The sequence below is a fragment of the Rhizophagus irregularis genome, chromosome 28 (genome assembly GCF_026210795.1).
Source record: "Rhizophagus irregularis chromosome 28, complete sequence".
Classification (NCBI taxonomy): domain Eukaryota; kingdom Fungi; phylum Glomeromycota; class Glomeromycetes; order Glomerales; family Glomeraceae; genus Rhizophagus; species Rhizophagus irregularis.
Window position 1 is genome coordinate 784,649 of NC_089456.1, and position 117,150 is coordinate 901,798.

The window sequence follows — 117,150 nt, forward strand, 5'->3', positions numbered from 1 at the left end:
TGTAACTGTTGTATCTTTGGGCAAATTCAACATCTATGCATTTTTAAGGGTTAGGGGCTGGAATCTGACGTTCTTAAAGAAAAAAATTTTTTAATTAATGGTGCTATGACAAAAATATTATTATATTTAAATTTTTGTAATTTTAAGCCATCATTTACATTACTTTTGGATTAAAAATCTTCAAATAATTTTAGTTCAATTCCAATTTCAAATTTAGTTATAATTTGTTATATTGTAAATATGTGATTTCTCACCATCTAGTGATCCTATAAGGATGAATTATAGCTCTTTGGAATCCTCTCATCATGATGAATTGAATGGTGGTAATTCTATATCTCTATAATCAATATATAACACAACAATTATGTGCAATTATTTAATATTAACATATTATTAACCAGTTATATATCGATGATAGAGATATGAAATTATTACCATTCAATTCTTAATGATGAGAGTATACTTCTCTGCTAATTAATTACGTCGTATTTCGGCGAACGGATCAATTCACTATTTATTATAAAATTACTATGAATTAATTACGTCTGTCAAAATACATTACGTCTGTCAAAATAAATTTAATTAGTATTTTGTCATTTTGACGAAAAGTATAGATGAGAGGATTCCAAAGAGCTATCATTCATCCTTATAGGATCACTAGATGGTGAGAAATCACACATTTACAAATATAACAAATTATAACTAAATTTGAAATTGGAATTGAGCTAAAATTATTTGAAGATTTTTAATCCAAAAGTAATGTAAATGATGGCTTAAAATTACAAAAATTTAAATATAACAATATTTTTGTCATAGCACCATTAATTAAAAAATTTTTTCTTTAGCAACGTCATTACCTTGCCCTAACCCTTAATAATGCATAGATGTTGAATTTTCCCAAAGATACAACAGTTACAAAGACTATATTAAAATTTAATTATATTTTTTAAACATTTCAAACATTTTTATTTAAAAAAATTTTGATAAATTTGCACGAAAAAATTATTTAAGAAATAATTAATCTCTATAATAGTTCCCCGATATATATTAGTACCTTTCACTGGTTCTGAGGCGGATTACGAATTAAATTACTGAAAGTCTGAAACCCTGTCCAGCTTCATAGAGGTTTTGGCTACATGTATACTAGAAATAAAGTAATATTATAACTTTAATGATGACTTGCTGGAAATTTTGTTAATACTTTTATAATATGTATTAATTAGATTTTCAGAAATCTATAAAAATAATAAAAAAATATTAGTTTTCAAACTTTGAAATTATTTTCTTGCAAATACTCTAAAAATATTTTAATAATTTGTTTTTATGTTTTAAGAAAAGAATATATTTATCATATATAATTATGCATATTTTGATTAATAATACTATGATTGATTAATTATCGTTAGTAAAATAATTGCTTAAAAAAAAACTATACTAATTACATAATATTAATTTATTTATTTTTTAATAAAATGTTTTTTTAAAAATTTATTAGCATATTAGTAGAACTAAAATCTAATGAGTCATGATAAAATAATATTAATCATTTTTTTATATACTAATAAATAAGGTTGCTTGCTGAAATCTAGGGGTTTAGGCAAGATGGCGTTTCGCCAAAAAGCGAAATTCTGCTGAAACTATATTAAAGTTATATTAAAAAACTGGCGAAACTTTGGAGAAAGGCGAAACTGCCAAAACTTATTATAAATGCTGAAACTGCTAAAACTCTGCCGAAACTATAATAAATCTATAGTAAAATTTTGACAAAACTAATCGTAGGATTTTGAAGAGGTTTAGACAAGCAACCTTACTAATAAATTACTATATTTATTAATTTTTATTAAAGTATCTATATTATTTGCTATATTATGTCATTACAAATCACAAAAAATTTATGTAAAAGTCTATGTTGTAAATTGTAATGTATTTAAAAAATATATATAGTATATACTTTTAATTTAGTTTCTTAAAACTTTTTATATTAAAAATTAAAATATCTTTTTATCAATACAAAAATATGATTGAAATAGTTGAATCATACAATTGTTTACATTTAGATAATAGTTACATTTTTCAGATTGAAGTTTACAAAAATGAAAAATAACAATAATAATAATAAGAAATTCTTTAAAATTGATGGTAAGAAAATTCCACTTGAGGAATTTAAAGTTGAACAACTTGAGAGGCTTATCTTTTATAAAGGAATGTTTGAAGATTCTAATATAATAAATCTTTGGCAAGTTAATATTGATAAAAGTATATTTAACTATTGAAGCAGATATTGAAAACCTTGGAGGTATAATTATGAAACGTTAATGTAAGTTTATAAAATATTTTCAAGATAGATATAAACCTATGAAAGAAAAAAATATCAGCATTATTGCTGTTATTGCAATTACTTCTACTGGTAAGTGTCTTCTAAGGTTTACCTTTTAAACAAAAAATTTACAATAATAAAATGTTGATTTTTTCTGATTTTTTTTTCATATTAAAGCAGATTCCTTTCAGAAAGACATTACTAGAGCTAAAGCTCCGAATGGGTCGGTTTGGTCCAGATTATAGATGGTTCAGATTAGAGCCGAAATCCGTAAGAACTGAACCGAAAAACCGGCGGTTCAGTTCGGTTTTATCTGATTTTTATAAAAATGCGAAAAATCGAATAGCCGTCTATCTAGTGATCGTACAAAGTCGAGCCATATATTATTGGATTCGCCTCGACGAGACGCGTCGAATGGTGGTAAGATCATGTCTCTAGCATCGATAGATCACACGTTAACCCACGCTAAATGATTTATAAATAATTGGAATTAGCAAGCTATCTATCGGTGCTAAAGACATGATCTTAGCACCATTCGACGCGTCTCGTCGAGACGAATCCAATGAATATAAATTCGTTCGTATACGACCACTGGATGACGAATAATATCAAGTTTCGCATTTTTTTGAAATTTTAGAGCGTTAAAAATTAGAAATTCCGATACATGAATTTATTCGTCATCCAATGGTCGTACACATATGAATTAGGACTCATTGGATTCGTATCGATGAGACGAGTCGAATGGTGCTAAGATCATGTCTCTAGCATCAATAGATCGTAAGTTAATTCACGCTAAATGATTTATAAAAAATTGGCATTAGCAAGCTATCTATCGGTGCTAGAGACATGATCTTAGCACCATTCGACGCGTCTCATCGAGACGAATCCAATGAATGCTAATTCATATTTGTATGACCATTGGACGACGAATAAATTCATGTATCGGAATTTCTAATTTTTAACGCTCTAAAATTTCAAAAAAATGCGAAACTTGATATTATTCGTCATCCAGTGGTCGTACACGAACGAATTTATATTCATTGGATTCGTCTCGACGAGACGCGTCGAATGGTGCTAAGATCATGTCTCTAGCACCGATAGATAGCTTGCTAATTCCAATTATTTATAAATCATTTAGCGTGGGTTAACGTGTGATCTATCGATGCTAGAGACATGATCTTACCACCATTCGACGCGTCTCGTCGAGATGAATCCAATGATATATGGCTCGACTTTATACGATCACTAGATGGCCGGCTATTCGATTTTTCGCATTTTTATAAAAAATCGGATTAAACTGAACCGAACTGCCGGTTTTTCGGTTCTAATACCCGAACCGAACCGAACCAAATTTTGAGCCGGTTTCGGATCGGTTCCCCGGTTTAGCCCGAACCGTTCAGAGCTTTAACTAGAGCTCTGAACAGGTCAGCCAAATTCAGGTAACTTGACCTGACCTGACCTAAAATTCAGGTCAGGTATGAGATTTTTGAAAAAAATTCAGGTCAGGTATGAAGATTGACCTGACTTGATTGACCTGTTGATCTGAAACTATTGATTCTACTATATAATAAAAGTGAGTTGCAGTATTGCGATTCACTTTTTTATATTGATTTTATATAATAAAAGTAAGTTGCGATATTGCGATTCACTTTTTTTATATTAATTCTATATAAAAAAAGTGAATTTCAGTATTGGGATTCACTTTTTTATATGATTTTAATATAAAAATGTTGAATCGCAATATTTTGAGAAAAAATGTTGCGAAAACGTTTTTTTCATAATATTATATTAAAAAAATGTTTTGTAACGTTTTTTTTTTTGATATTTCAATAATAATGTTGCGAAAACATTTTTTTCATAATGTTATATTAAAAAAAACGTTTTGCAATATTTTTTTTCAATATTTTAATAAAAAACATTGCAAAAACATTTTTTTTCATAATATTATATTAAAAAAAAAAGTTTTGTACCATTTTTTTTTCAATACTTTAATAAAAATAATCCTAAAATTTTTCAGATTTCAGGTCAGGTCAGGTCAAACAGACAATCTGATATAACCTGACCTGACCTGACCTGAAAAAAAATTTCAGGTCAGGTTTATCAATTAACCTTTCCTGACCTGATCCATTTGGAACTCTAGACATTACATAAGGTATAGTATTACAGTTAAATGACTTTGAGTATTTATTAACTTGAAATAATGTCAAAAAAACAAATTTGTGGTTATTATTAGTTATTACATTCTTTTATTTACTGATTTTTTCTATCATTACATGTTAAGTAACTGGAATAAGTTAATCAACATCATGGAATTTTTTGAGACACAAATCTGTGCAGATCTGCAGGTGACATTTACTACCATTTCTGCATATATTTGTGACTTTGCCAGAAAATTTTGAAGGAAAAAATCCAATAAAAACTGTGCAGATTTTCAAGAAAATAAATCAATAAATTTTACTACAATTCAGAAAATTTTATCACAAATTTACCATAATTCAAAATAAATTCACTGCAATTCAGTAAATTTATAAATATATTTTTTAAACAATTCAGATTAAAAATACTAAGCAATTCAGACTAAAATTCATACAATTCAGATATTCTGATTGGCATCAATCAGCCGCCAATTAGAACTTTACCTAAATTAATAAATTGGTTATCTTTATCATCAAATTCAGTTTAAAATTAGATGCATATTAAATGATAAAAGAATTAACAAAAAAAATAATAGTTGTTATTTTAATAGAGATTGTTTAGATCTAACTTGCATAAATAGAATCTCTAGTTGTCAAAATAACCTAATACCAAAATTATTAAAGATATAATAGAAATTAGAAATCACCAAAAGAAATAATATACCCCTAGAATGATACGGCTCTTATTCAGAATACGTTATCAAACAGAAAATCTGTATCATAACATATAGCATTATTGCATCAATTAAGATTACTATTCTACCCATCTGATATGATTAATATATATACTGATACTAATAGTTCAATGACAACCCAGTTTAATGTGAATCTAAACATCTTTACAAAAACATGAGTACAAGTTGGATGATACTAAATGATAAAGAGGAGGTAATATCGAAATATAGCAGTTTAATTACAGAATGGCCTTCATCTATACATATGGAATTAGGAGCCATTCTATCAGCTATACTTGTCTTATAAATAGGACAGAGAGTAAATATCCTTACTGACAATATATAGTATCAATTATACAAGAATAAAAGAGAAAGTTACTTAGGCATTATTTTAAAAAAATACAGGATTTAACTGTACAATATCATCAGTAAACAAATATTTGAAATTTACAAACAATTTATTACTAATTTTAAAGATTATAAAAGAAAGGAGATATGGGATCTTTGCAGTTGTCTTTGCAATAGAAAGATATGAAACTCAAAAAAAATTTCAATTTTACTTTATATACTAATTATGATTTTTTTACTGAAATAAATGCAAATTTAATATTAATTCAATTTTTAATATTTTTTGAGTTTTGTACCATTCTATTGCAAAGATCCCATATGATCTATATGGAGATGTAAAGTGTAGAATATGTCTTGAAGAAAATGAAGATGGTGATCATTTAATTTATTGTCAGCAATTTAGAGATAAATGGTTAATGGTAGCTAATAATAGTTATAATACTAGACATAAATATGACCAAATGCTTAAAGACTTACTCTTACAAAAGAAACATTTACAACTAAATCAAGAGGACACACAGCAATTAATTTTATGGAACAGGGATTTTTTATCCATGATATAACAGGTTCTAATCAAGAATTACCCATTTCTTTCATACAAGGAATTTCTTTTCAAAAAAGAGATATAGAAAACCCAAATTTATTGTTAAGTCAGAAAAAGTTACATTAACAATTATTACTTTATTTTTAGAAATATTTATTAATAAATTTTATAGAATCATTTGGCAATCACATTGTAAAATGGGAAGTTGAGAACATGCAAAAGGAATTAAGAAGCAAGACCTAAGAAAAAAAATACCAGCAAATCAACATATTGCATATGAACAGATTCCAATTTAGCAAATAGAATGGAATACATATGATTTAAAGGGAAGAAAAATTCTTAAATACAATGAACAGTGGTCAATTACTCTTAAGAAAACAAAACAATATATAAATCAGTTTATTAGAGAAAGAAATAGGGTAATTTGGAAGGTACAGTGCTCAGAAAAAAGTAACCGGTCAGCAGTAAATTATGATAATCATTGTGAAAATATCCTTCTATATAAAGTTTTTTTTTTAATAATTAACATGTCTTTTGTGTAATAAGTAAAGTTGATCATCAAATTAAATTGCGCTTACTTTAAAAATTTTATGAACTTCTGAAAAAAATTGATTGCTATATTTTATAGGGTTTTAAATAAATCAGATTTTTAATGGAAGGTATTTAGGTATAATATAACATTAAAAAATTTTGTTTTACCATGCTTCATTTTTTAAATAAAATTATTTATCAAAACTTTTGGCATATTTTTAAGAAGTTTCATTAAAATCAATGAGAAAATTAACAAGTTATATTCATTTTACTGTAATTTGCCGATTATTTGTCAATTGTCAATCATCATCAAATTAATTATCAAAATTAAACATTACTGACACATTAAATTTGGGCCAATTTTTTTTTATGAAAACTTGGGATTTTGATTATTATTTTTAGCTTTTTTTATTATAATGAGAATTCAAAAATCAATAATTTAATCTTTAATTAAAATTTATTTTATAAATAACTAATAAGTACGATCATCATTGTTAAATATGTATAACTTACAAACTGTTTTGTTTATTTTGATGATACTTTGTAATAATATATTACAAACTTTGATAAATAATTTTATTTAAAAATAAAATATAATAAAACAAAATTTTTTAATGTTATATTATATCTAAATACTTTCTATTAAAAATCTGATTTATTTAATAACCCATAAAATATAACAATCAATTTTTTTCAGAAGTTTATAAAATTTTTAGAGTACAGTTGACCTTCTATATAGTCACCCCCGTATAATCACAACATATAAAATTCCCCTTTATAAGTACATCATATTTTGGCCCAATGTACTAATAAATATATTAAAAGCAAAAACCTCCTCTATAGTACAACATATGACTTTTTTTATAATCACACCCTTTTTTTTCAGTCCCAAGGGGTGTGACTATAAAGGGGGCTGACTGCAGATGCAATTCAATTCAATGATCAACTTTACTTATTACACAAAAGACATATTAACTATTAAAAAAAAAACTTTACATAGAAGGATATTTTCATAATGATTATTGTAATTTATTGCTGACCAGTAACTTTTTTCCAAACACTGTATATAATAATATCAAGATATACAAATACAGATATAATTCTTCTTCTTTTTATTTAGAAAGCAGTGAAAGCACATATTGAAGCTATATAATAATAATGATTTTATATAATCGCTACTATAAAAGAATATAAATAAATTTCATATTGATGATAGTAGGACACAGGAGCAATCTATAGGATGGGAATTGGTTCAGAGTTTTAATAAATTAGTTATGTATATAACAGAAATTTCTGTACTTTTATATAACTAATAAACTCATAAATTGCACTATCTTACAAAAAAAAAAAAAATTAAAATTATCTGATTATAAATTATAAAATATAATAATTTTAATGTTTAATATTTTAAATATTACAATTGATTATCTTTCATATAATTATTATAATCTATTAATAAATTATATATATTTTAAAAAATGTTTATTTTATTATATTTTACTATTATTTTTCAAGTTTTAGTAATTTTCAGTAAATTTAGCATTTTTCTATTTAAATATATAAAAGTCTGTCAATTTTCAATAGATTTTAAATTTTAATAATTTTTTTTTTTTAATTAATTGTAGTTTTTAAAAATGCAATTAAAGATGTTATATAAGGATTCCACCTACTATTAAGATAGGATTCTACAGCTGCATGATGCAGGTAAGATTTACATATAAAATTCTTTAAAGATCCTACTATAAAAGGAAATTTCATGTTATATTGTTATGATTTTTTTTCCTTTTTAGTTAATTAACCAATAGAATTTAAGCAATCCTAAGGTAAGGTTTCATATTTTTACCAGTAACATATCTTAGCAGTAGATGGGTCCTGTTATATATTTGAAATTCTAAAAGTTATTTATATTATTTATATGTACAAAATAATTCTAAAAGTTGTCATAATTAACAATTAGACAATTAAATATTTTTTTTATTTAAAATTTAAAATCTACAATGGATTAGCTTTCAAATAAAAAAAAAATTGAGTAATTTGTGATTTATCAGAAATTTAATAAATTTTCATGTAATATGAAAATTATCAAGCATTTTAAAGGAATCTGGTAATTTATTGTAAGCTTGTATATATAAGTAATTGCTTAACATATGAAGATGTTTATGTAAGAACAATTATTTGATAATACTTTTGCATGTCATTGCATGTGATGAAATTTATATGAGTAATTATACTTAGTAAAATGTTTTTACAATAGTTTGTTTAATATAACAAAAAATAACAAAAAAAAATAATAATTTAATAAATATAACCAAAAAAAATATATAGTAAATATATTTTTTACTTAAATTCAAAAATGGGTTTAAATAATCATTATTGACTTATTTAACAGATCCTTTTTTCCTTTTTTTATCGTTAAATTTAATTCCGGCCAACATTAATTGATCGGCATAAAATTTACCTTTTATGGAGACCCATCTTTTGCTTTTTTTTCCAAATAAGGCCGCACCAATTTGATTCTTTGTTTTTGGATTTTTTATTACATGTAATTTAGGCCGGAATTAGACAAATCTTTAAGTTTTGGCCGGAATTATCATCCAAAATTTTTGCTCACTCTTTTGGTCAGAATTTTGCCAAAATTAATGGTAATTCTGGCCATGTATTTTATTTTATGTATTATTTTTTGTCCCCCTCCCCCCCCCCTAGATTGGAACCCCCTATGTTATGTTAAACAAAGAATTGGCTTGGAGCGGCCTAATTTGTTGGAAATAGAAATCCGTTAAATCATCTGACTGAAGTAGAATTTTTAGAAGTATTACTTATCTCCTGGCTGTTCCGATTCTAAGTAAAATTTTTTAATTACCTGATTTATCCCCTGCCATTTACACAATAGTAAGTGTTTTATAGTATATCATGAGTATAATATAGTATATTTTATTGTTGAATCTTATTTTTCTTTCGCTTAGTTTTTTTTTTATTTTAAAAGATTTTAAAAAAATAATTAAATTTTAAAAAGCTTTCGGAACTATTACTATTACACTTGAAAAATAATATTGAGATTACAAATAAATTAAAAGAAAGTTTTCTCATTTGGACAATGCAAATCTTTCCGAATTACTCAAATTTTCAAATCAGTATAATCAATAGTTAATTTTTACCGCAAAATTTCCTAGAAACGTACATATAAATTTGCTACCAACTACATTTGTAAATGGTGCCGATCAGGGGATAATATTAACTAAAAAGGATTTTACATTTAAAGCTTTTAAATAAATGTGATATATTATAATAAGATCATGTTGAATACGAATACAAGGTATTTTATTTTTATCATAAATAATAAACCATTTTTATTGATAACAATTAAGATAGTACTTATAATTGGCTATAATTAACAAGATAAGAAAAAGAGGCTAAAATGATAGAATACTTTGAGTTGTATTCCATTCTCATTTTTTTTGCTACTATGTCTCCAATTACCTTCCAAATAAATTATCCAGTAAATCCTTTCAAATATATTGGGATAATCTGATGCGCTATTATGATATTGATGTGCAATTTTGCTGTCATATGCTATCTTATTCCTATTACTGCATTTATTTTTTCTAATTATCTCTTACTATCTTGGAATTCGTCTACACATAATAAACCAATGATATTGAAACCTTTTGCCTTTGATTGTGCAATACCTGATATTCCTCGGAGTTCTTCGGAAACAGGGGATTCCTCCGCTTTATTATGTAACACATGATAAGCAACGAATAGATAGTAAAAAATGAAACACAGATCCCATCAGAACTATAGTCATCCCCTCTTTCCTTTTGTTATTTGGTATGATAAATGGATCAAGATTTGTATTTTGAAAAATGAAAATATATACTCTATCTTCATTGGAACCGATTATGTTTTACTACGATTTGTCCTCTGTAATGCAGACAAGGTACTTCGATTTTTAAAATATACTCTTGATTCTCGGTAAATACGTTTCTTTAATTTTGAACGGAATTAATATTTCATTTGTCAGTTCATTTTTAATCGAACTGATGGTAAATGAACATGTTAAATTAAAAATTTATGTTTGTAAAAAAAACGGAACGTTAAGATCCCTATATCACACGAAATCAGTGTTGATCCTAATTTTTCGATTGGATAATTAATCCTGTGTGACAACTTTAAATAATAAACTAAACGTTTATAGAATTAGAAACTGAACATGTGATGACGTTATTTATGTACAACAGTAACAACAATTCATATTTGAATTACTGTAAACCGAATCGAAAATGTATCAGTTGTCAATGCTACCTATATATTCATTACATTATTGTAGAGATGCCCGAAAATGTCCGATATGTTTTTGTTTATCAAATATTAAGAATATAAAGAGAATTCAAGAAATTATGAATTTAAGAATCGTCGATTTTTTTTTTCTAATTTTGATTTCCATTTTTATTTATTTATTGTTATTTTAAATTGGATGACAATAAAAATTATTATATAAGTATAAAAATCATCCATCAAAAAAAAAAAGTTTCAATAATGCAACTCGGAGTTTGTCAGATCAAGATCGATATGCTTTGCAGCGATTAAATTTTTTTCCGTGACAAAAAGGAAGGATGTCACGGAATTGTTTCTTTAATAAGTGTTAATCTGAGCGCCAAGGTTATACCAAAATTAGCAAAGATGAAAAAATTGTGACAACAATATTAAAAAAAACTATAAAGTAAAATCCCTATTTTGAAATAGTGTACTGCAAAAAATATCAATTGATTTTTCTATATAATGACACTATTGCGTATTTCACTAAAGCGCAGATTTCTTGGCGCAAATGGAGAACACTGCGAGAATACATTCGCAATCACCATTGTCTATAATTACCAACGTTGACGACGATATTATTTCCGAAGAACCTTACGATAACGAGTTAACTTTAACAGGCGACGAACTTTTTAGAGCTGTTCAAAAAGTTACATCAGAAAATGAGGACTACAAAAACGTATATAATGAATCAATGTTTGGTAAACCAGGACTAGAAAAATCAGCGGAGATTCCGCTTAAACCCAAAAGACTAACATGGTCTAATATAAGTAAATGTTACGGCTACCTTATGAAAAAAGCAACATGGCCAATGGCAAAGAGAGTAATAAAAGCGGCCGTAGCTTATTGGCTTGCTTATGTGATTGATCTTATCGTGCCTGTTATGCAAGCAATAGGTTCTGGTACTTTCTTGGCCATTGTTATGGTTTGCTACTTTCAACCCTCAAGAACTTTTGGCTCGCTATTTGAGGTGAGAATTAAAAAAAAATATTTGTGAAATAAAAATGATTGAATAAAATTAAGAGTAATTATTAATAAATAATAGAGTGCCGCTTGGGGAATTATAGCAGCATTTATTGCAACAGTATGGTCTTTAATTGCCATTACAATATCTAATGCATTACGTGAACCGGGCCAAATGTTTGATATCTCTGCTACAATTGTACACGTTTCTTTCTTAGCAATCGGAACATTTGTTTTATCATATGATAAAATTAAATGGCCACCCATGCGTTATGGTGCCATCAATGCTTGCATCATCATGACTTTCTCTTTGACACAATCTTACGTGCACCCTGATAATAAGTTCCAGATCATAGTATGTTTTCATTGTTCGATCACATTACATAGAAATTCTTTTTATTAAATGTTCTTCTTATTCATTATTATATAGAAATCATTGTTGATTCCAATGTTGATCGGTCCAGCATGTTCTCTTTTGGTTAACATTTTATTATGGCCAGAAAATGCTACCACAAATTATATTCCATACTTGCATGAAACATTACAAAGTTTTATGGATTTGCTTGATCAAGAAGCTCATTTTTTCCTTCGAGATACTTATAATAGAAATACTATTGCAAAACTTCATAGGACAGTACAAGATAATCTTGCAAATCTTGATAACGCGAAACGAGAGGCTCAACACGAAGTTTCTTTTTCAAAAATTGGACCTGAAGATATATTGGAAATAACTAGACTTGTTAAATCTATGCATATGACATTAGGAGGTTTAGCTTTAAGTGGTGTAATCGAAGAAGAATTAATGAAGGATGGAGAAGAGGGAACAGTAGAAATTAGGATCAACGGTGATGATACAGATCAGACATCTTTTAGTGTAGATGAACCTCTTTCACCTACAAGTACCATAGGAACTATTGGAAATGAAGAGGATTTCTCAAATCTTTTAAAAATTTTTAGACCAATTTGTACTGAACTTTCAGTAGCATGTCAATTGTGTTTAGCAGACTGTATCGCACGTGTTGATCATCTTCAACACAATTGTTGCGAACCGTGGTATTACCGATCATGGCCATTTAAACATAAACCTAGAGCAGATCATAATAAAAATGTTCTTGATGATCCTTTCGGTTACTTACAGGAGGCCATTGCAAAATTCCATGATTCTCGTGAGGAAGCTTTGGATAGTTTGTTCGGTGAAACACAGACAATAAGTCCTTCTCCACAAAGATTATTCTTGTTATTGATTCTTTTTGAGAACAGTCTTAGAGAGGTTTCTGAAAGTCTTGGCTTTTTGGTGGGAATAATCAAAGTTCTTTCGACTACGAGACAATCCAAGAAATTTTGGTTTCCTGAGATACCAATTTTGAAACGAATTAGGAATTTCGGTGAAATTGATGAAGATGGTTGGAAAATTTACGAACATAAATCTAGAGAAGAGGAGGAAGAAGAACTTGGGAATGAAGTTTTTGACCCTGATGTAACTCCTCCATCGAATTCGATTCAAAAATTCTGGTATCACTTATGGCTTATTAGAAATTGGTTCGATAGTAAATATGCAGTATTTGCTTTCAAGAACACTTTGATCGTCACTTGTCTATGTTTACCAGCATTCTTGCCTGGATCTTATAAATGGTTTGATACTTATCGTGGTCAGGTAAAGATTTTACAATAATTATTAATTATATATATATATATTTTTATTTTTACAATAAATTTAATCTTAAATATTGTTAAATATGTATTTTTCTATCGTAATAAAAAGTGGGCAGTTGTTAGCGCTGTACTTTCATTTGCACCTACAACTGGAGGTGCGGTCCTTCAATTCTTGGGTCGTCTTCTTGGTGTGGGCATGGGCGCAGTAATGGCAATAATAGCATGGGAAATGACTAAAGGAAACGTATATGGCTTAGCTTCTGTCTTGTTCATATTTTCCCTTCTCCTTTGGTTTGTTTATCTTAATTCAAAAGTATGGACTGTTGGAGGAATTATTATGTTAGTGAACTTTCCCTTGGTCCTTGCAAATGCGTATCAGGCCAGTTATGGTGTTGGTATGAATGATGACATTTACACTATAGCCGCAAAGGTTGGTTAACTTGTTTTTTACAAGATTTGAATTTAAAAATAAAGCACTTTATTAATATTATATGTTATTTTAATTTATTTATAACAGCGAACAACGGCTGTAAGTATTGGTATTACAGCAGCTTTTGTTATGAATATGATTCCCTGGCCACACACCGGGCGTGTTGAAGTTCGTCATCGACTCTCACGTACTATCACAGACATTGGGGTTCTTTACTCAATGACGGTATCTTCTCTTATTAAAGGAAATAAGAATTCCAATAACCTTATAACGACCAAAACATTCCGAAAACTTGTTGCCAGAATCAATAGATCCATAGCTATCGAACGATTACTTTTATCTCGTACAGTATATGAACCTCCATTAAGAGGCAATTATCCTATGGAAAAATATGCACGTATGATAGAGATTGTAGAGCATATGGTTAATCTTGTAAGCGGAATGGAATATACATTACATGGATTAAATGAAACTGAATGGAGGGCGGATTTAGAGGAAGCATTAGATCCATCAAAGTGTCATTATATTACACATATTTTGACTGCCTTTCATATATTATCAACAGCACTAGAAAATCGAATTCCTTTACCGCCGTATAATATTATTTCAACTGCAACAAAGAATGGACAATATGGTTTAGGCTACAGAGTTTCAAGAAGGATTAAAAAGACAGCTTCTGAATTAACAAGAGATGATTTGGAAACACCAGCTTATGCTTGTTATTGTGCTTATCTTATAAAAACAAGTCATCTTACAAATGAACTTTTTAAGTTGGTGTCAGTTGTGAAGTCTTTGGTTGGTGTTAATCGATATGTTAAAGAGTTGATTGACTTCTAAAAAAAAAAATTTTTTATATAGGTATCATATATTGTAATTGTAATTATGATTAAAATCCTTTTAGAATTAATTTGTAACATAAAACATACACATTTTTACATCATATTTTACATATATAGACTTACAATTCACATTATTAATTTAAGGATTTAATTAGTTGTATACCATTTTTGATCATTATACAATTTATAATATTTTTTTTGTTCAAATGAATTTGGTTACAATGAATTAAAAATCTGTTATTTTAAAATTCAACTAAATTTAGAGTTTTCCTTTTTTGGAAATGACTTAACCCAATAGGAAAATTATAGCTTTATTATGATTTACATTATTTTGGTTAAATAATTATTTCATCATCGGGATATATGTAATAATTGTACTATAATATGTACATAGATTACTTTATTTATGATTATAGCCTGGAAAAAAAGTCAAGGTACCATTAAATATCGAAAAGTAGTCAGTCGAGAAACCCCCTGAAAGGTTATATAATATATACTAAAAAGATCTCTTTTTTAAGTTCAAGTTGAAGTTTTGTGGGTTGTTTTTGCTTATGCGAATTGTTTTCTTTGCGCGAATTTTCTATTTTCTAAACTTCGTAATTTTGTAGTAAATTTACATAAACCAGAAAATTCCGGATATCTATAATTTTTTTTTTTCTATTTTGTTTATTTTGTTCTAAGAATGACGAAAGCTCGGGCTTATCGCTTCCAATAAAGATATTTCATTTAAAATTCAATCTTATTCTCTCCCAATTTTTTTTTTTGATAAACTTGATAAAGCACAATCTTGCGATCATAACCCAATTCATTTTTTTGAGAGATACAATGTGTTTATATTTATTTATCACTTACTGTGAAATTAAGGACAATGGGTTTGATTCTAGGTGCGATAGAATTTTCTTAAAACTACCCTATATTTTATTCGATAATTTATTTAGCTAGATGGTTCAGTTCATTAAAAACGGAAAATTGAAAAGAATAATTGACAAAATATCTGCCACGTTGATTGGTTGGTAAAAATAGAATAGGGCGTTATGCCAAGAGTTGAAAGTCCATCTCCGGGCCAAAAACAGTATATTTTGTGACAAGAATTTAAATTTATCATATTTTCGTCATCACCAAAACTACAAATGCTCGTGATCTCACAGTATTTCAATTTTTGTATAAAAATACACGAAATTAAAAATTCTTTTGTCCCCAAAAAAAAAATTAAGTATCGATTCACGGTTCTCGCCGTTATTTTAGTTTAATAAGAAAGCGCGTTATTTATTGGAATATTTTTTCTAGACTCGATTTATCGTTGGTTATTAGTCTATTCTCCTGAAATATATTCGTGTAACTATGGAGAACACGAAACAACAAAAAGAACAAACTGGTAAATATAACTTTTATTTCTATTTGGATACACGTGTAAAATATATTTATTTTAGTATTACCCTTACTATTTGTCAAAGCGGGCAAAAAGTTATTACTCGAAGTGGATCGTCAACAACCGGGATCAAAAGAAACAAAACACGAACATGATAATCATGTGAAAAGTTCTCACCATACAAGTAGTAAAATATCGGCTACTTTACAAAAAATGTTCCATACGGACAAAGGTTCTGACACTGAAAGCGAAAAATCGGAAAATACTAACATACAGCCTGGTCAAACGACTTCCAATACACGTTTTCAAAAGACGGAGGCAGGAAAGCACATTCATAACTTGTCATATAGCAAAAGAACTCACCGTATGCAAAATTTCTTTAAAGAGCTTGGTATTCATGGTCAGCCAGCAGCGGTGAATGATAAACATGTTCATTCACAATCTCTGTCTGAAAAGTATGGAAAGCCACAGGAAGTTATTGGAAAGGGTATGTAATTTATAAATTTCAACTTCTCTTCTAGATTAGGCACAAATCTTTCTTTTTCCCTTATTGTTTGTATAAATATACAGGTGCATTTGGTATCGTCCGTATTGCACACAAAATAGAACCTAGAGTGCCAGGCGAAAAGCTTTTTGCCGTCAAGGTTATTATTGCTCATTATTAAGACAATATTAACTAATAATTATTTTTATTATTAAAAAATATTTTCAGATTTTACGTGACTGGAACTAATCAATTGTTTTGAATTTTGATTAGGAGTTCAAGAGACATCATAATGAACCTTCAAAGAAATACATAAAACGTTTAACTTCCGAGTTTTGTATTTCTTCTTCGCTCCATCATATCAACGTAATTGATACGCTGGATTTGCTTCAAGATACCCAAGGAAATTACTGTGAGGTAATGGAGTATTGTTCTGGTGGTGACCTTTATTCTTTGATCGTCACTTCGGGCGGTGGATTAGAAAAAGATGAAGGAAATTGTTTCTTTGGGCAATTAATAAATGGTGTAAAATATTTGCACGATAATGGCGTTGCTCATCGGTAACTATAGTCTAATACTAATATTCATTAATATTTTTGTTACCTTAATTATTACTTATTCCAGTTGGCCCTTGTAGTGATTTGAAACCTGAGAATCTTATTCTCACTTTTAATGGATGTCTCAAGATTACCGATTTTGGTAATGCGGAATGTTTCCGCATGGCTTGGGAAACACAACCTCACCTGACACGTGGTATCTGTGGTAGTGAACCCTATATTGCACCAGAAGAATTTAAAGATGAATTGTTTGATTCAAGATCAGTTGACATTTGGGCTTGCGGAATTATTTATATGAGTATGATGACTAGCAGTCTTCTTTGGCGTGTCGCTATAGAAAAGGAAGATGCGAACTTCAAAGCCTATCTAGAAGCAAAAAAAAAGGATACATTCACCGCTCCTTTCCAATGTTTGACTGAAGTAAGCATAAATTTCAGAAAGGATTAATCGGCTTGTTATGTATATTCGTACTAACCTTATCTCTTTTAAAGGGTCAGCGGGAATTAATTTCAAAAATAATAGAACCAGATCCAAAAAAACGTATTACTATAGAACAAATTATTACAGATTCATGGTTTTCTTCAATTTACATTTGTCATCGACAAACTACATCTACCAGTGATTCATCCATCTCGAGTACGAGTTGTTCTATTAATGCAGTAAACGAACAAGCTACAGCTATCAACAAGACATCAATTGCAAATATGGTATAGCAGTATAGCAAAGGATATAGTAATAACTGAGTAAGTGTGTAATTCTTGCTTATAATTTGTTGCTTAGTTTTGATATGATATTTACTTCTTCTCATTTGCTTATTTGTAGAAATAGAGGATAGATAGTAAATTTCTTTTATGATTCTTTTGATTAGTTGATAATAATAGTTCAATGCTAAAGAAATGGCATTAAAGAAACGAAAATAAAAAATAAAAAAATAGAGTATATTAAGTATTCAGTCAGTAAATGATTAGAGGAAACGAGGGGTTTAATTTTGATATTATCATAATTCTTTCTTAGATTGTAATTGAATACACTATAATCGGATAAATTTTATTGTAAGCCATTGATAAGTTTAAAGTACATATTATATTATTAACCATATAAATTATATACTGTATATATACTTTTTCATTTTGAATATTTAAAGGAGTTGAGGAAGTTTTGAATTATATATAATATCTAAGTGAATTGAAAGTTTTTATATATATATAATTTTTTTATCAGATTACTTTTAATTGGATTACATCATTATTCATTGACTAAGAATTATTATAGTCTTAAATAAGTGTATAACCAAACATTTTTTTTATAGGGAATGGCTCGTTCGAATAAAAATGTCTTTTTTAATATATGTATACTGTCTATATCATTGGGGATTTGGAGATTGTGGTCGTATATCAGGAACCTTTAAAATCGAGAAATAACAATTTGATGATTAATAATAAGATACTCCTTTAATAAAAGATTTAAATTATGTTTACCTGCATTACTGGCGGTGGAGACGTAAATCTACCGGTGGCAAATGTTACACCTTCGATTATTGCCAAGACACAAGCACCAAAGCAAGCAGATCTCGTTGCTGCACCAATACCACCTCTAGCAGCTAAAAAACCACCGGTGAGAAAACCACTTGCGATTAAATTCCATGGATCCTCCTTTTGTCTTATTCCTTTTAATGCACAATCAAATGTTGAAAATAATCCTCCCCATACGGCAAAATTACCACCTAAAACGGGTGAACGAGCTTTTACAGCTGTAATTGCACCGATTATTCGTTCTCCCTATAATATAAAAAAATTTAAATTGAATTATAACGTAGGAATAAATTATTAATCTATAAATTAAAAGGAATATACCTTTGGTGAATTTTTCGCTCCTTTGACAAAATGCCATATACCACCACCAATAGCCCCCATTGCGAACGCGCCTCCAGTATCATTTAGTATTACCCATGGACTATAAAAAAAAAGAAAACAAAAATGAGATTTTGTAAAAATAATTCAATATTTAATTCGAGTATTTAAAAGAAGGTTATAATACCAAGGATCACGATTAAAATCATATCGTGACATTTTAATCGTTTAAAAGAAGTTAACTTTGTAAATTACACCAATTAGAGCGGAAATAATCGCAAGCGTTCCCTTTTCTTTTTCAAAAGAAGAGTTTACCTCATGTACATAGAAATGGCAAAACTTGATTTAATTTGAAGTGTGTTAAAGATAAGAAAAAAAAAGAGATATCACGCCGATCAAGCCGATCAAGCGTCTAGAATATTCCAAACTTTCTAGATTTCTGCGGCATGCGGTTCGACCGTTCAAGTCATTTTCAATCGAATTTTTAACATGCATATCATTATTAGAATAAGGTTACTTATTTATTTTTTTGCTAAACATAGCACAGAATTTCTATGAATATAAACTTTTTAACCGAACGACCGATTTCTTTATACAACTGTAGATAACATCCGATTGTAAATTTCTCGTGTTCTATGTGCTAAAAATAAAAAAAAAAAATTTTTTTGAATGAGACAAAATGGAAATTCAGTAGAATGACCCGGATATTTAATGATACATTGATGTCGTAATACGGATGTTATGTTTTTTAATAAATAAATAATGAAAAAGTATGATATCATCATGATTTATTTTTCTTATAATACTATTCAAGCAAAAAAGGTATAACACAAAAAATTATAAAAAGTATTTTCATGATAAAAATATTAGTTTATTAGTTCTTACTATCTATTTAAAAAACTCGATTCTCACGAGACTGAATACAAAATAGAAGAAAGTGAAAAATAAAATGAAGTTATTAGCCATCAACTTATTATAACGAATAGTTTTTATTTTTCCTTAATATATTATAGTTAAAAACTTTTTCTATTTATCTATTGGGTTTATTCATTTTTGTTGACAATGGGATCTTTCAAAATATTAAACGACTCTTTTATTGGTGTTCTTATTATATTTTTAACTGCGTCACTAGTATCACTAATATGTGCTCAAAATATTAACAATGAGGCAGATTATGAGATGAATGTGCTGAATAATCGAATTTCCTGTTCTGTCAAGAACTTGATAAATCCGCCTCCTCTCGAAGGAATTAAAGTATGTATTTAATTATTTAATTATTCGCTTGACTTATTTTCATTCAGAGAATATTAACAATTTCAATTATCGAATATCAGGGTACATTACAATGGTGGCCAACTCCAAGTGTAAATGCAGATACTGATTTGATAGCGTTTATTCGTTGTGATGATAATAAAAATGTTATTTCTGCTGCGGATTCTGCTTCTGCTATTCTCTTATATTCAGATGCAAACCCCTGTGGTTTCCGTAGCTCATTTAACTTTACAATTCCTATATTTATTACTGATCAAAAATGTTATGATGATGTTTCTAAGGTATTAGTATTAAATAATCAAGTTGCCGTTGAAATAAAGGGGGGTATAAATTTCGAAAATGTTCCTACAAAGGACAATTCTCCCGTTAGTACAAATGGCTCTTCAGGTGAAAATAAAGTGCTTGCAACTTATCAAACTGCAATGATTGTTCTTTATGCTGTATCAGGTGTTGTTTTGGGATTATTCTTTATTGTGGTTGTCACAAATATTATAAAGAATCGACTTAATGCTCCCGCACCACAAACAAGTCAAGGACAGGATCCACGTCCACGTCGTGGAATAGCTAGATCTGTTTTGGAGAGTTTCCCTGTATTCTTCTTTACTATGGGATTGAAAGACGAAGATGATGATAAAAAAGAAAAAGATGATTTGGAAAAAGGAAAGGCTAAAGAATTAGAATCGGATATTGAATTAGAATCCTTAAGTACGGATGTTATGAAATCTGCTCCACAAGCTGAAGATGCTAAAGATTCATCAAATATTTCTACGGATAAAACCTCTAAAGCGAGTAATAACAACAATGATGATAATTCTCAAGAAAGTGATCCTGATTTACCACAAAATCCTTCGATTGCACATATTAAGGATTCATCACGTAGTCGTTCTATATCTACAACTTCAAATCCTTCAGCAACATTAACAAATAATGAAGTTCAAGATGGACAATTGACTTGTCCCATTTGTATAGATGATTTTGAATCCGGTGAAGAATTAAGACTTCTACCTTGTCAACATCGATATCATACGTATGTATATAATAAATTCTATTTTATGATAATTAAAGTATATTAATTCTCGTTTATTTGATTGATAGATTATGCATAGATCCATGGCTTCTTGATATATCTCCTTTATGTCCAATGTGCAAAACGGATTACACATCATGGGAAAGTGAAATGAATGCAACGCAACACAATCAAGATTCGTCAGTATCTTCATCTATCGAGACAACTGGAAATAATCATTACACGACACATAACGAAAATCAACGAAATGATGATGACTCATCAAGAGCTTCTTCTGTACATCACAATTTCCCACATTTCCGATGGATAAAATATCTTACAGCGATTCGTAGACGACGACGACATAGGGACAGAAGATCTAGTAGACAATCAAGAAGTGCTGAAAATAATAATAACAATAGAAATTCACAGAATAGTAATGTAGTCGGAACTGTTATAACAAGCTAATTAATTTGAAACAATTTACTCAACGATTATTTGTGTAATTGCTCTTTGTATATAATACATAACTCTATTTATTCATTTTGTGTAAAAGTAATAATACATTTTACGATAATTTATTATTACTGAGGTAGAGGAACGGGAACAGATCAGTCTATATAAATCGATAAATTGCGCTAATAATATCTCATAAGAAATTTGTAATTAGTAAAAAAAAATCGTAAAACAAAAAAAAAATTATTAAACGTGAAAAAATTAATATATATATATTTTTTATCAAGTTTTATTGTACAAAGATAGAAAGTTCTTTTGTTTTATTTGCGTATTAAATAATTTAATGAATAAAAAAGATTTCTCCGAATAAATTCTACCTTCTAATAACAATAGGAATACTAGAAGATAAACCACCATCTACTGTTAATGCATGACCATTTATATATGAACTTTCATCACTCGCTAAAAACAATGCAACATTTGCAACCTATTAAAATAAAAGGATTAGAATAATTAGTTTATAAAAAATTTAGCTAAATTTATCATAGTTCACTTTACCTCTTCAGGGACGGCATATCTTTGTAAAGGATTTAATTGTCCAACTTTATTGATAGTACCTCGCGAGCGAGCATATTCAAAAGTAGGTTGTGTCATATTAGTTTCAATTATTCCCTAAAGAAAATAATAAATAAAAGTTATGTATTTTTTTATATAAAATAAATTAAACCAATAAAACAATACTTACGGGGTTAATACAATTTACACGAATATTTGTGTTGGCTAGTCGCCAAGCACCCGCTTGAACCATGTTTATAATGCTGTTTTTATATAAAAAATAATTATTTTTAAGATAATGTGTAGGAAGAAAAAGCTATGTGACGTGTCTAGTACGCTTACGCGGCTTTTGAAGCGGAATAATCTAGAGGTCCGGCACCTGATCTTAATCCAGCAACTACATAAATAATATTTGAATTAAATTAATAAGATAACAAATTGTTTTTGTTATTGAAGAATAATAATAACCTGAAGCTGTCGCGACAATTGATCCACCAGATTCCTTTTTATCGTTTCCAGTAATTTTCATTGCTGTTGATGCATGTTTTATAGCTAGAAATACACTATTAATAAATTTAATTACTATAAAATCATTTATTAATAAATTAAATAAATGATTTAATTATAATCAAATAGGATATTTACCTAAGTACGTTTATCTAAATAAAGAATTTATTAATTATATAAGTCATTTAATATAATAAAATAGAAAATTATTATAACTTACTCTCATAACTTCCATAAATTTGGAAGTTTCTAAATTCAAACTGTCAACTGGGTAAACGATCCCTTTTGAAAACAAATTTTAAAATTAATTACTTTAAACCACTTGATAGTATTCTTTTAAATTTACTAACCTGCGTTAGCAAAAAATACATCTAGTCTACCAAATTTTTTTATGGCATCATCAATAACAGATTTAACATCATCTTCGGATGCAGCATCAACTTTACGTGGAATTACTGCAACATTTGGATATTTATTTTGTATTTCTTTAGCAAGTTGCGGAAGTAAATCTTCACGGTAATCTGTTACATATATAGCTTTAGCTCCTTATATAATTAACGACGAGAGAAAATTATCGTTATCAACAAAATTCACAATTAAATTCGCGTTAAAAAATTTATAATAACTCCCATACCATTCTTAGCAAATATCCATGCAGACGCACGTCTATATTATAAAGTTAGTGCTTAACAAACTATTAAATTTTAACAACTGAACATAATTAACTAAAATATTCTTTTTATTTACCCAATTCCTTTTTCTGAACCGGCTCCAGTAATAATGCAAACCTTACAACATAACCTAGGTTTATTTTCTTCAATTTTAGTATTATTATTCTTTTCTACTTTTCCTTCACTACTTATATGACTTGATAAAAGTAAAAGTCTATCTTTAGGAGATGACATGACTATATTTTTTTAAATTATATTTCCCTACATGGTCAACACAATGAATTAATTATATATGTTATTTGTGTGTGTCGATGAAATACCAAATAAGTATAAAATTCCCACAATCAGTCATTTAAATCACAAAACATTTATTGCTATTATAAACAGTAAAACGGTAAAACTATAATGCTGGCCAACCTTATACCGATAATAATGTAGGCCGTATAAGAAAAATTTTTCTACACGTTTTTTTAATAAAAAAGATCGATGTGGCTTTGTAATAATCTTCGGTCTTCTCTAATTAGACATTATACAAGAAATATGAGCAGCCAATTTCAAACCGTCAATACTACTAAAGCACCTAGTGCTATTGGGCCTTACTGTAAGCTAGTTCAATAGTTCAAATAATGGATAGATATAAAACGTCGAGTACTTAATTATCATAAATTTTATAAAATATTAGCTCAAGCTATTATTGCAAATGGGTTTGTTTATGCTTCAGGACAAATACCCGTTGTTCCTGAGACAGGAAACATTATAAGCGATGATGTTAAAGAACAAACGGTACTCATTTTAATAATAAGACTGTTTTATATAAATTTTGCTTTTAACATTTTTATATATTTATAGAAACAAGTTATAAAAAATTTGACGAATGTACTTGAGGCAGCAAATTCTTCATTGTCGCAGGTTGTGAAAACTACTGTATTCATTAAAGATATGAACGATTTTTCTTCAGTAAATGAAATTTACGGCGAGGTACAATTTGTTTACTGATTTTATTATTAAAAAAAAAAAATCTAATTATTTTATTTATTTATTTAGTGCTTTGGAAGTAGTCGACCAGCTAGAGCTTGTGTTGAAGTATCTCGTTTACCAAAAGATGTTAAGGTTGAAATTGATGCTGTTGCTCTTGTGAATAGTGTAAGTAGTGTATAGTAAACAAAAATATAGTATATGAATAAACAAATAATTTCCGAGTGATCTCTTTATCCATTAGTTTTTTGTAACCTCAAGCTTCTCGAAAATTTAATCTACCAATTCGATTTGGTCTTTTAGTCTGACTTTCTTTTTGATAAAATGTTCTATTTCTTTAAAAGTCTTACTTGAATGGGCCAAAAATAGTAGATCTTTCCTTTTATGGATAATTTTTGATAATTCTAGTCAGGAAATTATTTCCTTTTTAGATACTGGCTGGCATTATTATAATTCCGACCGTATTGTAAAATTTTCGAAAAATTCACAATTACATGACTTCTGACTGGAAATGCTTATTCACGTGTGCCCCGCACGTTAAAGATTTCTCACAATCTTACTATGCACCCAATCCTAAGATTATCCGGACAATTGATAGATAAAATAAAAATCACTGATCAACTTAGCCACGATCTCATTCTTTGATGAAATCTTCCAAATTTTTTAAAAATTTACAAAGCAGGCATATAAAAAATATGAGAACAAAAATTTTAGTATATTCTTCCAATATTACCTTAAATCATCATTTTTCAATTTTAAATTCAATGTTTAATACATTTTACGATGTAATTCAAATTGATTTAAATAATTTATTAAATGATCCTTGGTTTGATACTACTTCATGTTTAATTTTTTTGTCTTCAAATAATAATTTAAATTGTTTAAATAATTTAAATTATAATCAAAAAAGTGTTCAATTTGAAAAGAATTTTAAAGATTATTTAAAATTTGGTGGCAATTATTTTGGTATCGGTTTTGATGCTTGTCAATTTTTACAAAAAAATTTATCCACTCAATTTCAAAATGATATTTTTAATTATAAAAATTTGATTTTAAATGATCAAAACGATAAAATTGAATTACCTTTAAAATTAAATAGAAAATTTTTATTAAATTATTTTCCTTCCGTTCCAAATCAAATTAAAATTCCTTGTGATAATAATGCGATTGGTTATTTTGATAATTTAATTAATAATAATATTATTAATTCTGTTTCAACTTATAATAATTGTTCTACTATAATTCAATATAATATTGATAAAGGTAAAATACTTTTATGTGGGTTTGATCCTTTTTTAAACAATATTCACATTGAACAAAATCATTTTATAAGATCTTTATTCTCAATTTTTGGTTTAAATTTAGTTAAACAAAATGAAATTTTAATTCCAAAATTATCTTACACTTTACATTTAACTTCAATAAGACCTGCTTTAACCAGTATATTGTTAAATAATATAAACAATTTAATGGATTCTGATAATATTATAAGAGCATCAAATGATTCTTTTAAAATTATAGAAAATTCTAATTCTTTTCATAATAATCAAGATTTATATACGAATGTTGATTATAATAATAACATTGATATTCCAAAATCAATTGTTATTTATCATGATCAACCTCCCCCTTCTTCAATCACTCCTTTCTTTAATTTTAAAGATTTTTTGAACCATCTTTCGGAAGAAAGAAATATTAAACATGGTGGTGGTAATAATATGGAATTTGGTTCAACTGTACTTTATGGTGAAGTGGTATCGAGTACTCAGACATTATTAGATAAGTAATGTATCCATTACATGTATCTAAAAGGATAAAATATCTTTTTGTTGAAATAATTTTCTTTTTTTTCTCATGTTTTTAATAATTAGAAATTTTAAATTTACAAAAAATTTGCCCACTGGACTTGTTTTCGTAGCTACACAACAAATTCAAGGACGAGGTCGTGGTAGCAATTCTTGGATTTCACCTCCTGGATGTCTCCAATTTTCTATTATTTTAAGACATCCATCAAATTCGTCATCGCCTGTTGTCTTTATTCAATATCTCTTATCATTAGCTGTAGTTGAAGCTGTTAGAACAAAGAAAGGTTATGAGGTTTGTGTTATTATATAAAATTTAAAAGTATAAAAAATATATATTACATATAATATACATGCCATAGGATATTCCTCTTCGATTGAAATGGCCAAATGATATCTATGTGGAATCATCCTCACCTAATGATGAATCAGTTAAATCACCTAAAATTATTAAAATTGGTGGTGTAATTGTTAATTCACAATATACTCAAGATGAATTAGATGAATTCCTTTTAATTGCGGGTAAATTAGTCTTCAATAATTACAAAAAATAAAATATATATGTATACATATTCTAATAGTTTTTCTGTACACAAGGATGTGGAGTTAACGTAAGCAATTTAGCACCCACAACTGCTATCAACCATATAATATCTTTATATAATCATGCTAATAATACTCAACTAGAGGAATTTTCTCAAGAACAACTTTTAGCTGCTATCCTTGTAAAATTTGAATCATTTTACAGTGATTTTTGTAGGAATGGATATGGATTTGAACCTTTTCTTGATATTTATTATGAAAGATGGTTACATACGTTTGTATTGATTTTTCACATTCTATAATGACTGATCAATTTTGATGCTTTAATTGACTGGTTATTATAAATATATATTTTTTACAGGGATCAAGTTGTCAATTTAGAAACACATGATAATCAGAAAGCTCATATTATTGGAATTAATGAATTTGGTTACTTGAAAGCTAGTACCATAAGTGACGGTGTTAATTTGGAGGAAATAATTACTTTGGAGCCCGGTGGTAATAGTTTTGATATGATGAAAGGGATGATAACTCGTAAATTATAATATAATATTTGGGAATTCATGTAATTATTAATAGGAAAAAAGTATGAAATAATAAACTAAGTTCATTAAAATATTAAAAATATATCTATTTATATCTATATATCATCTATTATCTATCTATCTAAAATTTGTTATATGAAGAACCATCCCATTTTGTCACAGGGAATCCTGAAACTTCATTATCATTGATTTCCTGTCTTGAAGTTCCTTCTTGTTTCCTCTTTTTCAGAGAACCATCACTCATTTCAACAATTGCTGGCCGTTTTGTTGGTATAACTTTCTTCTTTTGTGATAACATCCAATCCCAAAGTTCTATTTCATCAACGAGATCATATAATACATCCTCAGTTATATATTCCATATATCGTTCAGACATTGGACGCCATTTACGAATACCAGTACTCTTCTTATGAGGATTTAATGAAGAAGAGGATGATGAAGAAGAGGATGATTGTTTAGATAATAAAGATTTTGAAACTGAAGTTTTTGACAATGAAGACATAGTCGGTTTATTAATTGCAAGATCTAATTCTGGATCCGGAGGTGGTGGATATCTAAAATGTGGTCCAAAATTTAAAGTACATGTACCACCTCGATACATGGATACAGCTGGATAATATCCGAGAGATCCATCATCCTCAGTTAAATCATCATCGTTAGTATATTTGTCAATTGTGGGTAAAAATGAATATAAATTCTCAAAAGCAATACCCTGACAAATTCCGTTTTTATAAACTATTATTTTTGACCCTGGTAAAATTGGAATTTCTGGTTGTAGATGTGTTGGCTTTTGCTCTTTTTGTTGTTGTTGCCACCAATATTTTTTCTCTTTTTTCTTTTCGGGCAATTCTAATAACTGATTCATTTGATGTGTTGGTTTAAAGTCTTTATATTCAAAAATTGTATCTCCTTTAAATAAAATTGGTATTCTATGCCTTTTCGGACTCTTTGGTTGATAGTCTGAAACCGCCTTTTTCAATTGCGGTAAACTAATATAAAGACCTATAACATCCCCCGTTTTAAATGGCTCGCCGTATTGTGTAGGACGGGATTGGTGTACCTTTTGTCCAGTTAGATCTCTAAAACCATAACTATACGCATCAGAACCAACCGGAGAATTTCTATTACCTAACGAATTGATAATAACCAGTTAAAATTAAATTAAAAATTAAGAATATTTACAAATATTACATTAAAAATTAATACCTTCTCTACGAGCCCAACCTACTCTTACATGTGCACCATCCTTTCCATCCATTTTACCTTCACCGCCACGATCAATAAAAACTTCAAAAAACCATTTCCCTTCCTTCACAGGACAATTAGCTCTAGCCATTGAAAATCCAAAATCCGTAGTGGATGTTAACTGATCACCACTTATCCATACGGATAAGCTTGCGTCTTCTTTAGAAAGTCGTAAACCATATGGAGGCAATTCAGAATTACGATATTGTATATATGGGAATAATTTATCTGCTTGACACGGTAAATATTTAAAACCATGTCGAAGATTATTTTGTTCTCCGGATTGACCAAATTCCGTAATTGATGAAGAACTTGCCTCCATTAATGCAATTACAGTATTTGAACGATTAGACTGTGCTTGGCTGTTGGAAGTTCCGGGTTGTTCTGAAGAAGAACGAAATGGTGTTAATTGGCGTTTTGAAGATGAAGGATGCGTAATTGTTGATGATGATGTCTCGTCCTGAGTTCCAGAATCGTAAATTGCACGAGTACTGTTATTCACTGCTTCTCTCTGAGCTCGTGCAGGTGTTCTCGAATGCGAAACCTAGATAAAAATTTCAAGTAAATTTATCGTAAATACTTCGTACATTCTTAAATAATTAAAGTTACCCCGAAATGGCCTGGCCTGATATTCCACAAATTTGGATCCACAAGACAAAAATTCGAACTTGCTGAACGATTATTTTCATCTTTAGCAACAAAAAGATCTTTTGTTGAATATAAGCATGACCCAAGAGTTGCCCACCTTTTAAAAAAAGAAATTAATAAAATAAAATACGTTTCAATATAAATCATTTAGTACCTACCAAGTTGCAGTTCGAGAACGTTCTGTGCACAAAGAAGACCAATTTTTATCAACGAATGGTCTTAAATGTTCATTTTTATTAAAATAATATTGGAATATGGGTAATTTCTTTGCATGTGCTGAAGAATATATAGAATCTCCTTTGTGAGCTTTAGATTCTGTCATATGTTGCTGAAGCATTAAGTTTGCTATAGCACAACCACCAATTTCTTTCCATCCTGCTTGAATTCGCTTTTTAATTAAAACATATAATAATATACATATAATAGCTTATAAGAATATAATGAGACTAAAAGAAGTAAAGTACAATTTACCTTAAAACTCTCGCTGGAAGAATTATTACACCATTTACAAGTAAATTTATAATTGGTGAAAATTGGGATATTGGTATCAATTGAAATTTTAGTACATTTTGCGTGAAACCAATTCAAACAACCTATAAAAAGAAACAAATCAAAGGTTGTTCAAAAGAATTAGCTATTAATCAAAATAAAATACTAAGTTACTAACCTGAACATTGGAGAGATACTTCTGTCAAGTTCCTATCTTTACCACAGTAACAGTACATGTGCTCCTCATTGAGAGTATGCAAGTTGTTCCAAGTAAGGCTACCTGGGTCATATTGAGTATCCATGCAAAAATTTATTCGAGTAAGAAATGTCAACGAAAATAAGTTTTGATAATCACGAAATCACATGATCATTTTATATACTTTGTTGATTTTTTATATCACATCATTTGCACATGATGCCAGCGAAATGATAATATTTTATCATGTGATTTAAACGTAACGTTTATTCTACAAAAGGGTAGTCATAAAACAGCTGATTTGCTGATTAAAGATTGCAGATCTGCAAAAATTTTTTTTTTTTTAAATCTCTCTATCCATTTGTCATCCTGTAACGTTTTCTTTTTATTGGATAAAGAAAGAGAAATTACACATGGCGGATAAACAAGCAAAGGAAAAAAAACCAAAGTCTGGTATTGTTGTTGGTTTAAATAAAGGTCACAAAGTATCCGCTCGTGAGGCAAGACCAAAGCCTTCTCGAAGAAAAGGAGTAAGTTACTATTAGATCAATACATATTTTTGTTCTTTATGTTAAAGAAGTTCGTGTTTTAGTCGAATAAATAGACAATGAAAACAAAGATTCTAATTAAATAATTATTATATTATGTTCTTAAACTTCTTAATAAATTTATTAATTCAAATTTTTCCAATAGGTCCTTTCTCATCGAGTCAAGTTTGTTCGTGAGCTAATCCGCGAAGTTGCTGGATATGCACCTTATGAGAAACGTGTAATGGAATTGTTAAAGAATTCCAAAGATAAGCGTGCAAGAAAATTAGCAAAGAAGAGAGTAAGGAATCATTTATTTTGAATTTTATTTTTTATTTTTTATCTTTATTTTGCCAATAACTTACAATTTATTATTATGTAATTAGCTTGGTACCTTTGTTAGAGCAAAGAGAAAAGTTGAAGAACTTAGCAACATCATTGCTGAATCACGTCGTGCTCATTAAATTTGAAAAAAAAACAATAATGTAGATAATTATCTTTTTGGATAATTGATATTATAAAATGAATATAATATATTATTTGCTCATTGAAATAAAATAAAATATCAAAATTTTAATTTTTCACTGCCTATGAAATATGATGTGTATTATTAAATATATGAATAATATGAATAATATGAATAATGTAATTAATATTAACCAATATGATTTTGTAATTGTATACATATATATATAAAAAATTAATTAAAATAATATCTAAATTACAAATATGAATGTCTATTAAAAAACACTTATTCTTCAATAGTGATTTTTTATACTATTAATAAAATACTCGGGATATTCTTTTGGAATTGGAGGAGAAAGTATTTTTGGTTGACTTTGTTCAGGTTCAAAATACCAAGTTTGTTTACGACCATCTTCGTCTTTAATTTGATGTAATAAAATTTGACAGATATCATGTTTCGATCTATAAAAATGACCATGTAAATGTATCACGTATCCTTTATGAGCAGTAGGTGAAATAAATCCACCTGGTAGGAAAGTCCATTGTTGATTTGATGCTTCTGTTAATGGTTTACGATCCCATTGACATAAATGCGTTCTGTGAAACGTTCGAATATAACCTTTTTCGATATCCAATACTTTTCCGGAGGCTTTATTAACGATGTACCCATTATCATATTTCCAAAGCTAAATAATATAAAGTTTATTAGAAAAAAAAAAATACTTTTAAATTTTTTTAATAAATAAATATATTTCTAATTTACCTGACTATCCGCATCAAAACCAAATCTTTGTTTACTAGTAACAATTCTTGCACCAGAATTTACGGAAAGACAATGTGGTTCAAGTACATGATTATTCGTTTGAGACTTTATATAAAACCATCCTTCCGGAAAACCGTTCATTTTTTTTTTCAAAAAAAAAATAGAAGTGAGAATAAAGTTGTTATTAAATGCCTTTATGATATATATATATAGAAATAAAATTATGTACGATGTGATTTTGTGGTACAGAAATAAACAATTAATATATTACATTACCAAATAAAGAAGAAGTCTAGAAATTTCTAAAATTAAAACTTTTCCGAAAATGCAAATTTCCCACATATTTACATTACTGAATCATGATGAAATCACATATATTTAAGGAAATTGCCAAGGAACGTCATTTATTTACCAAGAAAATATAATAATATGACCAAAATTGCTTATTTACGCCATTTTGTAATCAATGCCTAGATCATCAAACATGCCAACTGTACGTCAGAGTCCATGTGTATTATATACGTTATTCCCCCCCATAATAATAAATTAATGCGCAATATCAGTTTATGCTAAAAGTTATATAAATAAAAAATATGTATTATAATGATTTTTTTATACTGTTATGTATCTAATTATCCCCAAAATCCAAAAAAAAGCAATAAAAATAATAAATAATAATATAAATTCAATTCAACCAGCGCCTAAAAATTTTTTCATATTGTTATTATAAATATCTTAAAAAAAAAAAGGAAAGACCAAAATGCACTTCCTATAATACAATCTACTATCTGCAATATCCTATATTTCGAATATTCGATATTGTTTTAGTTCATTATTCTATTTGTCATTGATTAAATGACATTATATTGTACATTCATAATAAAAAGAATGATTATTATTTTTTTTTTTTTGCAAATCATGCATAAAAATGCGCTCTTCTTTTTTGACCTTTCTTTCTCCAAAGAAATTGATTAGCTCGAAAATTTGTGTGCATGTGGTTTTTTTAAAAAAAGGAGAATATACATGATTTTTATATAAAGATTTCTAATATATATAACAAACACCAACCTGTTATTTGACGAAATCAATTAATACTTCCAATTAGGATCAACTTTAACATCGTTAGCTTTTGTTGTTGACTTGTAATAACCACTATGTCGACGTTCAAGATTCTCGTTCTTTTCAGATTTTCTATTTTCTCGCTTAACACTTTTATCTCCACTAGTATCACTTCTACTTAAAGGTTTACTGGTCCCATTAATTTCAGTTGACCTAGACCCTGTTGACTTCATTGCTGAACTTGAATCTTGCAACCATGGATTGTTCAATGATTGTCTTGCCAATGCTCTTTTATCCGGATTTAAATCTAACATCGGTAGTAGAAATGAGCTCATAAAGTCCGCTTCAGTGCGTGAGAGTGCATATTTGTCATGTAAAACATCAGCAAGTTTCCAAGGTCGAAGCTTGGTAATATTTCTTAGGTCCCCTTTGAAATGTATAATGATGAATTACGTATTAATTAAATATTCAAAAAAAAAAAAAGGAAATAATAAATCGGGTCATACCTTTACGATTAAATATCTCGTTCGAATATTTCCCGCTCAAAGCCAAACTTTTGGGGAAATTACCCAAAAGCTCCGTAATTTGAGCTATATGGTCTATAAATAAATGTATTAAAGGTAAATACAAATTTGGTAAGTATAGATTGAGTAATCGAACTCTTACCATCGTCTTTAGTATAATTTTTTCCTGTCTGTGGATCAAACAAGTAATCACCCGTGTAAAGCTCAAAAACCTAATTTTAATTTAAATAAATAATTTTTTATTTTTAATTTTATACTAAAATTAAATTTACATATGTAACATAATACATACCATACATGCCATGCTCCAAATGTCTGCACTATTCCCCCATCGACTACCGAGAATAACTTCTGGGCTTCTGTATTGCCTTGTTTGGATATCATTCGTGAAATGATGATCCACCCAGCATGCATTGCCTAGATCAGCAATTTTGACAGTAATCGAATCTGGAGTAGTCCATTTTGTAGTAGACGTCTTTCGTGTTAGACTCGTTTGAGAACTAGTAGCAGATACTATGGATGATGAATTTGGAGTAGATGAATCAACAAGAGAAATATCGTTAAGGTCGCGTTCCAAAGTTTCACTAATAAATAAATAAATAAATAAATAAAAATAAAAATAATTCAATCAGAGATATTTATTTAGGAGGATATCTCACTATTTAATTTTATCAACTTACGTCGTTACATCACCTGAACTACAAATATTTTCGGCCATATCGGCATCTTCCTTTTCTTCATTCTTTTTTACCACCTCTAAACTCTCATTGTATATATCCTCCCCAATTCCATTTGTCATATGTTCACCATTTTCTCTAGCAGCTTTTTTCTTCAGCTTTTGCTTTAATTTTTTTTTCTGACTTTTAGACATACCTTGTATTTGCTGTGAAGATTGTTGCGATGCTATTGACGAATTTTGTACAGATGGTGATTTAGATGACGGTGATGAAAGAGGTTGACTTCCAGTAATACGTAATTGTTGTCCTTTTTTAGCTGTCGTAGCCGGTGGCTTTCCACCACATAAAAGTTCATTTCTTACAACCTTCTCCACATTATCAACGCATACCAACACATTCTCCGGCTTTAAATCAGTGTGGATGATTCCGCATTCTCTATGCATATAATCAAGGCCCATAAGCACTTGCTTTGTAATTTGTTTAACCAAGTGTGGTGGAATTCCGCGATGATTATATCTTTTTATTAAGCTCAATAAATTTTCGCCTAAAACTTCAAAAACCATACACACATGAGTTCCATGGGGTCCTCTATGTTGAAAGTGATCTAAAAGTTCGACAACATGACGTCGACCGGGAGCATCGGGATTTGCAGTAACAATCTTTTGTAATAATTTAATTTCGTCTAAAGCCGTTTCAGTATAATGGGGAGCAGATTTGACAATTTTAAGAGCGACATGTCGATTTTGACTTCAATCATTGTTAAAACAGTTGATTAATTAAAATTAATTAAATTCATTAGTTCGACAATAAATGATTAAAATAATCTTACCGATTTTCTCTTGCAAGCCAAACAGTGGAAAAATGACCCCAGCCTAACTTCCGAACGACTGTATACCTTCCATCATTGAACGTATCCCCAATTTTTACAGGATGATAACCTCCTTTACAGTAATCCTCAAGGTCTTCCTCATCTTCGGTCATAATTTTTTCCGGTTCCTCTTCACTTGCAGAACTACTTGCGGAAGAAGCCGAATAGTCTTCATTAGTTGTTTGACGTTGATGAGAGGTAACCGATTGAGGATAGCTAAGATAGTTTTAGTAATATTAAGTTAATGTTCGAATGCTACTGTATATTTTGAATTTAGACCAAAACTGGAATATTTTTTTTTTTAAAAAAAAATTAAAAAAAAGAAAAAATGATAACTAAAATTGAACATACATTTTATTTGAATTATAAGCAGTTGGAGACAGTACTGGTGACAACGGTGAAGTAAGGCCAGATCTAGTTGGTGTGCTTGGCATATCATTAGTTGAAACTTTTACACCGGGATCAGTACGCCTTCGTCTCTTCTTTTGTGCAGTAATTTGCTTGGCTTTCAAAGTGGCAACTTGTCTTCGTTTATCAGACATTTGAACATGCACCAATGCCAAATACAGAAAGTTACGAAAGAGGTTGTTCTCTCGATTCGGAAAGGATTTTTGGCAATAGACAGTTACAAGATAGGTGATATAACATTCTCTCTCAATTTCACTGATTGTGATATTAAGATTGTGATATTAAAATGTAAAGCTGAAGCCACATTTTAATCACTATTATTTATAATGTCAAATGTTAATTGGCTCCATTAGTTTCACGTGATGATAAATGTTAACATAAATCCGATGAATTGAAAAAAAAAAAATACCAGTTGATTACAATGTAAGTAACAGATCTTTTTACATTTAATTACTGTAGATAATCAATAAATTTGTTTTCATTTATGACAAAATAGGAATGTAACAAAATCAAGCTGGGCTGATGAAGTTGGTGAAGAATTTGGTAAGTAACTTGTTCAAAAGCTAAAAAAATTGATCTATTCGAGAAATCACCAAGTTATATTCTTTTTTTTTTTATAGATCTTCCATTTGAAACTTATACTGACGAAAATGGAGTCAAAACAATAATTGAATACAAAACAAATGATGATGGGAAAAAAGTAAAAGTATGTTCTTTCAAAATATAGTCACAAACAAAAAATGTCGAACATAATTATTAATCATCTATGTATTATCAGGTTACTAGAAAAATCAAGAAAACCTTGATTACAGAACGCGTCAATAAGGTTGCTGCTGAGAGAAAGGTATGCTACTTATAAACTTTTGAAAGGTAAATATATGATCTCATGATTTGTCTTAATTCTATTTAGAAATGGGCTAAATTTGGTGACGAACGAGGAAAGAAAGCTGGCCCTGATCTTAGTACAACAAGCATTGACCAACAAATCTTTTTAAAATTATCAACTACTGGCAAAGTATGTGAAGTAATATTTAATTCATTTGGTTTCTAACAATCTATAACTTATTTATCAATTATATTTATATAGCACGCTGAATCAATTGAAGAAAGCGATTTAAATAAGAAAAAAGCAGCTTTGATAGGGAAAAAAATTCTTTGTCGTATTTGTAAGGGTGATCATTTTACAACTAAATGTCCTTATAAGGATACTCTTCAACCTTTGGATGAACTAAATAAAGACTTAGAAGCCACTAAGGAAGCTGGTAAGTTTGATGATTGGGCTTGATTAGTTTTAGGTTTAATCTAAATTTTAAAATTTAAATTATTAGCTCCAGTTAATGAGCCAGTAGCTCCCGAAAATTCTGCGGGAGGAAAGTATATTCCCCCCAGTATGCGTGCTGGAGCTAAGTCGACAACCGGTGACTCATATAAAGAACGACGAGGTAAGATTTTTAAATTGATCAATAAAATTTATAATTTCTTTTTGCCTAATTTGAATCTTTCCTTTTTTAGACGATGCCACAATTCGTGTTACAAATTTGTCTGGGGACACTACTGAAGGTGATATACATGACCTTTTCCGTCGCTTTGGTGGTATTTCTCGTGTTTATCTAGCTCGCGATCGGGAGACGAATATTTGTAAAGGGTTTGCATTTGTAAGTTTTGTACTACGTGATGATGCTGCTAAAGCATTACAGGCCATTAACGGTTACGGTTATGATAACTTGATTTTACGAGTAGAATGGGCCAAGTAATATTTTTTTTTTTTTGCTTTGTTTTCCATTTATATTATAATTAAATTTTGTTTTTTATAGATCTTCTACTTCCTGACTTTCTATTTCCTTTATTCTCACTTATTTCGTCATCCAGTTGTGGATTATACGTAAAGCTTTACCTAATAAAAATTATTTTAATGTATTTTAATTTATCAATTTAATATATAAAATATCGTAGTTATTTAATGAGGTCAATTCATTTTCGGTGTAACCATTTTTTGTATTATATTACAATTTAAATTGCAAAAATTGCAAGAAAATAAGAACAAATTATAGCTATCACACTCAGTTCGATACAAGTGTAAAAAGAAACCTACTAATTAAAAATAAAAATTGTTCATTTTAATTTTTAATTTATTTATCAATTTTTTTCCCTTTACTTTCACGAAAACTTTCAATTCTCGCGTCTTCCAGTAAGAAATTATACCAATAAGCAATTAAATAGATAGTGCTAGCATGCCAAAGTGCATGAGCATCTAAAATTCCCCACCATGGAGGAAAATCAAAAATCTCAAGTGACATTGCGCATAAAATTAAAATAATGCCTACGATTGGTTTCCAAGCATCATCAGGCCTTTTATACCAATGTGATATTGACCAACTAATCCACAATGCATTATTTGACATTCCAACAGTAACATTTGCTAAAATATTATACTCATAATCAAACTTTATAAAATGTAAATATGATACATGTGCTATATATGCTGATATACATATAATAGCCCATATACTAGTTCGTTGAATATTACGTATTTGAAATATGCGCAAAACTCCATAAAATAAAGAATATAAAATTGAAAGCCCTGCCGAATAATAATCCAACCTTTCTGTTAAAGGAAAATCTCTTGAATGATAAACAGTCGACCATATCCAACTATTTATACCAATATAGGCATAAAAAATATAAAATTTTTTCATATAATAAGAATCTGGAATATTACGTTTTAAGAGTGGTAGATAACGATAATGTACATATCCATTTAATATGCTAAACATTACACTAGCGGGTTCTTGTATTCCAAATAGACGGTGAAAAGGCCATTTCCCATAATATTGGACTATTTCTTTGTTCTGACTTATAGCTTCGTTAGTTATCTTGTGTATACAATTGTATTTACAATTATCTTCACATGTCCAAGAAAAGAATCGTAAGTATAAAGGCAAAGTAGAATCTTGTGAACATTCTGTCGAGAAACAAGTATTAACACACGTCTGAAATTCTTCACTTCGATCTCCTGCTGAAGAAAAAACTGGCGGTAAATATAATAAAATAATGGATAAAGAAAAAAGTAACAATTTTGATTTTAATGAAATCATTTGTATTCCGCTGTAATTTGTTATATATGATACTTATTGACAATTTGTTAAAAGATAGACAATAAAAAACTGAAAAGGAAACGCGGAAGAAATTATGATTTAGAGAAATTCCGAAAACCCATGATTGTTACACAAGATAAAATCTGGCATATCTACATTTGACAAAAAAAAAATTTTTTTTTTAAAAAAAAATGACTTCCCAAGATGCATCAAATCGACTTCAATTTCTTTGGAATGCGTCACATACATTTTTATCAACCGTGCCTAGTCTTTCTGCTTTTTATATGCAGCAATTTAATCAATTTTCTGCTGAAAAAGAATTGAGTCTTGCCGAAGCTGTTAAACGAAAATATTGTAGTTATTGTGGTAGCATTTTTCTCCCAGGTATAAATAGTCAAGTTAGAATTGAGAAAAACAAAAAAAGAAAAGGAAATAAAAAAAAGAATTCAGATCTCGATTTAGTTGGACAACCGAAAGGTAAACCATTATTGTTTTTTTATATTTTTAGTCAAATTAATTTTAATCAACTTGTGTATTATAGAATCGAATGTAATTAAGCAAGAGAAAAACTCCCAAGAAAAAAAAGAAAAGAGACAAATAATTTATATTTATCCATCGAATCATAACAATAATCCAAAAAAACAAACGCATATTAAACGTCAACATAAGAATCATGTATCTTATGTTTGTAACACTTGTAATCGTGAAACAAGATTCGCCGGAAATACCATGAAAGATACAATTAAACAGAATTCAGATGTTAAACAACAAAAAGAATATACTTCTAGCTTCACCACGTCTGTTTCCCAAGATTTCACCTTACATAAAATGGCGTCATTGAACTCATCTTTATCAACTCAAGATAAGTCTTCAAATTGTAAAAAGACAAAGAAGAAACAAAAGAAAATGCAACTTCAGCAGTTACTGGCCGAGGAAAAAAGAAAAAGCTCTGATAAAAGAAATGATTTTAATAATTCTTCAGATGGATTAAGCTTGAAAAATTTCTTGTCATCATTATGATATAGTATTGATTTTTCAACCGTTCATTTGAATCATTTTAGTATAGCCGTATAGGAATGTTAAAATATTCAGAGTTTAATTTTATTGCTCAAGTTGGTTTGTATCTGACTTGACTTTTAACTGTTTTTAACTTCAAAAGGTTTCATTGTAATAAGAACAAAAAAAATTATATAATATATAATTATCAAATGATATATAATTATCAAATATATAATTATTAAGTAATATATAATTAATAATAATACATTCAAACTAGTTTATTGTAAACCTGGTTTTAAACTGAGTTTGACTGGATTTGGAACCTAAACTGAACTGCTTTTTTTAGTATATATTATAAACTTATTAAACTTACTTAAATATCTGAAAAACTTGATAAACAATGGCCGGAGTTATCATTAATTTTTAAATATAAAACCCATGTAAATTCTATTAAATTAATGCTTAATTTAGTTTAGCTTTCTTGAATAAGACAATAAGACTGGAATTCCGTTATGGTCCTTATCTTGTTTTATGAGGATAATCGTACAGTAGTATATTATTGGTTACGAATTAGGTTAGCGCACACTTAACAACAATTTTGCATTGTAGTTAGGTCAGAAAAAATTGTTAAGATGTTCTATATAGAAAGTCATCATAAGCCTTACATAAGCCTGGATAAGCCCCTACAAGCCTTTATACATAGAAGTCACATGACTTTTCTGACGTTGAATTAATTTATTTATTATTTTGGGGTAGTTGCATGATGCATGCGTGGCAAGTTAAAATGACAAATCATAATCAATTATGCACGTAATCTTAATTTTTTTTTTTTTTTTTCATATTTAAATAGTTACTGTACCCGGGGCGGGATTTTTTTCGATCAGTTGTATTCATTCACGCATTTTTTCATGCTCTTTTATTTAGAAAAAATTTTTTGTGTATTCTGTTAAAGCTTTTTCATATACATTTCCAAAATTTACCGCATAAACAAATAACTTGAAATGAAAGTTATTAACAAAATTCTTAAGGCTCACGAAGAAGGAAGACCTTCCTGGTCCTTCGAATATTTTCCTCCAAAAACTCAACAGGTTTATATAAATTTAATTCTTCACTATTCCATTAACCAAGTTATATTATGAGAACTGCAAAACAATTTACGTCGGTTGTAGTTGACCTCAATAAAAACGCGAATTTGTGTTCGAATGAGTTTTCCTCATTTATACAAATTCTAATGTTTATCGAATATAAATTATAGTAAAAAAAATAAAAAAATTATTTGTTAAGCCATGAAAATATAAAAATTGACTAAATATAACAAACACTTCGCTCGTATCTTTACATGGTTTATCATACTAGGGTGTCCAAAATCTTTACGATCGTATGGAGCGTATGTATCGTCTTGGACCTGAATTCATTGATGTTACATGGAACGCTGGTGGTACTACTTCGCAACTTACGAGTGAAATCGTGGCTACTGCGCAATCTGTATACGGCTTAGAAACGATTATGCATCTTACATGTACAAATATGCCCAAAGAAAAAGTTGATAAAGCACTTAAGGTAACTAATTTCTCGTTTTTCCCGTTAATTGACTTTCATATGTATTCTCACGTTTATATTATAAAATTATTTTATTCTCAGGATGCAAAAGAATGCGGTTGTCAAAATATTCTTGCTCTTAGAGGTGATCCACCTCGTGGTCAAGAACACTGGGAAGCATGTGAAAATGGGTTTTCACATGCCATTGATTTAGTTCGTTATATTCGCCAGCAATATGGGGATTACTTTGGTATTGCTGTTGCTGGATATTGTGAAGGTCATGTTGATAATCCTGATAAAGATGATGATCTTTATCGACTCAAGGAAAAGGTTGATGCTGGTGCAGACTTCATTATCACACAAGTGTTCTATGATGTTGATATATTCTTGAATTGGGTCAAAAAATGTCGCGCTATTGGCATTTCTTGTCCTATTATTCCCGGGATTTTGCCAATTCAAAATTATTCTGGTTTTAACAGAATTATAACTCTTTCAAAAACTATCGTTCCACAATTTGTGTTAGAAGAATTGGAACCAATTAAGGATGATGATGCTGCTGTTAAGGAATATGGTATTAGGTTGGCTGTTGATATGATCAGAAAAATGTTCGCTGATGGTATAAAATGCTATCATTTTTATACCATGAATCTTGAGAGATCAACTCGATTAATTTTAGAAGCTCTAGAATTTGTTCCTCCTATAGAAAACGTGAAACCTTTACCTTGGTGTCCAGTGAGTGTTGATATATCTTTTTTAAATATGTATATAATAAACATATATAGTATCATGCTTAATAGTATCTATTACGCGATATTTAGTCTCTTTCGGCAAAACGCAAGAAAGAAAATGTTCGCCCTATATTTTGGAGAAATCGCACGAAAAGTTATATTGCTCGAACAGAAGCATGGGATGAATTTCCTAATGGTAGATGGGGTGATTCCCGCTCGCCTGGTAATTAAAAAGCGGCTCGTCAATTTGTTTATTTATATAAAGTAAATTTATATATGCTAATTTATAAATTCTTCAAATTTTCGATTAGCTTTCGGTGAGCTTGATGGTTACGGAGTTTCTCTTAAACACAGCGTAAGTATTAATTTTGTCATTAACTAATTTTTATAAAAAATTTCAACAAAATTCAATCTTTTTTTTACATTCTTAATTAAAGAAAAAGGGAGCTTTGGAGTTATGGGGATATCCTCAAAAACATAGCGATATATTTGATGTATTTGTTCAATATTGTCGTGGTGAAGTAAATTCTTTACCATGGTCTGATCAACCTCTAGCTGAAGAAAGTAATATTATCAGAGAACAATTAGCACATATTAATTCCTTGGGATATTTAACAATCAATTCACAACCTGCTGTTAATGGAGTTCGTAGTGATCATAAGATTTTTGGTTGGGGCCCAAAAAATGGATATGTTTATCAAAAGGTAAATATTCTTATTTGTATTCAATTACACGTTAATATATTAATTATCCTTATTATTTATTACTTAGGCATATTTAGAAGTTTTTATTTCTCCTACACAACTTGATGCTCTCATTGCAAGAATTGAGCGTGATACTAATATAACATATTATGCTGTAAACAAACAGGTAATTATTAATCATATAAAGGTTTATTTTGGTTGTTTATTGGATCAAAATTTTAAATTTTACTTTTTAGGGAGATTTAAAAACAAACACTCAAAGTGATGGGCCAAATGCTGTTACTTGGGGAGTTTTTCCTGGAAAAGAAATAATTCAACCAACAATTGTTGAAGCAGTGAGCTTTACGGCTTGGAAGGTAATAAAGATAAATTTTTTTTTTTGGTAACTTTTCATATAATTGTAAATTTCGATTATTAATTTTATTAATTTTAAATTTTATGATAGGATGAGGCATTCGAATTATGGAATGAATGGACCAAAATTTATGATACGGATTCCATATCCGCTAAACTGATTACAGATATAGCGGATAATTGGTATCTTATTAATATAGTGCATAACGATTTTCATGATAGTGATGGCATATTCAAAATTTTTGAACAAATTTCTGTCACAGACTATGAAGCTGATCGTTAAATTTACACGAGTAGAATATTAAACATAAAAACATTTAATTTATGTTGCTGGTAGGTAAATATGTATAGATGGTTCTCTAATTTGGGAACAAACTCTGATGAAAATGTAAAAGTATCTATAGAGCAACTTTACATTGATTAATTTTATTTTATTTTATTTTATTATTTTTTAAAAAAAACTGTTCTTACTATCATAAAATTAATTCATTTGGATGTTAATTTAAAATTGGCTTAGCTTGTATAAGAAATTTGTATTATTATAATGGTACAGTACATATATACATATTTTTTTTAATACCTTTTTAATATAAAAATACATATCAAAAATTGTTCAGTATTAAAAAAACCAAAACAAAACTAAACTCTCTTTTTTGTAAATGCATAATATCCTCATGGCAAATCAAATTTTGGTGTCACTACACGAATTTCAGAATCTGTTCAGGTGTTGAGATCAGTTAAGTTTAAATAATGTACTTAACCAGCTTTAGAATTTAGTATTTTGTAATTAATGATGACGTATAGATATCACTGATTACAAATTAAATTAAGGCACATTTAAACCGCAACAATTATTGAGATAATAGTAGCGGTTTAAAGATATAGAGCTTTGTCGATTTAATTTGATGTTTACGTCTTTTATAGCATGCAGTCTCATCAACTTTACGACTCATTTAATCCTTAATTCCTTATAAAAAATTTCAACAATAGATAAATAAACCAAAAAACTGAGAAAGTTGAAAGATGGGTAGGTGTGATGTATAATTTTTTCCGGATGATATTTTTGACAAATATATTCACATCACCCGAAAAAAAACCCAAAAAGAACTATAAATGTTTAAGGCATATCGTTCATGTTTGATTGTTATTGGGAAATTGTGATTTTCATGATTAGCAGAATAAGAATATAAGCAAGTCCCCATAAACATCAATGAACGATATCACCATCCCATCATAACTGAATACCACCATATACTGACCTGATATAATGTATATTCATCCATACAACCCTTAAGGAATAAAAGGAAAAAAAAAAATTGATCGGGAATAAAATAAAACTAATAAATGAGGGAATACAAGCTTTTGTTCAGGTAATTATACTAATTATTTGCAAAAAATGATTATGATAATTAATAAAATCTAATTACATAAATATGAAATATAGATCCATATCTTTCTCCCTTTTTTTGCAAATTTAGAACAAGAAGCTCATATCCTTCCCATTTACTCATTATTCTCATAAAATTTGTATGCAAGCTCAGCTACTTCCTCCTTTGCATCTACTTTCTTAGAACATAACTTACTTCCAGTAAAAACACGATTATTAATTGTAACGCTACATCGATATCCTCCATATATATTATGGAAGTCAAAATCAGGCTTTTCCAAATTTCTTTTTTGGCAAAGTTCATGAAGCAAAGTAACATGTTTCTTTCGTAAAACTCTTCCATTTTTATCAGAGACCACCTTTTCAGGAGCTCTCTTTGGTTTATGCAAAGCCGCGGCAGCACATAAACGTTTACTTTTACGGTTTCGAACAAAATTCTTTTTTGTAGATCCATTTTTATTATGTGAGGCAGGGACAGCATACGGATGAAATCCATTATTGACACTTGTTTGAGTTATTGAAGAAGAATTCACTGCGTTAATATATGGTACGCTAGATACACTAGTTGACGGAGATCCAATTTGACACTCGACCGAAGTTGGAGAAACGTAAGTTTCCGGTTTAACTTCAACATTGTTGAAAAAAGGAGCAGTTGAGGTGCTAATACATCCATATGAATCAACCGCCTGTTGATGGTTATAACCAATTAAATTATTATTTATATTGTTATTAGTATTACCGTTTGGATTCTGATATCCTAATGATTGACCATATGTAAGATTCGTAGCAGCTTGGATATTATTACTCATAGTTGGCATATAATAATTAGTATAGGTGTCGTAAGGGTAAACATAACCATTCGGAGAATAATTTACAAGAGGAGTTGGTTGCGTTGATTCCAGTATTTTTTTAGTATCTTCCTTAAAATCACATTTATACAATCCTTGTCGCATCTTTTGGTTCTTGATCTTTCGGCTGATATCTGCTTGCTCTTTCTCAACAAATTCATTATATAATATATCAAAAGCTATTTGAGATATATGGTCTTTTGCATCTTTTTTAACCCAGAATACATGTTCAGAACTAAATTTCCTCGAATTTACTTCGCAATCCATTAAGTATGTTCCAATCCATTCCTGTCTTACGTGATAAACAGGTTGCCCAATTTTATGGTATTGACAGAATTCAAGCAACATAACGCAAGGTCTTTCATTGACATGCGTTTCTTTAAATTTTTTTAACCATTCAATAGAACGAGGAATCATATCTGAAGGTTGCATCAACTTTCCAATTTGTCTTACTCCTTTACAGAACCTCCCATCCTTCTTTGGAACTGTGTGAGATTTAACAAGAGCATCCTTAATTTGTTTAAAAATGATTGGCATTTGTTGTTCTAGGGTTAACAAAGCAATTTTCGCAGCATCTTCTTTTGCTTCTTGTTTCTTTAATTTTAATTCTGGAGACCTAAAACTTTGGTCAAGAAATTCTACGGTACAGTAAAATCCATTAGCAATAAGTTCTTGGGTGTAAGCATATACTGGAGGAGCCGGTGTCTTCAACTTTTGATGTATAGTATTTAGCCAAGTGATCGGATTTAACTCATTATAATCGGCCTCGCTCCAACGTTTTAATACTATAAGACCTGGAGGGTCACATGAATTTTGAACTGGAAAATTATTTACACTAGGGCTTGATGCAGCAGCTCGAGTTTGAGCTTTTAATTTTCCTTTGACGTCTTTTGGCATGGCTCTAAAATTTCTCTAGAAAGTTTTTACCTTGCACATTGTATAATGAACAGCAAATCATTTAAATCATTTCACCTGACTGACATCGATATTATATCATGATCAGCTGACAATTAACTAAAGTTTTTAATAGATTTTATAGAGATCAACAACTTTGGTTCTAATATAACAGGGTTTTTTCTTTGGTGGTTCTATTGGTCAGTGAGTAAGGTATAATTATAATGTTTGACAAAGGGTTTTAAGTGGTATATCAAACTATCATTTTAATTTAAGCTTTATTGTATAATTTGAATATAGTATTATATAGATAGATACAAACTTTAAAAATTAAAATTACTAAACTAAAAAACCATTAGGTTAAATTATATGATCTCTTTTTTTAAAAAAAAATTTAGTAAATTTAAAAATCAAGATTGTTTTTTTTCTTCCGTAGGTTTTGGCTTCTTTTCATCTTCAAGTTTAGGAGTTTGCTCTTCCAGCATAGCATCTATTTTTGCATTTAAATTATCAAGTCTCTCATCAAGCTCGTTTAATGCTCCCTCCGCCTTATCCATATCTTTAAGTATTTCGTTAATATTTAAATTTTCGTCTATAATAGAATCTACCGATAATTCCGACTGATTAGTTGGGGATTTAGGAGATGCGGAACCAGGCATTTTTATGAATTGCTGTTTTCTTAATTCTTATGGGAAATTAAATATTCGTATTTATTGACTGCAAAAAAAAAGAAAAAAAACAATCTTATTATAAATAAAAAAAAAAATCAAATAAAAAAATAATAATAACTAACTAACTGAAAGGATAAATACTTTTTTAATATAACTGATAATTAGAGTTTATAGATTGTCTTTTCAAGAACAAACATGTTAGAATGCAGGAAAATCCAATTTATATTCGTTTTACATTGATACTGTTTCACCAAAATGATAAAAAAAACCAAAAAAACGTGGAAGCGTGTATTTCATGTACTGCCTATATTAACGTGTGGTTGATTTTGTTGAATAGCATAATTTTAACGCTTATATTTCCATCATCTCCTTTTCCATTAGGAGAATCAAAACGGTGCAAGTCACCTTTGCAGGTGGAGTATACGATCCACTTCGAGACGTTTTTTCTAACTGCATTTACTTATTTTTTTTTTTAAAAAAAATAAAATAAAATAAAATTTAGATCTCATTAACGGTTGCAACATCGAAACATAAGTCTCTCCTTTATATTTATTCCTATCATTTCCTTCGAACAATTTTAAATTCCTAACTTATATTGCTCTCATATAACGAAACTACAAACAAGATCGTACCATAAACGTTTTTTTTTTTTATCGCAATAGTTTGAAAAACAATATTGCGACCTCATAAAATATGATATCAACTTCCGTTTGGACGCCTTTGCCTAGATTTGGATATGGGTTTGCTATTTATCCTTTTACACCTGGAGCGCAAACAAATTCGTCTGATTCAACAAAAGAAAGGCCTCAAGAAGATATTCAAGACTATCCTAAGGAAGAACTTCCGGAAAAGCCAAAAGAAACACCTGTACCTGAAGCTGCTGAAAATAATGTTTCATCTGATACAGCATCGATATCTTCTGAAAATTCAAATTCGCACATTATAACATATCAAGTCACTCTTGAAGTAGGTGATGAAGTATACGTTTTTGAGGAACAAGGGGATTGGTATCGTGGTTATGTCGTTTCTCAATTACGCCAAACCGAAGAACCTCAGGTTTATGTCGGAATTTTTCCAATGAATCATGTTTATATAAAAGAATATTTAGAAGACTTGGAATTACAAGTATATGATACACATAGTAGCGATTCTGCTCCCTTTTCTCCGAGAGGTGAACGAAGTAATCGTCCTCCACCTCCTTTACCGTCTCTTAAATGCGGCGATGATACAATTAGTGGTAAAACTGAACCATTGGTGGATGAGATTGCTAGCACAGTAAGAGAATGGAGTAGTCTTTTACCAAAATATCTGGAAGAGCGAAAATATGACATGTTCACAACAGTCAAGGATCAAATAAATAATTTATTACAAGGACGTCGACAACTATTAGCCCAAACCTTATCTCAAGATGAATTAAGCAAATTACGTAAAGAGCTTATTAATAAGTTAGTTTCCGGAAATTTAATTCAGGATTTGGATATTATCGTACGAAATCCCGAAAGAGGTTTTTTAGCAGATGAGACCAATATATCTGCTATTCGACTTTACCAATTGCAGTCTCAATTGTCACTTTTAAATGTAGATAAATCAAAGTCTGACTCAATTCTTATGAGTCCTATAAGTCCCTCTTCATTAGCACCTTCCGGTAGTAGTTACTTCCATTCCCAAAATTCAGGTTCAGCAACCACTGACAATAGTAGCCATGCACCGAAATTTTATCATGTCTTTTTAGATCTAAAAGCTTGGGTTGCTTCCATTTCAGCTCCCGGGGAATATACCGAACTTTATTTTTCATTATATACAAAAGCGGACTCAAAATTTATTACTGAGGAATATTTTATTATATTGAACCATAATGGTGTTCCAAAAGATGAAAGCAAAATTGGCAAAATTCGGACAATTTTTACTGATCTTTCGCCTCATGACATCCAGGAACAAATTTATCTTGTATGCAGAATTGTACGTACAGGAAGTATGAAATTAGCCGATAAGGATAAGGAAGTTACAAAAGAAGGTGGTTCAATGACTTCATTATTTTCAAAATCATCAAAAGATATGGATCAAGTTGATCAATTATCACAATCTAATGGAAGAATAACGCCACAAACTTTCCGTAGGCCGTTTGGTTGTGCCGTTCTCGAAATAACTCATCTTCTTCAAGGTAAAGAGAAGGAAACTCTCAGTGAGCATGTGATGCCCATATATGTACCCATTCAAGAGTCAACATTTGCTACCCTACACGAAGATATTATGCATAATCACATTAAGGAGTATGAAAAATCTCCACGTGCTGAAATGGTTAGTGTCTCACTTAGACCATATTATGGCGAGACCACAACTATTATTAAAGAAAATCCTGCGCTACTCCAAGATATTCCAATCACATCTCGCCTTGGATTTGCTGATGTTGTATTTCCTGGGGATACAAGAAATGAAATTTATCTTAAACTTATATCAGGAGATTTTACGCAAGGTCGCACTACAACGGCTAAAAATGTTCAAGTGACAGCTGAAGTGAAGTTAAACACAGGAGAAACCTTAGAAAATGTGATATCACAAGGAGCTGGTGAACCTAAAGTTTCACAATTTGAATCCCTGGTTTTTTATCATTCAAATAATCCTATATGGGGTGAATTGATTAAATTAAATATCCCGGTAGAATTATTTGAACAGGCTCACGTATTTCTTACCTTTCGGCATCGTTCTACTAAGGATAAAAAAGAGGATAAAATTTTCGCGTTTGCTTATATGCCCTTATTTTCCGAAAATAGGGCATTTATAAGTGATGGTAAACATTCACTTGTTTTATATAAATATGATAAGCAATGGACGAATCCTTCTATTTACCTCAAAGCACCATGGTCTCCCACTGCTACAGTTTCTGATACAGCCTCAACACATTCTTCCGTAAATTCACATTCTTCACATAAAATGGTTCCTTCTTCTAAAGATACTGTAGTAATCTGGACATTTTTATGTTCGACAAAGTACACTCAAAATGAAATCCTCCTTAAATTATTAAATTGGGAAAAGCAGCTTATGTCAGATGTAAACGAGATAATGCCGGTTTTGAAGAAATTTACCTTTGTGAGTGAAGTAGAAATAGTCAAATTTCTCCAAGATATCTTTGATGCACTTTTTGGTATACTCGTATCAACAAGAAATCAACAAGGAGAGCTTGATGATTTAATATTCAATGCCCTTGTTATAATCCTTGGAATAGTGTCTGATAGGCGATTCATGAATTTTAGGCCAGTACTTGATGTATATATTGAAAAACATTTTTCGTGTGCAGCCGCGTCTTCTCATTTAATACGTTCAATGAATCGACTTGTATGTAATCCGACAAGCCCAGATAATGCTCAAAGTTTGCGCTCAGCTATAAAAGTTTGGCAATATATTTTTAAGATAATAATGCGATCTCGCGAACTTCAGCGAACAAAAGAATCCAATATGGGATTGTCTGGTAATTATGTTGAAGAACAATTCAAAGAAGAACTATTTTCCTTATTTAAAAGTATTGATAAGCTAATGTCTATAACAACACCTCAGTCTATAATTGGGACACAAACATTAGCATTACAACATTTCGCTTCTATTTTTACAGATCTTGGAAAATGCTTTACTCCTGGTGATCTTGTACAAATTGCAATCCGTTTCACGGAATCCGTCAGATTGCCAAAGGGTAAATTATTAGCATATAAATTATTAGTTATACTTCAATTTTGTCGTGGACCTTTATTTGAAAATGCGGAATCTCGCGCAACTCTTTTACGAGGAGTATCTGAATGGGTTATAGATCATATGGGTAAATGGGAAAGAACTAGCAAACAAAATGGTGATAATGACTCTGTAAGGATGCAATGGCAAGATGGTATTCGATTATGCGTGACCATTATTGCTGTTATGTTAGAAAGTTTACAATGCTCAATTGAAAGAGCGACTGATGAAGAAACTAAAGAGAGTGAAATTGAAAATGTTAAGGTTATTCTACCACTTATGATGAAATTATGTGAGTCATATCGAGAGTTGCACATTACAGCTGATGAAATACATCCTCAACGAGAGCGAACAGCGTCTAGTGGGGCCGTATTATCTTCAGCAATATTTTCTTGGTCGTACTCGCTGTCTGGTGTTACTGCACCGACATCGACAACGGGTTCATATAGAAGTTCAAAAGAATTTTTACTCTCTCCATTACAGAATTCATTTTCATCAGGATTAGGTGAAATAGCTGCTGTCATACTACAAATAATGTTTTTATTAACTCAGGAACATATGAAGGAACATTTTTTATCTACTTATTATAGGGAAGGACATGAAGCAACAGCAGAATTTTTGATTTTATTATTTCAAGTTTCTCGATCTATACTTTTAAATGAAGCTTTCCCAGAGTCATGGTTAAACATGAATATAATGGCTCATAAAGTATTTCTGAAATTCCTTGAGCCTATTTCATCTTTAATGGAAAAAAATTATATCCCGGATAAAGAAATTCCAGATACATTCAATGAACAATTGTGGAAAGAATATTTTAACTGCCTATTATCTTTATTGACAAGTAAACATTTAGTAATCGAAAATTTTACTCCTCAGAAACGTCGTGCAATATGGCGTTTAGCTGGAGATCTTAGAGGAAGAGCTGCAAAATTATTATCTACTTTATGGGATGCTATAGGATGGGAACATGGCAAAGATGGTAAATTAGGCGGATATCAAGTTCGTTTCATTAATACTTTATTGGGACCAATTTTAGAATTATGTTTATCTCATCATGATGAATTACGTTCTGCTGCCATAAATGTATTATTCGGTATGATTGTTACTCAATATACAATGGATGAAGATTTTAAACAAATGGAATCGGATATTATTGATACTTTAGATAAATTATTTATGTCTGAGAATAAAGGAGATGAAATATCACGAGCATATTTCATAGTCCAATTACGTAGACTTTTTGAAAATGCTGCAGTTGAAGAAGCTTTACGTGAAACAGTAATGAAGTTTTTAGACTCTCTTAGCGAATTTTTGGAACTATTATTAGGTGTTCGCGAGTTACCGGAGGGACAAGAGTTTCAGGATGATCGTATAATGTGTACATTGAAATTGATGAAATTTATAAAATCTATCGATAGAGAACAAATTTACATTAAATATGTACATCAACTTGTTCAAATGCAAGTTCATAGTCATAACTTTGTAGAAGCTGCTTTGACTCTTAAGTTACATTCAGATTTATATGATTGGGACCCAAATTCAGAAGTTGAAGCATTACCTGAAATGGATTTTCCAAAACAATCACCTTTTGATAGAAAGGAACGGTTATATATACAAATATTAGACTATTTTGTAAAGGGTAAAGCATGGGAATGTGGGATTGAGATATGTAAGGAGTTGGCTCATCATTTTGAATACACAACTTATGATTATCAACGTCTCAGTAACATATTGAAGCAACAAGCCGTATTACATGAAAATGTAATCAAGAAAGAACGATATTTCAGTGAATACTTCCGTGTAGGTTTTTATGGTAGAGGATTCCCCGCAAGTTTACAAAATCGGCAATTTATTTATCGTGGTTATGAATGGGAAAAGATTGGAGCTTTTTGTGAACGTATGCAAAATAAGCATCCCCAAGCAGTATTACTGAAGTCAAATAGTACTCCTTCTGATGAAATTCTTTATGGAGATGGTCAATTTTTACAAGTTACTGCTGTTATGCCTGAACCTAACAGTAATCATCCTGTTTTCAAAGGAGATGTTCCTTCATCTATTAGAGCATATTATGAGCACAATTCGGTAAATACATTTAGTTTTTCAAGACCTGTAAATAAAAATCCTGATGGAGTAAAATCATCAAATGAGTTTTTGGATTTATGGACTGAAAAAACCATAATGGTCTCAGAAGATCATTTTCCAACTGTGCTTCGTCGTTCTGAAATAATTCAAGTTACTGTTTCTGAAGTTTCGCCAATTGAAAATGCAGTGTTAGCTATGAATGCTAAGAATCGCGAATTGAAAATTTTAGAAGCCAAATACAATGCTTATCTTACATCATCCAAGGCAGTTGGTAAAGTTAATACGAATCCCTTGTCCATGTCATTAAATGGAGCAGTAGACGCACCTGTTAACGGTGGTGTTCCAATGTACAAAAAAGCCTTTTTTGGTGATGACTTTTTAGCATCTAATCCGGATAAAGAAATATTTGTAAATCAACTAAAAAAAGCTATCGACGAACAGGTCAATATCTTATTAAATGTGACTTTTTTGATTATATTATTTAAAAAATTAAAAAAAAATTTTTTTCCAAAAAAAAAATAGGTTGATATTGTTGATAGATGCTTGGAAATACATGATCGTCTTGTGTCTACAGACATGCGACCTTTGCATGATACTTTAGTTAAATGTATGTTAATTAAAAAAATATCGTTTAGTATTACTCTGAATTATATGAATAATTAAAAATATATATATTTTTTTTCAGTCTTTCTGAAAAACTTCGCAGAAGAAATAAATCGATTAGCAGAGAGCAGAAATATGGAACCAATTGCCGAACCAAAGGTAATGACACCACCACCTAATCGAATTGTATCTACCGTGATATCACCGTCTCCATCTTTCCTACCTCCACTAAATACCAACAAACCGTTCCGCGTCACTTCTTTGTATACGAATTCACCTACAAACACTGAACAGACATCACCCATATCACCTACAAACTCAAATTCATCAATCATAACACGAGTAGCAGCAGCAACTTTCAATTCCTCACGTAACTCTATCAGCACGCAAGGCAATATATCAAATAATTCTATATATACTAAACGGATATCTGAATCTTCGGAAGGTAGTAGTGGGAATATTCCTCCCAATAGTCCTAATGGTGATACAATTACGGAAATACCAGTTATTGAAAAACGACAAACAACACGTAAAGGATCAATTGTATTTGGTGATAGAAGGATGACCATTAAAAAAGGATGGTCTTTTAATCGTAATAGAAGTACGACGCAATAAAAAACGATTGATTAGGTTAAAAATAATATTGAATTTTTCGAGTCGATGGAAGTTAATAATACATTATTTATTTTATTATATACATATATTGTATGCATATATAGATATATTAATTAACACATATATAATATTTGTTTTATAAATTTAATTAATTAATTAATCAATACTGATTTGATCAATAACTATCTATTTATTGTACCTTATGAATTATTATAATATTCGATCTATTCAGCTGTCCTTAAAGATAGTTCCCAACTTTGAGGAAAACGCTGGCCTAAGTATTAATACGCAAATTTGAACGTATGCGACTCCAATAACGATGGGTCCCAAAATCAGATATTTCAAAATATAAAAAATCCGAGATATCATTTAATAGAAATTTGTGCTTGTTGCTACTCTTGAATCTCTTGATTTTGCTGTTGCTGTTGTTGCTATAATAAATGAAAAAAGAATTTAAAACCATATAATTACTTCTTGTAGAAAAAGTTATACAAACCTGTTGCCTCCAAGCATGCGCCATTGCCAATAATTTGAAATTAGGTTGTTGAGTTTGATCGTCAGGAAATATGTAATCAAAATATTCTTCCCAAGCAACACCTGTCTGTCCCTCAGTTTCCTCAAGTTTACGTCGTTTCTTAACGACTTTAGGCATTTTAGCTTCAACGGTAGAAAGTGTTTCCTGATTGCCATGGTTTGTTTCAAATTCTTTCCATGATTCAAGAAGCAAAACGCGCTATTGAATAATTAAGAGTTATTAAAATATCATAAAGAAAGCGAAAAATAAACATAAAATTTTATCATTTATGAGAGATCGAGTACCTCCTCTTTCAATTCTTTTTCTTTCATGCTTTGATAAGCATTCTCAAATACTTTGCGCGCTCTTTCCAATGCACCTTGCTTGTCTCCTTCATCAGCATTTAGTTCAAATTGCGCAAAACTGATCCAAACTTTAACATGACCAGTCTTTTCCAATAAACGTTGATACAAAAGACGCGTCTTTTCGAATTCCTCTTCTGTAAATTCAAAATCAATATACGCTTTCCATAATAACTCTGGCATATCTAAAGTGGGCTGTTCTACAGCCAATTCGAATATTGCCCGACATCTGTCATAGTCACCTAACATTCTTTCTAGCTCCGCGAACTTAATCCATGCATAACAATTGGATGGATTATGTTCCAAATATTTAGTATATAGAGTACGACAACGATCGAATTCTCGTAGCTTTTAACATAAAATTGACTTCTATTAATATCTATTACGATTAAATTAGTAATATACACACTATTTACCTGCAATTCGATTTCAATATATCCTTTAAACAATCTATCTTTTGGACACATCCCTGTTTGGAATTAAATTTATGAATATCAATGATAAGCATTACATAAATAATAATATAATTATAAAAAATAAATAAAATAAAATAAATACCTATTGCCATTCCCAAACTCTTTCTTGCCGCTTGCAAGTCCAAACGCCGTATTTCAAATTGTGCATATAGTAACCATATCTTTGCAAATGTAAATTTCTTGTGAGGTAATATCTTCAAACATTCTTGATAAATTTGGCGCGTCCTATCATAATCCTGGTTTAACGGATCAAAAGCATATTATTACTATACAATATATAAAATACGGTAAACATTATTTCTCGAAATCCAATCCATAATTACTTTGGTTTCAAGCTCTTCGTATAACGCATAATTTATCCATAAATATATATATCGCCTCCAGAACCGTTTCTCTTGTGTCGGAGGTACTTGTGCAATGGCACGTTCGTAAATTTCACGAACTTTTTCAATATCGCTCGCATTTTCCTCTAATCTCGCGTAATCAAACCATATGTCATAATTCTTTGGGTTTGCTGCTAATTCCTTTAAAAAAAAGCTATAATATGAGTTTAATGTTATCTTTCTAATAGTTAAGGTTGTTTAATCTCTACCTCGTCATATTGCAACCTTCGCTTTCCAACCACCACGTCTTCAATTTCATCTTTGTCACCATGTTGTTTTTCAAATTGAGTGTACGCGTTATATAGTGATTCAGATTTGGATCTAGGTAGCTTGTCCAACGCATATTTATAAATAATACGTGCTCTTTCAAACTAAAATTGTAATAAAAATATGTAAAATCAAAAGAAAAAGAATACCAATTTTCTGCGACTATATGCAACTACAACTACGCACCTCTTTCAACCTAGTTTCAAATTTTGCAAATGCTATGAATATCTTTTGGTCCATATGATCTTCACCTAGTACTTCAATGGCTTGACTAAGAATCTCTCGACACTTCTCTATGCATAAAATAATAGGTACTTATTAGGTAAATTATTCTTTAATTTACTATAGGATAAAAAAAGAAATATTCACCCAAATTATTCTGCTCCTCTTCAAATTTAACCCATTTCAGCCAATTCTTTGGTTCTGGATGTACATTAACGAACCTCTCATAAATTGCTCTTGCTCTATCAATTTCTTTGTATCTTTTTTCCATTTTTATATAAGCATTCCACGCTGATTCATCCGGTTCCCACTGCATCCAACGTTCAAATATTTGACGTGCTCCTGCAACATTTCCCAACATTTCTTCCATATAAGTATATTTGTACCTTTGATAATATTAATTAATAAGTCAACTTAAACTATTTGATAATCCCATATTTAAATATTAAAGAACTCACCAAAATTGGTCCACTCGTGGTAATAAAGTAACAGCGCGATCAAACAAATTTCTAGCATGATTGATATTGCGATTCTTCATTTCCATTTCAGTATATTTAATAAAAAGGGTAACGTTGCGCGAATCCACATCCAATGCCCTTTCATATATCGAACGCGCTCTATAAGAAGAGTGATTGCATGAAGTTTAAACTTTAAATATCTCGAATACATAAAAAAATTTAAGTCTTTTAATAAAGAAACCTATTTAATTCTTTTTGACTTTCTTCCCATGCTGCATATTTCAACCAACTTCCGATATTTAATCTATTTCTTCTTATAGCATCTTCAAATTCTTTCCTTTTACGTAAACGATATTCTGACAATTCTTCTAAGTCGGAAATCTTTTGACGAGGTGCTTTCTTCGCAGATTCTTGTCTCTCTTTGGCTTCACGAAGAATTTGTTCAGCTGTAATTTGAATCGGCGCAGGATTTTTGTTTTTGATCTACATAGAAGTACAAAATTTTAAATCAAACAAAGCATTTAACATTTAAGTATATAAAATTTACCTTTGGAGGACCTCGCTGTTGTTTATAAAGATTTGGTACTTGTGATGGATCCATTTTGAAAGTCGATAGATATAAGTTCTCTTGACAAACGATTTTTATTTTTTTATATGATACAGATCTTTTTTTTGATTAGGTATTAGACGTATTACCATTTCTATCGACTTGCACGTGATGATAAGTGTTTTTTCGATATATCCGATATATCGATATATCCAAACGTATTACAAGGAATTTTGTTATTGAATTGGCAAAATGATATAATATCCCAAGCAAAAAATTTTACAACGGGAAAATCTGAAATTTACTCAAAAGAAACCTCATCAAGATAGTTTAATTAAATATCAAATACACCAAAATGTCCTTAGTATTGAGCTCAGTGCGGGACACTCTATATGCCGTTACTTCTTGTTGTTTTCCGAATCCAACACTTCACATAAATCGCCGAACCTTCAAGGTGATAAAATTACTTGGTGAAGGGTGAGTATTATTTTAAAGTATTTATGTTTTCTTCTGATCCTTAGATATAAAAGTTAAATCAATCTGTGACTATATAGAGGATTTTCCTATGTTCATCTGGTACAGGATACCAGCACTGGTCGATATTACGCTTTAAAAAAGATTCGTTGTCAATTTGGTTCCGATTCCGTGAAAGATGCCATGAAGGAGGTGGATATGTATAGATTATTTTCACATGAGAACATTATCAAAGTCATTGTAAGTTTGCATATTCAATCAATATTTAAGAAATTGAAATTTTAGGTTAATAAGCTTATGTGTTAGGATACTTGTGTTGTTCAAGATAAAAACGGTGGTAAAATCGTTTATATATTTTTACCATATTATAAGGTTAGTCATTATTCATTACTTTCGTATTTAGAATTCAACATATTTATATTTAAAGTTGATGATATAGAGCGGACTTCAAGATGTCATCAACAATAATTTGGAAAATAATAAATATTTTAGTGAGAAAGAAATGTTGAAAATTTTTAGAGGAATTTGCTATGCTGTTAGAGCTCTTCATACTTATAGATTTCCTAGTGTTCCTTTACGATCAGAGAATGGAATAACGAATTCAAATTTAAATGGAATAGAAAATGAAATGAATAATTCAATATCGTTACAATCCAATAATTCACAAAATGAGGATGGTGTTGTACCATTTGCACATAGAGATATTAAACCTGGGTAAATAAAAGCACTTATTATCTTCAATTTAGTTTTATTTGTTTTTCAAGTAATTTAATAAAATTTTTTTCATAGTAATATTTTGCTAACAGATGATGCTGATTCGCAACCCATATTGATGGATTTTGGGTCTTTGGTTCGAGCACGAATAAAGATTCAAACTCGCAATGAAGCTTTAATGCAACAAGACTTAGCAAGTCAACATTCCACTATGCCATATCGGGCACCAGAGTTGTTTGATGTAAAGACTAATGTTGAACTTAATGAAAAAGTTGATATTTGGGTAAGTTGGTAAAAAAGTCAGTCTTTACTCATATTTAAATTAACCTCATTTTTTTCATAAAAAGTCATTAGGATGTACTTTATATGCTATGGCTTACGGATCATCACCATTCGATAACAATATTAATGAGCAAGGTGGATCGATTGCTTTAGCTGTCCTCAACGCACAATTTCGTTTCCCCCCCACTGAGCAAGACAAGTAATTAACGAACAATTTTTTTTTGTGACATGATTAACCAAGGTTCAAATGTACTTAATTTATATTTAATATAGATATTCTCCAGAGTTTAAGGATTTGATCAGTTTTATGTTAAAGGTAGACCCCAAAGATCGGCCGGATATTCATCAAGTATGTCTTTATTTTTTCCTTTGGTGATTACCCTAATCATTGTCTAATGTGAAGTTTTTACATAGGTTATTGCTAAAGTTGACACACAATTGGAACAATTAAGCTCTTGAAGGATAAATGAATCCCAATACTTTATAGCCAATAACTTCAAACTATTCTTGTTTTTTTTCTTATAATTTTTCATTCATATTCTTCTATTTGAAATACCTAATATGTATTCTTTTCTCTACGTGTATTGATATGTTTACTATAAATGTTGCATTATATTAGTTATGTCTGCTTTGAAAATTGTATTAATTATTGTATCTGTACTTGATTTATTTAGTCAAAATGGAAATAAAAGTAAGTCTCATAAATTTAATTATTATGATGTATTAGGCGACCACCTGAAATGCAACTTAGTGTAATTTTAGCCACGTTCAGCAGCATTAAGAAATTAACTATATTATGGTTGTACGTACAAACTGGACACCAGCGTAACTACCAAAAATTATTGTCACGTGATCAATTTTACCGATCATAACTAGGTTTTTTTTAAATGAAACTTTATACAATAATTATTCAGCTTTTAAAATCATTGTTTATATAGGAATGCTTGCCTTCTCTTCAAGTTAATTATAGTTAAAAGGATTTGATTTTAAAACTGCATAGTACTTAATTGTTTTGGTAAATTTTTATCATCTATTTTTGGAAATAATCTGCAAATTTTTGATTACATGCCAGTAGTTATACTAGGAAAATCATTAATATTAATGCTATTACCGGACACTTCTAAAAAATGACCATTAAATCACATTATTTCAACGTCCAGTGATCAGAATTTAACGATTTATGATTCATTGGATTCGTCTAATTGAGACGCATCTAACCGCAGTATTTTCAAGTCTGTAAGTTCAATAGATCAGAAGTTATTGCTGAATGTCTAAAAACAGTAAAATGCAAATAACTTTTGATCCATCAATTCCAGAGTAAAGATGTTAGCCGTAACTGTAATATTAAGACACAGTGTCATATGTAATAGGTTGCAACCTATTTACATTAAAAAGCAAAAGTTGTAATGCTGTAATTAGGTTGTAATGCCATAATTAGGTCGTAATACTGTAATTAGGTCTTAATGCCGTAACTAATCCGTAATGCCGTAATTCCGAAATTAAGTATGTAATTTCGGCCAGAATTATGCACTTAATTTTAGCAGAAATTAACAAATATCCTAAAAAGGAAGTGATGTTACACAAAATTCCAGTGTCGTTCTAACTAAAATCAATTTTGTGGAACGGCTATCGCCAAAAAAGGAAAGATATGCATTCCGTTTGGCTGAATTATGATTTTCGGCTGAAATTACATGTTTAAGTGAAATTACGTTAATTTCGGCCGGAATTATATTTCGGATTTCGGATTTCGGATTTCGGATTTTAGGAAATATGTGCCCGTGTAATTTCAATTTTAAGGGGTAAATAATATCAAAAAAATAATACCGTATAATCCTGAAATTAAGCACCCCCCGAAATTAAACACCCCACATTATATATATATACTAAAAATAAGCACTCCCAAAAAATTGAAGTTTTTTATTATTTAAACATTATAAATGTTATAATTACAAATCAATTAACTTTATTAACTTTATTAAATGATACAAAATTATTACTTTATCTATTCATTTATACCAATGTCCGAATCATCACAGCTTATGTCATCCTCCAAATTGTCATCACTAACATCGTGTTTAGAGCTCTGAATGGGTCAGGTCAGGTCGGGTTTTTGACTTGACCCGATCCAATATTTTTTTTTCGGGTCAGACTAAATGTAACCCAATGTAAATTTATGATTTATCCGACCTGATCCGTGGGTCAAATCAACCCGATTAATATATAAAATCAATTTAAATCGCAAATTGCAAATATCATATTTTTATAATTTATTATATCGTTATATTATTTATTATTATAATGTAATTACTAATTAATATTAAAAAAAGATTAAATTTTAATTATATTACCAAATACTAGCGCTAATATTAATTGCTAAACGGCCTAGAATACTTAATCCAATTTTTAAGCAACATACACGCTCGAATTGTTTCAATTCCTAAACTAGAACGCTTTTTTGTTATCAAATCGGTCCCACCTGAAAAAATTCTTTCAACAGGTACACTGGTTCCTAAAATCGAAAATCATACTATTGTTAATAATATAATTAATTAAAAATTAAATAAATAATCTTAATTTACATTTTACCTGGTACGCTAAATAATCTCGCGCATGGCCAAGACGCAGATAAGTAGCTTCGTGCGCCTAAAAAGAATATTTAGATAGTTAAATTATTTAAATTACGTATATATTATTCAGATAAAACTTTACAAATATACTTGCCTTCCACCATTGTAAAGGATTCATCTTAAAACTAACTACTGGTTTTCGAAGGTATTCATCCAATTCATCTTCTTCAGATGAATCATTACCAATTTCAAATAAGCTAAAAAAATTTTCCTGATCATTTTCTTGAACTTCTAAGTTGCTATTATTTAATAAAGGATCATTTTGGTAATGTTCATTGTATGTATCCTTGATAACTTTTATTGCAGCATCAATATACTCTTGCTCCCATTCCTGTTGAAGATAATACTTTAATTTCATTCGTGGATCCAGTACTAAAAAAAAAATTATAATAAGTTAATAAATGCATAAACATATTAATTATTAAACAATAAATAAAATAAAATAAAATATTCAATACTTGTAGCAATCGGGTAAACATGTGACTCGTCTGTTTTGGCATAATACGTTTTGAGCTTTTCATACCCTTTTGTTATAGCAGTTCTTATTTCGGAAATTGTACAATATTCTTTGTTTTTATTGTCGTGAAGCTTTTCTAAATGATCCAATAAAATATTGTAAACAGGAATTGATGAAGAAAGGGTAATATATTGTGCCTTTGACATTTCTACAGTAGCTTTATGAAAGATCTAAAATTATAAAATTATACTTAGAAATAATTTATTAATTAATTTAAAATTACATTGAAATCTAATAAACACTTTACCTCAAATACACGACATAATTCTTTCATCTGATTCCACTCTTCTGTAGAAATAGAAAATTCTTCCAATTCACATTCAATCATTGTTGTATCATGGAGAGGCTATATAAAATTATTAACATATTTAGTTAATCATTTTTATAAATTATAATTTAAAATTTCAAGATTATACTTGCTTTTTGAAGTTCAAGAGCACGTTTTAACATCATGTATGTCGAGTTCCATCTTGTTTTAACATCCAAAACGAGATTTAGATTTTTAACATCTTCATAAAGATCACATTGGGAAGAAAACCTTGCACGACGTTGTGGAGAAACGCGTATTTTTACGATAAGTCTTCTCAGCTAAATATTTATTAGAAGTTAGAAATTTATAATTAATTATTCTGATTTTATTTTATATTATTATTATATTTACCTTAGGTATCATTTCATATGTATGAGTAGTACGGCTGTTGCAAAATTCTTCCAAGATCATGTCTTCATCCTGTGCTTCTTCAGCTTTAATTTGCTTTAATATTTCCTGTACTGTAAGATTCATGATATGTGCTATACATCTTATATGATTTCATTTATGGTGAAAATTGATTCGATTTTCAGTACATGTATGTTCAAATGACTTTAAAAAAGTATTGTTGTTTGCTGCATTATCAGCAGTGATACCAAGAATCTAATTATAAATAATTTAAAAGTTTTTATTTTACTTAATACATAAAATTTCAAACCAACTTATTAGTTACCTTCGTTAATATTTTTTTTTCTTGAAGACATGCTGCGAATGCCTTTGCCAAGTTTGCACCTGAATGAGGTCCTGAAAGATCAATGAAATCTACAAGAACATTCCTAAGCATTCCAATCAACATCAATAAAGTGTCCAGTTATACCGTTAATCCAATAATGTTAGGTGATGTCCATGCATCTATTGCAAAACTTATCTTTCCTGGAGTATTCTTTAATTAAAGATAAATTAGTAGTTTAATCAAATTAATTGTAATATCAATATCAATATATCACAATTGATATTTACTAACCTGTAGTAAATCTTGCATATTTGATTGATGGGTTTTATATAACTTTAAAATATCCGTTTTCACTGTATCTGCTGAAGGAATGAACGCCATTGGATTGCAAGAATGTATTACATGATGAAATTCAGGAGATTCTACAACTGTGAACGGCTGATCATCAGCGGCAATCCATTCAGCAAGATTTTTACGAAAGATTTCGTTAGAAAATTTCTGTAAATGTATATAAATTAATTATTAATTATTACTTTAAAATAAAATAAATTAATATAAATTATACTTCCTATTTGTTCATTTGACTGTATAAATTTTTTCATAAATTCAGCTTGCTTCGCAATAGAAGGATTGATTTTTTCTGGATGTACTTTATTAAGATGACAGTTTAAATTACCAGTTGATCCACCTTTACTCATATCATATTTACCACCTCTATTAAGTATTGTAACAATTATCTAATTTGTTCAATTACTAGTAAATATATATTGACTATTGTGTTAATTTTTACCCACAATATCGACATTTTGCCCATAAACCACCATTATTATCTCTAAATTTATCAAAGTGATTCCATACGAAGCTTCCTTTTCTATCATTTTCGTCTAAAGTACTTAAACCTGAATTTGAATTATCCGGTAGTCCGCCTTCTACTTGATTTTCTAATCCATCTTCTCGATTCAACTTCTTCAAGATTTTCTTCGTAGGAGCAAATTCAGTTGTTTCTTCTTCTATATCTGCATTAATTTCACGATAACGACGCTTAGACATTTTGTAAAAGAATATTACATTTTGTAAAAGAATATTTTTAAGCGACGTGTGAAAAAAAAAAATTAGATTGATATATATTAATAATCAAGTAAATCAACTTACTTATTTGGTTAGTTAATTTTTATTTATAGTATACAATAATCAAACGATCAGCAATTAATTGAATTTATTATTATATACTCTAACTCGGGTTATCCGGATCGGGTTAAAGGCTTGACCCGACCTGATATCAGATCAATATTTCACCTACCCGATCTGAATTTTTCGGGTTAACCCATCGGGTGACCCATTTTACCCGATCCGATTCGGAGCTCTAATCGTGTTCCAAATTATCATTAATACCATCCTCCAGATCATCATCACTAATATCAATAATTTCATTATCAAAATTCTCTACTTCGTCCAAAGCGTTTGAGATACCACAAGTTTTAAAAGAATCAATGATGATCTCATCAGAAATTCCATCCCAAGAACATTTCACCCATGCGTACACATCACTGAATTTGGCACGTCAAAGGTTACCTTTATTTGTTTGTCCAGCACCACCAGCAGCCATCCACAAGTGCCATTCCTTACGTAAGTTTGCTTTAAATGGTTTATTTATCGCAACATCAAGCGGCTGACATAAACTTGTTAGGCCACCCAGAATAATGCCTAAATCAAATCCATAATCACGGAACTTCTCTTTTACTGATTTCTCCAAGTATCCTCGAAAAGAATCATAAACCATTAACTTTGGAGCTCTAGCTCCAGTTCTCTTGTTAATTTCGTCACCTAGATAGGACCCCGGATATCTCCAAAACAGGTCATAAGTCACACTTTCGGCAGATTGGCCCATTTTTGGAATCAAAAATCGTTTTTTGTAAATATCTCGGCATCCAGTGGTCCAATTTTGATGAACTTTTTTTTTAAATTGTAGAGCTAAATGAGGGCTACAAAATAAAAAAAAGTTCATTAAAATTGAATTACTGGATGCTGAGATATTTACAAAAAACGATTTTTTGAGTTTCAGCAAAAAGGGGTGTTTTTGGCCAAAAGTCCATTATGACCTTTATATTAGATATCCGGAGTCCTACCTAGATAATCAATATACCGGTTCATCAATTCGCTATCCATCCAACCTTTATCTTGAAACCATACTACTACTCCAGGAGGTATTTTTTCACCTTTTGATAATTGCTTACCCTTAAAGATACAAATTAGAGGAAGCTTGGTTCCATCTATAAATTGGAATCATGAATTTTTGTAAAATTTAAAAGTTTCTTATCATAAAATTGAAAAAAAAGATACTACCCGCAGCACATGTCAAAACTACTGTAAATCAGTTTTTGTCATTGCCAGTGCTGCAGATCTGAACAGTTTTTTCTCCTTTTTGATCAATAGTAAAATTATCCGCCATATCGAACCACACTGGAGTTTCGTCCATATTGAAAATATTGCATAAGTCAAAAGATTTTCTGGTTCTCAAGTTATTAATAAATTAATGAAATTTAGCCAAAGTTTCTTCTGTTTGACTTGGTAGCTTCTGAGAAATCTTTGTGTGTCATCTCCAGGATAGCTTATATCTTTTCATGAAGGAGAATATCCACTGACATGAAGTTTTAAATTCTTTTGCTGAACCACCATATAAAGTTATCATTTCACGCTCCTTCAGGATATTTTGCATTTTAATTCGTAGAATTGTATAAGTAACAGCCAATCCGTTTTCGTTCAATAAGCCAAGTATACAGCTTTTCTTCAGCCTCAGGATAAAAGGCTTTTTGGCTCCACACTTCGTTTACTGTCTTGGTTAAGTTCAGAATCCCAGCCTTTGCTTGCCGTAACCCAATGTCCTACTATACTGGCGTTAAGATCAAAGTGTCTTGCCGCTTTATTTCGTCCGTATAGCTTAGCGTAAGTGATAACCTGTTTCTTTTAATAAACAGAATATGAGAAACGCTTTTATTTATTGCGCAAAGCCTTCAGCATTTTTTTGTGAGAGTTTTAAACAGGTTACGAAACATATTTCGCATAAGTCCCATATTTATAAAAATCATTCAGTTATACAAATTATCGATCGTAGTACCATCGTAGTATGAATTAGCAGTCTAAATCTCAATTTTGCGATGCAATTTTCAAAAATTTTTAAAGAGAAAGTAATATTTATAAAATCACCTAAAATTAAGCACCCCTATAGTAAAAAAAGGGTGTTTAATTTCAGGATTATACGGTAATAATGATTTTTTTTTTGTATATGTAAATTATGTATAAAATCATCTAATTATTATTAAAGATATTATGCTAATTTAATATAAATTTTTTGAAAAAAACTTAATATTTCCCACCTTCCATCTACCCCTAGGGATTTTAGTTCATTATATAATTTTTTTCTTTACACGAATGCGTATACAAAATACAAAAAAAATGTGACGCGTCTTATATACCCCTTAAAAATTAAAATTACATGACATATAAACTATTGCAATTTACTTTTATAATTCATTACTTTTATTTTAAATTTTTATGCCATTAAAAATTATGACATTACAGCCTAATTATAGCATTACAACCTAATTACAGCATTACGACCCAATTACAGCATTACGGCCTAATTACAGTATTACAAAAAGTGTTGTAACTGTAATGCTATATACCAGTGATGTGCTTGGAAGGCTTCCAATGACTTTTTGTTGGAATTGGAAGGCCTGTTGGAAGATTTGGAAGTATTGGAAGATTTCAATTTTCCAATAGGTCATGTGCATTGGAAGCTTCCAATCAAAATTTTGTACTATTGGAATTGGCTATTGGAAGATCAATACCGCTTCCAATGCTTCTAATACTATTTCGGTAATAGATAATCTTGTACAATAATAAAAAAATTTAATCAACGCGTCATTTAATCATCTTTTTCTCACACTTTCTAAAATGAGTACTAAAAGAAAATATAAACCAAAAAATCATCGTTTAACACAATATATAAAAGTGCTTGGCAAACAAAATAATTGGAATAATTATGCTGTTTGTCTTGCATGTTCTGAAAATTTAGAAGAGAACGAACTGTCAAAGCTTACATTTACAAATAAAAAACTGCAAGTAAAAAATCATTTAAAAAATTGTGCATTTTTTCGGGAAAAAATTGGTAGTCAGAAAGAAGTAGATGCTATTATTAATCTAACAGACAATGAAAGTGAGGAAATTGCAAAGAAAAAACGTTTAATAGCAGATTCAGATTCTGGTAAGATTGGAAGAGAAAAGGTGTTAAGATACTTGGAATCTATGCAAAGTAATCTTGATACTGTATTTTTTAAAACAATAGAAGGAGAAATTTCTTCAGCTCAGTCCTTTGTCTCAACATCAACAACGTTATCTAAACGCCATCTTCATCCAGTTAAAACTGGTGATAATGTAATGGGAAATATTCTTGTTCGGACGCCTACAAAAAAAGAGCAACCTGTTTTTGAACGTCTTTTATTAAGAGTAACAGTATCAAATGGATTTCCACTTCAATGGATCAAAAACACTGGTAAAAAAATGGTCTATCCTACACATATCCTACACATATCTTACATATATCGGGTACTCAAAATGTAGAAAATCATCTACATCAAATAATACACGTATAAATGCAACGTATGGATACATATATATAGTATATATGAGTGTATACAATGTATATGTATTCTCTATATATTAATGCGATATATGTATGATATATATATTAGTACCCGATATGTGTATGATATGTGTATTATTTGTGTATGATTTTCTACATTTTGAGTACCCAATATGTGTAAGATATGTGTAGGATAAATCATTTTTTTACCAGTGAAATCAAGCAACATTAGATTTATTTGAGTTTTTAAATCCACACCTAATTTTATCAGGACGAAAAGTACTATCAAATCGTATATTGAATAATGAAACGGAAAGTATAGATAAATTACAAAATGAAAAATTAAGTAATGATCAGATTGGTGTAACATTAGCGTTTGATAGATGGAAGAATGTATTAAATCAGCATATATTTGGATCATTATTTATTACATCTTCGGGTAAAATTTTAATATGGAATTCATCAGATATTAGCAGTGAAAGAGAACGTATGATTGAAATAATTCCTAAAATTGAGGATTTAATTAAAGATGCAGGAGTTGACTTAGGTGCAAAAGTAATTGCTATAATTTCAGATAGTGCAGCAGCTTATGCTGGAGCTCGTTAAGAATTAAGTAAATTTGATTTATAAAGCATTTTATATTATTACTACTGAAAAATAACTCATATTTTTTTTTTATTCATCTTTTAGACGACGACTTCGGTTAGAATATCCTCATATTATTTTCTTACCATGTTTCACACATCAATGTCAGTTAGCGATCTGTGATATCTTTAAAGAATCACTTACATTAAAAAGTGCATCAGCAAAAGCAATCACAGTAGCAGCATATTTTAAAAATGGAAATAATAGCTATTTTATCGGTAAATTATGTGATATACAAAAAGAATTATATAATAAATATTATTCAATTATGGTTCCATGCGAAACTAGGTGGAACAGCCATTTCTATTGTTTTAAAAGTTTAATTCGATCTAAACAGGCATTAAGGGTAATATAATTTTCTTAAATTTAATATTATTTGATTCATTTCATTTAGTTAATTTATTATTCTTATTAATATTCTTTAGAATTTGGCAATTCGGCATGAGCGTTCACAATCTACACCAGCAGAAGCAAGTACTTCAACATCAAATAATACCAATAAAATTTATTTGAATAAAGACATTTGTAAAATTCTTCTTGATAATGATTGGTGGAATACAATAGAATCTTTACAAGAAGTTTTATTACCTTATTGTGGCGTTTTAAATAAGCTTCAAAGTGACAAAGCACGTCTTTTTGAATTACTTCATGCATTAGGATATTTTATTCAGTTTTGGAATCAGTTTCCAAATATTGAATTAGGCGAAAAAATGATAGAATGATTAGAAAAACGGTGGAATCAATGGGAGCAGCCATTACTTTTACTTTCATTTATGCTCCATCCAAAGTATCGGCTTACATATTTCAATCCTAGTATTGAAAATTTGTCATTTACTACATTGGGACGCTATTTAACATATTATTATAAAGCGTGGTTCCAGAAAAGACCAACCCGTTTATTGTTAGATTTTGAGGATTATCGCTAAAAAATTGAACCATTTGATGATGAAACTTTTGGACAATTTGGTGGTGATGTATTCAAGTTCTGGAAGTATATTAAAGGTGATTATAAAGAATTAGCCAGTATTGCTCTAAGAATTTTCGGAATCTGTGTAAATGCTGCTTCAGTAGAACGCATGTGGTCTTCCATGGGATTTTTGCATACGAATCGTCGTAACCGATTGAATGTAAGTTCTATTAATAAATTTTAATAATAGTTATTTAAAATTTGCTAATTTAATTAATTTTTTAGAATGACAAAGTTTTATCAATGAGTAAACTTCGTGCATCTATTAATTTCTCACTTAGGAAAAAAGAATTGCAAAAAAATGAAGTGGAGTTTTTTGATTTAAATGCTAAACCAGTTGATGATTCTGCAGAAAATTTACAACAAAATCCTATAGATGATGAAGAAATTACTGGAGATGAAAATATTATAACTTCTAAGCGTTGGGAAAATGAACTTGCTGAATGGGAATCAATGTTAATAGAAGAAGAGGTATCCCGATTGGAAGAAGAAGAAGCCTTAAGAGATAATCCAGGAAGTTTGAGAGGTGACCTTTTGACAGAATATACACATCCGGCAATTGATACTAGGGCAAAATGGGATCTTAAAACTTTATTTAGTTCTGTTATTGATATTCCTAAATACTTATCAAATGAATCAATTTAAATAATAATGTTTGTTTTTTCCCATTATTTGTTACAGCAGTTTATATATAACATAATTTGCTAAATAAAATTTAGTTGCTCAAACTTTTAAATGTATATTTTTAAAGTTTTATTAATAAATGTCAATAAATATTTCTATTGAATAAAAAATATGTCACGTGAATTAAGTGCTTCCAATCTTCCAATAGAAATCTATTGGCGTTGGAAGGTTTGGAATTGGAAGAATTGGAAGATTCCAATAGCTTCCAATCTTCCAATACACATCACTGCTGTATGCTGTAATATTATGGCATCAGCCAATCAATTATGGCTAACATCTTTATTCTAGAGACATGAAAATAATTGATACAATGTACCTTAACAAGATAAATCTAATGAATCATATTTCATCATTTTAAGTTTAATAGGGAAGAAAACATTGTGAAATTTGTATTTGCTAAAATTTTAAAGATAAAAAATAAATTACTTCATAAAGTTAAATCACATTATTTCAATAACCAGTGAACAGAATTAAATTATTTATGATTCAATGAATTCATATTATCAAGATGCATCTAATTGCAGTGTTTTTATATCTCTAAATTTGATGGATCATATGTTATTTTCAACAGTAAAATGCAAATAATTTAAGGTTACAGGCGAAACCCCATAGTAAATGTGAAACTTGACAAAACTATATTAAAATATTAATAAAAATTTGGCGAAACTTGACTATAAAAATCATATAAAATGACAAAACTATAATAAACTCTTATAAAAAAATTGACGAAACTGAGATTTAGACGTTTTTCCAAATTCAAAAACCAGTTTAGCCCGCAACCTTAAAATAATTCATTATTCACTTTTAAAAATTTGACATATATGTTATGCATCAGATGTCGATTTGCGTCAGATAATAACTGCATATTTTAAAGAAGGAAATTTCCACCAATATGAATCTGAACATGTTGAAATTTTAGCATTATATATTTAAAAATATGATGAACTAATTTACTTAGGCAATAAAGGCACATTAAGACTGAAAAATTTTATGTTTAATTATAGCTAAAATTTTGAATAACATTATCTACGATATTAGCTGATATATAATTCAGCATTAAACATTAATGGTTCAGGATATACGCAAATAATTATGGTACACAGATTTACTTATAAAATGAAAGACAATTTAATTAATAAATAAAAATGTTTACTTATAAGAAACTATTCAAAATTAGCATCTAACGCATGTCAGTTGTCATCTGATGCAAATCGACATCTGACGTACAACATATACAAATTTCAAACCATTTTCGATTCTTCTTTATTGAACTTAGAAAGATGAAATATGATTCATTAGATTTGTCTTGTTAAGATACATGGTATCTATTATTTTCATGTCTCTAGAATTGATAGATCAAAAGTTATTTACATTTTACTATTTTTAGACATTTAGCAATAACTTCTGATCTATTGAACTTACAGACTTGAAAATACTGCGGTTAGATGCGTCTTAATTAGACGAATCCAATGAATTATAAATCGTTAAATTCTGATCACTGGACGTCAAAATAATGTAATTTAATGGTCATTTTTTAGAGGTGTCTGGATACTTTTAGCAGGTAGATGTATATACACCTCTCACTATAAGAATACCTGTAACTGTTGTTTAGTAATACAGTTGCAACAATTGCTTAGTAATATTTATTAATAAAAATCATATATAAAAATTTAAATAAAAAATCATAAATTATATCTTTTCTTTCATATATTTATTTATATATCAAACAATAATATTTTATTAGATGCCTTGCATTTCTTATTAGTTCTTAATTGTATATTTTTAATATATTTTTTTTTTAAACATTATAAAGAAAGCAAGTTCTTTTTATTAATTTCTTAATTTATCTTTAGATTTTTTAATAAAGTAAGAAGAAATATGATGATACCAAATTACCAATCTAACTTTTTGCCTTTAATTTCTTCCTATAAAATTGTTAAAATCTTCTTATTTTTCAAAGTAAATTATAAGTTTATGCTTACAATCCTCTAATAATCTTAAAGGCTTTATAACTATTTATGACTATTAAAGTCAGATGGAATTAATTGTTATAAAAAAGTAAAGCCATGCATCTAGCTTACGATCAGAAAATTGGTGTCCTTGTGGATATAATAACTTTAATTCTGAGATCAGTTCTATTATATTACATTCATTTTGATTCCATTTGGCAAATAAATTATATCATTCAATGCTAGAAGTCTGACGCTGAAGATGATATTCATATAATTTTTTCATTAGATTAAAATTATCCCATTCGTAAGAAGCATATTGTGAAATGTGTATCTTGACTAATTTTTGTAATATAACCTCATCTTCCAACCCAAATAGTTGTATTCCTGAAAATTTTTGAATAAAACCTGAATTTTTCCAAACATTATTTGGAATAGCTTCCACAAATGTTTTTTGAAGTTTAAAATCTTGATAAATACATATGTGACATTTATTATCTTCAATTTTGGATACAAATATAGCTGGACGTTTTTTATACAAATAAATAAGTGATGATTTGTAACTATTGCCTGCTTTATTCCAATCCGAACATGTAGATGAACCAATCCATAAATAAATATCCCATAATCACCAAGTTGACATGTAAATGAATAAAAATCAATATTAGATGAAAGAACATCTATTATGTTTTATTATTCCATTCCATAACAACATGATCAGAATAACGTATTTTATTTTGAAAAATATTTTGATATGTTTTGGAAATTGCCTTAGTTGCACTTGTTTCTATAACAAAAAAATCACAACTTTGATAGTAATATTCAGGTAACATGGAATCAGAACTAGGATTTTGTATTGTTATATAAAAATCACGTTCATTTAAACGTGTACTAATTTTTTGATCTACTCTAATGGGAAATTTGGGTAGTAGTATGTAAGTCAGAAATACTTGGAACTTCTCACCAATAACGTGAAAAAGGTCCATAGTAAAGGTTTTCTACAAGTGAGCCAGTTTCTAATAAAATAACATGTACTTGACTACTTGAGACATGGTTAGTCTCAGATTTTACGTATTTTTACAAGTTTATTATATGTGAAGTATTATCTTTGATTTATTAAATTTCACTGTATATTACTAATATTTTTCTTTGATTTTTTTTTTTGAAAAATGGCATTCTAAAACAAATGAATGTAAAGTAAACAGGAAAGAAGAAAATTTTATTCTTTTTTGTATTTTTTTTTTTATTAATAACATTCATTGATTTTTTTTAAAAAATGGCTCTTTAAATTTTTTAAGATGAAATAAATACAAGGTACATTACAGAAAAAAGAATTTAGTTTAAAGTTTTTTTTCATTAAGACCTGATCCGCCTATGATTAGCAGTGAATTACTATATAAATTCAGGGAAAAGTACTATAAGCAAAAATCAAAATTGAAAAAATGTTACACAACTAAAAACTACAAGTGATATCATTGTGGCACTAAAAACCATGTGATAAACTTTAAATGCCAAGAATCATATCAGATCTATCAGTTTCACCAAAAATATCCAGTTTATCAGGATATTTGATATAGCGAAAAAATTTTGATATATTAAAAATCTATTATACTAAATTTTTTTAAAAAATTTATACTAATAAAATTAATGTACACTATATTTTAATTTTTTCAATCTAGTTTAAGTCATAAAGGTCACGAAAATGAATATAAAATGTTTTTAAGTAATATATAACTTCAGCCAGAATTAAAATTTTTATAATTCTGTTCAAAATTAAGATTTATTGACTTAAATTTTATTGGTTAATTATTATATGATTCAGTTAATCAAATTATTTTTATTATAGCTGGTTAGAAAATTGATTTGTTATAGCAAATATCGAGCTTTTACTAGTAAACTCTGATATATCGAAACTATTTTAATATACATGATTTGGTTCTAGCAAAAAAGTCCAGTTTAAGCCTAAATTCAGTTTATCAAAAATCTGATTTATCAAATTTCACTATGTATTCTTAGTGAAAAAAAAAATAAAAAAATAAAATTCCTATTTTTAATTTACTATCTTATATTTAAAGATGTTAATCGTAATTCAAAAAAGTGCTGTAACATAAAATTTTTATATACTGTAATTAATTAAGGCTATAAAAATCTTATACTGTAGCTGTAGAACACTTTATTAAGAAAAGTTGAGTTCTAATTGTGAACTTCATAAAATTAGTAAATTAAGGTAATTTTGGACATACCAACTCATTAGAACAGTACTTTTAATATAATCAATAGAGCTTTATATTTAAAAAAAATAAATTTTTTTATTTTATAAATAATTATTAATCTATACAGTCAACTTCCTCTATAGTCACTCCTGTTATAGTCACATTCTACTATATAGTCACACCAGTTAAATGTTCAAAACACTTTATTATTAAAATCTATTCTATAAATATAATCTATTCTATAAAAAATTTTTTATTAATATATTATAAACAAAAATTTTTTTTTCTGAAAGGTTAAATAAAGTAATATATAATTAAAATAAAATTTCAAAAAAAATTTTTTGGCCAAACTTTTTCTTTTGCTATAAGTCCGCCCATATATAAAATAATTATCAGAAAAAAGAAATTTATAAAAAGTTAATATTTTAATATTTTAAAATTTTTAATTATGATTTATAATAATACTTATAATATTTACAAATAATATATAATTAATATTAAATATTAATTTTTTAGATTTTTAAGTATTTATAATTATACTTTTTTTTTTTTTTTTTTTTTTATGTTTTAGGACTGTCATCACATGCGCTCACCAGATCTATATGGAGGAAGCACTACAACTAAAGTTGCACTCCTACCGTTGAGCGACAGATAACCAAACAACCTACTCTAATTATTTAGAAGTAACCAGATGTTCATCCCCCTACCCCCTATATACCACACTAGGAAGACGACCCAAGTTTATACCCACACAAGGATAGATCGTAATGTAGCAAGGTTTCTGACACAGTTATACTACCCACTAGCGCCTGTCAGAAGTAAACAACCACCTATGTACAGCAGATATAACAGAGCAGACATCTAGAAGTCCTTCCATGATGGTTAGCTTAGAGGTACTGCAATACCAAGACTACTAATATGGCCTTACTCAAAGCCCACTACAGGCTGTAATTACCATACCAGCCCACCATAGTTGTAAATCCCCCAGTAGTAATAGCAGTGACTACCAGAACAGTAAGCTGCTAAGGGTACTGGAATCACCCCTTTATTATAAGTAACCAACCCAGTTACTCAGGGATCACCACTAGTACGTCAAATTCACTGAGGAATTGAACCTCACCTTAGAACTTTATATACCTGTGAGCCTACGAACATATACATGAAGTTGAAATTAAAGCCCAAAAGTAGAAATATTTCGACTTGGAAAGGTCAAAAGTCGAAATTAAAGTCGAAATGGTCAAAATTACATCATAGTCATGTGATTTTTATAATTATAATTTAATATAAAATTTTAAACGTGAATAACTCCGTCAATATTGATGCTACAGATATGAAATATATATCATTGGAATCCTCTCGATTAGCTGAATCCAACCGCGTAAAGATCATAAAAATCGAATCACTGGATGCGGAGTTCGTTAACTTTGAATTTTAAAATTATTGTTTACTATAAAAATTATAAGACTATTTAATACCAAATTTTAAACGTGAATAACTCCGTCAATATTAATACTACAAATATAAAATACATATCATCGGAATCCTCTCGATGAGCTGAATTCAACCGCGTAAAGATCATAAAAATCGAATCACTGGATGCGGAGTTCGTTAACTTTGAATTTTAAAATTATTGTTTACTATAAAAATTATAAGACTATTTAATACCAAATTTTAAACGTGAATAAATCCGTCAATATTGATGCTACAAATATGAAATACATATCATTGGAATCCTCTCGATGAGCTGAATCCAACCGTGTAAAGATCATAAAAATCGAATCACTGGATGCGGAGTTCGTTAACTTTGAATTTTAATATTATTGTTTACTATAAAATCATATGACTATGACATAATTTCGACCATTTTGACTTTTGGAGGGGCTCAAGTCGAAATCATTTCGACCATTTCGACCATTTCGGAGTTCAAAATTAACCAATTTCAGTTTCATGTATATACGAACATCTCCAATCAGCCTAAATCTATTAGAAGGTAAACTACTGCTAAGACATTACATTTGAGACTTTACCATCTATGAGGACCATTTAGCGTAGTAAACCCCCACAGTAAAGTTTACCACACCCTTAGTGGTATCGTAGAGTGACCACCAAGACAAAAGCTCACCCAGATGGTATGCAAGCAGTGACCATCCAGACATGACAATAGGCTTCCCAATGGCCTCATAGGAAACGCTAGAAGGACACCATGATACCCTTTGTTGAAATATACCGCCAACCAGTACATACTAATTCACCATGATGCAGTCCAGCCTACACTAATCCCTGTACCTTTACACTATTGGTAGTAGTGTCTGCAGTAAAATTCTTTTAATTTCCATGATCGGTGGAATTGAACCTACGACTTCACCATACTTAGGCTTCACAAGGGAACTCACAGACTAACCAATGAGCCAAGGATGACATTTGTGTTTATAATTATACTACTTATTCTAATTCAAAATTAAACTTAACTTTAAGTAAATAATAATAATAACAATTCAATTATGTTAAAATATTTAAATGAAAATATATACAAAAAATTTATGAATTTTAAGTAGAGTTCCAAATGGGTCAGGTCAGGTCAGGTTAATTGATAAACCTGACCTGAAATTTTTTTTCAGGTCAGGTCAGGTCAGGTTATATCAGGTTGTCTGTTTGACCTGACCTGACCTGAAACCTGAAAATTTCCAGGACTATTTTTATTAAAGTATTGAAAAAAAACAGTACAAAACTTTTTTTTTAATATAATATTATGAAAAAAAAACGTTTTTGCAACGTTTTTTATTAAAATATTGAAAAAAAATATTGCAAAACATTTTTTTTAATATAACATTATGAAAAAAATGTTTTCACAACGTTATTATTGAAATATCAAAAAAAAAAACGGTACGAAACATTTTTTAATATAATATTATGAAAAAACGCTTTCGCAACGTTTTTTCTCAAAATATTGCGATTCAACATTTTTATATTAAAATCATATAAAAAAGTGAATCCCAATACTGCAATTCACTTTTTTATATTGATTTTGTATAAAAAAAGTGAGTTGCAGTATTGTGATTCACTTTTTTATATAGATTCTATATAAAAAAAGTGAGTTGCGGTATTGTGATTCACTTTTTTATATAAATTCTATATAAAAAAAGTGAGTTGCGGTATTGCGATTCACTTTTTTATATAGATTCTATATAAAAAAAAGTGAGTTGCGGTATTGTGATTCACTTTTTTATATAAATTCTATATAAAAAAAGTGAGTTGCGGTATTGCGATTCACTTTTTTATATAGATTCTATATAAAAAAAGTGAGTTGCGGCATTGCGATTCACTTTTTTTATATAAAATTTTATATAAAAAAAGTGAGTTGCGGTATTGCGATTCACTTTTTTATATAGATTTTATATAAAAAAAGTGAATCACAATGCCGCAACTCACTTTTTTTATATAGAATCTATATAAAAAAGTGAATCGCAATACCGCAACTCACTTTTATTATATAAAATCAATATAAAAAAGTGAATCGCAATACTGCAACTCACTTTTATTATATAGTAGAATCAATAGTTTCAGGTCAACAGGTCAATCAGGTCAGGTCAATCTTCATACCTGACCTGAATTTCAGGTCAGGTCAGGTCAGGTTACCTGAATTTGGCTGACCTGTTCGGAGCTCTAATTTTAAGTATATTTTCTGTCACCAGTTTATGATAAAAATATTGATTTACTTTAATAGTGAAAGATAAATCAAATTCAGTTTTTCAGACTAGACTAGCCAAAATGGCAATGAATTATTTGGCTATACTTTCTACTAGTGTGCCTTCAGAAAAATGTTTTTCAACTAGTAAAAATTTAATTACTAACAAATGTAACAAATTGGCAGAAAAAACTATAAGATCTTACATATGCTTAAAATTTGGTTATCAGAACAGATTATTGGATGATATATTTGAATAATTATAATTTTTTTCATTTTTTATTTTAAATAATTAATGTATTAAAAATTATCGCAAAAATACAAATTTATTTGAAATAATTAATATATTAAATATTATTAAATTGCAAATAAATAAAATAAATAGTAGTTTTTAATAAATTTTACTAATTGATTTATATTTTATTATATATAATTTGAATTGAATTATCAAATTGTCAAATTATCAAATCAAATCAAATCATCAAATTGTTCAAATCATTTAAATTATCAAATAGCCAAATCAAATCAAATCAAATTGTTAAATCAAATCAAATCTCAAATCAAATCAAACCAAATTGACTTAAATCTCAAACTTATTAAACTTTATTTAATTTGAATAAGATCAAATTTAAATCAAATCAAATTGAATTAAATTAAATTTTGAATCAGATTTGAATAATTTGAATTTGAAATTTTTAAATTTGATTCGACTAAATCAAATTTAAATTTAAACTGATTTGAATTGATTCGATTCATGTAAAACACTAACCTAATTAATGTAATTAATCTATTTATTGACTGTTATTTTTATAAATAAAGTTAATTTTATTAATATTGTAGAAATAAAAAAACCATATTAAAAGAATGTTATTTTTGTTAAATATAAATATAATAGGATTTTACTAAAAATTATCAGTGATGATCATCATCACATATAAAAATATTTTTTGAATTTTCAAAATTTTTGACTGGAATATTATTCTAATTATAATATAAATATTATTACTATATGTAAATTTATATTTCTCTTAGATTATAAAGGCTGTTATTCAAATAGTTTTTGAGAAAAACAGAAAAGTTTGATTTTATAAGTAAAATACAATATAATTTTCAAAATTTTAGTGTAATTAGTAATAAGGTTTGTTTTACATATTTATTATTTAAATTGAAATTTTTGAAAAAAAATTTATGGTTTTTTAACTCTGGCCAAAATTATAATTTTCGGCCAGAATTAAGTGGTGACCATTTTTGTCATACATAATCATGCATATTTTGACGGGTCAAGAAAGTAATACGAGAAGGTAATTTTTGCACCACTGTATCACTATATTTTTCCATAACAATGAACATCCGTTTACGTAATCGTGCCAGTTAAACGACACGGGAAAATGTAACCCTTTAGTTTGTACCTTTTCCATAAAGATGGCAGACGATTTTTGTGATTTTATGGACATTGACGATGAATATGTTTTACAAGACATCACTTCGCAAATTGTAGAGTTCCGTAAAGATAACATTTTAGAAGCGCATTATGAGAGTTCTTTAACGGTGTGTGTTTTCTTGTTAACGCGTTTTTGTAATTCATGCTGCTTAACTCTGATATAAATTAGCTAGACACAAGAATTTGTTGCTGAACAATCTCTCGAAAAAATTCAATACATTTCTGTGGTAGTCGTTGACACGAACTTCTTGATATCACACCTTGCCTTCTTGAAAGCTCTCATTTTTGAACATGCAAAAAAGTACAAACTACTTATTCTAATACCATGGATAGTTTTACAAGAACTTGATGGGTTAAAAAGTGCTCTGTGGAAGAACAAGTCATCGTCAAGTCAACACGAAGTTGGGAATTTGGCACAAACCGCAATTAAATTTTTGCACAGCTGCTTAATTAACAGGGAGGAAGGATTACGCGGACAAAAAATTGATGAAAGAATAGAAATAAATGAGGTAAAATCAGTTTTGCCTAGTTATTGAATATATATATATAATAATAAATTTATTTAAATTGAATATGTAAATTTAATTTAAGAATAATGATGATAAAATATTAGACTGTTGTAGGTTTGTTGATTTATTTAATATTAGTTAACATGTAACTTCTTTAAAATATTGCTTTTTAACAATTTGATTTTTTTCAAGATACTTTCAAATGGTCTCACAATGTCCTATTGTCCTTTTATCTAATGATAAAAATTTGTGCGTAAAAGCGATGATTCACGGTGTGTGCTTTTAATATTTATTTATTTTCATTTCACAAAGAAAAAAATATAATGTTAGAATATTTAGATGTAATAACGGCATCTTATCAGAAGTCGAAAGGATTTGATAGTATTTTGGAGAAAATATTATCTAAAGAAAGGTCCGACTCTGACGAAATAATATATTTACAGAATAATGAAGTGAATCCTCAAAAGTATTTTCCTAATGAATCAAACATTACAACAAAACCTAAAGATAACAATGGAAAATTAGGACACGGTCAGGTATTTTGTATATATATTCGTTAGTCATTTCAACTTTAAAGTAGATATTGCCGAATTTCAATCTGGTGAATTTGTACAATAGGATGCTGACACAATGATGATGGATTGTGATGATGTCCCACTGGATTTTTCATCCTTAACACAAAATCAAGTATCAACGTATGAAGTTCAGTCACAAAATTATCCTATACCATCTGCGATTCCGAAACAAAAGTTACATAATCCAGAAAATTTTTCCCTCTACGATTCAATCCATGCACCAATGAATCAAGGAAACAATCCAGTCAACAATACAATTTCATTTAGAACCCAAAATAATTATAATTCGTTTCTTTATGATTCAATTAATGCACCAAAGAATAAATTTGTAGCGATTTCAACACAAAATAACTATAATCAAGAGTTTTCATCTCTTGACGATTCAATCCATGCACCAAAGAATAAAAGAAGGGATTCATATGCAGTTTCAAGTAATAATAATCTTATTTCGCAAGAAGTTATCGCACAAATCTTGAACGATAATAATGGTCATAAGAGGAAAGAATCAATAGGAAAATCAATAATATTTGAAAGGACACTATGTGTTCCAGAATGTATATTATCAAGAAAGATTGAATTATCTCAAGAGCATCTTGTGACAAAAATTATTACAAATCTCAATAATTTGCTTCCATCTGCAATTTCATTCCATTTTCAACAATGCTTCGATGACCATTGGACCTACGTTGTTAAAGATCCTCAGCCTTGGTCTCTATCTACAATGTTAAAGTTTATGGAACGTTATTGGTTTACAGTATTTTCAGAAGTTTTTCGGGGAATAAATATTGAAATTATTAAAAATATGATCTCATTTATTTCTCAATGGGAGAGTTACAGACATAATGGAAAAGTTAATTTTATCACAAGAGATGTAATGCAATTTATAGAAAACTCGGAGATCATATTCATCATGATATACGTTGATGTAAAATGGAATAATGAATCAACAATTGATTTAAAACAAATTACAAAGAATTGGTGGAATGAATTTGAATCTTCACTTACCATGATTCTATAAACGCATTTATTAATTCTGAAATAAAGTTTGATCAGTAATGAACATAAATCGCAATATTATATATGTATTGGTTATATCCTGGCTAAAGGGATAGGTATATGATCGGCTAATAGGCCGATCATGTATAATTTATTGTTGAATCCTATTTTCTTTCGCATGTTTTCAATTTTTAAAAAAAGAGAGAAAATTTAAAAAAGCTTCAGAACTATCAGTCTATATCACGCTTGAAAAACAATTTTGATATTACGGATAAATTAAAAGAAAGTTTTTCTCATTTGGAAAATGAAATCTTTCTGCAAAATCTCCTAGGAACAGATAAATAAATACATATAAAATTTGCTACTCAGCAGGTATAACTATATTTAATATTATTACACCCGGAATTTGTGCGCAGCAATTATAATATAAAATTTTCAAAAGATACTTGACATATTTTTTACCTGTTCTGCAAGTTTACTTCAAATACCAAAAGTTGTCATTTTTATCGAAATCAATTAATATTTTTGTAATTAATATGCAATTTTACATATTTTCAAATAAAACTAATCACTTACTATATTTTCTATAATAAAGAATTAAATTGAACTAATTAAGATATTACCCAATTTATAAAAATTTTAATTTTTACTACTATTATTATCCAATAATTTAATGCCTGCATAACATGGTTTATTAATATGCAATTACAAAAACAAAAATTTATATTGGTCACCTAAAAAAATATGAACCAATAGGAAAGGAAAATCAAGTAATACTATATTTGTGAAAAAAAAAATCATAGAAAATTACTTAAATACATTGGAAAAGGAAAATAAAAAACTAAACATCCAAATACTCTCTTTGCACTACTCTAAAACTAAGTAAATTTATAACTAATTTGTATTGTCAGTTTAAACTAAACTACTTAACATTTTTAATCTTTTTATTTGTTTTGCATAATTTCTGTTTGTATTTTTTTGTAATCTTCGGATGTTTTATCTGACTTCAAATTATTAGTTATAAATTAATTTCTTATTAAAGTTTTTGTAATATTTCAAAAATAAACTTGTATAAATTCATATTTTAACTTATATAATTGTAAATTTTCTTATATTCTAAAAATTTATCTGGAAATAAATTATATATAATTATATAATCTCTTTTTCTTTTTCTTAGTATAAGTAAATATAATCCAAATATTTTTTTTTTTTTTTTTTTTTGCAAGGTAGTGCAATTTGTGAGTTTATTAATTATATATAAGAATACAAAAGCATCTGTTATATAACTAATTTATTAAAACTCCAAACCAGTTCCCCATCCATAAGATTGCTCCTGTGCCCTACCATCACCTTATAAAATTCACCTATATCCTTCTATAGTTACTATTGAATTATATAGGATCACCATATTATAAGATTTCAGTACATCGTCCCCCTCTATAGTCACCCCTATATAATAACACCCCCTATTTACATATCATCAGTTTCGTTTTTTAAATTTTTTTATTAAATGCCCCCTTTTGTAGTCACAAATCGATTATAGTCACTATCACACTAATAGTTACCCCGATATAATAATTAACATATGAAAATTTCCCCTTATATAGTCATATCACGTGATTAACAATGTATTCGGAATATATCGCGCGTTTTGTGCATAAAATGAATTTTCCTTTTAAGTTGATAATCACCACATGTTTCGAACTTTTTCTTTACAATTTTTATTTGAAAATGTTTTATTTTTCGATTTCAAACTTTTTTCATTACATAAATTCATCCTTTTACAAAAACTATCTTTTTCACTTTTTTTTATATCTAATATAATGCCACCTATACGTTTACAAAAAGCAAGGAGAATTCGTTCTGCCATTAGTAATGAAATAAAAAAAGAAATATGTGAATATATAATGGCAAATAGTAACGTGAAACAGGAAGAAGTTGCACTTTACTTTAATACAAAATATAATGAATTAAACATTCGATAGATCAACTGTATCAAAAATATGGCAAAATCGTGAAAAGTGGATGGCAGTTCTTTCAACTTCACAGACTGCATGTACATTTCGTCATCGCTCAGTTCAGTATCCAGAACTTGATAAGGCCTTGCAAATTTGGACAGCACAAGCAGCGACCGCTGGACTTCCTTTAACTGATACGATTTTACAACAAAAAGGAATAGAACTTGCACAAATGTTAAATATTGGAGAAAATCAAATAAAATTTACTAATGGTTGGGTGTACAGATTCAAAAAACGGAATGGACTTCAAAGAGTTAAGTTTTCAGGTGAGGCTAATAGTGCCCCTATAGAAACTCTTCAGAAGAACGTGTACGTCTTCGTGCACTTTTAGCTAAGTATGACGAAGGAAGATATTTATAATGCAGATGAAACTGGGCTTTTTTTCCGAATGGAGCCAAACCAAACGTTGAGTACTGGTGCAGTTGCGGGGCGTAAAATGGTAATTTTTATTGTAATAATTTTTCGTTAAAATAACTCTTTAAATGTTTTTTATTTTTCTGTAATCACTTTTTGACAAAATAATTATTTTCTGTAGGACAAAAGCCGAGTTTCTGTTTTATTTTCGTGCTAATGCTACAGGATCTCATAAAATTCGTCCTTTGGTAATTGGAAAATCATTAAATCCCCGATGTTTTAAAAATCTCAACAAGTCAACTCTTCCAGTCATTTATCGAGCCAATTCAAAAGCATGGATGAGATCTGATATTTTCATTGAATGGCTTAAACACCTTGACTATTACTTTCGCACAATGGATAGAAGAGTTTTACTTCTTATTGATAATGCAGGATCCCACTTTAATCCAAAAAGATTTAAAAAAAATGATGATATGGATGATGAAGAAATTTCAGAATCTGATGACGAACAAGAATCTAAAAAACAAAAGAAAAAAGAAAAACCTGCTGTTGATCTTACTAATATTGAGCTTGTTTATCTTCCACCAAATACAACCGCTCATCTCCAACCTATGGATGCAGGTATTATCCATAGTTTTAAAGCTAAATATAAACAAGAATTTTGTAGACATTTAATTCGGCAGTTTGATTCTGGAGTTGATCATGTTAAGTAAGTTTAAAAAATTAACATTATTTTTCTATTAATGTTATTAATTTATTATTTTATTTAGAAATAAGTTAAACATTAAGGAGGCAATTGATTATATTGCTGAATCATGGAATAATGTCACTCCAACAACAATTCAAAATTGTTGGATCAAAACAGGTATACTTCCATCTTGTGATGATGATAATACGGATGAAGAAGATTTAGATGATGATGAACTTGAAAATCTTCTTATTAATTTGCCGGAAGAAACTGCTGATGTATTGGAATATTTTCAGTTGCTTGATCGTGAAATTCCAACTGAAGACGCCCTTACTGAAGAGCAAATTATTGATATGGTGCGAAATGAAGAAAATCAAGTAGAAGAAAGTGAAGATGATGACGAAAATGAAGAAATTCCTCTGATATCAGTGAAAAAAGCAATTAATGGGTTGGAAACTTTTGTTAATTATTTTGAACAACAAGAAGATTCCGAGTTTAATATTGGTGATTTGCGTATTTTTAGAAAATACTTACGAGTAATTAGAGTTAGAGAGATCAATGCAAAAAAGCAAAGTACACTTGATGGTTTTTTTGATAGGTAAATAACATTAATATAATTTTTAATAATTGCGAGATGTAATACTTTTATTAGTTATAATAGTTATAATAGTTATAATAGCGTAAAATAATAAAATCGGATTTGATATACATATTAGAAGGCAACGTGCTTTATTTTTATCATGTTATATAATTATATTTAATTTTAAAATAAAGATTATTATATAAAAATAACAAATAAAAAAAATTTATAGTCACGCTAATACAAAAATTTTATATATATGTGACTATATTGTAAAAGTCTCATATAAGCGCTCTACATAGTCGCAGGCATTGTGTGGTCCCAAGAGGTGTGACTATGAGGGGACGACTGTATATGCTTCCACTACCCTCTAAACAAAGAAAAAAAAAAGGGTTATGTTATATTTATATATTTTTTTGTTGTTATATACTTTCCAAAATACCCTATTTCCCTCTTTAATAAATTGATTTATATATTGTCTTGCTTTTTCTAATGCTATTGACCATTGTTCATTATGTTTTAATATTTTCCTCTTTTCCAAATCATATATGCCATCCTCTGTCTGTAAAGTTAGAATCCTTTTATATACAATACGTTGATGTGCTAATGGTTTTTTTCTTAAGTCTTGTTTTTTTATACCCTTGGTATGCTCCCATTCTGCTGTTACCTTGCAACGTGGTTGCCAAATAATATTGTAAAATTCATTAACAAATACTTCTAGAAAGAGGGCTGCAATAGTTAATGCTATTCTTTTTGTCTTGACAATAATTTTGAGCTCCCTGTATTTTTCTTTTGGAAAGAAACTTCTTATCATTAAATGAATATGCGGAATGGGTAAATCAAGATTAGCATCAATAGTATGGGCAAAGAAGTTTCTGTTCCATATGAGTAATTGTTGTATATCTTCCTGACTTAATTGAATATTTTTTTCTTGTAATAAGAAGTTCTTGATTGTTTGATTACATTTACATACAGTATTGTTAGCTATAGTTATCCATTTATCACTGAGCTGTTTGCAGTATATCATATGATCATCATCTTCATTTTCTTCAAGACAAAACCTGCACTTTACATCTCCATATAAGTCATATCTTCTTTTTTTCATGATTTCTAAAGTTGGAAGCAAATAATTTAAAAGTTTCAAGTGTTTGATAAATCTGTCATTTATCATTGATGTTGTGCAGTTAGATCCTGTGTTTTTTTTAAATAATGTCCAGGTGACTTCTTCTTCTATTGTGTCAGGTGTCTGAAAATACTGATCTATGTGTACGATTGAGGGACCATGCTGCGTCTTTAATGTGGATTCACACAAATTATCTATGAATTTTCTGATGTGCCTGTCAACTCTTATACCATCCCAATAAATGTCATATATTAAATCTTTTTGTTGTGAATCTTTAATTTTGATGCAAGTTAAACTATTAGTATCATTTTTCGCTACCCTATCTGCTTCTTCATTGCCTTTGACTCCAGAATGACCTTTGACTTTTACTAACTTTATTTCTAACCGTTTGCTGTCAATAAGGTTAATTATACAACTTACTATGCTGTAGTTGTTGCATTTGCACCAAATTCTTGTTTTGTTTTTTCCATTTGTTAAATTTGTTCTTATGTAGTTGATACTATCTATAGCAGCTTGTGAGTCAGTAAGGATATTTGCTTTCTGACCTGTTTGTAAAACCAATATAGCTGACAAGATGGCTCCTAATTCTGCACGTGTGGATGAGGGCCAGTCTGTGATTGAACTACTACACTCCAGTATTACTTCGTCTTTACTATTCAGTATCACCGCCTGTACCCATGTATTTTGTAAAAGTGTTAGAACTATTGTTAAAGCGGTTTGTTAATGAGCCATCTGTGTAAATATTAATCATGTCAGGATGGGTTAAAGGTTGATCTTATTTGTTGTAGCAACGCTATATGCTGTGTCATGGCTTCATTGTTCACTAACGTGTTTTGTATTAGAGCCGTGTCATAGATCTACCATTTGTATGTAACTGGGGCTATGCTCTACATTTTGTTGTAATTGTGGGTAGCCTCTGGTTTCTATAATGTCCTTGATTATTCTAGTATCTGGATCAGTTCGGTATTTGGATACTCTATTTATACATGTTAACGACGTGCGGTCTTTATTGAAGAAGCAACCACGGTTTTCTTTGTTGACCCTTCTGTCGTTTAGTGAGCAACCTCCACATCGCTTAATTAATTTATATGGCACTTCGTTCATTCATTCTGCTCACTCGTCAGCTGTGGTCCAATGTTGTATCGTATGTTTACCTGTTTGAAGTTTTTTGTTAATTTGTCCAAATGTTAACGTATAATCTTGTTGCATATGGACGAATTCTTTTTTTCTATTATCTGTAGATGGTAACTTCTTTGGCATCCCTGAACGCCTGTGCGTTTTTTAAATACATTCCATCATTTTCTAATCTATTTTCTGAGTCAAAGGGCGCCTTATCCGTCATATAATAGTTTTTTAGGTTGGGTGCCTTTTGTATGATATCTGTTAGTGAATTAAACCATTGCGGAGTCCTGCCTCTTGCTGGTCTTTTATTGATGTCACAGATTTGTTGCCATGTGACTGTGTCCGAAGCGTCCTGATTAACTAATTGTAATGCACCGTAGATCGACATAGATGCAGCTTTTCTTATAATGAATTCTTTGTCTTTCCTGTGCATCTTTGACGCTTGTTGATATACAAAGTTTCTTACGTTCGGTCCTATTAGTGGTATGTCCCATTCTTCGTTATCTGTTAATGGTTGAAATTTAAATAAATAGTCGTGTGCTTTTCTCATTACGTTGTAGGCGTGATTGTTAGGCATTTTGTTGAGAACTGTGACGTCCGGCTCCATCAATAAAATGCAAGACGTTATATTTAATATTAGTTGCGCCTTTTTTAATCTCATTTTAACTACGTCCACCTGTTTCGATTGCGAGTTAATGGTGACTAGGAATTCTGATATTTGCGCTGCTATTTGATTTCTCCACAGGTTCTTTAATTTGCCTTGTGCTGAGTGGAGAAGAATGTTGTCATGACAGTTGCTGGGCAGTCGCGTCTTATGTTTAATTGTTTGCATAACCGGCTTAAAAATTTCCTCATATTTTTTGTCTTCCCACACGGTTGTTTTAAGCCTATATTCTAGTCGCGGGAGTAAAACAGTGTTAATAATGTAGATCGCTTGCGCATGTGTTATGTGTTTGTGTCTAATCGCCCCTACTATTGTCGATATCTCTTTCTTTACTATAGCTTCTATGTGTTTGTCTCCTTTGTCTGCTTTGAACCATACTCCCAGAATGCGTATTGGAACTGATCCCTTGTTGACAAACACTTTGTCGTTATTTTTCCCTATCTCCAAGAACCTTTCGTTTTCGTTGCTTTCTTCCGGATTTACAACGATAATTTCAGTTTTTTCCCCGTTAATTTTTATGTCATTGATATCAAAAAATTCGTCCGCAATTAGTAAAATTTCTTCTGCTTCATTTTTACTTTTGGCGATCCATTGTGTGTCATCTGCGTATGCCGACACGGCGGTTCGTACTGTTATTTTCCGTTTATTATTATTAAAAACGTTGTCCGGCCAATTTAGCTCCATGCAGTAACCTAAAGCTTCATCTTCCTGTATTCTATGGAGGAGGGGATCGTAAAAAATTCTCCAGATCAATGGGGATATAACCTCCCCTTGGTCTATACCATCGCATGCTGTGAAAGTATCGGTTACACCGTACGCCGTGATGATCTTGATCTTACGGTTTTTGTAGATATTTATGATGAAATTAATGGTGGATGGTGGTAATCTAATTCTCTCCAGAGCTTTTTGCAAGGGAACCATTCCGACGCTGTCGAAGGCTTTCGCCATGTCTTGAGCCACTATCCATACTGTCTTATTCTCTTCACGAGCGTCTTCTAGAATACCATTAATTATTGAAAGTGGTGCTGATGTAGATTCGCCTGGTAATCCCGCGTAATTTGGTCCTTTTAAAATTTCGTGTTTACTGAGAATATTTCCTAGGCGTTTTGTGGTAATTTTGACTGCACATTTACGCAGGCACTCAATAAGTAAAATTGGTCTCGTCCTTGCTAGGTTGAAATCCCAATCATAAGTCTTGGGGATCGGATACAATTGAGAGATTTTCCATTTCATAGGTATGTTTTGTAACAAATAACATAGTCCTGTGTATTGCCTGAACAAGTCATTGGCTTTTGCACCAGCTTTCTTGATTAATTTATAGCTGATGTTAGAGATGCCTGGTGCTGATTTATCGTTCATAGTTTCGAGCATCTCATACCACTCTTGTTCGGTCGGTATATCATTTAGGTGTTCGTAAATTTCCGGGTTTATGTCTTTCCGCGGTTCATATATTTCTTTCCACTGTTCTGGGAGATTCTCGAATTTATGATTTCGTGAGCGGAATAGGGATGAATACGCGTTAATCGCTTCTGTATGGACTTCTTCTTTAGAGTTCAGCAAATTTTCTTCTTGGGTATCAGTGAGTATACGTATTCTGTCCAGATTGATTTTTGAGTATGTTTTGTCTAGGATGCTATTAATCATTTTCCGTTGATCCTTGGTAATCATACTATTTCTTTCTTCTATCCTTTTCTTTATTGATGCTTCTTTGATTGCCTTGTCCTTTATTTTAATTATTCTTCTGACTATTTTCAGCCAGTTTCTCGTTTCGCATTTCCATGTGTGCCAGTCCGTGTCTTCCGTTATCTCTGCTATGTTGGTTCCGTAACATTGGTTGAACGATTTAATTCCTTTTGATGCGTTGCGTAACTCTACCCCTTCAATTCGTTTTTATATAATTTCCTCATTATACTTCTAATATATAATAGGTCCTTACGTTCTTTAGAGGAGTTTTCGATTTCTTTATAATTCCTATTAAAGTTGGTTTTGACGCCACCTATTTTCTTGTGTGGAATGTGTTTAAGCGCGGCCTGTTGTATGCAGTTACATATGATGTCCCATAATTTATTTAGTGTATCCTCATTTTGTCATTGTTCTCTATGTATCTGAAGGCTTTATGTTTCTTCAGAGGTCCATTAAGGTATTTTTCATATCTGTTCCACTGTTCATTTGTGGTGTTCTCATAGTCATATACAATACGTGTTGAGCTCTTTTCTGCTCTTCTACCTCCTTTCGTTGTTAGTGACTATTATATTAGTGAAAGAGATTTCTGCGAGTGTGATGTTGTGATCGCTATCTGTAATGTCAATTGACTGGTATATGTGACTCTTTCTTATGTTAGCTTCAAGTTTAGGGTCCGCCCATATGTAGTCGAATTCTAGTTGATGTATTTTTGTTTTTCCATGTGAAGCATCTCTTTTGGGATTTAGTTTTCTGTACGTGTCCGTAAAAAGGCATTGTCTAACCACGTAATTATATTTGAAGGTTTTTTTCCGAGTTTGGATGGGCCGCTATAATCTAGTGTTCTGTCCAAATATGAGTTGAGATCTCCTATCGAATGTAATACCTATTTTTTTTACTGTGATTAGTGAATTCTTTTTTAATATAGCTTGTTAGTTCACTTTGTATTTTCGTGTCGATGGTGGTATGTATATTACACCTACTATGAGCGTGCAATTCTTGAAGAGTAACCAAGCTTCTATGTAGTATGCACCTATTCTATTGACTTTTCCAATGTGTTTTTCCCATTTCTTGTTAATCATTATGCAAACTCTCGACCCTTTTATCTTGTTGTCTTTGTTAGTCCAGAAAGAGGTATATTCTAGTGTTTGTTTGTTCCAAAATTTTCCGTGTTTTCTATCTCTGTTTGTTTCGCATATACCTATTATATCAGCTCCTTTGTTTGAACAGTATTCTATTAGTAAATTAAGTTTGGAATGATGGGTTCTAGGCCGTTAATGTTGTGTCCCATGAATGTTAAATTGTATGTGTTGTTGTTATATACATTTGCATTTTGTTGCGTGTAGTTATTCTCTGTCTGCTGTGTACGCGTCGTGTTTCTGTCTTGAATGTTTTGTTTTTGGGGAGTGTTGGGCCATTGTTCAAAATCTCTCTCTTCTGTTTCTACTTTACGTGTAGTTTCTGTTTCTCTGTTTGTTGTCCTCAACGATAGGAGTTTTTGTTTAGACCAGCTAAACAAATTCTTTATTGTTTTGAATGGCATTGTCCCCGTTTTTTTTTTTCTTATTAAGAATTCATAAACAATCTTTATTATTATTTTTCTGAATTCTTTAACTTCAAATATCTATAATATAAAAAATATTCAATATAATCCAAATATTTATTACTAAAAATATTATATTAATATCTACTTAATAAAAAGTATTTAGTAAAATTCAATAAACTGGATTTTTGATAAATTGGATTTGGATTTAAACCAGACTTTTTTGCTAAAACTAAATTAAAATAGATTTACTGTATACTTTAAAATTAAAAGTAAGTAAATTCAAATTTGATTTAATTTATTAGAAATACTAATAATACTAAAATATAAAATTGCTAAAATCATTTATTATTAGTATTAGCCAAAATGCTAATATCAAAATTTATTAATTTTAATAAGCAACTTTAAATATATTAATAGTATTAGTAGTAATAAATTAAATTTATTTAAAATAAAATAAATTAATATTTAATGTTTTTATATTGTAATATAAAGTTCATTAGTAAAAACATCTATAATGCAATATTTAAAGTTGCTAAAAAAACTAGAGGGTTTTGGCAAGTTGGTAAAATAGCAAAATTTTGTTAAACCTATATTAAAATCTTATAAATAATAAACTTTATTAAAAAATTTGATTTTAAATATTACACCAAGATTTGATAGTTTAGCATTTATAATAAGTTTATCAAGTTTTGCTTTTTTCTAAAGTTTTACCAACTTTTAATCAAATATTATAATATATTACTAAATTAATAATAGGAAATTAGTAATAATTAATTACTACAGGTTTAATTTTTTTAATTTAACAGATCTTAAATATAGGTAAAATTACCATTAACATAATAGTTTGACTAGGATTATGTAATTCTACCCAGTTAAATGTAATAATTATATTAAAAAAAATATTAATTAAAATATGTAAAATATGTTTATAGGTTTTTTTTTTATTCAATCACCACTCAAATTAATTTAGTTATTAATTACTGTAATAGTTATAATTTACAATGCAATTTATAATACATTAAATTTTGGCAGAATCTTATATAGCTTTGTTTTTAATAAGGAAATTACCTTTGACCAAATGGTATATGATTATTTTAATAAATAGTTTATATATAATTTGTATTTTTCTTACACCCATCTCATTTCAAATCCTTTCAATCTTAATACATTCTAAACCCATATTCCATAATCCTGATCTAAAGTTAAGGATTTGTGTTCAGATCATCTTGGATTCCTTAAAGCAGTGTTGTACATGGGACATTGTCCGGCGATTTTTTGTGGACACGGACTAAAAAATCCATGTCCGCGTCCAAAGTCCGCGGACTCTGCAGATACAGACAAGCTGTTAACCGAACTTCAAAATCTTTGGCTGGAATTAACAAAGAAAAACGGCTGGCATTAATGCGGACAAAATGTCCCGGACATGAAAATATAGCGGACATGGACCGGACTGTCCGGTCCGGGACATCTCATGACAACAGTATGTGTAGTGACGCAGTTCATTTCCATTTCTAATAAGTATTCGGGAAATTTGAATTTTTTTAGAGGACGGAAAACCTGTAATAAATAGCAAACACATTCTTTATTTTGAAATTATAAAATAATAACTTTTCAAATTCTTGCACAATTGCCTATTACTGCAATATTAATCTTATATACTTCATAAAATATCTTATTTTTTCAATTGATTCTAAATTGAACAGAAATTAACAACTGTTGGCAAAATAAATCACAAAAAAAAGTAATGTGCTTATTAAATATATTAAATATTAAATTCGTTATATCCAGTCGGCTTTTATTTTATAATTCCATTATTCCCGACGTATCATGGGACATCATATATAATTTCTACTCATCTTAATTAAAAAAAACGAAAGTATGTTCCATATTATACAGTAGTCCTAAAAAAAAAAATTTTAAAAATCAAAATAAATGAAAAAAGGAGGAAAATTCGACTAATAAATTAGGTTTGTAAATGATTTGATGTGTGATTTTACATATATTATAAATTATGCTTAATTTTCTGCTACATTTCATTCATTGCGGTAAATACCTCGCAGCATACAATATATATTTCGATTGATTAATTTTTTTTGGTTATAATTTCGGCTCACTTAAAATTCGATTTAATCAATATTAATCTTCAGCAATTTTCCTCGGGCGTACATCATTTCTAATCGGAATCTTTAATCCTTGCTTTGCAAAAGCTTTAGATAATTCCGTTGATTCTAAAAAGGATTTATCAGTGCATTAAATATAATTAGAGTTGTAATTTTGTAGTAAGTAAAATATTTATAATAAATTTCCTACCTGTCATCCCGGGAAATTTTTTTGCTGAATATACGGTAAAAGGGTCTGAATATGTAGTAGCAATTATCTCTGTTCTTGTATTAATTAGTCTATCTTCGCTATAATATCAAAATATGCAATTATAAATGTTTTTGTTCAACAATTTAGAAGAAACAAGAAGCAATTATTAACTTACGTTCCCAGCTTCATTAAAGAAAACTTCAGAGTGTATTTTCCTTCTGTACGTATAGAGAGATCTGGAAAACAAAAGTAACATCCTTGTTCTCCCGTGGTATTCTTGAGGATGGCCGGGGATGAAACAAGTGATCCCATAAGAACACGTGTTGTCTTTGGCGGGTTGCTAATCACATTTCGTTCATCTCGTCCATCTTCAGACCAGAGTGTGACATGAAGAACGAAAAAAGGATTTTGCAACATTCTAAGTGTAAAATAAATAATTTATCGTATATATAATATCAGTATATTAAAAGAAATATAAAACATGTATGATGTTAGTAAATGCACACAACCTTAAGTTCGCGCTATATATTGAAAATAATAAAGTTACTTGTTTCAAATAATAATTAAAGAAAATGGAATCTTATTCAATAACTAAAATACTATCTTAAACTCACCCAGTGTCAGGATTCCCCTTCTCGTCAGTTACTACTAATTGTACGATCGGCGGTGGGTCGATCGGTCGCCGATCTTTTTCTCCGAATCCACACATTCGAGCACGTAAAGGTTGCTGACTAACTATGAGAGTATATTTCCTGCATGAGAGGTTTCCGATAAATTTGATTTGTTAATAAGATATTATCCAAAATAATAAATCAAGAATAATTTTTTATTCAATGATCAAAGACTTTTATGATTTCAATCGCATTTTAACAATAAACAAATTCAGGGCTTAACAATACCCGGAAATAAAGAAGATTAAATATCAACTGAAATTAAGCCTTTCCCATTAATATTCTTTGCTCGCTATCTTGCACACCTTTTGTCTTCATCCTCCCCTCCTGCTGGTGAATCAAAGGTACCAAAACGTTCTTTTTTGAATCTCGCTTTGTGTAAGGTTGGTGTTTTGGGGAATGTCGATGCCTTATTTTTATCACCACTCTCGGATGTTGAAGTCGGTGTGTTCGCATTAGATTTTGAACGGCGTTGCTGAATTCTATCCACAAAATCTGAAGGCGGTGCTTGTGGGGGTACTATGCTTGGGTTAATAGCAGGTGGGTGATATGGCATATAGTGGTGAGGTGCGTGGTAATCGTAATAAGGGTGGTGCGGCGGTGGTGGAGGTGGGGCAATGTGAGGAGGCATTGGAGGAGGAGCATAATAGCTCTCAGGAGGTGGTGGATATTCTCCACGTCCGGCACCATGGTATTCGGAATGCAAGGGCGCGCCAGATTGGCTATACATGACAAAAAGAAGAGGTGTACAATAAGAGTAAGAAGGAATCGTGACTGTATAATAGCTCAAAATTTAATCGGTTGAGCCTTGAATAAGAGTTTAATTTAAACCAAAAAAATTAAAAAAAAAATTAAATGTTTTACTAGTGTTTTATTTATATGGAAAGTGTATACACAATTTACTAAAAGTTGGAAAAAAAAATAAACAAATAAAAAGCAAATCACATTAGAATTTTCTATTCGATAAATCCTGGGAATATTTTTTCATTGTATTTAATTATACATATAATCATTATAATCAACATAATTCCTAATATCGGAAAAATGCACCAGCCGACGTTACAAAATTTAAGCCACCTTAAAGATTGCTCCATTTAGAACAGTTATATCGGAGAATATCTGATGCACTCAATCAAAAAGAACTATTTCTTCGAATTTCATATCGCATAGAACGGAATATTAGTTTTTCATAGTGCCGTATGTCACGTGATACGATTGGGTAGCTGATTTTATCATGCAATTTAAATTTTTGAATTGAAACTACAATGTGAGACAGCAACCATAACATGTAAAATGTCATATCAAAAGAATTGAATTCACAAAACATCAAAATAAAATTAATCTGAATCATCAGTCGAGTCATCTTGGTCTTGCTCTTCAGCTAATTTTAAAAGGAAAATGATAAATAATAAATACGAAATTCCAAATTGATATTAGGGAAAAATAAAGAAATTATACCTCCTCCTAATAATGCGGCTAGAGAAATAGGGTTTCCATCACCATTAGATCTTTTTCCACCCTAATAAAAAATTATATTAAATTGACTGTATTAATTATGTGTAATCACAAGAATGAGAATAGACTTATAACTTACTGCCGTATTCAAGTCTCTTTTCGTACGAGGCGATTTGGCAACGCTATTCATTGATTGTTTCATTTGGGCCTCAATATCCCCAAATTCAGATTCTAATTCTGATTCGCTTGAATCCGAGCCGTCATCACCAGAATTATCTGAATCGGATGATGAGGAAGAAGAAATACCCGAAGAACTACTGTTTGATGACCCTGATATATCATCCTTCGTTACATCTTCATCTTCTATCGGTCCATACATATCATCTTCAGCAACGGGTCGCGGTGATGGTGCATCAACTTCCTCTATCGTATCATCCTCCATCCAAGCATCATCCCCATCATCATCGTCTTCATACTCATCATTTGTTATTCCATTCTCTCCATTACCTTCTATTTCCATTACTTCTCTAAATTTCTCTTCAAATTCATCATCTTCCTCTTCATCTACATAATCATCTCCATTTAGAGTATATAACTGGTCTTCCTCATCTATCTCTTTCTGCATTAATCGAGATTCCAGTTCTCTCTCTAGCTCTGCATCTGAGTAAGAAGCAATATGAAACTCATAATCCAAGCACTCTAACGTATAAGTCTAGAAAAAAATTCTTAAACTTCTAGCAATTTTACAAAAATTAACTTAATTAAATAGAATTTTACCTTTGTAACCTCATCAAATATTAATAAATAATTTTTTTCCGCATCCTCAACATCCATTTCATCTGTGTTATCTTCAAATCTTTGTCCGGACAATGAATATGATGGTTCATTTTCCTTAATAAAAAAAAATCTAATTAATAATAACTCTAATTTTATAGATTAATAAATAGGCAAACACAAACCGAAGTTTCAAAAGAAATTTGAATAGTCTCCTCATTTTTGTCAAGTTTAATACTTGCAGGTTTTGAAAAATTTATACTTTTATCATATTCTTCACCAACTACAAAGAAAAACTATTTAAATATTTATAAGCCTACTCGATTTGAAGTTAAACGAAAATGGATATAATACTTACACACAAAGTGGAAATAAGGACTTTTATTTGAACGATTTTGTCCAACTGAATTTCCCAATTTAAAATCAAACAAACTAAATTCTTCGTTGCATTCGATATCCGACATTTCTTTATAATTTTATTTTTACCGAGAAAAAATATATTTGAAAAGGCAGTCAATACACGGTATTAGCAACTTGCACAACATCAGTTTGGAGGGCTCTGCAAAGGCCGGCATTGTTTCCCGGCACTTCCAGCACCCAGTTACATAATCACGTAACGTGAGTTTATGAATATAATAACCTTTATTTATAAAAAAAGAAAAAAAAATAATAAAAAATCGTATTGAATTCGACAAATTTAAATAAAATTCTTTTGTTATAATTTATACCGTAGAATGTCGAACTAAAAGTATGCTAAATAAATTTTTAATCAATATTTATTCTTGAGTATCTTGTTCATCGTCATTATTCGTATCCTAATTGGAAAATTCAAGTCAATATTAAGAAATGTAATGTTTTCAGAAATAATTTGAACTTACAGGAAGATCTTGAGGGAAACCGCCAGGCATAGGAAGTTCTTGATTTTCATTTGGGAGTTGCTGTATTTCATCATTATCATATACTCCCGCTCCGCGAAGCACTTCAATTAATCTCTCAGCCGCTGCTTGTAGATTCGCTGTATCAGCTATTTGATGTATACGTTCAGCTATCGCCTGGACATTCGCATTCTATTTAATAAATAAACCATAATGTGTATAATTTTTTAAAATAACTGAATAAATAGCCAATATTGCAATGATACCAACTGGCACTCCGCCGAGAAATCTTCGTAAGTCAACTGCTAAAATACTGTCCCAATCAGTATTAGATGATTCCGAATATGCATCATAAGGACTAACTCCATCAGGCGGAGGCAAAGGATCGTGAAGATCAATATCTCTACTTGTAACCTCAGGAAGGTATGCGAGAAATTTAGAATTTTCTATTTCAGAATAACAAACGAAATTAACTTAATCTGATTATTTAGTGAAATCGACATATGCAAATAATATAAATACAGTACCGGAAACGACGATATATCTACTTAAATTTAACGGAATCTGTTCATTAAATGAATTTTCTCTGAGATTTTTTCCATATGAAAGAGCTTTCGCAAACTCTTCATCGCCCAAAGAAGCTAATAAATAGTAAAGGTCAATAAATACTATAAAGCAAAAGAAATAAGAAGGAATAATAAATGTTCTTACTTTTATAATCTGGAATTTGCATTTTTACAACAACGTTTATTGATACAGTCTGAAGCCAATTGATAAGCTAATAATATTATATCAAATCAATATACAGATTATCCAAAAGAAATATAGTGTTGTAAGGAATTTATGAATACTAACTTCAGGTTGCGTCCATAAAGGCGAAATTTGATCAACATAATGATCAATTAAAAGATTAAGATAATTGGAGCTTGGTCTGTATATAATTTAGCAATAATTGGCTTAATTTAATTATTAAAACATTAATAATGCAATTAAAATATAGAACCTTACACTTCTTGAATGAACGAACTTTCGGAAACATCACTTTCAAGTTGAATATCACATTTTTCGGACAAGAGAAGTATAACAGATGGAAAATAAAGAATAGCTTTTTCCAACATTGCTTTACTCATTTCATGCGCCTGTTTGAAAAAAAAAAAAAAAATTTAAAATTACAATTGCAAAAGCTAAGAATGTAAAAATAAATTTAGCTTACGGAATTATTTTCTTCGCGCGATTCAAGTAAAAATTGTGCTATTGCAGCAGAATAAGCAAAATTAGGCCAATCTTGCAACTTATGCAAAACCCATTCATTGGCAAGAGATAAAACATAAGTATATTGATGGGCTTTTAACCCAAGATAATCGATGAAATTCAACACACTCATAGGGTCGTTTGAAGGATCCAATGAAAGTAACAATTTTGAAAATTCAAAAGATGTTTGCCAACATCCTCGACGAGACAAAGATTGAACATGACGTAACAATCCAAGGAAAAAAGCTCTATATAAAAAATATATTAATCGATTTTAAGATTAAATTTGCATAATATCTCTTACCTATTTTCGAAGTATTTATAATCCATTCTGGAAGTGCCTTTTGTAATATTAAACTTAATATGGAAGCTTTTCTCGAACGCATATAATGCACGTTCTATAAGTTCGCCTGCCATTGTATGATCTCCCGACATTTTGTAAACGTCACTCATCTGCAATAAAGAATCAATATGATAAGGATTTTCATGCAATAGCGAAATAATTGCATTTGGATCTGGGAAAGACAAAATAATTAAAAGAATTAATAAAAAGAAAAAATCTTAACGTGAAAGAAATTATAGAATTATTTACCATGTGTAGCTATGCGTCGTAGAAAATCTAATTGAACAACTTGATATTGTTGTGAATGTATAAATTTAAAATGATAAATTCCATCATTTTCTTTCAATAACTCCATTCTTAGTCCAAATTTAAGAATCGGCGGCCAACTTTGTCTCGGTTTTGCCAACAAAGTTCTTTTAATAGTACGCGCATAATTTCTGCTTCGAATCTCTCTATCTACCTACATAACTAATTGTGAGGTTACCAAAGCGGAAATATTTAGCGTTCAAAAAAAAACAAATAAAAAAATGTTAAAGTTATTACTCACAATTCCAGAAGAAAACATCCTTCTCATTTCACCATCTGCATCCAATAAACGTGCATCTATGATTAAAAATGAATTGCTTGGAATTGTTGAAGACTGATGCACTTCATTTCCATTATCATCGCTCTGTTGTGCTGTAGAAAGATTACCAAATCTAGCGCATAAACATAATTTGAGTTAGATACACTTATTAAGTTATAAATAAACAACTACATAATTTACTTGTCGTTAATTTCTCGAATCAAAGCTTCTAATTCGATCTCACTCATTTCTTCAACTTTCTTTCCCGTTCGTGTTTTCTTCTCTAGCTCGGCCATAGGATTTTCAGCAGGTGTATTTTTCTTGTTTTTCTTTTTCTTTTTCTTTTTTGTAGAGGAAGTCAACCGTATTGAAGGTTCTAAAGTTTCCTATAAAATTGAAATAAGTTAGAACGATCAAATTCAAGGTGAAAATTTGGCGAAATTGACAATGTTCATACGTTGTTAATTTCGGGTTCACTGGCATTTTCGTCCGAGTTACGATTTTCAGTGTCGTCAGTCACTTCATTGAGCTGATTATTTATGAAAATTTGGAATATGTTAGGTTAAGAAATTTGAATTAAATAGTAGACCTTACATACTAAGTCAAACAAGTTACTCTTTGGTGGTGGCTGATCAATATCCTCAGAATCATTTAAGTCTTCGTCGTTAATACGCTTTGTAAGGAAATCGTACTCTTTATTTATTGCCTTTCTAAACGCACGTCCTGACATTTTAAATTTCGAAGAGAACTATCACTGAATTGTCGATGAGCTTACCAACAAGTTTTCCCGGCAAATCGTGTATTTTTCCGCCTTGTAGAACATAACCTCCCATGTGACATCTTGTAGATTCTTCGTATCCTTCGGTTTTTTTTTTAATGGGCAAAAGAGAGAAGAAAACTGGAAAGGGTAGATAAAATGAATGGCTATGCAACAGAAATAGTTATTTTATAAATTTTTGATTAAAATTTCATAATAAAATTAGGACGTTTGGACAAGTATTATCACTTGGCCAAGGAACAGGGTTATCGAGCTCGTTCAGCTTTTAAGCTTATTCAATTAAATAAGAAATACAATTTTCTGGAAAAATCAAGATGTTTAATTGATTTGTGCGCAGCTCCTGGTGGCTGGTAAGTTATTTTGGCTCTAGTGAGAATCCAAATTTATTTTTTAAAAAAAATTCTTAATTGCTTTTAAAGGTTACAAGTTGCGAGCAAATATATGCCAGTCTCAAGCTTAATTATCGGTTTGAATTAAAACTTCATATAATTTTGTATTTCCAATGAGTTCATTTAAATTGAGTTAACTTGGTTTAAAAAAGGTGTTGATCTTGCACCCATTAAACCGATTCCAAAGATTATCACATTTCAAGAAGATATTACTACAGACAAATGTCGCGCCACTCTTCGAAACGAATTAAAAACTTGGAAAGCCGATGTGTAAATTATTATTATTATTATTATTATTATTTGCTTCTTAATTTTATAAATAATTAAATAATTTTTAAATTAATATAGAGTACTTCATGATGGTGCTCCTAACGTTGGTGTATCTTGGATCCAAGATGCTTATGCACAGTCTGAATTGACTCTAAAGGCTTTAAAATTAGCTGTAGAATTTTTGAATAAAGGAGGTTTAGTATCTTATGACTTTATTTATTAATGATTTATTATATGATTGACCCTCATATCATTTGATAATACGATAGGCGCTTTTGTTACTAAAGTGTTCAGATCAAAAGACTACAATAATTTAATATGGGTTTTTAATCAATTATTTAAAAAGGTAGAGGCCACAAAACCAGCTTCTTCAAGGTAATCATTAATCATTTTCCATTGTGGCTTCTAAAATAGAATTCAATTTAATTAATTCGTACTTTAATCGTATATATAGAAATGTCTCTGCCGAAATTTATGTTGTATGTCGTGATTTCCTTGCCCCTAAAAAAATTGATCCAAAGTTACTCGATCCTCGCTCCGTTTTCCAAGAAGTAGATATTGGCACGATAAATAAATCTGTAAATGTATTACATCCTGAAAAAAAAAAGCGAAGAAGAGAAGGCTATGATGATGGAGACTACACTTTATTTAAAGCTGCATCGGTTTTGGATTTTATTCAATCGAACGATCCAATTAGATTTCTTGGTGAAATCAATAAGTTAAACTTTGATACTGATGATGCCAAAAAGTGAGCGTTTACAAGTAAAAAGTGAAATATAATATATTTTAATATTTTGTGCTGACTTTTATAATTTCTTAGATTATTGAGTCATAAATCTATTACCGAAGAAATTAAAATATGCTGCGAGGATTTAAAAGTTTTAGGGAAAAGAGAATTTAAAAACCTTTTGAAATGGCGTGACTCCGTTAAATCATCGGTATTGTTCTACGAAAACTAAATAATAAAGTTGTTATATAGAATTTTGACTAATTATTGTATTGTAGCTAAGGAATTTCTCTTTAAAAAATAATAGTTTCAAGAACAAGATGAAATAAACGAAAAACCAAGTGAGAAGGACAAAAAAGAAGCATCTGCTGATGAAGACGAAATCATACAAGAAGAGGTTTACATAAATTTTTATCATATTATCTTTTTAATCTTATATTTATTAATTTTAATGGTTACGATAAACAGCTTGAAAGATTAACCAAGGAAGAGCAGGCTCATCAGAAAAAACTCCGTCGAAAGGCAAACATAAAACGTCAAAAAAATGTGACGCGCATGCAACTAAAAATGATTTCCCCGACAGATATAGCATTAGATCAAGTTGTAGACGAATCATTGTTTAATTTAAGACAAATCGATAAATTTGGGGTAAGTATTCTCAGTATTTTTCGTTATATAAAAACTTGAGATTGATAAACGATTATTATCATTATGCAGATGTTAAAAAAGATTCGGAAAGGAGACATGAATATATCCATTGATAATGAGCAAGATGACGACATTATGATTGATGATATTGATGCTCAAAAAAAGGACTTGCACAAATACGAGCAAAGTGATAATATTGAAGATATGGAAGATGTTGATTATGAGAGCGAAAATGATATAACTTATTTAGAACAAGAAATGGATGAATTGTAAGAATTTACTCTCATTGTATATTTATTACGCATTTCGTTTAATGTATTTTAATTTCCTTTAGATATGAACAATATAAAGAATATAAGGCGGAACGTGATGCAAAATATAGAGTTAAGAAAATGCGCGAAGAAAATGATATCGTTCAAACTTTTGACAAAGGCGATGATGATGACAGCGAATCAGAGGATTATGCTCTGCCTGACAATACTGACTACTCTACATCAGATGACGATGATTCTGAAACTGAAAAGTCATTTAGTAATAAAGTAACGAATAAAATAAAGAAAAAGAATAATAAGTTAGTAATAAATTTAGATTACGATGATGATAATGAAACAATTCGAAGTCCTGTCGAATTAAGTAAAAAAGCAACATTGTTTTTTGATCAACCTTTATTTAAAAAAGTGATGAAGGAATATGATGAAAATAAAGAACTCTCAGAAACTAAAAAGAGTGAATATGATGCAAACGATGACCTTAAATTACCGTCAAAAAAGAATAAAATAATCAAAAATTCCAAAGCTGATGGGGATGAAGATTATGTCAAAAATTTTCAAGTAATCGATAAAGATTCGGATTCAAAAATCCGTAGTGAATCGTTAAAACGTAAAGCTGAAGAGGTAAGAATAGGTAAAGATGTCTTTATTTGGTAATCGATTTAATAATTTGATCTTTCTTTTAGAATGATAGAGGCGATGACGATGATATAGAAATAGTTCCAATTAATAAAGACAATAACGAGGAAATATGGGACGCTAATGAATCTGACGAAGACGAAAAAAAGATGAAAAAAGCACAAAGTCGTAATATATCTTATTAAACACATAATGGAGAAAATTTACTAACTTACGTTTATATATTCTTCCAATATTGTAGAAATTGGGTTAATTACTACGGAAGCCATGAGTCTTGCGCAACAACTAGTAAATCGACAAAAGACCAAGAGTGACTTAATTGATGAAGGTTTTAGGCGATACACTTTCAATGACAAAGAAGGATTGCCATCTTGGTTTTTAGATGACGAAAGGAAGCATAATAAAGTTAATGTGCCTATAACAAAAGAAGCTGTGGAAATTATTCGTCAAAGAATGAAAGCATTGAATGCTCGACCTATTAAAAAGATAGCTGAAGCTAAAGCTAGAAAAAAGATGAGGGTATGGATTTGTTGAATTAAAAAAATAGTTTCAATATACTTACTATTTTTTTTCCTATAGGCCATCAAAAAGCTTGTTAAGCTTCAAAAAAAAACTGATGCCATTGTTGATACTCCAGATATGACTGAAAGAGAAAAGGCACAAACAATTTCAAAAATGATTTCTAAAACGCAAAAAAAGGTTAAAAAAGAAATTAAAGTAGTTGTTGCCAAGGGTGGAGCCAAGGGTAAAAAAGGTCGCCCTAAAGGGGTGAAAGGAAGATATAAGGTAACGTTTATCTATTTCACCCAAATTGTTCAATATTCGGTTCGGTACATTAATATATTTTTGAAATATTTAATCTACAATTAGATGGTAGACTCTAGAATGAAAAAAGAAGTTAGAGCAATGAAAAGACTTGAAAAGAAAGGAAGGAGATAAAATGGTAATTTAATAGATTTAAAATTACTATATCATAAATCTGTTTTGTGACGAAATCTTATTTGTAATATCAATATCAATAGGAATGGACTGCCTGATATTTCACTTTCTCTATTTTCAAATGCATTGATTTTGCAAAACCTAAATTCAAAGTAATAAAGATTTAATAAAAATTTGTTAATAAAAAATAAATTTCATATTAGTATTTATTTTATTATATTTTCTGTATTGTGTTTTTATTAGATTAGTTTCGATTACTCTGTTATAGGGTTGACTCGTGCTTGACACGTGTCGGCTCTACGTATCTGTTCTTGGGATACTTTATGTATTAATTCTCAATAAAGATGCACTACAGTTTAAAAAAAAAAAAAAAAAAAATTTCATTAAATCAATAAAATTTCATTAAAAATTAATACAATAAAAAGGTTTTGTAAATTATTATTATAGCTAGACCTACTAACTATTTAACTATTAAAAAAGTTTGGGTATTATAAATTTTTTATTATTTTATATTACTAACTAATTTTTGGTTTTCTAAAAAAAAATACTTTTCTAGTAGCATTAACTATATAGTTAAAATTTCATTTATTATACTAATATTATTACTTATTTAATAATTTCTTTTTTTATTTCTATAAATTTTTATATTCTTTGCAAATTTTGAATTAATACCTTTAATTTATAATAATAATTCAAAAAATTTATAGTTATTATAGGATTTCAAATATTTTTAAAATAAATTATAAGTTATATTTTTAGGCAAACTTGGCTTGGTAACCTTTATCTTTATTAAATTTATACAAGAATTCAAAATAAACAAGAGAACGTGTAAAGTTCTATAATAAACATAACCAAAAAATAAAAGCCAAACAGTCTCCAAAAAATACAAATAAGAGAAAGCTAAACTAAAAAGTAATATATGCCTAAGCTATAATCATGTTTATATTATTATATCTTCCCTAAAATCTATTTCAAAATTAGTAAAAGTAACTGTGCTAAAAAACCCACTTTTCAAGCAACCTTTTCTAGAAATGCCACTTAGGATTGAATAACTGGTGAATCTTTAGCGCCGTTAAATTGATCAGCTAATGAAGCAAACTTTGTTAGATATATTATTAAGAACGATTTGCTTGGCAAACTCTATGTTTCATGATCAGTATAGATGTTTCCATAAATCTTCACTCAAAAATTTGATTTGAAGAAAGGCGCATGCGCAGTCTTTTGATTCCAGGTCTCAACTAAGAAAAGAATGACTATTGTTAGGATGATTCTATAAGTAAGATTATAATAAAAATAATTTCCCCTATTTGACTATATTACTAACAATAATAATCCAACTTCACGCAGAACATCAGAAACTTTTTAGTATTGTGCAATTCCTTAAGGGATACCCATTTTATTTCAAACGATCCTTTGAACTACGATCAACTTTAAATAATATTATGTGATAGTCCAACATGTAACCAACGGATTCCTGTACTACAAAAACTGCGGTACATAATCTGTCATCCCTTTTTCACCTAAAGATCAACCAGCTTAAAAAAGAAAAAGATTAGCAATCCTATAATGTCAATCAAAATTTCCAGTACCCCATTTTCCAAAAAAAAACAAAGTTACACAAAAAAATTTAAAAAACAAGAAAAATAAAACAAAACAAAAAATAAAGTTATGATACAGAAAAATCTTAAGGTAAAAACCCTGCTAAAATAATACCAAACATATATCGCAACTCCATTACCTTATATTAGAAACCTTTCTAATCAGAAATCAGGTCCAAACAACTAGTAAGTTCTTTCAAAGAATAACAGTCTGGCTTGAAACCACTTGGCCAGTTAGACTTTAAAAGGTATGGAACCTAAATGCACTACTTTTTAACCTTTCGGAAAGTTCCCTTGTAGAAATATTTGCATGTAACGGCTATCTTATATTAAGCTTGATGGATAACACTCAGGAAATTTCAAAGAATTTCATAATAAATGGTTGGAAAAACCAGTGGTGGGAATAATATTCCTACCTTTAGATTACTTAAAACATCAGATGAATTATTCCCAACCATGGAGAACTCTTTGATTAGACAGTCTACTAATAGCAAAATAAGAAAAGCACTTTAACAACTTCTGCTGAAAAAATGGACAAGAGATTGGTAGAAAGAAAGGGTAGTCAACCTCTCTAAGTTATATTTTTAGCAAATTAACCAATTTTTTAAAAAATTAAAAATTAAAATTATGCAATTTTTTTAGCATTCAGTAATCTAATTTTAATGAACTTTTTTTTTCTATTGAATTCTACAGATATTTGCAAATTGCAAAAAATAATTTTTTGAGTTTTAGTAAAAAAAAGCATATGGGCGGATTTGATTCACGGGATAAAATTGCTTTATTGCCTCATTGGTCCTTTTGCGTTATACTAAACTGATCAGCAAACACAAGATTTCACATCAGGTGAGTTGTAGATCAATTGAAAAATTTTTTTTTTTGAACTTACCAACGTTAAAAAAAAAATATTTTTAAAAAAAACCGCGTTTTAACCCATCTGACATAGTTACAACCCATCTGACTTAAGGTATATCAGTCTGAAGTAGTAGCGAATATTTAGTGCTGGAGTTTTTTTTTATTCTTTTGGCTAGTTTTCTATTTCTTTTTTTTTTCTTTTTACCTTTTAGATCTAAGAAGTTTTTTAAATAATATTGTTCTAAATTCTCCCTTTTCGTTTATATAGTTCATTTGAGAAGACTTATTGTGAAAGATATTTCAAAGTGAATTTTTCAAAAGAGTGTTATGGTTATCTTTATATTTCACTATTTTTTTGTCACAAGTGTTAAGCGTTCAAAATGTTTTATGTTTCTTATTATACTTAAATTTAAAGTATTATAAATACTGTAATAGTTAAATTTATAATTTAAAAATCAATTTTTAGTTTTGACTTGAGACTCATATACTACTTGTGTACTTTTTAAAATTAGAAATTAAATTAAAAAGAAGCGAAAGTAAAAAAAACATTTTATTGGAGTGGCTTAGCGTTATCATATGATGTTACACTGATCTACATATCATAAATCTGGCCAAAATTATGTTAATTTTGGCCAAAATTAAAATCATATCAAAATTGATTTTTTTTAATCACACTTCTTTATGGACATCGTGCAATGCATCCTTAACTTTGCTGTACTTGCATAATGCAAAAATTCAGCATATTTAGGTGATGAAACAAATCCGCCGATATGGTGTATAATTTATATATTAGATATTTAAAGTTTTATTATTATAATCTTTTAAAATAAAATTCTATTCTAAAAAATAAGTTTTTATTAAAAAATAATTTTATATTCTTATTTAACAACCACATTGCAATTAGTAATAAAATGGAAACACACAAAAGAGATCAAGAAATAAATTCTAAGAAAGAAAATATCAGTATATCAATGTATTGCATATGAATAGATTTCAACTCAGCAAATAAAAGATGATACATATAATTTAAAGAGAAGGAAAATTCTCAAACATAATAAACAGTAGTCAATTACTTTTAAGAAAATAAGACAATATATAAATCAGTTTATTAAGGAAGGTATAGTATAATAATATCAAAATATATAAATACAAATATAATTCTTCTTTTTGTTTAGAGAGTAGTAAAAGCACATATTGAAGCTATATAATAATAATAATCTATATAATTTAATAGCTACTATAAGAGAATATAGATGAATTTCATATTGATGATAGTAAGGCATAGGAGTAATCTATAGGATGGAGAATCGATTCAGTATTTAAATAAATTAGTTATGCATATAGCAGAAACTTCTGTATTTTCATATAATTAATAAACATATGAATTACACTACTTTGCAAAAAAAAAAATAATTTTATATTTTTAATAATACAAATTGGCTAAGCGGTAAATATTACATATAGCTAAAAATTCATTAAATACTACTAAAATATTATATGTCATTTTTCCAATTGGTCAATATAAAATAAAACTCTTAAATAATAATTTAAATAATATATAAAATATTGGAAATATTTTAATAAATTAATATAAAGTAGAAAATAATAGTAAAATAAATAAATTTTATTAGGAGCATGCTAGAAATTAACTGATTTAAAAGAGGATAAGGAAAGTCAAGCTTCAAATCAGATTTATATATATATCATGTAACATCTATACAGTTCATCCTCACTATAGTGAATTCTATAGGCTGAAGATTAAAATTAATTATAGTGAGAAATTCACTATACTGAGGATTATTTTATTATATATAAAAAAAATCTGTACCTGAACTTTTCTTCATTATAGCAAGTTATTCACTATATAAAAATTCATTATGGAGAGAGTGAACTGTATATCTAAATATAAATATAAATAATTTAATTATTTTTATATATTAAATTATTGTAATGCAATTATCTTAACTTTTAGTAATTCAATTTTAATAAACTTTTTTATAATTTATAGCTTTCATTTAATTCTACAAATTTAGCTTTATAAAATAAAAAAAAGTTTGTTCAAATTGAATTACTAGAAGCCAAAATAATTGTATTTACATTATAATAATTATTATAATATAATTATCTTGACTTCTAGTGATTCAATTTTAATAAACTTTTTTTAATTTATAGCTCTTATTTAACTTTAAAAATATAGCTAATAAAACAAAAAAGTTTATTCAAATTGAATCACTAGAAGGTAAGATAATTGTATGATACTTAATTATTATATATAATATTTAATATTTTTAAATAATAAAAATTTTTTTAACCGCTACTAATTGAAAGAAATCAGCTAATTTCTGGTACATCCCTTATAAAAAAAATACCTATAAATTTTACTTTCTTTTTACTTTTTTTACTTTTTATATAAAATTTTTTTTTAACTGCAACATACTATAAATTTATTAAAATTATTAATTAGTGAAATATACAAATAAGTACTATTCTAAAAAACTATTTTAAATTTTTAATATAATTAATTTATAGAAAACTATATATTAAAAAACTCTTTCTGCTGATTGTATAGACCATTTTTTTCACATAAAAATTTTAAAGAAAAATTTTTGAAATAATGGCTTTTTCATCAAAACAAACTATTTTTAAAGTTCTTTTTAAAGACGATGATTTTGATACAACTGTGGATAGAACCATTTATTATGAACTGGTCAAATATGCCTTAAAAAAATATTGTTCTTTTGACTTGACTGAAAAAAATATTTCTCAAACTGTTGAAAAACATACTGGTAATAGTGATCTATATACTAACCTACTTATTATAGAACATCTGGAGGCTTTCAAAATCTTTAGTATTGGTAACTTACAGTCTTTATATTATTTTTTCTTTATTTTTTATGAGTTTTTTGACTTTATTTAAGTAAATGTAACTAAAGAAATAGAGAACGCTTGCAAAGAGTTTGTAAAATAATAATACTACCCTAGCCATGGTGAAAAAAAAGTGACTGACACGTGACTTTTGGCTCACATTACGGCGTTATGCACTAACACGTGAAATAATTGGTGATAAATAAGGGGTGATGAATAAGTTTTTACCTACTCGAAAAAAACTAAGTCCCTCAGATAAATATAAAAAGTGGAAATGTGGTGGGATGTGGCAGTTATAATGAATAAAATGCAGTCACATGTCAGTCACTTTTTTTTTGCCATGGCTAGGGTTGTAGTGAAATAACAGATGACGTCATCACAACAAATCCCAGATATATCCAAATCTGTAGAAGATCAACCAATAGATATAGAAATTATTGATATGCCTATTACGTCCAAACACCAATTAAAGGAATCAATTAGCATCTTCTTAGCAAAAGCCACTTCTTTTATATCTAAAGATAAACAAAAGCAAGTTTTATATGCCGATATGATTAAATAAAATCTAAATAGTGATATTAGCAGATTTGACTTGCCTTCACTTTTTACAAAAAAAAAAAGAAAAACTGTGCCCATTTCTAATACTGGATCTAGCAAAAGTTCTTTTAAAACTACCAAGAAACAACCCGCTACACTTTTATCTAAAATGATTAGTACTATAATGACTGGATATATGCCTGTAAATAAGGACTTTATATTCTCTCCTCCTAGTCTTAATTTGATACGCTTAATCACTTAAAAACCTGGGATGATTAATTTTAAATCTCAACAGAAATACGTCATTATTACAGTGTCAATTGAACTCAATCAAGAGGTTACAAGATTTTGAAATAATGGAGTATAAACTGCTCCACTTAAAGGTTTATCTATATGATAGTTTCTAGCTAACTGGGATCTCAAATAAAGAAAAAAACAGGAATGATTCCAGGCTGTACTTAAAGGAGTTCCTACTTCTATTTTCACAGCTACTTTATATCTGGATAATCCTGCTCACTTTATACTTCTACTATTAGGATTTAAAGTATTTAAATTAATTTAAGATTGGAGTACCCGCAAATTAATAACTTATTATGAATTGTGAATTGACTTAAAGAAGGTCATTAGTAAGCCATTTAGCTTAAACGAATTTACTAGTGATTAATAATAAAATTTTTATTAAATCCATGATTTTTGTTTTTTTATGTAGTTTGTCTATATTAACATTGCAAAAATTACATGTATAAATTTAATTTTAATAACATAAAAAAAATATTTGACGTAAATTACATATGTAATCAAATAATAAATAAGTATTTTTCAAATTTAAAAGATTTTTAAATATTAAATAAAATGTAAAAGTCATTTTTAATAAAAATTTTTCAATATGTATCCAATTTCAATAAAAATTGACTCACAAAGACTTTAAAATATTTTGAATTTATATGCAAAATTTCAGTATATATTAGTATTATGTGGGAATGGAGCAAAAATTTACTGTTACACAAATTTGATAGTAAAAAAGTAACATATTCTTTTCCCTCTGCAAGACTATATGCATACTTATTATTTATTATTGTAGGTGAATTATACACGACCATAGTTTGTTCTTTTGAATAAATAAAAGATTGGATTTATTTTTGTATGATTCGTATGATCGATAATATTAAGTTCATCTAAATGAGCACTAGTGATATTAGGAAATTATATCATTTTTCATCACTTTATATCGCTTCATATCATTTTTCATCATTCCATATCATTTTTCATCACTTCATTTCATTTTGCAACATTCCATTTCATTTTTATTACCGTATTTCATTTACATTATCCCATTTCATTTCTATTTTGTTTTCATCATCGATCCTATTTCACTTTTATTTCATCATTCCCTTCGCTCCCATTTTATTTTCCATCGTTCTATTTTATTTTATATCATTCCATTTTACTCCCATTTTGTTTTTCATTATCCTTTCACTCCAATTTCATTTTTCACATTATCCTTTTAATTTCATCATCCACTTCATCTCTTTTTATATATTCATTTTTTTTCTGTTATAAAATTATTAATTGTTAACTAAATTATAAAGGATTATATATCTTATGTATTACTATAGTCTATAGGTTTTAAATTAATAAAAAACTTAGATTAAATGGTTAATAGATGGGTATAATAGTTTAATTAAAGTTATGTTAATATTCTTGTAATTTAAAAAGTACTGAAATATCCTGATTGATATTTGAGTATTTTTCTTTTATGCCATTTTTTGGCACCAATCAGATTTACTATTTGATGAAAATTTAAAAAAAAATAGGGACCAATCAGATAGTAGTATGAAAACCCCAATTCTGGCTCACTCCCACCATATAATCTAAAATACTACCACTTTATATAATCTAATTACCACCATCATATAACTTAATTACCATCATATAATCCACCTACCACTTTTACTATAATTTAACTACCACTTTATATAATCTAGTTACCACCATCATATAATTTTAATTACCACCATATAATCCACCTACCACTTTTCATATAATCTAGTTACCATCATATAGTTTTATTACCACCATACAACTCTATTACCACCATACAATCTGAAAAAATTAACCGAACAAGAAATAGGATTTCAAAGCCAACGGAGTTCAAAAAGGTAAGGAATATTAACCCATCCAGGAAACCAGCCATGGAGTCAATAGAGCGGAATAGCAAGGCAAGCAATTACCCTTATACCGAGAAAAAATGTAATTGAATAAAAGGTAGGTACCAAGTAACTATACAGATAAATAGTACATAACATGGTATATACCGCAGAAAAGTTAGCAACAATCTTTGGCTGCACAGTCTCTGATCTTATGGCTATCATGAGAGATTCTGAAAAAGCCCACCAAACCCCGTACGCAGTATCAGTAATCCCCGAACTTGTGGGCCATATCCTGGAATACATTCCAAGTAGAAATTTCGGGACACATCTTCTGAAGTCAGCCCAATCTGGAGAGCCGAAGCTGAACGAATACTTCCGGAAGCGGCATAAAGAAGCCGAGGAGCGCTTACGACAAAGCAGTAGAAAAGAAGGAAAAAGCAAATGATGCTCTTGGTCGATCAGAGGAGGAGGGTAATAGAAATCGTGACCTCCGTGAACTTGAATGGGAGGCATATCAAAAGGCTTGTAAAGAGAGAACAAATGCTGCAGTAGAGCATATTATGGTAAAAGAAGCTATTCGCCGTTGTAGCTTACAACTATAAGTTACTTAAGGATGTAGTATACATCAGGACGAGGATGTGCTTTCAGTGGACTCGGATGACAATCCCGATGACTCAGATGGTGAGGAATAGTTTAGGAAGACAGTACTAATCTGTCTCTCTCTTTTTTTACCCTCATAGGGTAGGCGAACAATTAATTTTATTTTCAGAAAAAATGTAATTGAATAAAAGAGGAGTATAAAAAGTTTACAAGATGTCAACACATCAAGCAAGAAGTGCCCAACACAGACAAGTCACCCGATCAGTTCTAGCTGAACTCAAGCAGGTACCTGTCGAGTCCATCCCATATCCCCGCTCAAATGCAAAATTGCAGGAATATGAGGATGAGATCCGCCAAATCCGTGAAGCACAAGCGGCGGTAACCAATGAAGAGATAACCCGCATGATGCAAATTGATCCAGACCCACATTATGAGGTAGTCTTTGAACGTCGTGATCAGGTACGTATAGGAAAGGAGTTAACAGACTCAAACTTTACTGATGTTGCTATAGGAACACCTGGAGACGTACGACTACGCTTCATTTCTTACAGCACACAGTCAAACAATCCAGAATATTCTTCAGGATGAAAGAAATCGATTGGGATCAATAAAAGTAAGAATTGGAATATTTGCCACAATAAGACGTTTGATTCTTACCTTCAAGAGGGATTATTCGGGAGACAGAATTTAGAAGAAGATGATGAGAGTATATCTACAGATATAACATACCATTTAAAACTCGCAATATGCCAATCCTACCATCAACAGATATTAATGGTACATTTAACTTTGCATTAGCAAGAATCATGCAGAAAGTAGAAGACTATGTAAATTACGGATCAGGTTAGAATTCTATCGTGTAGAAAAAATATTTATGAAATCTCGCAATTTCACACCTTGAGGAAGCAGGATATATACGGCTCAAAGATCTGCCACGAAAAAGGGAGTAGTAAATCCAGCTAATGATGACGACAAATGCTTCCAGTGGGCAATCCTAGCAGCATTACATCCAGTAGAAAAGAACGCAGAAAGAATTTCCAAGTATAAGGAGTATGTAAATGAGTTAAACTTTGAAGGTATCGAATTTCCAGTACAAGCTGATGAGGTAATTCTAAGAAGATTTGAGCGACAGAACCCAACTATCCCTCTGCATTTGTGAATGGCGTGACCACCGCCTATGCCCAATATACGTTACCGATAGGGATGATGCAGAGGGCCATAAAATAATAGATTTAGTACTTATCAGTAACGGGAAAAGCAGCACTATTGCTGGATTAAGAATATGAGCCGTTTAGTAAATAAACGTACAAAAGATGGACATGCAACATTTGTCTGCCGATGGCGATCTCCCACTTCACACATCAACAAGAAATCCACGACAAACATGTAGCAATATGTCGAGGATTAAAGAAAACCCCACAAGCAGACCGAATGCCATCAGTAAAGAAAGGAAATGATATATACGAATTCAAGAACTGGAAACGCCGCATGCAAGTCCCATATTACTTTGTTGCAGACTTTCAAGCCCTCCCCAAGTAATGGACATACCACCCACAGATGAAGACAAAGATAAGAAAACCAAGAAAGTACAAGAGCAAATCCCCTGCTCATACTCGTATATTAAGGTAAGATATGATGGTGTAAGTGAATCACAGAAGATATTTACAGGAGAAAATGCAGCACAAAAATTTGTAATCGAAATGCTAAATGAGGCTGAAGCAATCCATAATGAATTCAGAAACCCAATGGAAATGATGCCGTTAACAACCCAAGAGCAAGCAAGTTATGATAATGCAATAAACTGCTGGATATGTCGTAACCCCTTAAATGGAAATAAAGTAAGAGACCACTGCCATATTACAGGAAGGTATCGATGCAGCACATTAGTATGGATGTAATCGACTTATCCATAAAACCTCGTGAAATGCATATCCCAGTAATCTTTCACAATTTATCAGGATATGATGGACACGTAATTATACAAGGAATTGGTGCAATGGAATGTGAGGATGATATTGATCCTCCATCCCTTATAACATGGAAAAGTATATGGCATTCATTGGTAGTTCCCATCCGATTTATAGACAGCTTACAATTCATGAAATCAAGTCTCGACAAATTAGCATCCAATCTAGGTGCAGAAAAATGTGAGCACAAGAATGTAGTAATCCACAACACTTATGGCGAATTGATGCAGGTAGATGCTTTGCACATCCCGAAAACTTTAAGATAACACGAAGTCAAATACCACCTGAATTACTCGAGATTTATCTTAAAAAAGGTGTCTACCCGTATGAATACATGGATGACTGGAAAAAGTTTGAGAAAACTAGTTTACCACCTAAAGGAGCATTTTATAGCAAACTTAATGAAACCCACATTAGTGATAAAGAATATGAATATGCACAGTATGTATGGGAAAAAAGCAGGATGTAAAACAATGCAAGATTATCATGACATTTATCTCAAAACTGACGTCCTCCTACTAGCCGATATATTTCAGAATTTCCGAGAAATGGCCTTGAAAAAATATGGGTTAGATCCTCTCTGGTATTATTCAACACCAGGCTTCGCATGGGATGCACTATTCTTAATGACAGGGCAAAGATTGGATCTTATAACTGACCAGGACATGTACATGATGGTAGAAGCAAGATTACGTGGTGGAATCTCTATGGTAAGTAAACGATATGCTCGTGCAAATAATCCAGGTATGGGAGAAGGTAAATGGACCGCAGATAAGCCCAAGTCATCTATTCTATACTTAGACGCAAATAACCTATATGGATGGGCCATTACGTTGCAATACTTACCTACAGGTAACTTCCACTGGATAAAGGAGGAAAACGAGTTATCTAACATTCAAAGGCAAATAGAAAGTAATGAAATACCAGACGATTCTTCTGAAGGATATATCCTTAAAGTTAAACTGGAGTACCTCAAGCCCTCCATTCACAACACACAGATTACCCCCGCTCCTGCAGAACGAATGAAGGTTAAGAAGGAATGGCTTAGTAAAAAGCAGCAGGAAATAATAGCATGCTCATGGACAACGATACACACCTACGTATAAGCTCATCCCTAACCTATTTGATAAGGATGAATATGTAGTTCATTATAGAAATCTCCAGTATTATGTTAGCCAGGGCTTAGTAATCAAGAAGGTCTATGAAGCTATAAAATTCGAGCAGGCTCCATGGATGAAACCATATATAGAATTTAACACCGCCGAACGTGCGGGAAGCTAAGAATGATTTTGAGAAGGACTTCTATAAACTCACGAATAATAGTGTATTTGGTAAAACTATGGAAAATCTCAGGAAACGCGTACGTGTCTCAGTAGTACAACCCCAAACCCATCCCAAGAAATATAAAAAGCTTACCTCAGATCCTGCATTCAAGGGTCGTAAAATATTCTCAGAAAATCTTGTTGCAATCCACCGACGAAAAGTGGAGGTAATGCTTAACCGTCCAACATATGTGGGTATGAGTGCGTGACCTCTCGAAGCTCTGTATGTATCAATTCTACTACGATACTCTTAAAGTACGATATGGTGAAAAAATCCAGTTATGTTATACGCATACATACTCACTTCGTACAAATCCAAACTGAGGATATTAATGCAGACCTCATAGATATGGCAGACCAATTTGACTTCAGTGATTATCCTAAAGATCATCCTGTACGAAAAGCATTAGGTGATAAGACTGACATAAATATGAAAATCCCAGGAAATTTAAGGATGAATGTAATGGAGCAGTTATAGCAGAATTTATTGGCCTCCGTCCCAAAATGTATTCCATTCTCAAGGTAGGGGATGAGACCACCAATCCAAAACATGGTATCCGTAAGGCTAAAGGTGTCCCCTCAAAGGTAGTTAAAAAAGAGTTCCACCTTACGAGCGTATAATAAGGCACTCTTTTCGATCCTAAACATAATGATACAGTCACCTTAGAGCAATCCGATCTGATAGACATGCCATAAATGTTATAGAAATGTCGAAGGTAGGATTATCCCCTATGGATGATAAAAAATGGATTGCACAAGATAATATCACAATGTATGCACATGGAGATTATAGGATACCACAACTTGAAAATTAATATAATATATGAGTAGGAGGTAGCATAGTATCAGATGGCACAACTAATAATTCTTCTCGAGTAAATATTTTTTTAGGTCCATCAGATAACCTATATATAACCGGCTGCCCATCAACAACTGTGGAAGATTCAATTGTATAAACTTTAGTAGACCATATTGGATCAGTTGCACGTCTCCTACCTTGGTAATCTGAGTTATCAAGTAAGTATCTCACAAGAGAACCAGCTGGTAAACGTATTTCTTCTGCACCTACAGGTCTATCCTTCCGAATTTTTGAAGGTAGTGCATACACTTGATCTTTCTGGATTGCCTCAACTGGAGACATACCTAGTAGACGAGTATTAGAATTATTTAGCTCATTCACAATATCAGAAAGGTTCTTAACCCAGGCAGTATTCACACCTTCTGTAAGGAGTTCCTTTGCATCCTGTATTTTGAAAAGTCTCTCTGCTAAAGTTCGATTATACCGTTCAACAATAGCCTGACTCTTATGAGTAGTACCCACCCGAATACGCACACCTTTTTCATCCATTAATCGGATAACTTCATCCTTAAATTCTGATCCCCATCTACTTGTAAAACTCTTGGCCAAATAAGCGGGCAGTCTGCTTTACCATAAATCTTTTTAAATGCCTTAGCAACACGTGCAGAGCTGCGATCTTCTAGAGGTACTGAAGCTTTATATCGGCTAGCAACATCTACAATATTCAGACAGTATTTATACAGCTTTCTATCTACAGTATCATAGGGCATATATAAGATATCTGCTCGATGATACATATTTGGTCGAGTAATCTTATTAAAAAGAAACCTGTGGAACATCTTGGGTATAGGCGAGTGTATTTGCCATATAGCCTGTTTATCGCAATTCCATCTGTAATATCGATATATTAACCAAATGCTCTTCTTACCTTGCACTTTAGCCCAAAGTTTTTCGGGAGTACGATAATATCGCATGGATGGTAATAGATTTGTTGAAGGATATAATTTTGTTCGATTTGTTTATTAAATGTAGGGTCTATAAAAATCTGTGGAGCGGCAATGGAAGATACGTCGTTAAAGGCACGCGATTCTGATACGATTGCAATCGCATAACGTATATAAAATACCTGTATGGTGTAATCG

General features: G+C 29.7%; 35 protein-coding genes across 35 annotated transcripts; 21 read left to right on the forward strand and 14 right to left on the reverse strand.

Annotated features, from left to right (window-relative positions):
* Window positions 1-2,093: 2,093 nt before the first annotated feature.
* OCT59_018821 (uncharacterized protein) lies at window positions 2,094-2,562 on the forward strand (the record flags this gene model as incomplete). Its single annotated transcript, XM_025328454.1, has 3 exons — window positions 2,094-2,256; window positions 2,342-2,407; window positions 2,495-2,562. 3 exons carry the CDS (start codon window positions 2,094-2,096, stop codon window positions 2,560-2,562), a joined length of 297 nt encoding a protein of 98 aa, XP_025166551.1.
* Window positions 2,563-11,416: 8,854 nt separating this feature from the next.
* On the forward strand, window positions 11,417-15,860 carry OCT59_018822 (uncharacterized protein). The gene is made up of 5 exons (XM_025322319.2): window positions 11,417-11,893; window positions 11,969-12,241; window positions 12,317-13,540; window positions 13,649-13,969; window positions 14,057-15,860. Exons 1-5 carry the CDS (start codon window positions 11,435-11,437, stop codon window positions 14,804-14,806), a joined length of 3,027 nt encoding a protein of 1,008 aa, XP_025166552.2. The 5' UTR covers window positions 11,417-11,434; the 3' UTR covers window positions 14,807-15,860.
* Window positions 15,861-16,149: 289 nt separating this feature from the next.
* On the forward strand, window positions 16,150-18,176 carry OCT59_018823 (uncharacterized protein; the record flags this gene model as incomplete). The annotated part of the gene is made up of 7 exons (XM_025322320.2): window positions 16,150-16,183; window positions 16,263-16,664; window positions 16,748-16,821; window positions 16,935-17,221; window positions 17,299-17,638; window positions 17,710-17,961; window positions 18,041-18,176. 6 exons carry the CDS (start codon window positions 16,150-16,152, stop codon window positions 17,929-17,931), a joined length of 1,359 nt encoding a protein of 452 aa, XP_025166553.2. The 3' UTR covers window positions 17,932-17,961; window positions 18,041-18,176.
* A 57-nt stretch (window positions 18,177-18,233) lies between these two features.
* On the reverse strand, window positions 18,234-19,453 carry OCT59_018824 (translocase of the inner membrane). The gene is made up of 4 exons (XM_025322321.2): window positions 19,256-19,453; window positions 19,072-19,171; window positions 18,697-18,996; window positions 18,234-18,620 (listed from the first exon to the last, which is right to left on the reverse strand). Exons 1-4 carry the CDS (start codon window positions 19,285-19,287, stop codon window positions 18,582-18,584), a joined length of 471 nt encoding a protein of 156 aa, XP_025166554.1. The 5' UTR covers window positions 19,288-19,453; the 3' UTR covers window positions 18,234-18,581.
* Window positions 19,454-20,130: 677 nt separating this feature from the next.
* On the forward strand, window positions 20,131-22,216 carry OCT59_018825 (uncharacterized protein; the record flags this gene model as incomplete). Its single annotated transcript, XM_025328455.2, has 3 exons — window positions 20,131-20,322; window positions 20,403-21,367; window positions 21,436-22,216. 3 exons carry the CDS (start codon window positions 20,131-20,133, stop codon window positions 21,812-21,814), a joined length of 1,536 nt encoding a protein of 511 aa, XP_025166555.1. The 3' UTR covers window positions 21,815-22,216.
* Window positions 22,057-23,798, reverse strand: OCT59_018826 (uncharacterized protein). Its single transcript, XM_025322322.2, has 10 exons — window positions 23,612-23,798; window positions 23,499-23,530; window positions 23,215-23,409; window positions 23,085-23,146; window positions 23,003-23,016; window positions 22,826-22,920; window positions 22,700-22,754; window positions 22,548-22,620; window positions 22,361-22,474; window positions 22,057-22,289 (listed from the first exon to the last, which is right to left on the reverse strand). The coding sequence occupies exons 1-10, from the start codon at window positions 23,767-23,769 to the stop codon at window positions 22,176-22,178; spliced, it is 912 nt and encodes a 303-aa protein (XP_025166556.1). The 5' UTR covers window positions 23,770-23,798; the 3' UTR covers window positions 22,057-22,175.
* Window positions 23,799-24,021: 223 nt separating this feature from the next.
* On the forward strand, window positions 24,022-25,237 carry OCT59_018827 (uncharacterized protein; the record flags this gene model as incomplete). Its single annotated transcript, XM_066135641.1, has 4 exons — window positions 24,022-24,136; window positions 24,218-24,318; window positions 24,385-24,513; window positions 24,580-25,237. The coding sequence occupies 4 exons, from the start codon at window positions 24,022-24,024 to the stop codon at window positions 24,691-24,693; spliced, it is 459 nt and encodes a 152-aa protein (XP_066004909.1). The 3' UTR covers window positions 24,694-25,237.
* On the forward strand, window positions 25,148-27,475 carry OCT59_018828 (uncharacterized protein). The gene is made up of 5 exons (XM_025309637.2): window positions 25,148-26,293; window positions 26,382-26,607; window positions 26,675-26,834; window positions 26,910-27,129; window positions 27,217-27,475. The coding sequence occupies exons 1-5, from the start codon at window positions 25,155-25,157 to the stop codon at window positions 27,398-27,400; spliced, it is 1,929 nt and encodes a 642-aa protein (XP_025166559.2). The 5' UTR covers window positions 25,148-25,154; the 3' UTR covers window positions 27,401-27,475.
* On the reverse strand, window positions 27,159-30,084 carry OCT59_018829 (uncharacterized protein; the record flags this gene model as incomplete). Its single annotated transcript, XM_025328456.2, has 6 exons — window positions 27,159-28,528; window positions 28,607-29,189; window positions 29,255-29,390; window positions 29,452-29,681; window positions 29,765-29,886; window positions 29,961-30,084. 6 exons carry the CDS (start codon window positions 30,082-30,084, stop codon window positions 27,522-27,524), a joined length of 2,202 nt encoding a protein of 733 aa, XP_025166560.1. The 3' UTR covers window positions 27,159-27,521.
* Window positions 30,085-30,283: 199 nt separating this feature from the next.
* Window positions 30,284-31,314, forward strand: OCT59_018830 (60S ribosomal protein eL36). Its single transcript, XM_025322325.2, has 3 exons — window positions 30,284-30,508; window positions 30,672-30,806; window positions 30,892-31,314. The coding sequence occupies exons 1-3, from the start codon at window positions 30,392-30,394 to the stop codon at window positions 30,967-30,969; spliced, it is 330 nt and encodes a 109-aa protein (XP_025166561.1). The 5' UTR covers window positions 30,284-30,391; the 3' UTR covers window positions 30,970-31,314.
* On the reverse strand, window positions 30,812-31,913 carry OCT59_018831 (uncharacterized protein). Its single transcript, XM_025322326.2, has 2 exons — window positions 31,734-31,913; window positions 30,812-31,656 (listed from the first exon to the last, which is right to left on the reverse strand). The coding sequence occupies exons 1-2, from the start codon at window positions 31,872-31,874 to the stop codon at window positions 31,264-31,266; spliced, it is 534 nt and encodes a 177-aa protein (XP_025166562.1). The 5' UTR covers window positions 31,875-31,913; the 3' UTR covers window positions 30,812-31,263.
* A 200-nt stretch (window positions 31,914-32,113) lies between these two features.
* On the reverse strand, window positions 32,114-35,490 carry OCT59_018832 (uncharacterized protein). Its single transcript, XM_025322327.2, has 7 exons — window positions 35,213-35,490; window positions 34,823-35,077; window positions 33,997-34,740; window positions 33,609-33,900; window positions 33,459-33,528; window positions 33,299-33,391; window positions 32,114-33,219 (listed from the first exon to the last, which is right to left on the reverse strand). The coding sequence occupies exons 1-7, from the start codon at window positions 35,401-35,403 to the stop codon at window positions 32,822-32,824; spliced, it is 2,043 nt and encodes a 680-aa protein (XP_025166563.1). The 5' UTR covers window positions 35,404-35,490; the 3' UTR covers window positions 32,114-32,821.
* Window positions 35,491-35,595: 105 nt separating this feature from the next.
* On the forward strand, window positions 35,596-37,237 carry OCT59_018833 (uncharacterized protein; the record flags this gene model as incomplete). Its single annotated transcript, XM_025328457.2, has 10 exons — window positions 35,596-35,604; window positions 35,682-35,692; window positions 35,766-35,812; window positions 35,890-35,975; window positions 36,048-36,113; window positions 36,180-36,284; window positions 36,357-36,531; window positions 36,598-36,711; window positions 36,782-37,019; window positions 37,084-37,237. The coding sequence occupies 10 exons, from the start codon at window positions 35,596-35,598 to the stop codon at window positions 37,097-37,099; spliced, it is 867 nt and encodes a 288-aa protein (XP_025166564.1). The 3' UTR covers window positions 37,100-37,237.
* OCT59_018834 (uncharacterized protein) lies at window positions 37,220-38,445 on the reverse strand. The gene has a single exon (XM_025331241.2). The coding sequence runs from the start codon at window positions 38,362-38,364 to the stop codon at window positions 37,399-37,401; it is 966 nt and encodes a 321-aa protein (XP_025166565.1). The 5' UTR covers window positions 38,365-38,445; the 3' UTR covers window positions 37,220-37,398.
* A 102-nt stretch (window positions 38,446-38,547) lies between these two features.
* On the forward strand, window positions 38,548-39,783 carry OCT59_018835 (uncharacterized protein). The gene is made up of 2 exons (XM_025322328.2): window positions 38,548-38,841; window positions 38,906-39,783. The coding sequence occupies exons 1-2, from the start codon at window positions 38,556-38,558 to the stop codon at window positions 39,382-39,384; spliced, it is 765 nt and encodes a 254-aa protein (XP_025166566.1). The 5' UTR covers window positions 38,548-38,555; the 3' UTR covers window positions 39,385-39,783.
* A 458-nt stretch (window positions 39,784-40,241) lies between these two features.
* Window positions 40,242-43,324, forward strand: OCT59_018836 (uncharacterized protein). Its single transcript, XM_025309636.2, has 9 exons — window positions 40,242-40,451; window positions 40,720-40,923; window positions 41,005-41,634; window positions 41,721-41,853; window positions 41,942-41,985; window positions 42,068-42,334; window positions 42,402-42,500; window positions 42,571-42,690; window positions 42,780-43,324. Exons 1-9 carry the CDS (start codon window positions 40,365-40,367, stop codon window positions 42,969-42,971), a joined length of 1,776 nt encoding a protein of 591 aa, XP_025166567.1. The 5' UTR covers window positions 40,242-40,364; the 3' UTR covers window positions 42,972-43,324.
* OCT59_018837 (uncharacterized protein) lies at window positions 43,104-45,820 on the reverse strand (the record flags this gene model as incomplete). Its single annotated transcript, XM_025322329.2, has 1 exon — window positions 43,104-45,820. One exon carries the CDS (start codon window positions 45,818-45,820, stop codon window positions 44,192-44,194), a length of 1,629 nt encoding a protein of 542 aa, XP_025166568.1. The 3' UTR covers window positions 43,104-44,191.
* A 238-nt stretch (window positions 45,821-46,058) lies between these two features.
* On the reverse strand, window positions 46,059-46,688 carry OCT59_018838 (uncharacterized protein). Its single transcript, XM_066135643.1, has 2 exons — window positions 46,630-46,688; window positions 46,059-46,534 (listed from the first exon to the last, which is right to left on the reverse strand). Exon 2 carries the CDS (start codon window positions 46,474-46,476, stop codon window positions 46,228-46,230), a length of 249 nt encoding a protein of 82 aa, XP_066004910.1. The 5' UTR covers window positions 46,477-46,534; window positions 46,630-46,688; the 3' UTR covers window positions 46,059-46,227.
* Window positions 46,689-46,691: 3 nt separating this feature from the next.
* On the forward strand, window positions 46,692-47,077 carry OCT59_018839 (uncharacterized protein; the record flags this gene model as incomplete). Its single annotated transcript, XM_066135644.1, has 2 exons — window positions 46,692-46,901; window positions 46,991-47,077. 2 exons carry the CDS (start codon window positions 46,692-46,694, stop codon window positions 47,075-47,077), a joined length of 297 nt encoding a protein of 98 aa, XP_066004911.1.
* Window positions 47,078-47,181: 104 nt separating this feature from the next.
* On the forward strand, window positions 47,182-53,669 carry OCT59_018840 (uncharacterized protein; the record flags this gene model as incomplete). The annotated part of the gene is made up of 3 exons (XM_025328458.2): window positions 47,182-52,731; window positions 52,813-52,897; window positions 52,976-53,669. The coding sequence occupies 3 exons, from the start codon at window positions 47,182-47,184 to the stop codon at window positions 53,506-53,508; spliced, it is 6,168 nt and encodes a 2,055-aa protein (XP_025166569.1). The 3' UTR covers window positions 53,509-53,669.
* On the reverse strand, window positions 53,556-56,809 carry OCT59_018841 (NineTeen Complex (NTC) component). Its single transcript, XM_025328459.2, has 12 exons — window positions 56,738-56,809; window positions 56,432-56,673; window positions 56,191-56,349; window positions 55,880-56,118; window positions 55,697-55,803; window positions 55,453-55,614; window positions 55,184-55,384; window positions 54,943-55,096; window positions 54,801-54,853; window positions 54,328-54,732; window positions 54,005-54,241; window positions 53,556-53,939 (listed from the first exon to the last, which is right to left on the reverse strand). Exons 1-12 carry the CDS (start codon window positions 56,789-56,791, stop codon window positions 53,901-53,903), a joined length of 2,052 nt encoding a protein of 683 aa, XP_025166570.1. The 5' UTR covers window positions 56,792-56,809; the 3' UTR covers window positions 53,556-53,900.
* Window positions 56,810-56,961: 152 nt separating this feature from the next.
* OCT59_018842 (uncharacterized protein) lies at window positions 56,962-58,923 on the forward strand. The gene is made up of 8 exons (XM_025322330.2): window positions 56,962-57,214; window positions 57,292-57,451; window positions 57,518-57,583; window positions 57,651-57,925; window positions 58,001-58,208; window positions 58,273-58,406; window positions 58,481-58,556; window positions 58,622-58,923. Exons 1-8 carry the CDS (start codon window positions 57,093-57,095, stop codon window positions 58,664-58,666), a joined length of 1,086 nt encoding a protein of 361 aa, XP_025166571.1. The 5' UTR covers window positions 56,962-57,092; the 3' UTR covers window positions 58,667-58,923.
* A 7,365-nt stretch (window positions 58,924-66,288) lies between these two features.
* On the forward strand, window positions 66,289-67,582 carry OCT59_018843 (uncharacterized protein; the record flags this gene model as incomplete). The annotated part of the gene is made up of 2 exons (XM_066135646.1): window positions 66,289-66,886; window positions 67,248-67,582. The coding sequence occupies 2 exons, from the start codon at window positions 66,289-66,291 to the stop codon at window positions 67,580-67,582; spliced, it is 933 nt and encodes a 310-aa protein (XP_066004912.1).
* A 233-nt stretch (window positions 67,583-67,815) lies between these two features.
* Window positions 67,816-68,343, forward strand: OCT59_018844 (uncharacterized protein; the record flags this gene model as incomplete). The annotated part of the gene is made up of 2 exons (XM_066135647.1): window positions 67,816-67,839; window positions 68,047-68,343. The coding sequence occupies 2 exons, from the start codon at window positions 67,816-67,818 to the stop codon at window positions 68,341-68,343; spliced, it is 321 nt and encodes a 106-aa protein (XP_066004913.1).
* Window positions 68,344-68,831: 488 nt separating this feature from the next.
* OCT59_018845 (uncharacterized protein) lies at window positions 68,832-69,233 on the forward strand (the record flags this gene model as incomplete). The annotated part of the gene is made up of 1 exon (XM_066135648.1): window positions 68,832-69,233. The coding sequence occupies one exon, from the start codon at window positions 68,832-68,834 to the stop codon at window positions 69,231-69,233; it is 402 nt and encodes a 133-aa protein (XP_066004914.1).
* A 9,293-nt stretch (window positions 69,234-78,526) lies between these two features.
* OCT59_018846 (uncharacterized protein) lies at window positions 78,527-80,723 on the forward strand. The gene is made up of 6 exons (XM_025328461.2): window positions 78,527-78,667; window positions 78,734-79,069; window positions 79,152-79,183; window positions 79,262-79,341; window positions 79,409-79,605; window positions 79,688-80,723. Exons 1-6 carry the CDS (start codon window positions 78,542-78,544, stop codon window positions 80,660-80,662), a joined length of 1,746 nt encoding a protein of 581 aa, XP_025166573.1. The 5' UTR covers window positions 78,527-78,541; the 3' UTR covers window positions 80,663-80,723.
* Window positions 80,724-84,614: 3,891 nt separating this feature from the next.
* On the reverse strand, window positions 84,615-85,842 carry OCT59_018847 (uncharacterized protein; the record flags this gene model as incomplete). Its single annotated transcript, XM_066135649.1, has 3 exons — window positions 84,615-84,650; window positions 84,723-85,741; window positions 85,824-85,842. 3 exons carry the CDS (start codon window positions 85,840-85,842, stop codon window positions 84,615-84,617), a joined length of 1,074 nt encoding a protein of 357 aa, XP_066004915.1.
* A 4,264-nt stretch (window positions 85,843-90,106) lies between these two features.
* Window positions 90,107-90,412, reverse strand: OCT59_018848 (uncharacterized protein; the record flags this gene model as incomplete). The annotated part of the gene is made up of 1 exon (XM_066135650.1): window positions 90,107-90,412. One exon carries the CDS (start codon window positions 90,410-90,412, stop codon window positions 90,107-90,109), a length of 306 nt encoding a protein of 101 aa, XP_066004916.1.
* Window positions 90,413-92,179: 1,767 nt separating this feature from the next.
* OCT59_018849 (uncharacterized protein) lies at window positions 92,180-94,126 on the reverse strand (the record flags this gene model as incomplete). Its single annotated transcript, XM_025309709.2, has 6 exons — window positions 92,180-92,316; window positions 92,469-92,643; window positions 92,726-92,823; window positions 92,901-93,143; window positions 93,340-93,477; window positions 93,702-94,126. The coding sequence occupies 5 exons, from the start codon at window positions 94,124-94,126 to the stop codon at window positions 92,552-92,554; spliced, it is 996 nt and encodes a 331-aa protein (XP_025164444.2). The 3' UTR covers window positions 92,180-92,316; window positions 92,469-92,551.
* A 607-nt stretch (window positions 94,127-94,733) lies between these two features.
* OCT59_018850 (uncharacterized protein) lies at window positions 94,734-96,207 on the reverse strand (the record flags this gene model as incomplete). The annotated part of the gene is made up of 6 exons (XM_025323117.2): window positions 95,984-96,207; window positions 95,811-95,908; window positions 95,629-95,742; window positions 94,991-95,563; window positions 94,855-94,915; window positions 94,734-94,777 (listed from the first exon to the last, which is right to left on the reverse strand). The coding sequence occupies exons 1-6, from the start codon at window positions 96,087-96,089 to the stop codon at window positions 94,734-94,736; spliced, it is 996 nt and encodes a 331-aa protein (XP_025164442.1). The 5' UTR covers window positions 96,090-96,207.
* A 44-nt stretch (window positions 96,208-96,251) lies between these two features.
* OCT59_018851 (uncharacterized protein) lies at window positions 96,252-99,422 on the reverse strand. The gene is made up of 14 exons (XM_066135651.1): window positions 99,258-99,422; window positions 99,117-99,188; window positions 98,861-99,045; window positions 98,642-98,792; window positions 98,344-98,554; window positions 98,056-98,266; window positions 97,714-97,999; window positions 97,509-97,639; window positions 97,356-97,431; window positions 97,212-97,278; window positions 97,028-97,141; window positions 96,771-96,946; window positions 96,504-96,692; window positions 96,252-96,440 (listed from the first exon to the last, which is right to left on the reverse strand). Exons 1-14 carry the CDS (start codon window positions 99,387-99,389, stop codon window positions 96,402-96,404), a joined length of 2,040 nt encoding a protein of 679 aa, XP_066004917.1. The 5' UTR covers window positions 99,390-99,422; the 3' UTR covers window positions 96,252-96,401.
* A 92-nt stretch (window positions 99,423-99,514) lies between these two features.
* On the forward strand, window positions 99,515-103,256 carry OCT59_018852 (uncharacterized protein; the record flags this gene model as incomplete). The annotated part of the gene is made up of 17 exons (XM_066135652.1): window positions 99,515-99,566; window positions 99,643-99,787; window positions 99,857-99,903; window positions 99,979-100,096; window positions 100,175-100,290; window positions 100,366-100,471; window positions 100,551-100,844; window positions 100,917-101,034; window positions 101,131-101,220; window positions 101,292-101,471; window positions 101,541-101,740; window positions 101,806-102,364; window positions 102,427-102,544; window positions 102,621-102,898; window positions 102,959-103,078; window positions 103,155-103,165; window positions 103,250-103,256. The coding sequence occupies exons 1-17, from the start codon at window positions 99,536-99,538 to the stop codon at window positions 103,254-103,256; spliced, it is 2,538 nt and encodes an 845-aa protein (XP_066004918.1). The 5' UTR covers window positions 99,515-99,535.
* An 8,877-nt stretch (window positions 103,257-112,133) lies between these two features.
* OCT59_018853 (uncharacterized protein) lies at window positions 112,134-112,508 on the forward strand (the record flags this gene model as incomplete). The annotated part of the gene is made up of 1 exon (XM_066135653.1): window positions 112,134-112,508. One exon carries the CDS (start codon window positions 112,134-112,136, stop codon window positions 112,506-112,508), a length of 375 nt encoding a protein of 124 aa, XP_066004919.1.
* Window positions 112,509-112,666: 158 nt separating this feature from the next.
* OCT59_018854 (uncharacterized protein) lies at window positions 112,667-113,079 on the forward strand (the record flags this gene model as incomplete). The annotated part of the gene is made up of 2 exons (XM_066135654.1): window positions 112,667-112,763; window positions 112,823-113,079. 2 exons carry the CDS (start codon window positions 112,667-112,669, stop codon window positions 113,077-113,079), a joined length of 354 nt encoding a protein of 117 aa, XP_066004920.1.
* A 379-nt stretch (window positions 113,080-113,458) lies between these two features.
* On the forward strand, window positions 113,459-113,818 carry OCT59_018855 (uncharacterized protein; the record flags this gene model as incomplete). Its single annotated transcript, XM_066135655.1, has 1 exon — window positions 113,459-113,818. The coding sequence occupies one exon, from the start codon at window positions 113,459-113,461 to the stop codon at window positions 113,816-113,818; it is 360 nt and encodes a 119-aa protein (XP_066004921.1).
* Between the last annotated feature and the right edge of the window lie 3,332 nt (window positions 113,819-117,150).

Excerpts from the sequence above, each read along its gene's own strand:
- OCT59_018836 (XM_025309636.2), top strand. The coding sequence starts at position 40,365 with ATGAAAGTTATTAACAAAATTCTTAAGGCTCACGAAGAAGGAAGACCT. Across the intron at positions 41,854-41,941 it reads GGGTGATTCCCGCTCGCCTG|CTTTCGGTGAGCTTGATGGT; the intron begins GTAATTAAAAAG and ends ATTTTCGATTAG. Across the intron at positions 42,691-42,779 it reads TGAGCTTTACGGCTTGGAAG|GATGAGGCATTCGAATTATG; the intron begins GTAATAAAGATA and ends ATTTTATGATAG.
- OCT59_018842 (XM_025322330.2), top strand. The coding sequence starts at position 57,093 with ATGTCCTTAGTATTGAGCTCAGTGCGGGACACTCTATATGCCGTTACT. Across the intron at positions 58,209-58,272 it reads ATGAAAAAGTTGATATTTGG|TCATTAGGATGTACTTTATA; the intron begins GTAAGTTGGTAA and ends TTTCATAAAAAG. Across the intron at positions 58,557-58,621 it reads ATCGGCCGGATATTCATCAA|GTTATTGCTAAAGTTGACAC; the intron begins GTATGTCTTTAT and ends GTTTTTACATAG.
- OCT59_018822 (XM_025322319.2), top strand. The coding sequence starts at position 11,435 with ATGGAGAACACTGCGAGAATACATTCGCAATCACCATTGTCTATAATT. Across the intron at positions 11,894-11,968 it reads CTTTTGGCTCGCTATTTGAG|AGTGCCGCTTGGGGAATTAT; the intron begins GTGAGAATTAAA and ends AATAAATAATAG. Across the intron at positions 13,970-14,056 it reads TTTACACTATAGCCGCAAAG|CGAACAACGGCTGTAAGTAT; the intron begins GTTGGTTAACTT and ends TATTTATAACAG.
- OCT59_018846 (XM_025328461.2), top strand. The coding sequence starts at position 78,542 with ATGGCAGACGATTTTTGTGATTTTATGGACATTGACGATGAATATGTT. Across the intron at positions 79,070-79,151 it reads AAAGAATAGAAATAAATGAG|AATAATGATGATAAAATATT; the intron begins GTAAAATCAGTT and ends ATTTAATTTAAG. Across the intron at positions 79,606-79,687 it reads GAAAATTAGGACACGGTCAG|GATGCTGACACAATGATGAT; the intron begins GTATTTTGTATA and ends TTTGTACAATAG.
- OCT59_018826 (XM_025322322.2), bottom strand. The coding sequence starts at position 23,769 with ATGTCATCTCCTAAAGATAGACTTTTACTTTTATCAAGTCATATAAGT. Across the intron at positions 23,147-23,214 it reads TGTATTTTTTGCTAACGCAG|GGATCGTTTACCCAGTTGAC; the intron begins GTTAGTAAATTT and ends TGTTTTCAAAAG. Across the intron at positions 22,621-22,699 it reads TATTCCGCTTCAAAAGCCGC|CATTATAAACATGGTTCAAG; the intron begins GTAAGCGTACTA and ends ATATAAAAACAG.
- OCT59_018828 (XM_025309637.2), top strand. The coding sequence starts at position 25,155 with ATGAAATCTTCCAAATTTTTTAAAAATTTACAAAGCAGGCATATAAAA. Across the intron at positions 26,294-26,381 it reads ACTCAGACATTATTAGATAA|AAATTTTAAATTTACAAAAA; the intron begins GTAATGTATCCA and ends TTTAATAATTAG. Across the intron at positions 26,835-26,909 it reads TGAATTCCTTTTAATTGCGG|GATGTGGAGTTAACGTAAGC; the intron begins GTAAATTAGTCT and ends TCTGTACACAAG.
- OCT59_018851 (XM_066135651.1), bottom strand. The coding sequence starts at position 99,389 with ATGTCAGGACGTGCGTTTAGAAAGGCAATAAATAAAGAGTACGATTTC. Across the intron at positions 98,000-98,055 it reads TATAAATACTTCGAAAATAG|AGCTTTTTTCCTTGGATTGT; the intron begins GTAAGAGATATT and ends TTTTTTATATAG. Across the intron at positions 97,279-97,355 it reads CTTTATGGACGCAACCTGAA|CTTATCAATTGGCTTCAGAC; the intron begins GTTAGTATTCAT and ends TAATATTATTAG.
- OCT59_018832 (XM_025322327.2), bottom strand. The coding sequence starts at position 35,403 with ATGTCTGATAAACGAAGACAAGTTGCCACTTTGAAAGCCAAGCAAATT. Across the intron at positions 33,392-33,458 it reads AAATTATACTAAAGACGATG|ACCATATAGCTCAAATTACG; the intron begins GTAAGAGTTCGA and ends ATTTATTTATAG. Across the intron at positions 33,220-33,298 it reads CGAGATATTTAATCGTAAAG|GGGACCTAAGAAATATTACC; the intron begins GTATGACCCGAT and ends TACATTTCAAAG.
- OCT59_018824 (XM_025322321.2), bottom strand. The coding sequence starts at position 19,287 with ATGTCACGATATGATTTTAATCGTGATCCTTG. Across the intron at positions 19,172-19,255 it reads GATTTTAATCGTGATCCTTG|TCCATGGGTAATACTAAATG; the intron begins GTATTATAACCT and ends TTTTTTTTATAG. Across the intron at positions 18,621-18,696 it reads CTCCACCGCCAGTAATGCAG|GTTCCTGATATACGACCACA; the intron begins GTAAACATAATT and ends TCGATTTTAAAG.
- OCT59_018835 (XM_025322328.2), top strand. The coding sequence starts at position 38,556 with ATGACTTCCCAAGATGCATCAAATCGACTTCAATTTCTTTGGAATGCG. Across the intron at positions 38,842-38,905 it reads TTTAGTTGGACAACCGAAAG|AATCGAATGTAATTAAGCAA; the intron begins GTAAACCATTAT and ends TGTGTATTATAG.
- OCT59_018841 (XM_025328459.2), bottom strand. The coding sequence starts at position 56,791 with ATGGATCCATCACAAGTACCAAATCTTTATAAACAACAGCGAGGTCCT. Across the intron at positions 54,854-54,942 it reads GAGTTTGGGAATGGCAATAG|GGATGTGTCCAAAAGATAGA; the intron begins GTATTTATTTTA and ends AATTCCAAACAG. Across the intron at positions 54,242-54,327 it reads AAAAAGAATTGAAAGAGGAG|CGCGTTTTGCTTCTTGAATC; the intron begins GTACTCGATCTC and ends ATTATTCAATAG.
- OCT59_018830 (XM_025322325.2), top strand. The coding sequence starts at position 30,392 with ATGGCGGATAAACAAGCAAAGGAAAAAAAACCAAAGTCTGGTATTGTT. Across the intron at positions 30,509-30,671 it reads AGCCTTCTCGAAGAAAAGGA|GTCCTTTCTCATCGAGTCAA; the intron begins GTAAGTTACTAT and ends TTTTTCCAATAG. Across the intron at positions 30,807-30,891 it reads GAAAATTAGCAAAGAAGAGA|CTTGGTACCTTTGTTAGAGC; the intron begins GTAAGGAATCAT and ends TTATGTAATTAG.
- OCT59_018834 (XM_025331241.2), bottom strand. The coding sequence starts at position 38,364 with ATGATTTCATTAAAATCAAAATTGTTACTTTTTTCTTTATCCATTATT.
- OCT59_018831 (XM_025322326.2), bottom strand. The coding sequence starts at position 31,874 with ATGAACGGTTTTCCGGAAGGATGGTTTTATATAAAGTCTCAAACGAAT. Across the intron at positions 31,657-31,733 it reads GTTTTGATGCGGATAGTCAG|CTTTGGAAATATGATAATGG; the intron begins GTAAATTAGAAA and ends TATATTATTTAG.
- OCT59_018838 (XM_066135643.1), bottom strand. The coding sequence starts at position 46,476 with ATGCCTGGTTCCGCATCTCCTAAATCCCCAACTAATCAGTCGGAATTA.